This window comes from Pseudophryne corroboree, chromosome 3 (genome assembly GCF_028390025.1).
Source record: "Pseudophryne corroboree isolate aPseCor3 chromosome 3, aPseCor3.hap2, whole genome shotgun sequence".
Classification (NCBI taxonomy): domain Eukaryota; kingdom Metazoa; phylum Chordata; class Amphibia; order Anura; family Myobatrachidae; genus Pseudophryne; species Pseudophryne corroboree.
The window spans coordinates 609,520,669-609,664,847 of record NC_086446.1 but is presented as its reverse complement, the minus strand read 5'-3'; the positions used below and the strand labels follow the sequence as shown (position 1 = coordinate 609,664,847).

At 46.7% G+C, this 144,179-nt stretch overlaps 1 protein-coding gene across 1 annotated transcript; it reads right to left on the bottom strand.

Moving 5' to 3' along the window:
- Positions 1–38,847: 38,847 nt before the first annotated feature.
- VPS26A (VPS26 retromer complex component A) lies at positions 38,848–136,161 on the bottom strand. Its single transcript, XM_063961573.1, has 9 exons — positions 135,996–136,161; positions 131,638–131,787; positions 109,059–109,134; positions 107,214–107,370; positions 106,826–106,990; positions 106,236–106,342; positions 105,539–105,607; positions 98,412–98,554; positions 38,848–39,440 (listed from the first exon to the last, which is right to left on the bottom strand). Exons 1-9 carry the CDS (start codon positions 135,996–135,998, stop codon positions 39,330–39,332), a joined length of 981 nt encoding a protein of 326 aa, XP_063817643.1. The 5' UTR covers positions 135,999–136,161; the 3' UTR covers positions 38,848–39,329.
- Positions 136,162–144,179: the final 8,018 nt, after the last annotated feature.

Here is a 144,179-nt window from a genome sequence, read left to right as displayed (position 1 = left end):
TGCGATGGGGTCCGCGGTGGCCCCATCTTACGCCAATGCATTTATGTACCATCTTGAGAACACCATGTTCCATCTTGATCCTTTAGTCAGTCCCCATGTGGTTTATTACAGGCGCTATATTGATGATCTTATAGTTTGTTGGAGTGGCTCTAAGGAAGATCTTAAATTGCTTTGGGACCAGCATTATGCGACAGACCATGTGGTGAAATTTACATATATGATTGATGATAAACAAATTAATTATTTGGATGTCATCATCTCTCTTGATTCTGGTCAACTTAGTACCTCCTTATTTGTTAAAACAACAGATAGGAATACTTTTTTGAATTATCAAAGCTTTCACCCACTTGCGTTAAAGAAGGGATTGCCATACTCGCAGTTTTTGCGGGTACGGCGTATTACCTCAGATCCTCAAGATACCATTAGGGCCCTTGATGAAATGCTACTGAAATTTGCCCAAAGAGGTTACCCAATAAGGGAATTAGAGAAATCCAAGGAGTTAGCATTAAACATACCCAGGGAACAATTGTTAAACCCCAGGGCCCGCCAGGATATTAATGCAGATAGACTACCATGGGTTAGTAGATTCACTACATGTTCTAAACATACAGTTAGAAAAGCTAAACAACTGTGGCCCATCATACAAACGGAGGCTGCATTGAGTAAGTTAGCCAGTACTAGACTATTGTCCAGCCACACTAGGGGCAAGAACATAGGGGATCATGTGGTTCGTCTCGACGTTACTAACATGATTGGATCTGAGCAAACTCATTTCCTTAGACCTAAGATGGGGTGCTATAGGTGTCTGGGATGTGCCACCTGTAACACTTTGCAGACTGGCACTACTTTTAATCATCCACAAACAGGCAAGAAAATACCCATTAAACACCATCTCACATGTACTACCACCCATGTGATATATTTACTTACTTGCCCGTGTGGTCTTGCCTATGTAGGCAAGACCATACGACAATTTAGGGAAAGGATGGCCCTGCATAGGAGTGCAATTAAAAAGGCATTTGAGAAGGGATCCAGTGACCAGCCATTTGCTCGCCATTGCCTGTTGGCCAAACATGGGGTGGCTAGCATTCGAGCTATCCTTATTGACCATACCCCCATTATGTTGAGGGGTGGCAATAGGGATAAACTGCTTTTGAAAAAAAGAGTCACGTTGGATCTTTAAATTGGGAACACTGTCCCCTGGTGGCCTAAACGAGAACCTAGGGTTACAATGTTTTCTTTAACCCACCTAGTGAGATCTTGTTTTCTTCAGCTTTTTGTAATTTATTTTATTTCGCTATTATGATGTTTATATTCTTCTTACGGTAGAAAGCGTGACTCCGGGACAAGTATATTAGGACCTTTTATTACTATAGAGTGGTCTTCTATCTAGCAAGGATATTAGATAAATTCATGCATATGGTCTATTTATATATTAATGGTTATGGGCTGTTAGTATATTTCCCCGATTGGTGATATTCATGTATTTTAAATGTGCTGTCTTTTGTTATTTTTGTATGTTCTTTACAGGCTCTACAGTGCGAGAGGAGCCTATGATTTTGCTTCACTAGTTACCATGACAACGATCCTGTCCCGCGGCGCACCGTGACGTCACAGCCCGGCGACGCGGAAGCGAACAGCATGTGCAGGCGGGCGGCAGCGCCGTGAGGACAGGTGAGTACAATCTTCACACTAATATCTTTGTTCGTGATGTATTTATATGTTGTGTATGTGGGTTTTCACTGTTGTCTAGCCCTGAGGACGGGGAGCTTCCCCGAAACATGTAGGCTATTAAAGGGACACTTTTCTGCATCTTTGTACCAGTCTGCTTGAGTGCCGCCGATTCTTCCAGCTTGTTTAGTCCTTACCTGACCTGGAGGGCACCGCAGCCAAGTAACCCTTTGTCGTTTGGAGTGCCGGTATATTTTCTCCTTATATATATATATATATATATATATATATATATATATATATATATATATATATATACACATATATACACACACACAGTATTTCTCCTAAGTCCACAAGTTCCACAGGATACATTGGGATATGATGCAGTGACAGCAGATTTGCACCAAACGGTCAAAGCTTTTCGGCCTCCCAGCATGCAATGGGCCCGTCCATATATCCCCGCCTCCTCGCTCAGGCAAATCAGTTGTTTTCCAAAGCTCAAGGCAGAAGGCATCATGAAGAACCCTAATCAGGCGAGAAGAACACACATGCACACCCTTCCGTACAAAAGGGAAGAGGTTAGTGAGTAAAAAGATCCTCAAATCAGGTGTGTCAGGGTGGGATACCTGTGGAACATGTGGACTTTGAAGAAATACTGTTATCAACGGGAAGTTCTGACCATAACGTATATTTCTCCTGCAGGGTCCACAGGGTATCCACAGGATACATTGGGATGTCCCAAAGCAATTTTAGTGGTGGGGACACTCCTGATTGGACAGGAGAATCCTTCATCCAAATTCAGCATCCTGAGAGGCAAAGAGATCAAAGGCATAATGTCTAATGAATGGGTTAATGGAAGACCATGTTGCTGCCTTACATATCTGTTCTGCTGAAGCACCCCGTTGTGCTGCCCATGATGGACCTACCTTACAAGTAGAGTGAACAGAGACATTATCCGGAAGAGGGAGATCAGCTTGAGAATATGCTTCTGAAATCATCATCCGAAGCCATCTTGCCAGTGTCTGCTTATCAGCAGGCCATACTCTCTTGCGAAAACTGTATAGAACAAAGAGAGAATCTGTCTTTCTGATAGCACTGGTACGATACACGTAGATCCTTAAGGCACAGACTATGTCCAACAATGCATCTCCCGCAGACAGGTCCAGCCCTTGAAAAGCTGGGACTACAATTTGTTAGTTAAGGTGGAATTTAGATACCACCTTAGTTAGATATCCAGAACTGAGAACTGCTCTATCTGGATAAAAAAATCAGAAATGGAGGACGACATAACAATGCCCCTAAGTCTGAAACTCTTCTAGGTGAAGCCATAGCCAGTAGAAAGAGAACTTTAGCTGTCAACTATTTAAGATCCACTCTTTTACGTGGTTCAAATGGGGCAACTTGAAGGGCCTTTAGGACTAAACTTAAGTCCCAAGGCACTGTAGGAGGAACAAAAGGCAGTTGAATGTGCAGCATTACCTGAAAAAAAGTGCACACATCCTGTAGGTTGGCAATTTTCTTTTGGAACCATACAGTCAGTGCTGACACTTGTATCCTTAAGGAAGCCACCTTTAAACCTTTTATCCATTCCTGCCTGAAGGAATGCCAGGACGCTGGAAACTCTGAAAGACCTAGGATCAAATTTCCGTTCACTGCACCACTGAATATAGGTTTGCCATATTCGGTGATAAATGCAAGCTGAGGAAGGATTCCTTGCTCTCAGCATTGTTTGAATTAGCTATTGTGAGAATCCTCTTGATCTAAGGAAAGAGGTCTCAAGAGCCACGCCGTCAAAGGCAGTCGATCCAGATGTCTGTGATAGCAAGGCCCTTGCATCAGTAGATCTGGACGTTGAGGGAGTAGGAATGGAGCATCCATCGACATCCCCTGCAGATCTGTGTACCAATGTCTTCTGGGCCAAGCCGGACTTATTAGTAAATTAGTGATGAGCGGATTCGGTTTTACTCGGTTTTACTCGGTTTTACTCGGTTCTCAAAACGGCATCTTATTGGCTCACGGATGTCACGTGTTTTGGATAGCCAATAAGATGCCGTTTTGAGAACCGAGTAAAACCGAGTAAAACCGAGTAAAACCGAACCACGCTCATCACTAATTAGTATCACAACACTTTTTCCTTTTTTTACCTTTTTCACTATCCTAGGTAACAGGGCGATGGGAGGAAACACATAGGCCAGATGAAAGTCCCATCTCACCGACAGGGCATCCACAAAGATCACTTTGGGATCCTTTGTTCTTATTCCATATGCAGGAACCTTGTGGTTCTGATGGGATGCCATGAGATTTATCTTTGGCAGCTGTTGCAGTGGCCTTGAATGGACCCGAGCATACTCTAACATGTTGAACGTTGACACCATCAACCCCATCACATGTATTGCTGCGTGAATGGATAACATCCGACTATGTAGAGGCTCCTGAATCCTTGACTGAAGTTTGGCTATTTTGTTCAGAGGTAAAATTACTCTCTGAAGGCTCGAATTCAATACAGACAAGTGAGTCATCCGCTGTGACGGAATCAGAGACGATTTTGCCCAATTTATGAGCCAACCGTGCTTCTGCAGACAATCCATTGTCTGTTGCAGATTACACAGAAGCAATTCCTGAGACTGTGCCAGGATTAAAAGATCGTCGAGGTATGGAAAAATTCTTATCACCTGCTGGTGGAGATAAGCTGCCATTATCACCATAATTTTGGTAAATACTCTGGGGGCTGTGGCCAATCCGAATGGTAGAGCCTGAACTTGAAAATGGTGTTGGAGGAATGCGAACCTGAGATAGCGCTGATAGAACAGGGCTATAGGAACATGTAGGTAAGCATCCTGGATATCCAAAGACACCATAAAATCCCCTGGCTCCACTGCCAAAATGATGGAACGTAAAGTCTCCATATGAATACGAGGTACCAAAATGTACTTGTTCAGTATTTTTAGATTGAGTATGGGCCGGAACCACACATTTGGCTTCTGGACTAGAAACAGGTTGGAGTAGAAACCCTGTCCTCATTGTGCAGGAGGAACTGGAATGATTACTCCTGACTGAAGCAATTTTTTAACTGCCTCTTGCAAAGACCTTGCCTTCGTCTCTACCAAAGATGGGCTGGTACAAAAAAAAACTTTGAGGAGGGTTTTTCCTGAAAGCAAACGAATAACTGTGAGATACCGCTTCTTGCACCAAGGCATCTGTGGTAAGACTCCTGCCAGATTTGTGCAAAATGAAGAAGTCGGCCTCCCACCCTGGGGTCCCCCAGGTGGAGGCCCGCACCATCAGGCTGATGGCTTATCTTCTGTTTAGAAGCCAGTCCTTTGGTAGCCCAATGCTTTTTAGTCTTACCAGACCTGTTGTATTGGGACTGTTTGCCATTACCCTTTCCTTTTGCTTTTCCTTGAGACCAAAAAGGCCGAAAAGCTGGGATTTTATGCTTGAATTTGTAAGTGGAAGGAAACTTTACTTTGAGTCTGCTTCTGACTCCAAAATACTGGTTAATTCTTTACCAAAAAGAATATAGTAACATAGTATCTAAGGTTGAAAAAAGACCATTGTCCATCGGATTCAACCTATTTGTGGTCTCCTATGCATGATTATTTTGTATAAAATTTTGACTGAAGTTGCTGACTGCCGTTCCGATTAACCCCTCTTTTTTAAAATAACCATAGTGCGTGACTATGCCCCGTAACCCTGGATATCCTTATCCATTAGGAATTTATCTAACCCATTCTTAAAGTGTCACGATCTAGGTAATTCCTTATCAGTATTTACCTTCCAAATGCCTCCTGAGACTGTCCCAGTGTTCCAAGCCTGGATTCCATCTGCACTGTCTGTGTGCAGCACGCTGCATCTCATTGTCTCAAATCTCTTTACTGTGATTCTGGCAGCTTCATGGTTAAAGCTCACATTCAAGTTACAAACAATCTTTCCCTCCAAAAGCTACCATGGGCACAGCCATGTTTTCCTAATCACATGTTACCTTTCAGCCTATCAGCTGCACTCTGCTCTCAGCCTGATTACACAGCAGCTGCACTCTGGTCTCTGGTTAATCAGCCAGCCAATCCCTGCTTCCCAGCAGGTATAAATATCCTGTTCCTGGGGTGGAAAGAGGTCAGTGCTTCAATTGTCTTCAGTGATTCCAGTGTGCAGTTCTCCCATGGACTTTCTCTGCAGTACAGCCTGACTCCCTGGTGATTATACTCTGCAGTGTAACCCGACACTCCAGTGATTAACCCTCTACAGTCTACCCTGAATCACCTGTGTCTGAACTCCGGCTTCCCAGCATCACTTCATGCTTCACCTGTGCTTCTAAGTACAATAGTGCATTTCTATCTGCGAACCCCAGCTTCACTCAAAGCTTACCAACGATCCCAAAGTAACCATCGGTGTTCCGTCATCGATTCCAAGTCACCATCGGTGTTCCGTCATCGATCCCAAGTATTTCTCTGAACTGTGTTTCCTATTACCAGTACCAAGTCATCAGTATTCCTCTGAACTGTGTTTAATAAAACCTTTGAACTTTCCCTTGTTGTCGTGGTCACGCCTTCGGGCATTTGTTCTAAAGGTTCCCTGCATGTCCAAGAACCCTGTACTGCCTCCCAGGTACACATATATACCTCAGCCCCTACAACTGAGGCTTCCCCCTGGTCAGCACCAGCCCTCAGTTGTGACAGTAAGCACTGACCTAATGGATCCGGCCGGAGACCAGGTCCAAGCGACCAGGCCGATGCAAGAACTTGCAGCCTGCCTTGAACGTCAGGAGACTGCACAGGGCCATGTGATCCGCTGTTTCCAGGACCTCTCCTCTCGGCTGGATGGAATACAAGTAACCCTCCGTGGTTCAGGGGCGTCCAGTGTGCAGACTGCAGTACCTTTGGTGGTATCCCCACCCACCATTCCCGTTTCTGCTCCTTGTCTCCATTTACCGACACCTGCCAAGTTTGATGGTTCCCCAAAAGCCTGTCGGGGTTTCCTAAATCAGTGCGAGATATATTTTGAGTTACAGCCTGGCAGTTTCCCAACTGACCACACCAAGGTTGCTTACATCATCTCCCTCCTCAGTGGCTCCGCCCTCGATTGGGTATCACCTCTATGGGAGAAGTCTGATGCCCTGCTCTCTTCATATGCAGATTTCGTGGCAACCTTCAGGCGCATCTTTGATGAACCAGGTCGTGTGACCTCTGCCTCCTCTGATATCCTCCGGCTACGTCAGGGGACACGAACAGTCGGTAAATATCTGGTACAGTACCAGATCCTAGCGTCCGAACTTTCCTGGAATGATGATGCTCTTTACTCAGCCCAAGGAGGGGCGTCTGTGTCTACAGCCCAAGGAGGGGCGTCTGTGTCTACAGCCCTAGGAGGGGTATCCAATGTTCAAGCTCTAGTAGGGGCATATAAGTCTTCTCAAAAAGGAGTTTCTGATCTGTCAACCCCAGGAGGGGTGCTGGAGAAAACAACCCTGAGACAGGTGTCTGATTCATCAACCCCAGGAGGGGTCACCAAAGTTTCAGTCCCAAGGGAAGTATCCAGAGCCAAGTTCCCAGATGGAAATTTTTGTGCTACAGATGCAGTTATGAACTCCTGTTTGCCGTCTTCAGAGAGCACCACCCTGTTGGCATCCAGCATGGACCAGGTCCAGGATGGTCTAACTGAACACTCGGATACCACTCATTCCGGTTCTAACCGGATTCTGACTCTTTCAGTTCCAGCTGATTCAACTGTCTTTAGACTCAATCCAGTTCCATCCGTCTGTCTGAAGATTCCTTCGGTTCCAGCCGATTACGATATCTCTGGACCCAATCCGGTTCCATCCGTAGGTCCAAAGACTCCTTCAGTTCCAGCTGATTCAACCGTCAATCCGAAGACTCCTCCGGTACCAGCCGGTTCAAGCTTTTCTGGACCCAATCCGGTCCCATCCGTCTGTCCGGATCAGCCTCCTTCAGTTCCAGCCGATTCCAATACCTTCGGATCTAATCCGGTCCTATCCGTCGGTCTAAAGTCTCCGCCGGTCTCAACCGTTTCAAGGTTGTCTGGACTTAATTTGGTCTCGTCCATAGATCCGGTACAGTCTCCTCTGGTCCCAGCCAGTTCAAGTTCATCAGGATTCAATCTAGATCCTTCCATTTGTTCAGGTAAAGAACTTATAAGAAGTGTCCTGGGGCCACTCCTAAAGGAGGGGGTGCTGTCACGATCTAGGTAATTCCTTATCAGTATTTACCTTCCAAATGCCTCCTGAGACTGTCCCAGTGTTCCAAGCCTGGATTCCATCTGCACTGTCTGTGTGCAGCACGCTGCATCTCATTGTCTCAAATCTCTTTACTGTGATTCTGGCAGCTTCATGGTTAAAGCTCATATTCAAGTTACAAACAATCTTTCCCTCCAAAAGCTACCATGGGCGCAGCCATGTTTTCCTAATCACATGTTACCTTTCAGCCTATCAGCTGCACTCTGCTCTCAGCCTGATTACACAGCAGCTGCACTCTGGTCTCTGGTTAATCAGCCAGCCAATCCCTGCTTCCCAGCAGGTATAAATATCCTGTTCCTGTGGTGGAAAGAGGTCAGTGCTTCAATTGTCTTCAGTGATTCCAGTGTGCAGTTCTCCCATGGACTTTCTCTGCAGTACAGCCTGACTCCCTGGTGATTATACTCTGCAGTGTAACCCGACACTCCAGTGATTAACCCTCTACAGTCTACCCCGATTCACCTGTGTCTGAACTCCGGCTTCCCAGCATCACTTCATGCTTCACCTGTGCTTCTAAGTACAATAGTGCATTTCTATCTGCGAACCCCAGCTTCACTCAAAGCTTACCAACGATCCCAAAGTAACCATCGGTGTTCCGTTATCGATTCCAAGTCACCATCGGTGTTCCGTCATCGATCCCAAGTATTTCTCTGAACTGTGTTTCCTATTACCAGTACCAAGTCATCAGTATTCATCTGAACTGTGTTTAATAAAACCTTTGAATTTTCCCTTGTTGTCGTGGTCACGCCTTCGGGCATTTGTTCTAAAGGTTCCCTGCATGTCCAAGAACCCTGTGCTGCCTCCTAGGTACACATATATACCTCAGCCCCTACAACTGAGGCTTCCCCCTGGTCAGCACCAGCCCTCAGTTGTGACATAAAGGTGTTGACTGAGTTGGCCATTACAACTCCCTCAGGCAGGGAATTCCAAACACGTATCGTCCTTACCGTAAAAAAGCCTTTACGCCATTTTGTGTGGAATCTCCTCTAACCTGAGCGAGTGTCCACGAGTTCTCTGTGTTGATCTAACCAAAAACAGGTCCTGCGCAAGATCTGTATATTGTCCCCTTATATATTTGTAAATGTTGATCATGTCCCCTCTTAATCTTCTCTTTTCCAGTGTAAACATGCCTAGTCTTGCAAGCCTTTCCTCGTATTCCAGCGTCTCCATACCCTTAATTAGTTTGGTCGCCCGCCTTTGAATCTTTTCTAGGTCCAGGATATCCTTTTTGTAGTAAGGTGCCCAGAATTGTACACAGTATTCAAGGTGTGGCCTCACAAGTGATTTATATAACGGGAGTTTAATACTCTCGTCCCTAGCATCAATTCCCCGGTTTATGCATGCTAATATCTTATTAGCCTTCTTTGCTGCAGTCCTACTTTGGGTACTACTGCTTAGTTTGCTATCTATGAGGACACCTAAGTCCTTTTCCAGTACAGAATCCCCTAATTTTACCCCATTTAGTAGGTAGGTGTAATTTTTGTTCTTGTTACCACAGTGCATTACCTTACACTTGTCTGTATTGAAGCGCATTCTCCATTTCGCTGCCCAAGCTTCTAATTTAACTAAGTCATTCTGAAGCGACTCAGCATCCCCCTCCGCATTTATAACTTCACACAATTTGGTATCTGCAAAAATTGACACCATGCTCTCTAGACCTTCTGTTAGGTCGTTAATGAAAATATTGAACAATAGCAGTCCTAATACTGAGCCTTGCGGCACACCACTTAGCACTTCAGTCCAAGTTGAAAAAGATCCATTAACCACAACGCACTGCTCCCTATTATCTAACCAGTTTTTGACCCAAGTGCATATTGTGCTTCCTAGCCCTGATTCTTGTAGCTTGTAGATAAGGATATGATGGATCTTATTTCATGAGCTGCATTATTGTATTTACATATAAAAGCTAATTGTTTCTCATTATTTGCACTCTTTCTCCTATTCTCATTTTTATCATAAGTTTTAGGGATCAAGAGTTTAGTTCTATCCATGTGGTAAACTTCATCAAAGGCTTGTTTAAGTAGATATTCTGGATACTTTCTTTTTTTTCAGGGAATCCATTAGTTCGCTTGCCTGTACTGAGAACATTTCTAGACTAGAACAATTCCGCCTGATCCGCATCAATTGTCCCTTAGGGATATTACGCTTCCATGGGGCGTAATGTGCGCTCTCAAAATGCAAATAGGGATGTGTACTAACAGATTTCGTATAATTTGATGTGACAATTTGGTTGTCTATGATCTCGAGGGTCACATCCAGGAAGTCAATACGTTCCCCACTGATGGTAGATGTAAAAACTAAGGCCCTCATTCCGAGTTGTTCGCTCGGCGATTTTCATCGCATCGCAGTGAGAATTCTCTTGGTGCGCATGCGCAATGTTCGCACTGCGACTGCGCCAAGTAACTTTGCTATGAAGAAAGTAAGTTTACTCACGGCTTTTTCATCGCTCCGACGTTCGCATTGTGATTGACAGGAAATGGGTGTTACTGGGCGGATGCACGGCGTTTTAGGGGCGTGTGGCTGAAAACGCTACCGTTTCCGGAAAAAACGCAGGAGTGGCCGGAGAAACGGTAGGAGTGCCTGGGCGAACGCTGGGTGTGTTTATGACGTCAGCCAGGACCGAAAAGCACTGAACTGATCGCACAGGCAGAGTAAGTCTGAAGCTACTCAAAAACTGCTACCTCGTTTGTGATCGCAATATTGCGCATACATCGGTCGCACATTTAAGAAGCTAAGATTCACTCCCAGTAGGCGGCGGCATAGCGTGTGTAACTCTGCTACATTCGCCTTGCGAGCGATCAACTCGGAATGAGGGCCTAAATTATAAGTGTTGTGATTAAGATAAGAAACAAAAGAAGAGATACTAGACTGATCCCCATCCCAAATAATAAAAAGATCATCAATGTAACGGCCATAGAAGACCAGGTTCCCTTTCATCCACATTTCTGGCGACATTCTTGGACTCTCACGTTTTCCACCGGATTCAATACCAACACAAGTTCTGCAGCAGACCCGGACCTTTCCCTGTATGCCAATGGGATCTTCAGTGTAAAAGAGATACCCAAGGGACTTCTCCGGAACAAGTCTGGTAAATCAACTTGCACTTACTGAACTTGTGAGCAATGTGGAGTGAGACTCCTAGCCAGTCTAAAGTGGACAGTATCTTCTGAAGGGATCACCAGTGGTACCTCATTACAATCTGATTAACCCTTTAGCAATTGCTTAGGTTTGCACAAATAGGGATAGAATCCTTTGTTTTAAATGTATGTGTAATACATTTTTATCATTGTTTTTTAAACGTATTGGTCTAAGTGTCCATTATCATTTGAAATATCAGCCGGCGCCAGTATATCTTTCTCCATTTTTTACATATATATATATATATATATATATATATATATATATATATAAGGGATTGACCTCCCTATACAGGCTGCCGCTGACAGCGCACTCTCAATGTTTTTTCTTTGAAGCTCCATTAGAACCCTTGGGTGAATACCATCGGGACCTGGTGATTTATTAATCTTTAAATGTTTTAATCGATCACAGACTACTTCCTCGCTTAAATTAGTACCTATCAGTGGGATATTCTCATTATTGAGATTATATGTTAGTCCCTGAATTGGGTCCTCTCTAGTAAATACTGTTAAAAAAAACTCATTTAGTGTGTCCGCTATGTCATTATCATTTTTGCTTAAGACTCCCAACTTGTCTTTTAAAGGGCCTATACTCTCCTTCTTTAATCTCTTGCTATTAATGTATTTAAATAATTTTTTGGGATTCGCTTTGCTTTCCTTTGCTACTAGTTTTTCAGTTTCTACTTTAGCCGCTCTTATTTCCTTTTTGCATATTTTGTTACATTCCTTATAGTGCTGAAATGACTCTGCTTCCCCGTCAGATTTGTATTTTTTAAATGCTCGCCTTTTCTTGCCCATAAGTTCCTTAATCTTTTTGTTAAGCCACATTGGTTTATGATTTTTATTCCTTATTTTGCTGCTCGTAGGAATAAATTTGAGTGTATTTTTAGCTAGCAGGAATTTTAGTACCTCCCATTTCTCCGTAGTATTTTTTCCTAAAAACAAATCTTCCAATTCAATATCCCTGAAAAATACCCTCATCTTTTCAAAATTTGCTTTGCTAAAGTTTAGAATCCTAGTTGAGCCAGTATAGGGCTGTTTATGGAAACTGATATTGAATGTGACCATATTGTTGTCGCTGTTTCCTATGGGTTCCCCTACTATAATACCTGATACCAAATCCCCATTGTTTGTTAATACCAGGTCTAATAGGCCCTACACACTTGGCGATATTCTGAAAGATATGAACGATCTCGTTCATAAATGAACGAGAACTCGTTCATATCTTTCAGTGTGGAGACTTAAGCGATGAACGATGCGCGTCCCCGCGCTCGTTCATCGCTGGTCTCCCGTCGGCTGTGCATGCAGGCCAATATGGACGATCTCGTCCATATTTGCCTGCACTTTAATGCAGCCGGGTGACGGGGGGAGTGAAGAAACTTCACTCCCCCCGTCACTGCCCCCCCGCCGCCGGGTTGCTCGTCGGCCGTATCGGCCGTCGGGCACCTCGGCGGCGCATCGCCGAGTGTGTAGGGCCCTTAAGATTGCATTGTACCTAGTTGGTTCCTCAATTAGTTGAACTAAGTAGTTATCATTAAGTGTGTTTAAAAACATATTGCCCCTAGCAGTATCACATGAATCGTTTTTCTCTGGATAGTTAAAATCTCCCATCACTACTATGTCTCCTACTCCTGCTGCTTTTTCAATTTGCTTTAGTAACAATTCCTCATCAGATGCGTTGATACCAGGCGGCCTATAGCATACACCCAATACTAACTTTTTTATTCCTTTTTCCCCGCATGCAATTTCTACCCATAATGTCTCGACAGTGTCTACAGTCCCCTCCTGAATATCTTCCCGTATATCAGGTTTTAAAAACGGCTTTACGTAAAGACACACCCCTCCACCCTTTTTATTTAGTCTGTCTCTCCTAAACAGTGTATAGCCCTCTAGATTGACTGTCCAATCATGAGATTCGTCCCACCAAGTTTCAGTAATGCCTATAATATCTAACTGTTTGCTTGCTGCAAGTATTTCTAGTTCACCCTTTTACCAGTAATGCTTCTGGCGTTTACATACATACAACTAAGATAAGTATTTTCCCTTGCGTTAGGGACATCTTTCACCTTATGTAGCAATGATGACCTGTAATCGGCATTGGTTAGTGCTTTGGTAAAATCTCTTTTAGTACCCATGTTAGTAACCTTACCGCCTGCTCTTACCCTCCCCCCAACTTCTCCCCCATTTTGTTTACTACCGCCATCCCCACTATTCTCACTGCATGACCCGTAGTTTCTAGCTAAACCCTCCCCCCAGGCTTCTAGTTTAAAATCTCCTCCAACCTTCTAACCATCCTTCCCCCCAGCACCGCTGCCCCCTCCTTAGTCAGGTGCAATCCGTCACGACAAAAGAGATGGCACCTGACTGAGAAGTCCGCCCAGTGTTCCAGGAACACAAACCCCTCTTTCCTGCACCAATCCCTAAGGCACACATTTACCTCCCTAATCTCCCTCTGCCTCCCTGGACTAGCGCGTGGCACGGGTAATAATTCAGAGAATATTACCTTAGATGTCCTTGCCTTCAGTTTCTTTCCTAAGTCCCTATAGTCTTTCTTAAGGACATCCCACCTTTCCGCTAACTTTGTCATTGGTGCCAAGATGCACCCGCCAACGTGCACCAAGACCGCCGGGTCTTTCCCAGCCCCTCCCAACAATCTATCTACCCGGTCCGCGATGTGCCGTACCCGAGCACCCGGGAGACAACAGACTGTACGGCGATCACGGTCCCGGTAGCAGATTGCCCTATCTGCCTTCCTGATGATAGAATCCCCTACCACCACCATCTGACTAGGTACCTCACTATCTTTTATCCCAACCGCGCCAGAGGGACCGCTCCTCTGGATGCTAGAGGGAGCAGTCTCCTCCGGCACCGTCATTTCTTCACTATCATCCTCCAATTCCTCGTCCAGTCAGGCTAATTTGTACGGGTTTGATTGTTCAGAGATGTCGAGCCTCCCCCTCTTTTTCTTCCTTTTAACTGTGACCCAGCTGGCTACCTGATCATCATCCTCTTCTACCAGTGACCCCTCCCGCAACTCCTCCACCGTTCTGTCTAAACTTCGCTCGAGATTGTGAATCTCCCTCAGTAGCGTAATGGTTTGCTCTAGATCAGTTACCTGGGCTTCCAGGGCAACCGTTCGCACACACCTTGTGCAGATGTAATCACACTGGGCCGGTAGCTCCAGGTGTGCATACATCTTGCACGACATGCACTGAGTGAGGTCCCCAATCTCAGCCCCTCCCATATTGTTTGTAAGGTCTAACTCCCTGTTACTCTCAAAGAAAAAGCAGCAAAAATAAAAAGTAGAAGACAAACAATCTCACTTATACAATAATTAAGCTGGCTTATACTTATCTATCTTTGTGCGGTTCTTGGTCCTTCACTTTTATGCAGCCGTAGTACTCTCTCCTGCGGCACCGATACTCCACTTAGCAGTTGTTCCAGCTCACTGCACCTCCTTTTAACTCAGCTTCCAGCTCTTGCTTTTTCTGTTACCAACTCACACTTACAAATCCAAGCAGCACTTTAAAATACAAGCCCTTACAAAGAGCAAGCTCCAAAGAGTCTAATCACTGATTATATAGGCTCAGCCAGCTGCTTTAGTCAGCCCCTCCTCCTCTTGATTACTCACACCTATAAAAGGTAAAGGCTCCAAAACCTTCTTGGATTCTGAATCAGCTTTCCATGTGCGTAGCCAAACTGCTCTGCGATCGGCTACTGCTGAGGCTGATGCCTGAGAGGCAATTGTACCCATATCCAAGGCTGCTTCTTCCAAGAATATTGCAGCCTGTTTGAGATGTGCAACATGGAATTTTTGCTCTCTATATGTCATTGAAATTTCCCCTTCCAATGCATTCACCCAGACAGCCACTGCTTTAGCCATCCAGGCTGAAGCCATGGCTGGTCTTATGATTGCCCCAGACAGGAAAAAAATAGGTTTTAGAAAACCATCTACTCTCCTATCCGTGACATCATTTAATGATGTTGAAGGCAGAGGTAATGTAGGTTTTCGCACTAATCGAATAACATATGTATCTACTTTAGGGGCCACCTCTCTCTTTAAATAGTCCCCGGAAGAGGATAATTGGAATTCCATGTCCTAGGAAGTCTAAATTTCTTAGTGGTCGTAGCCCAAACCTCTTACATAATTTCCATCAGTTGTTCTGACCCTGGAAACTCAGTCTTAACTGTTTTGGGACATTTAAATACAGGTGCCTTGGATTTTAACACAGGCTCTGCTGATTCCTTTAAGGATAGTATGGTTTTCATTGCATTAATCAACTCAGATATATCCACTGAGCCGAAACCGTCTTCCTCATCTTTGTATGCAGAACAAGAGTGTAATGAGTCTTCCTCCTCTGATGAATCCTCATCTGAAACATGTGTAGACTGTGAAGATGTTTCATGTCTATGTGATTTACTTACCACTGGCTTTTCAGCCTGTTTCTGTTGAGAGGCTACTGCTTCCCCTGCTGGAAATGATAAACCACTGGCGGAATGCTGAATATAAGGGTTAATAGTGTAACCTATTCCTGGTACAGAAGTTGGAATTATCCGCTTAGCTATACGGGATAATATCTGTGCAAACATAGCCCATGGGGGATAAACATGCACCTGCGTCTGCCTTGAATTTTTCAAGAGACCCTGGTGAAAGCTAAAACAATTTGCACACAAACCATCCTGAACCAGATCCTGAGAGGTTAACCCAGCTTTGCATGACAAACATGATGAGTGTTGGTGCTGCTGTGTATTTTTCTCACCCTTGCCGCTTTTTGACATGATAAATAATCAGTCACTTTCACAGTGTACTACACAGTTTGTGACTGTAATCACTTTAAGATGTGTTAAAGTGACCTATAATCCGACTCTACCCTGCTTAGCACCACCATTGAGGATCGGAATAAACAGAGAAAACTGACAGAATTATAGCAAAGTCATAAATCAGACTAGCAATCAGTCACAAGTTATACATTAGTATAATAAGCAATATGAGAACATAATCAACTACAGATACATTTCAAGTATGTAGAACATATTACCTTAAAAAGTTTTAACCGTATTCAGACACATAGCGAAAGAAACTACAATAATATTATCAGACTCATATGCATTATGCACCTATCCAACTATTCGTACTCAAAGGTAGATAAAGACTTAGTGCTGTATAACCTGGACTCAGTAGAGTGGGATACAGGGAGACTTACCCCGCTTCCAGGACCGATCAGTATGTTTGTGAATGCTGAGTGGATCCAGATGCTATTAGTGTACACCACCGCTCCGTGAACCTATAGTGAACATAGACGCCCAAGTGAACACTGACGCACCAGTCACACAGCCGCCTATGCTGCGACTGGGTCCCCTTAGTACACAGCATCTCAGACGGAAGTGGAAAAACAGTTCATGGCTGCAGACTCTGAGGAAACTGGTCATGAACCTGGGGGAGGGGTTGACCAGGGGAGAGTCTGACTCCCCACTGCTGACATCAACCCTAGGGATCGCGGCCTCATACTACCCCCCTGGAGCCTATGATCCCTAAGGCCTAGTGCTGGTGCAATCTCGGCAGCCACGTCAGCGACTGGTAATCTCCCAAAACAATGCAGCTGTGTCCGCGTTCCCCCACTAAGCGGAACTGATGCCTTGCCTTCTCCTTGTGCTCCGGCCACAGCCTGGTAACGTCTGCTGGACTAGCTAGTTTTATCCGACACAGACACCCGCTGAAACAGCACTGTACACATGGGTAAACGTGGTCACAACCCGGCGGGGAGTTGTTGTAGCGACTCTTTCTAGACGTTCAGAAAAAATAGTAAGACTATAAAAATAAAATAAAAAAGCTTACGGCTGTTAAAAACCAGCAGCCCTTAGACCATGGTCCGGCTCCTGCAGCACCAAACAAAAAACTGATTTGCCTGAGCCAGGAGGCGGGGATATATGGGCGGGCCCGTTGCATGCTAGCAGTCCGAAAAGCTTTGACTGTGCAAATCCGCTATCGCTCCATCATATCCTGTGGACCCTGCAGGAGAAAGATAATATATATATATATATATATATATATATATAAAACGGAAGTTCCACACAAGTGGAAGGGGCACTCACAGTTAAATAACACATACAAAGAGTTAAATTGCATAAAATATTCATAGTTTAATAGTTGGATAATCAGTTGCACCAACTCGCCATTAATCGACGTTTCGACCCCATAACTGGGTCTTTTTCAAGATAGGCAAATTCGGTGAGAGTTCAAATAACTTTTACAGATGTACACATAATAACATCGGTAGTGATAAAGCTAAATATTTATCTTATATAAAACCCTTTATGAGGTCTAAGAACACTGTACGCTATTCACGTATGGAGTACCGTAAGGGTACGCTCGTTGCGTAGCAATCGCTTAGCCGTAGTCGAGACGCTCAAGCGTCACATTCGCTCACGGCCAAGAGATCACAGGCAGGCACGCTATTGGCTGCCGTCTAACGTAATGATTCGCTATAGCGTAGCGGACGCTCGGGACCACGAGGAGATCACCAGCGGCGCTGACGCTCACAATGTTAAACCTTTATATCTAAACCATAAACAGTATATTATGCAGTAAAACCTTAGTGTAGAGATAGGGTGTAGATGCAACCTAGTGTAACCTTATTAACTCAAATGCTGTTCGAGCGTCACCGACGCTCTGAGAATACTAAACACTATAAGAAATACACAGATACCTGGGCTTAGGGTCCAACGCCTAATATATATATATTATGAATGATATACTTGCAAAAGAATTAACACAATACAAGTCATACACTACAATATAACATAGACTACCTAACCAGCTAACTATACATGAAATACAATACAATACTATTACGTTCAAGGGATTACGAGAGAAAGAGGAGAAGAGAGAGAGAGAGAGAGAGAGATGGCCCACAATAACAGTAAGAACAATATGGTTGCGGAGAAACACTTACGCAGAAGGGGAAACGATCGCATGCGCCTCTGGACATCCAGCTCCCGATTTTCAGCAATGATAACCGTTGAAGAGTGAGCTGGATGTGATCGGCTTGTCTATTTATGCCCCACACACAATACAATTCAATGGTCCCTACAATCTCATTGTTCATTGGACACAGGAATTCGGCTTCGCACTATAACAAAAGGTCATAGGTTGATTCATACAGGTGGGCTGTGACGATTTCCAACAGCTCAGGTGGGTGGGATACTGGGTTTCCCACCGCATGGCTAAGTAAGAGCAAATAATAGTAAATGGACATAAACTTCTTATGTCCATAACTATTCGCACGAGCGATTAATCCGCTCCAAACCAACACCGGAATATTGCTAATTAAATACTCTTCCGATGGGTACTAAACACCACTGTATGACTCCTGTTAGACCCTTCGTACAATACAAAGAGGGATCCCTCTGTCCAGGAACATTCTATATTAACTAAACTTTCAGAATCTATCAAAGGGACCATGATCTACAAAATACATTATATAGTGAAAATATGTAACGATTGAGTCGCACGCTACGATCACATAAACTCTACCGTAAATACGCATACCGTGCGCCTGCGGCTGCCCGCGACTGTGAGTATGCGCACGCACGGGAGAGCGTACGCATGCGCAGCGCGGACGTGTATGAGGTGCAAATATGGCAGTGTGTATAGAGATATTTTTCTGACTTTGACAGTCCACCCTTTGGCAGTCAACAATAACTGCCACCTTCTAAAACATTTCAAAAAGAGAAAAATATATGTCAGGGGTTAATACATTTCCATGGTTGGGTAAGGGAGGAGAGTGGAGAAGGTGTGAAGAGGGTATGACCTAGTGAGATAGCAGAAGCATGTGTGTATGAATCCATGTTTGGGGGTCATGTATCATCGTGCCGTACATGTTTTAAATCAAGCTTCGAGGTATTGCGAAGTATACATTTGAATTCCTTCTTATCCCGTGGTACGGGTCTGTGGATGGGCTGTCAAACTTTACTGAGCTCTTTTCGGATTTTGGTTGTAACAAAATGGGGAGCACATTTTAGTTGATGATACATGAATGGGGGAATATGTGATTGCTGATATCTGTGCCTGTATTCCCTATACTATGTGTGTAATTACCTGAAGGTTGTAGAGATGAAGAAAAGACATAATTACGGTAAATGCAGTGGTATTCTATGTCAGGTAAATGAACATTTGTCGGTTGAAGTCTTGTTCGGTGTCTGTTGAATGCAGTCTTCTTTGTGCTTTTGCCCATAAGGTGCGAGCAAAAGCTTTGTCAATGTCCATAGATTTACAAAAGTGTTGGGCTAGCGTAATTTTAAAATTTCTAGGGAAACTGGGGATCTATGGCAAAGTTCATCAAAAATCTGTGTATCAGGTTGTCAAAACTTCTTCTTTAATCCATCTGTTGTCTGTATATCGGCTCATCAAATTCCTCGTCCAAGTGGGTCTTTTTACCTTGGAGGAAACGGAAAAACAGGTGAAAGAAACGGACCGTAGAAATCGCATTTTCATCACATCATTGTTTCTACATTTGGGTCATAAATCAAATCCATGGGAATTACAGTTTCCTCACTCCTTAAACTCATTACCCTAGTACGACGATTGCACTTCATTAAAGCCTGACCGCATCTAAATATCAAACCAATTGATATGACAACACCTAAGATACATAGGAGAAACTTCCCAACATCCATTATGACTCCTTGAGCCCATTCTCCTAAACCAGAAAACAAATTTCGCGGGTTCAACCATGACACCCAACAAGTCAGCTCATTACCTACAGCAGCAAGAGTGAGATTGTGTCTCCTGCGAAATTCCCACTTCAGTTGGAGAATATCGTCCATCTTTTGGTCTATGACCTCGACCGGGTCCTCGGTGCTATTCGTAATATATGTGCAACATTTCACGCCGTATTGTGTTGCCAGTGTGACACAATATCCGCCTGTCACTGCTGTGAGGTAATTAAGAACCATTCTATGCTGTACCAGTTCTGTTTTATAAGCTTGAAGTTCTCTTCCAGTATACCTAAACGTGTCATCATACATTTCAGTGATATTATCTAACAAATTTGCAAGCGCAGATATGTATTTATAATTCAACACTCCTCTGGCGGTGCGAGTGATGTCTAACGCGATTAGAAACTGAATCCCGGTGGATTCATGGATCATGTCAGAGGCCGGATGCTCTGTTCTTTCTATCAGGTGCCATTTAACTACGTGCTCGTAATGGGTGTGAGTATAAGGAGCTTGGGCAACACGGTGTATATCTTTCATTTTGGCATGTGATACAGTCATTACTTCAGGCAGTACTTTTCCAATATAACACAATCCTTCAGAGTTTGGGGCAAGCCACTTATACGCCTTTCTCCCGCATATGAAATATGCATCATCGGGGAGAACATATGGGACGGAGTAGGACATAACCATATTACACACCTTCCATGTGAAATCTCCTAACCCTAATTCTTCCATCTGCTTAGTACACGTATCAGGTTGTACGATATGTGCACAGTATCCTGGTGATACCTCTCCAACTCTCGTAATCCTATTTCCTAAGGTATACCTATACCGGAAAGATTTTCCTCTACTGGCTATGTGGCGTATAAGCTCTGTATCTGTAGGCATTCTATCTGCTCTATGCGAAAAGGTCATGGTTTGGTTACTCCATGATACTTCCCAATTTCCTGGCTTTCGGGGATTGGAGATGTTAAAACATAATAGGGACCTATCCACATGGTATTGGTGGAGCTTCAAACTAGGAGGGCTGGAGATATTAAACCTCCTGTCCACCGGTCTCCCACCACTTAGCTCAAGTACCTCCCCTATCGTTAAAGGAAATGGTACTAGTCCTGATTTGCTATGATCTTGAGGTACTTGAGAGCATACCCAACAATCTGTTTGATTTAACACACTACCCACTAAAGAATGATAGTCACTCAATGGATGCCGGTCCATATGGATATTAAAACTGGATTGGCATTTCTTAATGCACCCATCCTCGACTACGTTGTCACAGAGCCTACAGATACAGTTTTCTTCAGCTAACAATCCTTCACAATTCCTTCTATGGTCAATGCTATCGGATCGTTTTCTGATACTCGCCTTTGCTTGTTGATTATGTTGTTCTTGGGAAACTACGCCTCCATTTCTGTCATCAGAACCCATTCCAGAACCTCTCTCGACCTCCATGGTACTCTCGCCGGAACAGACTGCTCTGGTCAACATCATGGTCAACAGGAAAATCCAGATCACAGTCTCTTGGGGCAAGTCCATCTTATAGGAGGAAACGAAGAAGAATGAGAAGGGGGAAAAATAATTTGAGGGAGGGGGGATGGGAAGTGGAGAAAAACAATAAAAGGGAACAGGGGATCGACAACTGCTTTTGGTCTTGTGATTTTCAATGCTCAGGTGCCGCCTCAATCCTCCTGGAACAGACACTCCAGTGATACAACCTCTACCGTCTGTTCCTTATCACGGGACCTCTCTGGATCAGCAACTTTCTTACAGTGGGACGAATGAACCCAAGTCTCTCTCTCAGCAACCTTCAATGCTGTAGTGCTAGTCAATAAGACCTGGTATGGTCCTTCCCATCTGTCAATAAGGCAACCTGAGCGTAGAAAATTCCGTATCATTACATAATCCCCAGGTTCAATGTCATGACAATTACTATCTGGTAAATCAGGAATCACCAACTTCAGATTATCATTTTGATTCCTTAACTGTTTACTCATGTTAATCAAGTATTTTACAGTCACTTCATTGTTACACTTCAAATCATCCTGAGGGTTAATCATAACATGCGGTTGTCGACCAAACAAGATTTCAAAGGGAGACAGATTAAGAGGGGACCTGGGAGTGGTTCTGATGCTGTACAGTACAATGGGTAAAGCTTCTGGCCATGTCAATCCTGTCTCTGCCATCACTTTACTCAGTTTATTTTTAATAGTGCTGTTCACTCTTTCCACTTTCGCGCTCGCCTGTGGACGGTATGGAGTGTGCAGCTTGCTATCAATTCCCATCAGCTTACACATTCCTTGAAAGACATCACCTGTAAAATGGGTACCCCTATCACTTTCGATAATTCTAGGGATACCATATCTACATACAAATTCCTGCACAATTTTCTTAGCAGTAAACATAGCGGTATTTGTGGCCGCAGGAAATGCTTCAACCCAATTTGAGAAAACATCTATACAAACAAGTACATATTTCAAATTCCGACAAGGGGGTAATTGTATAAAGTCAATCTGTATTACCTGGAAAGGGCCGCCTGCAGGTGGGATATGAGATGGTTCTGTAGGTATTGCCTTTCCGATGTTCTTTCTCAAACAGGTAAGGCATGACATTGCTCTTTTACTCGCATGAGATGTAAATCCTGGGGCACACCAATATGCTCTTACCAACTTGCACATCCCTTCCTTGCCCAGATGAGTCAGCCCATGAGCTGCCTCAGCTAAACATGGAAGGTATGCTCTGGGGGCCACTGGTTTACCGTGTCCATCCGTCCAGAGTCCTGAGGACTCCTGGCCATATCCTTTTGCCTTCCAGACTGCCTTTTCCTGTGTGGAACACAAATTTTGCATCTCACACAACTTCTGTGTGTTGATGGTATTAAATACCATCAGTTGTGTGGTGTCTGTCTGTCTGGGGGTCCCAGCTGCTAACTTAGCTGCTTCGTCTGCTCGGCTGTTACCAAGTGATACTGGGTCTTGGCTATATGTGTGTGCTTTACACTTGATAACAGCCACTCTGTCGGGTTCCTGTATCGCTGTTAGAAGCCTTTTTATGTGAGCTGCATGCGCTATCGGTGTACCAGCTGCCGTCATGAAATTTCTGAGGCGCCATAGGGCTCCGAAATCATGGACTACCCCGAATGCGTATCTAGAATCGGTGTAGATATTGGCCGATTTGCCCTTAGCCAATTCACATGCTCTGGTTAGGGCGACCAGTTCAGCAACCTGGGCTGAGTGAGGTGGGCCTAGCGGTTCCGCTTCTATGGTGCCTTGGTCATCTACGACTGCGTATCCAGTACACAAGTCTCCCGAGTCTGACTGTCTATGACAACTACCGTCCGTGTAGAACGTAAGTTCTACATCTTCCAGTGGGTTGTCACTGATGTCAGGCCTTGCGGTAAAATTTTGGGTCAAATATTCCATACAATCATGTGTGTCTTCCTTTGTATTAAATCCTCCTTCCCCACCACTCTCATCCTCCACCCTTTGTGCCTGTCCAGGCACACCTGGGAGATATGTTGCAGGATTTAATGCACTGCATCTCCTTATGGTGATGTTTACGGGGGCCATTAGTGCCAATTCCCATCTTGTAAACCGCGCTGATGAGACGTGCCTGGTTTGGGCAGAATTTAACAAGGCTGACACTGCATGTGGTGTATGAATTGTGAGGTTGTGACCTAGCACGACATCTTCGCTTTTCGTTACTAGCAATGCTATCGCAGCAACGCTTCGCAAGCATGTGGGGAGGGATCGCGCTACCGTGTCTAGCTGAGCGCTGTAATATGCTACTGGCCTGCTGGCATCACCGTGCTTTTGGGTTAGTACGCCTGCCGCGCAACCAGCACTTTCTGTTCCGTATAGCTCAAAGGGTTTCCCATAGTCTGGCATACCTAATGCTGGTGCCTGCGTTAGGCACTGTTTAAGTCTCTCAAATGCCGTCTCAGACTCGTCTGTATGCGAAATCCGATCAGGTTTGTTTGAGGAGACCATCTCCTGCAAGGGTAACGCTAGAATGGAAAACCCTGGGATCCAGTTACGGCAATACCCACACATCCCTAAAAATGTTCTGATCTGTTGCTGGGTTTGTGGCAGAGTCATGTCTCTAATTGCTTGAATTCTATCAGCGGTCAGGTGTCTCAGTCCTTGTGTTAGACAGTGTCCCAAATATTTTACCTTAGTTTGGCATAATTGCAACTTGTCTTTGGAAACCTTGTGTCCTGTGTCTGAAAGATGAAACAGGAGCTGTTTCGTATCCTTCAGGGATGCTTCCAATGAATCAGAACACAGTAGTAGATCATCCACGTACTGTATTAATACTGATCCACTCTCTGGTTGGAAAGACTGTAAACAATCATGCAAAGCCTGAGAAAATATACTTGGACTATCTATGAAACCTTGTGGTAATCGAGTCCATGTGTATTGGACTCCTCTGTATGTAAATGCGAACAAATATTGGCTGTCAGGGTGCAGAGGTACCGAAAAGAAAGCGGAGCAGAGGTCAATAACAGTGAAAAATTTTGCAGTGGGAGGGATTTGCATTAGGATGACAGCTGGATTTGGCACTACGGGGAACTGACTCTCAACTATTTTGTTAATCCCCCTTAGATCCTGCACTAGCCGGTAACCCCTCCCCCCACTCTTTTTCACAGGGAAGATGGGACTATTGGCAGTGCTGGACGTTCTTACCAGAATGCCCTGTTGTAGCAAGCGCTCTATTACTGGGTAAACTCCTAACTCCACCTCTGGCTTCAGAGGGTACTGTGGGATTTTTGGAGCTATCCTACCATCTTTTACTTGTACAACTACCGGAGCTACGTTTGCCATTAATCCAGTGTCCTGTCCATCTTTAGTCCAAAGTGACTCTGGTATCTGAGATGTCATTTCTTCTACTTGGGAGGGAGTCCTATTTGTCATAATGGTATGTGACATTAATTTTGATGGGGAGTCTAACACGTCTCGCACTTCCTGAGCGTGATTCTCAGGTATGTCCAAGAATACACCTTCAGGAGTACAATAAATGACGCACCCCATTTTACACAGTAAGTCTCTTCCCAGGAGATTGGTCGGTGCCGATGCAGCCAGCAAAAAGGAATGCTTGGTATGTAAAGGCCCTATTGTAATCTCGGCTGGCTTGCTAACAGGGTAGTGCTGGACTACTCCTGTTACTCCCATGGCTGGAATTGTCCTACCAGTGGTTCTCATGCCCACTGTCGAATTTATCACTGATTTGGCCGCCCCCGTATCTACAAGAAAGTTTAATGATTTACCAGCTACATTAATTGCAACTTCGGGTTCACTTCCAAGGCTTGCAATCAATTTTACTGGCTGCAGATTACAGGTATGGCCACACCCCTATTGGGTATGGTGACCTCCCTGAATCCCGCTGGCAGCAACTACTTGTGAGGGAGTTAGCTGGGAACTACCAGAGGCGTGCCAGTCTCTGTTCGGGGGGTATCTTTTTGTTTCCCCTGTATGTGGCTCATAACTCCGTCTCTGTGGACCCTGATCCCAATGTCGTGTGTCGTGTCGTTGTCTAGGGGGTTGATAAGATTTTTGTACATTTCTCGATCTACAGTCTCGTGCAAAGTGTCCCTGTTTGTGACAAAAATAACATGTTACCACATTTGACTTACCCACAGGGTTTGGTGATATTAACACAGGCTGTTTTGTGGTCAGGGCCTGTATACTTACTGACATTAACTTATCACCTTGTGACTCCCTGTGTCTGGTGATATTCCGGTCGTGATCAATAGCAGCCTCTCTCAAAGTAGCCACAGACAGACCTCGCCAACATGGTTGTGTGGTCTGTACCCTAGTCTTTAATGACTCTTTTAAACCATCCATCAGTACCGATACTGCTACTTCTCGATGGTTTATGTTTGTTTTAATGTCCTCTATGCCTGTGTATTTTGCCATCTCTGATAATGCTCTGTGAAAATACTCTGCAGCTGTTTCTGACTCCTTTTGTTTAATGGAGAATATCTTGTTCCATTTAACTACCGCTGGGAAATATTCCTTTAACTGTAAACTTATTCTTTTTACATTATCTTTGTTGTACACATCTGTAAGAGGTACATCCTGATCTAATCCACAGTCAGCTAAAAATTGAGCTGCGTCGACATTGGAGGGTAAACAAGCTCTTAGCAGTACTTGCCAATCTTTATTATTGGGCTCTAAAGTGTTTCCTAGGTCTCTGATGTATTTTTGGCTAGCAACTAAATCTTTTCTAGGGTCAGGGAATTCAGACACTATGGTCCTTAATTCCATTCGGGTAAACGGGCTATACATGGCGATGTTCCTAACAGGAGTGACTCCTGAAGTGTCCGTTTTCCCATTTGGCACTACTATTACCTTAACAGGATTAATTCTAACAACATCATTCTGTGTAGATTCTGCAGTTTGTGGTGAAATAGTTTCAGCATAGTGTATGGTGCCGTACTTACCCGTTGATACGACCTCACCTGTCCCTCCGCTAGGGGGCTTTGTTACTAATCTTATGGGTTGGGCCGTGCCTACTGTTGTTTCTGATATGGTGGCTGCTCTAGAGAGCGCTGATATTTTTGCAGATTCGTCCTCTTGATCACACTCCTGGGGAAAGTTCAAAACAGGGTACAACTTGCACGGGTTAATACTTGCATTGGTTAATTGGTTAACATTATCTTTACCATTTACACAGTTGCTAAGTGTTTGTTTGTTACACCTTAGTGCGTCATTCTCCGCAACCAATTTCTCTCCTGATATGTATGGTGGCGGTGGGGCCGTGGCTATCAGTTTCTTGATAGAGCCAGATCCCGCCGCCTGAGCCAATCCTCTCTGTATGTCACCCTCCTGTTGCCACAACTGCAAATAATCATAATGCTTGATTCGTCTCTTTGCTGATTTAATGAGACATATCCTTCTCCTTAAATTCGTTAACACTTCTGTGCTGAAGCTACCTACTCTTGGGAATTTCTCCCCGTCATGTACTGTCATTCTCTCCCATTCATCACATAAAGCTTCTGTGTGACTTCCGTACTTTTCACACATTACGTACCTTGCCGACCCGACTGGTCGGTTTATAGAATCAACCCGAACCGAGGTTGATCGCCCCCTTCCTGAACAACTGGCCCCCATAATTTGCGGGTGTTACGGAACCTTACAAAAAACCAAGATATTCACGATAGGTTGGCGGTGAAGTTTACCGAGCACCTCACTCACTCGCCCACGCCGACCAATACGACCTGATCACACTGATATAGTGCTGGCGTACTCGACCCAGGGCCCCTATTAACCTTTGTTTACTGGAACATGTGGGTGTGATCCGAAGAGCATTAACCCTTTCCAGTAAAGGTGTGGTTGTCAGATAGTTCCTGAGTGACCAGCGAACTTCCCTTTTTGAAAAAATAAAAAATTACACAAATCACGTTAGAATGTACAAATAGCGTTTATGACCTTCGTACACAAATAGTACCGGTCAGGTTTACTAATGCACACAATTACGTGCGGTACAATCGTTCAGCACATAAGCAACTAATCTTATGTACGGAGCGACCAGCGGAATCGAAAATTGCGGCTGCGAATTCCTTCAGCAAGAGCTTGTATGGCCTATATGGGTGTTGCACCAACCCTTTTTTTTGGTGTTGTGCCTGTGGACTCTATAGCGGACTTCCTTGTCTGCTGTACCTAGACCTCCTGGTCTGTTATGACCTCCTGGTCTGCTACAGTATGACCTCCTGGTCTGCTATACTCTAATGCTCAAATTTTTTTGTTTAACCAAGGATGCCTCCCTAGCCACCGTGCATGTCACGTATGTACCTCACGAGAACTCGATGATTTCTTTTGGTTCAATCCTCAAAATTGTAAAAACACACTCACTCACCACATATACACTTTTGTTTCTATTTCTGCGCAGAAATTTCTCTTTAGACCAGATGTGTTACAAATTAGGAGAAGGATCTATTAATTTAAATTTCGAATTTAAAATAGATTTGCGCTACTTATCGCCTGTTTGCGCTATTTATCGCTTGTTGCGCTATTTAAAAATCAACACTATCGTGTGACCTGAGTTACGTGGGCGTACCCAGACGCTCCGTTGCGTAATTTACGCTGCGTGCGTCGGCCTTTGCGTACGCGAGTCTCTCCCTTTGTTAGAGACACGTGTACACCAGTCTTTGTCCACCGTAACACAACTAACACGTTTTATCAATGTAGATGATCCTCGATCATCTACCGCACACCACACCAATCTCTCCTTTTACCTTTAGGTAGAGCTGTGTGTATTTCTATACCTTAACTGTATTACCTTTACTCTTTAACTATGAAATAGCGGCAAATCTCTCTTAGTACGTTTATCAATTATACAATGGCAAACAGGAGAGTGATATATGAAAATACACGAATGAAAGAAATGCAGATATGCGTGCGTGTGTACGCAAGACAAAAATAAACAGTTTTTAAAAAAGACACTATCGTTTTGTTCTTACCTCCGGTCCCGGATTCCTTCAGCACCCTTTACTAAGCGAAGCAGACGCTTATCCAAACAGCACTACGAGGAATATGACCTCCCGCCCTTTGCTGCTGGATGTCTGCTGAAATTACCTAGTGCAGATATGTGAAGGACGGGCGAGCCGCCAATTGATAAAGCTAAATATTTATCTTATATAAAACCCTTTATGAGGTCTAAGAACACTGTACGCTATTCACGTATGGAGTACCGTAAGGGTACGCTCGTTGCGTAGCAATCGCTTAGCCGTAGTCGAGACGCTCAAGCGTCACGTTCGCTCACGGCCAAGAGATCACAGGCAGGCACGCTATTGGCTGCCGTCTAACGTAATGATTCGCTATAGCGTAGCGGACGCTCGGGACCACGAGGAGATCACCAGCGGCGCTGACGCTCACAATGTTAAACCTTTATATCTAAACCATAAACAGTATATTATGCAGTAAAACCTTAGTGTAGAGATAGGGTGTAGATGCAACCTAGTGTAACCTTATTAACTCAAATGCTGTTCGAGCGTCACCGACGCTCTGAGAATACTAAACACTATAAGAAATACACAGATACCTGGGCTTAGGGTCCAACGCCTAATATATATATATTATGAATGATATACTTGCAAAAGAATTAACACAATACAAGTCATACACTACAATATAACATAGACTACCTAACCAGCTAACTATACATGAAATACAATACAATACTATTACGTTCAAGGGATTACGAGAGAAAGAGAAGAGAGAGAGAGAGATGGCCCACAATAACAGTAAGAACAATATGGTTGCGGAGAAACACTTACGCACAAGGGGAAACGATCGCATGCGCCTCTGGACATCCAGCTCCCGATTTTCAGCAATGATAACCGTTGAAGAGTGAGCTGGATGTGATCGGCTTGTCTATTTATGCCCCACGCACAATACAATTCAATGGTCCCTACAATCTCATTGTTCATTGGACACAGGAATTCGGCTTCGCACTATAACAAAAGGTCATAGGTTGATTCATACAGGTGGGCTGTGACGATTTCCAACAGCTCAGGTGGGTGGGATACTGGGTTTCCCGCCGCATGGCTAAGTAAGAGCAAATAATAGTAAATGGACATAAACTTCTTATGTCCATAACTATTCGCACGAGCGATTAATCCGCTCCAAACCAACACCGGAATATTGCTAATTAAATACTCTTCCGATGGGTACTAAACACCACTGTATGACTCCTGTTAGACCCTTCGTACAATACAAAGAGGGATCCCTCTGTCCAGGAACATTCTATATTAACTAAACTTTCAGAATCTATCAAAGGGACCATGATCTACAAAATACATTATATAGTGAAAATATGTAACGATTGAGTCGCACGCTACGATCACATAAACTCTACCGTAAATACGCATACCGTGCGCCTGCGGGTGCCCGCAACTGAGTATGCGCACGCACGGGAGAGCGTACGCATGCGCAGCGTGGACGTGTATGAGGTGCAAATATGGCAGTGTGTATAGAGATATTTTTCTGACTTTGACAGTAGAGATATAGACAAATCACTTTAGGGAGATGTCCTGACAACACCTATCCACTCAGCTGGTGTGCAGCTCAGGTGCTCCAGCAACTATGCCTTCACAGATAAATGCATGTAAATTTCATATAATGTTGTTCACGTGATAATCTCCTGTATGCAGGCAATCATTCCAGTGTGAATGTATCCAGGTTAGCTACTTAATGAATTCCACAGCGCATCAAAAAACGATCAAAAACCGCATTCACACAGTCAAAGGGCACCTGGCTGAGCCAGGTGCCCTTTGACTGTGTGAATGCGGTTTTTGATCGTGAGATTATCACGATAACTACAAACTACAAAGTTATTTGAACTCTCACCGAATTTGCCTATCTTGAAAAAGACCCAGTTATGGGGTCGAAACGTCGATTAATGGCGAGTTGGTGCAACTGATTATCCAACTATTAAACTATGAATATTTTATGCAATTTAACTCTTTGTATGTGTTATTTAACTGTGAGTGCCCCTTCCACTTGTGTGGAACTTCCGTTTTGTATTTGTGGCTGACTTTGTCAGTTTCACTGGGTGCACCCAAAACATGTGTCTTTGCATTTTTCGATGTGACAGTTTCAGGCCCAGATTAATCAGGCCTTAGAGAGTGATACATTGCACAGCGACAAAGTACAAGCCAACCAGCTCCTGTCATTTTTCAAACACAGCCTGTAACATGGCAGTTAGAAGCTGACTGGCTGGTACTTTATCACTATGCAATTTATCACACTCCAAAGTTTGATAAATCTGGGCCCATGTGTTATAACAGTACTATATAGAAGTGCATCTTTGAACACACAACACTCCTGTCAGCCAAGAAACAGGCAACTGAAGCTATAGCGGGCAAAGCTTACTCAGGCCCAGCTTCATCAGACCTTGGTGAGTGATGAATTGCACCGTGATAAAGTACCAACCAACCAGCTCCTAACTGCCATGTTACAGGCTGTGTTTAAAAAATGAGTTATGAGCTGATTAGTTGTTACTTTATCACAGTGCATTGTATCACTCTCCAAGGCTTGATAAATCTGGGGCTATTTATTAGAAACCTTGATCACCCATGCTTTAATGCTAACATTAACAATCCAAAGTTATTACCCTTGGATATGATTTATTTTATATCTTTCAATAAAACCAATTTTATTTTTACAGCTTATTGTTCCCATAAAATCTGAGTATCTAAACATTTTAAAGTATACAGAGTACACTCAGAAATAGATGAAACTGAAAATAAGAATTTTAGTTGTGGTTTGCTCTGGTTCCATAGGATTGTTATTTGTTAGGGAAGGAGTTTGTTGAGTCTTAGCTGATGCTAGGCAGATTTAGTAGCTCTCTGATCTCCTACCCTATTTCTCTTTTGTATGTATGGGAATTTACTGCATTGGTTCAGCTCACTCAAATGAAGACCACAAGCAACAAGAATGTGGAATAATACCAGTCATAGCACCATGCCCGTAGTCACAGCATAAAAAAAGAAATACATTTTATTTTTTTGTTTAAACCTGCCAACCCTGCCACTGAAGCATAGTCTTGCTTTTTCTTTTGCTCATGCATTTATTAGTTCTTTCTGCAGCGGGGTACACTGGGCTCCACAGGGAATGACATTGGGGTGTAGAGTAGGATCTTGATCCGAGGCACCAACAGGCTAAAAGCTTTGACTGTTCCCAGAATGCATAGCGCCGCCTCCTCTATAACCCCACCTTTGTGCACAGGAGCTCAGTTTTGTAGTTGATGCCATGCAGTGTAGGCATACAACAGGGGGGCTGCTCCAGAGAAGAGCTTTTCAAAGTGAAAAATGAAGACTTCAAGGGCTGCAGCAGAGACGCTGTAAGTGTTAGATGTCAGTCAGAAATCTCCTGCTGCAGCTCCATCACCTCCCCCAGCGGCGCTGTACACTCCCGTGCCCTGGTTGCCGGGTACCTACAGCGGAGGCTCCGGTTCCTTTGTCAGTCACACACACCACCGCTGCCCTCCTGGATTGTGTGGCCGCACACAGGGAGGAGGTAAAAGGGTCCCCCAGGCGGGACCCGCAGGAAATCGTGATCCGGCGCGGCCGGTCGCGCGCACTGGCGTGGACACTATGGCAGTGCAGGGACCCCACTAGACCACCAGGGCAAGGGCACAGGTCGGTTTTATTAAAAACCGTTTATTATACAGCCCACAGTACCCAGTTGTGAAGTCCAGCAGTGGGATAAGGCTTTCACATGTAGCCCCTCCCCCTCGGCACCATTTAGAGTAAATGTTCCCACCCTGGAGCTGCATATCTCTCTCTCCCTCACTCCCTGTCAGCGTTTGGGCGCCATTAGGACACTATGTGACTATGTGTGTGCATATAGCTGCTGTGTCACCTCCATTTCGTGTATCTCACTCAGATTGCTATCCCTATATTCTATAACCTGAGGGGACTACGTGCGTCAGGGTTATTATCTAATATAGGTGTTTCACAAGATATACTTATTGTGTATTTTTCTCTGTGAATTTTAGTCACCATATACCTCTAGAATTCTCTGTTTGTGCACATACACTACACAGGGGGTTCTTGTTAGGTATTGTGCTGCTGTTATTGTACTGGGTTGCCTTGCATTGAGCTTTCAGATAGGTCAGCTACAAGGGGCAACGGGAGCTGGGGCTGATCCCACATTGCATGGTGGTGATGCTGCAGACACATTTGAGGAGAATATAGCAGCTGAGGGTTGCAGTTCTGGGGGTTCCTTGCCCCCCAGTGGGACCGTAGCAACCGGGGTTCAAAATGACACGCCTCGGGCTACTTTTTCCACGTTATTGAGTACGCTAGTAACTAGACTTGCGCCCCCTATGGGACCTCCTGTGCATGTACAACCGCTTATGGTCCCTGCAGTTAATCCGCCATGTGCAGATCAACTGTCCTCTCAGTTACAACAATTGAACCAATCTCTGACTAAACACAAATCTAACCCTCACCTGCCCAAGTCCACGGGGTCCTCTAAGCGGGCTATTCCTCACAATCCACCAACGTCCCAGACACCTCGTCTGATGAGGATGGCGTATATACTGACCCCACAGATTCTGATCCTGGTACTTCTGATGGGGAACTGTTTCACAGGTGGATGTTCCTGACTTGTTGGAGGCTATCAGGCTAATTCTTCAAATTACTGATGACCCAGAGCCGGATGCTGCCCCTAAGAAACCGGACAGGTTTAAATGTCAGAAAGTAAAGTTTTACCTCATTCTGACCATTTAGTTGACATACGTCAGGAATCCTGTGAAAATCCAGGAAAGAAATTCACGCCTCACAGGAAGATGCTGGCTCGCTATCCCCTCACGGCGGAGCCAAGTAAAAATTGGGAGACACCGCCGCCAGTGGATTCGCAGGTGGCATGGCTGGTGGTATCCTCTGCTCTACCGTCACGTCTCTAAAAGAACCGACGGATAAGCGCGTGGAGGGTTGTTTAAAGGCGATTTACACTCTAACGGGTGCTGTGCATCGGTCCACCATTGCAGCGACTTCGGATGCAGAGGCTGTTGAAGCGTGGGCTCAGGAGTTGGAAGCTGAGATGTCTTCCAACGCTTATGATCATGCTAGACAATGTCTATCGTATATTTTCACAGCTTCTCATTACGTTAATGAAGCGGCTTCTGATGCTGGTATTCTGGCGGGCAAGGCTTTTACTACGTCCATACTGGCGCGCCGGATCTCTGACTGCGGTCCTGGTCTGTGGATCTGGACTCAAAAGGGAGCACCTCCAGGGTTTTCTTAAAGGGAGAAATTATTTTTGGAGAAGACCTCAACAAGATAGTGGCTGACTTAGCTTCTACTAAAACAGCATGTCTGCCTAGTACTGCTCCTTCGGTACCAAAGGCTAAGAGTACTTCCTTTTGCTCCTTTAGTCCTTCAGGGAAAGCAAAGGATCAGGCGTACCCGAAAACAGGCTTGCACTTCCAAGCCTACTAAGCCCAAACCCAAATGGGCCTGGGCTGCCTGTCGGCCTGCTTCCAAGACTGACAAGCCTGCCGCATGACGGGCCGGGCCTCCCCCTGGGGGATTCCAGGATGGGGGGCAGACTTCTAGGGTATACCCAGGAATGGTTGAAGACCACTTCCGATGCCTGGGTACGGGAAGTCGTCACTCGAGGTTACGCCATATCCTTCAAAAATCGTCCCCCTCATCGATTTTTCCTGACAGACGTCCTTTCGGATCAGGTGAAGGCAAAAACTCTTCAGTTGGTGGTACAGTCCCACCTGGACACAGGAGTGGTTGTACAGGCGACTCTGGCTCAGAGAGGCAAGGGGTACTATTCACCACTGTTCCTAGTCCCGAAACCGAATAGGTCCTCCCGGCCCATTCTCAAACTCAAGACCTTGAACAAATTTGTGTTGGTCTCAAAGTTTCATATGGAAACTCTTCGCTCTATTGTTCTGGCCTTGGAACCTGGGGATTATATGGTATGCCTGGACATACAGGATGCTTACCTGCATATTCCTATTGCAATGTCACATCAGCAATACCTGAGGTTTGCGGTTGGCAACCTACATTACCAGTTTCGAGCATTATCTTTTGGTTTGACCACGGCTCCGCGAGTCTTCACCAAGGTCATGGCTGTGATGACGCCTGTACTCCGCCGTCAAGGGGTCAGGATCATACCGTACCTGGACGACTTGTTGATCCTGGCAAATTCCCCAGAAATTCTCCTACGCCATCTGGAAAGATTTTTTAATAAGTAATCTAGTAGCGCTTTCTGTTCTTTTTTTTTTGCCATCTGGATCGGACTATCCAGTTTCTGCAAGCCCACGCGTGGCTCATCAACTGGAAATCTTCCCTGGTCCCTGCTCAGAGCACGGTGCACCTGGGGGCATTGTTGGACACTCACAACCAGCGGTTGTTCTTGTCTCAGCAGAAAGTCCTGAAGCTTCAGGACAGGATTCGATGCTTCCTATCTCGTCCGCAAGTGTCGATACATTCGCTCAATTCCATTCCCGCCCTCTACAGAAGTTGATTCTGGCCAAGTGGGACGGCCTGCCTCACTGGATCAGGTCTCAAATGATCTCCTTGTCTCCGGAGGTCTGCCTGTCACTGAGCTGGTGGCTTCAGGACCAACAATTGAGCAGGGGTCATCCCTTCTGGATCTCCAACTGGGTTCTTCTGATGATGGATGCCAGTGAGAGGTTGGGGTGCAGTGTTGGAGCAACACTCACTCCAGGGTTGGTGGACCAAGGAGGAATCTCTCCTCCCAATAAACATTCTGGAGTTGCGGGCAGTGTTCAACTCATTGAACTTGGCCCAGGATTTAATACAACACAGACCTGTTCAAGTACAGTCGGACAACGCCACCACGGTGGCATACATAAATCATCAAGGCGGCACCCGAAGCCGCATGGCAATGAGGAAAGTATCACGGATCCTTCAGTGGGCGGAACGCCATCTGCTAGCCATATCGGCAGTATTCATTCTGGGGGTCCTAAACTGGGAAGCGGACTTCCTCAGTCGTCAGGACGTACACGCCAGAAGTGTTTCAACTCCTCATGGACAAATGGGGCCTTCCAGATGTGGACCTGATGGCGTCTCGACACAATCACAAGGTTCCGGTCTTCGGAGCAAGGACAAGGGATCCTCAAGCAGCATTCGTGGACGCACTGGCAATTCCATGGAACTTTCAGCTGCCATACGTGTTCCCTCTGGTGTCACTACTGCCCAGAGTAATAAGAAAGTTCAAGCAAGAAGGAGGAATCCTACTTCTGATCGCTCCTGCGTGGCCCAGACGGCATTGGTTCTCAGACCTTCAGGGTCCCTCGATAGAGCGTCCCCTTCTACTTCCACAGCGCCCAGATCTCCTCATTCAGGGCCCTTGTGTATATCAGGATTTAGCCCGGTTGGCTTTGACGGCATGGCTCTTGAAGCTTCCGTCTTGAGGGCCAAAGGATTTTCTGAGGCGGTCATTCAAACCATGTTGAAGGCCCGGAAACCGGCTTCTGCTCGGATTTACCATAGGGTCTGGAATTCTTACTTTGCTTGGTGCGCATCTAACAATTAGGACGCTTACAATTTTAGTATGGCCAAACTTTTGGCCTTTCTACAACAGGGCCTGGGCCTTCGTCTGTCCTCCATCAAGGTTCATATTTCTGCCTTGTCGGTTTGGTTTCAGAGAAAAATTGCGACCTTACCTGATGTGCATACGTTCACTCAGGGTGTGTTGCGGATTCAGCCTCCTTATGTCCCACCTGTGGCTCCTTGGGACTTGTCGGTGGTTCTGGAGGTGTTGCAAGGGTCTCCGTTTGAGCCTCTTGAATCTGCAGACCTTAAGTGGCTTTCTCTTAAGGTAGTTTTTCTGCTGGCTATTGCCTCTGCTAGACGGGTGTCGGATTTGGGTGCCTTGTCGTGTAGGTCACCATATCTGATTTTTCACCATGATCGGGAAGTTCTTAGAACACGTCCCGAGTATTTACCTAAGGTGATGTCTTCTTTCCACCTTAATCAGGAGATTGTGGTTCCGGCCTTTGCCTCTCCTGAATTATCTTCCAAAGAGCAGTCTTTGGATTTGGTACGGGCACACCGTATCTATGTGAAGAGGACTGCTTCCCTTCGGAAGTCGGATTCTCTTTGTACCGTTTGGTTTTCACAAAAGTGGCTGGCCTTCTCACAAGCAGACCCTGGCCAGATGGATTAGAATAGTGATTGCACATGCTTATGTACAGGCTGGTCTTCCAGCTCCTGCTACCATTAAGGCCCATTCTATTCGGTCTGTTGGACCTTCTTGGGCGGCCCGCCGTGGTGCGACCCTTGAACAATTGTACAAGGCGGCTACGTGGTCCTCAGTGAACTCGTTCATAAGGTTCTATGCCTTTGATACTGCCGTTTCCCAGGATGCTTCCTTTGGATGCCGGGTTCTTGTGCCCGCTACAGTGCGTCCCCTCCCATAAGGAACTGCTTTAGGACATCCCCAATGTCATTCCCTGTGGAGTCCAGTGTACCCCGCAGCAGAAAACGAGATTTATGGTAAGAACTTATCGTTGTTAAATCTCTTTCTGCGAGGTACACTGGATTCCACAGGGCGCCCACCCTGAAGCACTTAGCTTCTTTGGGTTGGTAAGGCATTAGCCGCTGACACCTTCTCCTGTCGTGAGAATGTGGTGTATGTGGCTACTAACAGTTGTCTTCTCTTTTGCCTGCTACTGCATTGGACTGGTTAACAAAAACTGAGCTAGCGTGCATGGAGGCAGGGTTATAGAGGAGGCAGCGCTATGCATTCTGGGAACAGTCAAAGCTTTTAGCCTGTTGGTGCCTCGGATCAAGATCCTACTCTACACCCCAATGTCATTCCCTGTGGAGCCCAGTGTACCTCGCAGAAAGATTTAACAATGGTAAGTTCTTACCATAAATCTCGTTATCTGCTGTAAACTTATCAGCGAGTTTGTATATGTACTTGAGCATGCATCAGGGATGTGTCAGTATATTCTTTAGCATCTTTTTTTTTTTCTGGGAGGGGGTTAGCATTTTGCCCTGTGAATCCTTTGCATATGGAATGCTGCATTGCTAAACCACCTGCTTTTCTTTGAACATGTGTATTAAAAAGACTGCATAGAGTTCAATATATTTTATTTCAGTATTTTCCCCAAAACATGTATATATAAAAACAATATAGTAAAGCAATTTATATACATTGTGAACAAGAATTGGACTTTGAAATTAGAATAAAAAATAATTAAATTACAAGCCTCCACCAAAAAAAAACCCCCATAAACAAAAGTCCTACATATAGTAACAGTAAATACACCTGCTAACAAATACACCAATCAGTTTTAGCAATAAGATTTTTTTCTGTGTCCGTATCCTCCAAGGAACATAATTTGTAGGCTTAATTATACTTGAAATTACATACTGTGATATGCAGTGTTAGGATAGTGATATGTATAATAGTTTCAATGTTTCATCACTGAAAAATGAAGGCGGCAGAAGATAAATGCAATTTATAACAGCACCACCAAAAGAACCATCATAAAAACACTTCAGGGCTTCTATAGTAGAGTATGCATTTTAATAACAGGGAGATAGCTACTGGAACAGCTTTATACTCATCCAGTCCATGGGCACCTAAACAATGTACATTTCCCAATATTTCAAAACCTCCAGTGTTTAGCAGATCTGAATCTCTTGTGTTTCTGGAAGTGTGATAAATTACAAATCACCCCTGCAAAACTCATATTTAAAGACTGTCGTGAATAGAAGTTTTGGAGGACAATGCTATGCTATTTAATGGAGAGGGATACCGTATAATTTATAAAATGAAAGCTTTTACCCCCTTCACATCGCAAAAATAACCTGGTATCGACCCGGCATATTCCCAGGTGGACACGGGTCAGTGTGCGATGTGAAAGGAGCCTTGGAGATTTCCCGGATCGCCTGATAATAAGAAGGGCTATTCCCGGGTTGAATACCGGGTCAGGCGCACTGTGAATGAGCTGCCAGGACCCGTTCACTACATAGAGAAAGGCGGCGTGGAGATGAGCTCATCTCCCAGCGTCGTCTCCACCCCAGCACCCGCTGCCGGCTTCGCCCCCCGAAGCTATGGCAACAGGACAGCCAGCGAAAGGGGTAGCAAAGTCTCCAATGCTGGATCCCACCAGGGATCCATTCCCGGGTGGGATCCGGCATTGGAGATGTGAAAGGGGTATTAGAAAGCTCTCCACCAAAAGCTAAATATTATCTACAAAGTGTTTACACAATAACTTCTGTCTGCTCTTGGCACTAGATTTCTCACCACAGTCGGCTGCAGTTTGAAGCCTCAGACATTGGTACATGTGGGGGGTGACAAAGTGCAGTATCCTCTGAACAGTAAGAAACCAACTGCTCACATCAACAGACAATGAGGGGGACGCTGCTATTTTACCAAGTACTGTTCACAGAGGCATAAAGATAATATTTCGTTTTATGTTATGAAATACACACAAAGGGTAAACAAAAACATACAGTTAATTATTAGTTTATAAACCAAAATTTGTGGGTAGAAATAAATATACATCTCTGATGTGGAACATAACTTGGACAAATAATATTTAAAAAATAAAAAATTGACACATACACAAAAATGTCTTCAAAATGTTTAATAAAGCCTTCATTTCCAAAGTGAATCCTACGAATTTTGGGATGATTCACAGTAACTGGAGACCTGCCTGTCCAAAACAAATATAAACAGAATTCTAGCAAGATGAACAATGCAATATAGTGCATATAAAAAACACTAAGAGTAAGGCTCTCTTTGTAATTTACAGCAGCGTACATGCATGAAAATAAAGGGAGACATTTGTTTTAAGCTTGACGCATGTTCCAATGCAGAATCCCAAAATTAAAAATTAAATGAGTTATATAAAATGCTAGTCTGAGAAAGGTCCAGTGTTTCAGCAAAAGCACTTGGTATTTATATATGTACAAGTGGAATTACATACAGACCCGCAGAATGTTAAGTGTGGTACAATGAACAGCAGTGTCAGATGAAGGAAGACTATCTGGAGGGAAGTTTGGCCTTTTCCTATCTGATTCTGTCCTTCATCTTTTTGCGTGGAACAAACTCCTAAGTCTCAGGCTGCTCGGCTGATGCTTGGGGATCTGGAGACTCATAGCGTTGGTGAAAATTTGTTCTTTTCCTTATCTTCTCAGGTGCTTTTCTCCACAAAATTATTTCCTGTTACAATTAAATTTTGAACAAAACATTTTTCCATTAGTGGTTTTTTCTTTAATCATACTGCAGTTACAAAGATATTTAATATGTATACAGTGTGTGTGTATACACACACACACATATACATACATATATATATATATATATATATATATATATATATATATATATATACATACATACACATACATACATACATACACACACTAGCGGTTCTACACGTTCTTCGCACGAGAGTTTGATTTTCCCGGTTGTACATATAAATGAGGTTAAATATTTGTTAACTCTATAGAGATGTAAAATTGAGACGTCTTAATGTAAATAAATATTAATCCATGGTTCTTGGGCGTTACCCAAGGAGCACCCATTGCAGATACAGTAAAAAGTGACAGGACCATTTTTGTAGCTTATGAAATTTTACGACCTGGAGGTGCAATCCAAATTTTGATCCCATTCTCCTTTTGGGCGTTATCATTCATGCAACGCAAGCCACGCATCTGTAATTACGTCATTATGTCACCCTTTTCATCCCCTTAGGGAAGGCTTATTAAAATTCTGACTACAAGTTTTCCTATTTCACACCTGAAGAATACCCAAGTTAAATTTCAGCTGCCATATATATATATCCACACACACGGCATGCAGACGTGGCACTCACGTGATTCAAACAATGATCACAGCTTCAATGTGGTTTACTGCAACGTTTCAGTGGTCTGCGCCACTGTCATCAGGCTTTATTAAAGAACAACTTACAACACATACCTTTATACACCACCGACACGTGAAAAACCCGCCTCCCCTTCCGGAATTCCACACCTGGCAGGTTAATTAAAACCTAATACAAAAGCATGCTAAAACAGCACGCAGTGAGAATTATCCCATCACCACGACAACAAGACTGATCAACTGGATACAGAATGGTCACAGTAACACATCATATTAGTAGCTACATGCATATCAAATACATTGTAACACCATGAAGTAAAGTACAATAGAGTCAAACAGGTTCTACATCAGGATGTTTAAATAGCTATAGTAAACAATGCACTTATTTAAGAAAGCAAGTAAAAGATATTTGATAATTCAGACCCTTAGGATGCATTACATCTAACCTAGCAATCCATCTTGCTTCAAGCTGAAGCAATTTAGTGGCACGGTCCCCACCTCTGATCTCTGATGTCAAGAGGGACCTGATCAATCATCCTGTAGCGGATACTATTCAGGGGGTACAAGAAAAAGAAAGTAGACTTCTTTGTGGGCGCACTCTTGTGAAGAAATAATGAAATCTTTGTCAGATTGCAAAATTAAAACTTAACTTTTAATGTAGTTGCTTTAAGAATGAATCTCCTAAGACAGATCAACACAACACATTCCTAAAACAAATTGACAAAACAGATAAAGTATAACAGATTAAAAAGCGGTTGGCAGTAGAAGCATGTATAATAGATATTCGTGATATGAAATAAAATGATCAGAATACATGCAATTTCATCCGGCGGGAAAAGAAGTTACTGTCCAAATGTGTACTGTAATGATTCCAATATCTCAACCCTTGTAGATTTTATATGGGATGCCTGTAATAGTAAAGTTGGAGTAATAGATTAAGTGTGAATCTGCTGTAAATGTTAGACAGGAGATTTTCCTAGTTCTAAACCTACTGCACCAGGTATTCCCTGGAGGTCACCGACCGAGTACTGACCTGGCCCTCAGCTGTTTGGCTTCCAAGATCGGACGGTGTTGGGCATAGGCAGTGAGGTATGATAGTAGGTTATAAGTATTTGTATGCAACCATCTCCCAAATCATTGATGAGAGTTCAGAAAAATGCCCAGAGAGACAGTAAGGTGGATCTGATTTTGGTGTTAGGTGGTAGACACTTGTCCCACCCGCTGGAGAGCTGCCGTGGGTGGATAGGTCCCTCAAATCACCAATGAGAGTCCTGAAAAAATAAGATTTTACTTACCGGTAAATCTATTTCTCGTAGTCCGTAGAGGATGCTGGGGACTCCGTAAGGACCATGGGGGATAGACGGGCTCCGCAGGAGACATGGGCACTTTAAGAAAGAATTTAGTTCCTGGTGTGCACTGGCTCCTCCCTCTATGCCCCTCCTCCAGACCTCAGTTAGAGAAACTGTGCCCAGAGGAGACTGACAGTACAAGGAAAGGATTTTGGTAATCCAGGGCAAAATGCATACCAGCCACACCAATCACACCGTATAACTTGTGATAACAACCCAGTTAACAGTATGACAAACAACATAGCATCAGTTCATGCCCGATGCAACAATAATGTAACCCTTATTGAAGTAATAACTATATACAAGTATTGCAGAAGAAGTCCGCACTTGGGACGGGCGCCCAGCATCCTCTACGGACTACGAGAAATAGATTTACCGGTAAGTAAAATCTTATTTTCGCCAACGTCCTAGAGGATGCTGGGGACTCTGTAAGAACCATGGGGATTATACCAAAGCTCCTAAACGGGCGGGAGAGTGCGGATGACTCTGCAGCACCGATTGAGCAAGCATGAGGTCCTCCTCAGCCAGGGTATCAAACTTATAGAATTTTGCAAAGGTGTTTGAACCCGAGCAAGTAGCAGCTCGACACAGCTGTAGTGCCGAGACCCCTCGGGCAGCCGCCCAAGTAGAGCCCACTTTCCTAGTGGAATGGGCCTTGACCGATTTAGGTAACGGCAATCCTGCCGTAGAATGCGCCTGCTGAATCGTGTTACAGATCCAGCGAGCAATAGTCTGCTTTGAAGCAGGGCCGCCAAGCTTGTTGGTTGCATGCAGAACAAACAGCGCTTCTGTTTTCTGGACTCTAGCCGTCCTGGCTACATAAATTTTCAAAGCCCTGACCACATCAAGGGACTCGGAATCCTCTAAGTCCCGTGTAGCCACAGGCACCACAATAGGTTGGTTCATATGAAAGGATGAAACCACTTTTGGCAGGAATTGAGGACGTGTCCGCAATTCCGCTCTATCCATATGGAAAACCAGAAAGGGGCTTTTATGTGACAAAGCCGCTAATTCCGACACTCGCCTAGCCGAAGCCAGGGCTAATAACAGGACCACGTTCCACGTGAGATATTTCAACTCCACCGTCTTAAGTGGTTCAAACCAGTGTGACTTTAGGAAACTTAACACCACATTAAGGTCCCAAGGCACCACCGGAGGCACAAAAGGAGGCTGAATATGCAGTACTCCCTTTACAAAAGTCTGAACTTCTGGGAGAGAAGCCAATTCTTTTTGAAAGAATATGGATAGGGCCGAAATCTGGACCTTAATGGAGCCTAAGTTAAGGCCCAAATCCACTCCAGTTTGTAGGAAGTGAAGGAAACGGCCCAGATGGAATTCTTCCGTAGGAGCATTCTTGGTCTCACACCAAGAAACATATCTACGCCATATACGGTGATAATGTTTTGCTGTTACTTCCTTCCTAGCCTTTATCAGCGTAGGGATAACCTCAACCGGAATGCCTTTTTCTGCTAGGATCCAGCGTTCAACCGCCATGCCGTCAAACGCAGCCGCGGTAAGTCTTGGAACAGACAGGGTCCCTGTTGCAACAGGTCCTGTCTTAGAGGAAGAGGCCACGGATCTTCTGTGAGCATTTCCTGCAGATCTGGATACCAGGTCCGTCGTGGCCAATCTGGAACAATGAGGATTGTTCTTACTCCTTTTCTTCTTATCATCCTCAACACCTTGGGTATGAGAGGAAGAGGAGGAAATACAAAGACTGACCGGAACACCCACGGTGTCACTAGGGCGTCTACCGCTACTACCTGAGGGTCTCTGGACCTGACGCAATACCTCTGTAGCTTTTTGTTGAGGCGGGACGCCATCATGTCTATCTGTGGCAGTTCCCACCGACCCACAATCTGTGCGAAGACTTCTGGATGAAGTCCCCACTCTCCCGGGTGTAGGTCGTGTCTGCTGAGGAAGTCTGCTTCCCAGTTGTCCACTCCCGGAATGAACACTGCTGACAGTGCCTTACATGATTCTCCACCCAGCGAAGAATTCTGGTGGCTTCCGCCATTGCCACTCTGCTCCTTGTGCCGCCTTGGCGGTTTACATGAGCCACTGCGGTGATGTTGTCTGTCTGGATCAGAACTGGTTGGTCGCGAAGTAAGGTTTCCGCTTGACGTAGGGCGTTGTATATGGCCCTTAGTTCCAGGATGTTGATGTGAAGACAAGTCTCTTGACTTGACCAAAGACCTTGGAAATTTCTTCCCTGTGTGACTGCTCCCCAACCTCGGAGGCTTGTATCCGTGGTCACCAGGATCCAATCCTGAATGCCGAATCTGCGGCCCTCGAGAAGGTGAGCACTCTGCAGCCACCACAAGGGTGACACCCTGGCCCTGGGAGACAGGGTGATCAACCGATGCATCTGTAGATGTGACCCGGACCACTTGTCCAGCAGATCCCATTGGAAAGTCCTCGCATGGAACCTGCCAAAGGGAATGGCCTCGTATGACGCCACCATCTTTCCCAGGACTCGAGTGCAATGATGCACTGACACCTGTCTTGATTTCAAAAGGTTCCTGACCAGAGTCATAAGTTCCTGGGCTTTTTCTATCAGAAGATAAACCCTTTTCTGGGTCGTGTCCAGAATCATGCCCAAGAAAGGCAGACGAGTCGTAGGAACCAACTGCGACTTTGGAATATTGAGAATCCAGCCGTGTTGCTGTAACACTTTCATTGAAAGAGATACGCTGTTCAGCAACTGCTCTCTTGATCTCGCTTTTATGAGGAGATCGTCCAAGTACGGGATAATTGTGACACCTTGCTTCCGCAGGAGCACCATAATTTCCGCCATTACCTTGGTGAAAATCCTCGGGGCCGTTGAGAGACCAAACGGCAACGTCTGAAATTGGTAATGACAGTCCTGTACCGCAAATCTTAGGTACGCCTGATGAGGTGGATAAATGGGGACATGAAGGTACGCATCCTTTATGTCCAGTGACACCATAAAATCCCCCCCTTCCAGGCTTGCGATGACCGCTCTTAGCGATTCCATCTTGAACTTCAACCTTTTCAAGTATAGGTTCAGAGATTTTAAATTCAATATGGGTCTGACCGAACCGCCTAGCTTCGGAACTACAAACATGGTCGAATAATAACCCCTTCCCTGTTGAAGGAGGGGAACCTTGACCACCACCTGCTGAAGATACAATTTTTGTATTGCATTTAACACTATCTCCCTCTCTAGGGGGGAAGCTGGTAGGGCCGATTTGAAATACCGGCGAGGAGGCACCTCTTCGAATTCCAGCTTGTAACCCTGAGACACAATTTCTATTGCCCAGGGATCCACCTGGGAGTGAACCCACATGTGGCTGGCTGAAATTCCGAAGACGCACCCCCACTGGGCCCGACTCCGCCAGTGGAGCCCCAGCGTCATGCGGTGGATTTTGCAGAGGCCGGGGAGGACTTCTGTTCCTGGGAACTAGCTGTGTTGTGCAGCTTCTTTCCTCTGCCCCTACCTCTGGCAAGAAAGGACGCACCTCGGACTTTCTGGTTTCTTTGTGAACGAAAGGACTGCATTTGATAATGCGGTGCTCTCTTAGGCTGTGAGGGAACATAAGGCAAAAAATTTGACTTTCCAGCTGTAGCTGTGGAGACCAGGTCCGAGAGACCTTCTCCGAACAATTCCTCACTCCTGTAAGGTAAAACCTCCATATGCCTTTTTGAGTCGGCATCGCCTGTCCATTGCCGAGTCCACACGACCCTTCTGGCAGAGATCGATATAGCGTTTATTCTAGAACCCAATAGACTAATGTCTCTTTGAGCATCTCTCATATAAAGGACAGCGTCTTTAATATGCCCCAGGGTCAATAAAACAGTATCCTTATCTAGGGTATCAATCTCCTCTGATAAGGTATCTGTCCATGCCGCCACCGCACTACAGACCCAGGCCGACGCAATTGCTGGTCTGAGTAAGGTACCTGAATGTGTATAAATGGACTTCAGGGTACCCTCCTGTTTGCGATCAGCAGCATCTTTGAGGGTAGCCGTATCCTGGGACGGCAGGGCTACCTTTTTGGATAAGCATGTTAAAGCTTTGTCCACCCTAGGGGAGGATTCCCATCGTAACCTATCCGTTGGCGGGAAAGGATACACCATAAGAATCCGTTTGGAAATTTGCAGTTTTTTATCTGGAGATTCCCAAGCTTTTTCACATAACTCATTCAGTTCGTGTGAGGGGGGAAAAGTTACCTCAGGTTTCTTTCCCTTATACATATACACCCTCGTGTCAGGGACAGGGGTTTCCTCTGTGATGTGCAAAACATCCTTTATCGCTATAATCATATATCGAAGGGATTTAGACAATTTTGGCTGTAACTTTGCATTATCGTAATCGACACTGGAATCAGAATCCATGTCGGTATATGTGTCAACAATTTGGGATAGTGGGCGCTTATGAGACCCTGATGGTCCCTGCGACATAGGATCAGGCACGGGTTGAGACCCTGACTGTCCCAATGCATCAGCTTTGTCTAATCTTTTATGCAAGGAATTAACATTATCATTTAAAACCTTCCACATATCCATCCAATCAGGTGTCGGCGGAGACACCACATTCATTTGTTCCCGCTCCTCACCCATATAGCCTTCCTCATCAGACATATCGACACAAGCGTACCGACACACCACACACACAGGGAATGTCCTTTCTGAAGACCGTTCCCCCACAAGGCCCTTTGGAGAGACAGAGAGAGAGAGTATGCCAGCACACACCCCAGCGCTATATAACCCAGGAATAACACAGTAACTTAATGTTAACCCAGTAGCTGCGGTTTATATCTTTTTTGCGCCTAATTATGTGCCCCCCCCCCTTTCTTTTCAACCCTCTTCTACCGTGTATTAGCAGGGGAGTGCCTGGGGAGCTTCCTCTCAGCGGTGCTGTGGAGAAAAAATGGCGCTGGCGAGTGCTGAGGGAGAAGCCCCGCCCCCTCGGCGGCGGGCTTCTGTCCCGCTTAAATTGTAATTTTTTTGGCGGGGGCTCATACATATATACAGTGCCCAGCTGTATATATGTGGTCTTTTGCCAATATGAGGTCCCAAATGCTGCCCAGGGCGCCCCCCTCTGCGCCCTGCACCCTTACAGTGACCGGAGTATGTGAGGTGTGTGGAGCAATGGCGCACAGCTGCAGTGCTGTGCGTTACCTCTAGTGAAGATCACGAAGTCTTCTGCCGCCTGTGAAGTCTTCCTTGCTTCTCATACTCACCCGGCTTCTGTCTTCCGGCTCTGCGAGGGGGACGGCGGCGCGGCTCTGGGACGGACGGCGAGGGTGAGATCCTGCGTACCGATCCCTCTGGAGCTAATGGTGTCCAGTAGCCTAAGAAGCAGGACCTAGCTTCAGAGAGTAGGGCTGCTTCTCTCCCCTCAGTCCCACGATGCAGGGAGTCTGTTGCAAGCAGAGCTCCCTGAAAATAAAAAACCTAACAAAATACTTTCTATCAGCAAACTCAGGAGAGCTCACTGAAAAGCACCCAGCTCCTCTGGGCACAGACTCAAACTGAGGTCTGGAGGAGGGGCATAGAGGGAGGAGCCAGTGCACACCAGGAACTAAATTCTTTCTTAAAGTGCCCATGTCTCCTGCGGAGCCCGTCTATCCCCGATGGTCCTTACGGAGTCCCCAGCATCCTCTAGGACGTTAGAGAAAAAATAAGAATTTACTTACCGATAATTCTATTTCTCGGAGTCCGTAGTGGATGCTGGGGTTCCTGAAAGGACCATGGGGAATAGCGGCTCCGCAGGAGACAGGGCACAAAAATTTTTCCGATCAGGTGGTGTGCACTGGCTCCTCCCCCTATGACCCTCCTCCAAGCCTCAGTTAGGTACTGTGCCCGGACGAGCGTACACAATAAGGGAGGAATTTTGAATCCCGGGTAAGACTCATACCAGCCACACCAATCACACCGTACAACTTGTGATCTAAACCCAGTTAACAGTATGATAACAGAGGAGCCTCTGAAAGATGGCTCCCTACAACAATAACCCGAATTAGTTAACAATAACTATGTACAATTATTGCAGATAATCCGCACTTGGGATGGGCGCCCAGCATCCACTACGGACTCCGAGAAATAGAATTATTGGTAAGTAAATTCTTATTTTCTCTATCGTCCTAATGGATGCTGGGGTTCCTGAAAGGACCATGGGGATTATACCAAAGCTCCCAAACGGGCGGGAGAGTGCGGATGACTCTGCAGCACCGAATGAGAGAACTCCAGGTCCTCCTTAGCCAGAGTATCAAATTTGTAAAATTTTACAAACGTGTTCTCCCCTGACCACGTAGCTGCTCGGCAAAGTTGTAATGCCGAGACCCCTCGGGCAGCCGCCCAAGATGAGCCCACCTTCCTTGTGGAGTGGGCCCTTACAGATTTAGGCTGTGGCAGGCCTGCCACAGAATGTGCAAGTTGGATTGTGCTACAGATCCAACGAGCAATCGTCTGCTTAGACGCAGGAGCACCCATCTTGTTGGGTGCATACAATATAAACAACGAGTCAGATTTTCTGACTCCAGCTGTCCTTGCAATATATATTTTCAATGCTCTGACAACGTCCAGTAACTTGGAGTCCTCCAAGTCACTTGTAGCCGCAGGCACTACAATAGGCTGGTTCAGATGAAATGCTGACACCACCTTAGGGAGAAAATGCGGACGAGTCCGCAGTTCCGTCCTGTCCGAATGGAAAATCAGATATGGGCTTTTGTAAGATAAAGCTGCCAGTTCTGACACTCTCCTGGCCGAAGCCAGGGCTAGTAGCATGGTCACTTTCCATGTGAGATATTTCAAATCCACATTTTTTAGTGGTTCAAACCAATGAGATTTTAGAAAGTCCAAAACCACATTGAGATCCCACGGTGCCACTGGAGGCACCACAGGAGGCTGTATATGCAGCACTCCCTTAACAAAAGTCTGGACTTCAGGGACTGAAGCCAATTCTTTCTGGAAGAAAATCGACAGGGCCGAAATTTGAACCTTAATAGATCCCAATTTGAGACCCATAGACAATCCTGATTGCAGGAAATGTAGGAATCGACCCAGTTGAAATTCCTCCGTCGGAGCACTCCGATCCTCGCACCACGCAACATATTTTCGCCAAATGCGGTGATAATGTTGCACGGTTACTTCCTTCCTTGCTTTAATCAAAGTAGGAATGACTTCTTCCGGCATGCCTTTTTCCTTTAGGATCCGGGGTTCAACCGCCATGCCGTCAAACGCAGCCGCGGTAAGTCTTGAAACAGACAGGGACCCTGCTGAAGCAAGTCCCTCCTTAGAGGTAGAGGCCACGGATCTTCCGTGATCATCTCTTGAAGTTCCGGGTACCAAGTCCTTCTTGGCCAATCCGGAACCACTAGTATCGTTCTTACGCCTCTTTGCCGTATAATTCTCAATACTTTTGGTATGAGAGGCAGAGGAGGAAACACATACACCGACTGGTACACCCAAGGCGTTACCAGCGCGTCCACAGCTATTGCCTGCGGATCTCTTGACCTGGCGCAATACCTGTCCAGTTTTTTGTTGAGGCGAGACGCCATCATGTCCACCATTGGTCTTTCCCAACGGGTTACCAGCATGTGGAAGACTTCTGGATGAAGTCCCCACTCTCCCGGGTGAAGGTCGTGTCTGCTGAGGAAGTCTGCTTCCCAGTTGTCCACTCCCGGGATGAACACTGCTGACAGTGCTATTACATGATTCTCTGCCCAGCGAAGAATCCTTGCAGCTTCTGCCATTGCACTCCTGCTTCTTGTGCCGCCCTGTCTGTTCACATGGGCGACTGCCGTGATGTTGTCCGACTGGATCAACACCGGTTTTCTCTGAAGCAGAGGTTCTGCCTGGCTTAGAGCATTGTAGATTGCTCTTAGTTCCAGAATGTTTATGTGAAGAGACGTTTCCAGGCTCGTCCACTCTCCCTGGAAGTTTCTTCCTTGTGTGACTGCTCCCCAGCCTCTCAGGCTGGCGTCCGTGGTCACCAGGATCCAATCCTGTATGCCGAATCTGCGGCCCTCCAATAGATGAGCACTCTGCAACCACCACAGAAGAGATACCCTTGTCCTTGGAGACAGGGTTATCCGCTGGTGCATCTGAAGATGCGACCCTGACCATTTGTCCAACAGATCCCTCTGGAAAATTCTTGCGTGGAATCTGCCGAATGGAATTGCTTCGTAAGAAGCCACCATTTTCCCCAGGACTCTTGTGCATTGATGTACAGACACCTTTCCTGGTTTTAGGAGGTTCCTGACAAGCTCGGATAACTCCTTGGCTTTTTCCTCCGGGAGAAAAACCTTTTTCTGAACCGTGTCCAGAATCATCCCTAGGAACAGCAGACGAGTTGTCGGCATTAACTGGGATTTTGGAATATTCAGAATCCACCCGTGCTGTTTTAGCACTTCTTGAGACAGTGCTAATCCCATCTCTAGCTGTTCTCTGGACCTTGCCCTTATCAGGAGATCGTCCAAGTATGGGATAATTAATACGCCTTTTCTTCGAAGAAGAATCATCATCTCGGCCATTACCTTTGTAAAGACCCGAGGTGCCGTGGACAATCCGAACGGCAGCATCTGAAACTGATAGTGACAGTTTTGTACGACGAACCTGAGGTAACCCTGGTGTGAGGGGTAAATTGGAACGTGGAGGTACGCATCCTTGATGTCCAAGGATACCATAAAGTCCCCTTCTTCCAGGTTCGCTATCACTGCTCTGAGTGACTCCATCTTGAACTTGAACTTCTTTATGTACAGGTTCAAGGACTTCAGATTTAGAATAGGTCTTACCGAGCCATCCGGCTTCGGTACCACAAATAGAGTGGAATAATACCCCTTTCCTTGTTGTAGAAGAGGTACCTTGACTATCACCTGCTGAGAGTACAGCTTGTGAATGGCTTCCAAGACCGTCTCCCTTTCGGAGGGGGACGTTGGTAAAGCAGACTTCAGGAAACGGCGAGGTGGATCTGTCTCTAGTTCCAACCTGTATCCCTGAGATATTATCTGCAGGATCCAGGGATCTACCTGCGAGTGAGCCCACTGCGCGCTGAAATTCTTGAGACGACCGCCCACCGCCCCCGAGTCCGCTTGAGAAGCCCCAGCGTCATGCTGAGGCTTTTGTAGAAGCGGGGGAGGGCTTCTGTTCCTGGGAAGGAGCTGCCTGTTGCTGTCTCTTCCCCCTTCCTCTGCCTCGTGGCAGATATGAATATCCCTTTGCTCTCTTGTTTTTAAAGGAACGAAAGGGCTGCGGTTGAAAAGTCGGTGTCTTTTTCTGTTGGGGAGTAACTTGAGGTAAAAAGGTGGATTTCCCGGCTGTAGCCGTGGCCACCAAATCTGATAGACCGACTCCAAATAACTCCTCCCCTTTATACGGCAAAACTTCCATATGCCGTTTTGAGTCCGCATCGCCTGACCACTGTCGCGTCCATAAACTTCTTCTGGCCGAAATGGACATAGCACTTACCCGTGATGCCAGTGTGCAGATATCCCTCTGTGCATCACGCATATAAAGAAATGCATCCTTTATTTGCTCTAAAGACAGTAAAACATTGTCCCTATCCAGGGTATCAATATTTTCAATCAGGGACTCTGACCAAGCTACCCCAGCACTGCACATCCAGGCTGTCGCTATAGCTGGTCGTAGTATAACACCTGTATGTGTGTATATACTTTTTTGGATATTTTCCATCCTCCTATCTGCTGGATCTTTAAGTGCGGCCGTCTCAGGAGAGGGTAACGCCACTTGTTTAGATAAGCGTGTGAGCGCCTTGTCCACCCTAGGTGTTTCCCAGCGCGCCCTAACCTCTGGCGGGAAAGGGTATAAAGCCAATAACTTCTTTGAAATTAGCAACTTTTTATCGGGTGCAACCCACGCTTCATCACACACCTCATTTAGTTCTTCTGACTCAGGAAAAACTATAGGTAGTTTTTTCACACCCCACATAATACCCTGTTTAGTGGTACCTGTAGTATCAGCTAAATGTAACGCCTCCTTCATTGCCAAAATCATATAACGTGTGGCCCTACTGGAAAATACGGTTGATTCGTCACCGTCGCCACTGGAATCAGTGCCTGTGTCTGGGTCTGTGTCGACCGACTGAGGCAAAGGGCGTTTTACAGCCCCTGACGGTGTTTGAGGCGCCTGGACAGGCACTAATTGATTGTCCGGCCGTCTCATGTCGTCAAACGACTGCTTTAGCGTGTTGACACTATCCCGTAATTCCATAAATAAAGGCATCCATTCTGGTGTCGACCCCCTAGGAGGTGACATCCCCATATTTGGCAATTGCTCCGCCTCCACACCAATATCGTCCTCATACATGTCGACACACACGTACCGACACACAGCAGACACACAGGGAATGCTCTTAACGAAGACAGGACCCCACTAGCCCTTTGGGGAGACAGAGGGAGAGTTTGCCAGCACACACCAAAGCGCTATATATGACAGGGATAGCCTTATAATAAGTGCTCCCTGTATAGCTGCTTTTATAATATAATTTTTGCCACTATTTTGCCCCCCCTCTCTTGTTTTACCCTGTTTCTGTAGTGCAGTGCAGGGGAGAGACCTGGGAGCCGTCCTGACCAGCGGAGCTGTGTAAGGAAAATGGCGCTGTGTGCTGAGGAGATAGGCCCCGCCCCTTTTCCGGCGGGCTCGTCTCCCGCTCTTTAGTGGATTCTGGCAGGGGTTAAATATCTCCATATAGCCCCCGGAGGCTATATGTGAGGTATTTTTTAGCCAATATAGGTTTTCATTTGCCTCCCAGGGCGCTCCCCTCCCAGCGCCCTGCACCCTCAGTGACTGCCGTGTGAAGTGTGCTGAGAGGAAAATGGCGCACAGCTGCAGTGCTGTGCGCTACCTTTAGAAGACTGAGGAGTCTTCTGCCGCCGATTCTGGACCTCTTCTTGTTTCAGCATCTGCAAGGGGGCCGGCGGCGAGGCTCCGGTGACCATCCAGGCTGTACCTGTGATCGTCCCTCTGGAGCTGATGTCCAGTAGCCAAGAAGCCAATCCATCCTGCACGCAGGTGAGTTCACTTCTTCTCCCCTAAGTCCCTCGTTGCAGTGATCCTGTTGCCAGCAGGACTCACTGTAAAATAAAAAACCTAAGCTAAACTTTTCTAAGCAGCTCTTTAGGAGAGCCACCTAGATTGCACCCTTCTCGGCCGGGCACAAAAATCTAACTGAGGCTTGGAGGAGGGTCATAGGGGGGAGGAGCCAGTGCACACCACCTGATCGGAAAGCTTTACTTTTTGTGCCCTGTCTCCTGCGGAGCCGCTATTCCCCATGGTCCTTTCAGGAACCCCAGCATCCACTAGGACGATAGAGAAACAGGATTTTAATACCTACCGGTAAATCCTTTTCTCCTAGTCCGTAGAGTATGCTGGGGACCACATCAAGACCATGGGGTATAGGCGGTTCCGCAGGAGCCATGGGCACTCTTAAGACTTTTCAATGGGTGTGAACTGGCTCCTCCCCCTATGCCCCTCCTCCAGACCTCAGTTATAGGAACTGTGCCCAGGGAGACGGACATTTCGAGGGAAGGACATACTTTAATACTAGTGATGAGAAACATACCAACTCACACCCTCAACCATGCCATATTCTATATAACACACGCCAACAGGCATGAACTAATTGCACAACATGCTGAACTAAGATAACACAACTTGTGTAACTCTAATAACTAAACTGCAGGTAAAGTACGCACTGGGACGGGCGCCCAGCATCCTCTACGGACTAGGAGAAAAGGATTTACCGGTAGGTATTAAAATCCTGTTTTCTCATACGTCCTAGAGAATGCTGGGGACCACATCAAGACCATGGGGTTTATACCAAAGCTCCAGTACGGGCGGGAGACCCTGCAGCACCAGTACAGGCGGATGACCCTGCAGCACCAGTACAGGCGGATGACCCTGCAGCACCAGTACAGGCGGATGACCCTGCAGCACCAGTACAGGCGGATGACCCTGCAGCACCAGTACAGGCGGATGACCCTGCAGCACCAGTACAGGCGGATGACCCTGCAGCACCAGTACAGGCGGATGACCCTGCAGCACCAGTACAGGCGGATGACCCTGCAGCACCAGTACAGGCGGATGACCCTGCAGCACCAGTACAGGCGGATGACCCTGCAGCACCAGTACAGGCGGATGACCCTGCAGCACCAGTACAGGCGGATGACCCTGCAGCACCGATTGACCAAACTTTAGGTCCTCATCGGCCAAGGTGTCAAACTTGTAGAACTTTGCAAATGTGTTTGACCCTGACCAAGTAGCTGCTCGGCACAGTTGTAATGCCGAGACCCCCCGGGCAGCCGCCCAGGATGAGCCCACCTTCCTAATGGAGTGGGCCTTTACCGACGTCGGTAACGGCAATCCAGCCGTAGTAGGAGCTTGCTGAATCGTATTTCTGATCCAACGTGCAATAGTCTGCTTGGAAGCAGGACACCCAATTTTGTTGTGAGCATACAGGACAAATAGGGCCTCTGTTTTCCGTATAAGAGCCGTTCTAGCAACATAGATTTTCAAAGCTCTAACCACATCTAGAGACTTTGATTCAGTGAACGTGTCAGTAACTACTGGCACTACAATAGGTTGGTTTCTGTGGAAAGATGAAACCACCTTAGGAAGAAAATGTTTTCGAGTTCTCAACTCTGCCCTATCTTCATGGAACATCAGGTAAGGGCTCTTGTGAGACAAAGCCCCCAATTCAGACACCCGTCTTGACGATGCCAAAGCCAAAAGCATCACCACTTTCCAAGTAAGAAACTTCAACTCTATCTCTTGTAGAGGCTCAAACCAATCCGAGTGAAGAAACTGCAACACCACGTTAAGGTCCCATGGTGCCACTGGAGGCACGAATGGAGGCTGGATGTGCGGAACCCCTTTCACGAAGGTCTGAACCTCTGGAAGAGAGGCCAATTGTTTTTGGAAGAACACTGACAAGGCCGAAATCTGGACCTTGATTGATCCCAATCGGAGGCCCGCTTCCACACCAGCCTGTAGAAAATGGAGGAAACGTCCTAAGTGAAACTCTTCCGTAGGAGCTTTCTTGGATTCACACCAAGACACATTTTCTCCAAATACGGCGGTAATGTTTCGATGTTACTCCCTTTCTGGCTTGAATAAGAGTGGGGATGACTTCCTTGGGAATACCCTTCCTGGCTAGGATCCGGCGCTCAACAGCCATGCCGTCAAACGTAGCCGCGGTAATTCTTGATACACGCAAGGCCCCTGCTGCAGCAGGTCCTCGCGAGGAGGAAGAGGTCAAGGATCTTCAATGAGCAACTGCTGAAGATCTGGGTACCAAGTCCTCCTTGGCCAGTCTGGGGAAATGAAGATTGCTCGAACCCTTGTTTTTCTTATGATCCCGAGTACCTTTGGGATCAGCGGAAGTGGAGGGAAGACATACACTGACGGGAAAACCCACTGGGTCACTAGTGCATCCACTGCTACTGCTTGAGGGTCTCTCGACCTGGAACAGTATCTCTGAAGCTTCTTGTTGAGGCGAGATGCCATCATGTCTACTTGAGGAACTCCCCAAAGACTTGCCACCTCTGCGAAGACTTCTTGGTGGAGGCCCCACTCTCCTGGATGGAGGTCGTGTCTGCTGAGGAAGTCTGCTTCCCAGTTGTCTACTCCCGGAATGAATATTGCCGATAGAGCTTGTAGATGTTTTTCTGCCCAGCGGAGGATTTTTGTCGCTTCTGCCTGTTTATGTACGCGACTGCTGTTACATTGTCCGACTGGATCTGCACGGGATGGTCTTGAAGAAGATGTACCGCTTGTTGAAAGCAGTTGTAAATGTCTCTCAGCTCCAGCACGTTTATGTGAAGGCAGGCTTCCTGATGTGACCAACGTCCTTGGAAGTTTTCTCCCTCAGTGACTGCTCCCCAGCCTCGGAGACTTTCATCCGTGGTTACCAGGACCCAGTCCTGAATCCCGAACCTGCGTCCCTCTAGTAGGCGAGAGCTGTTTAACCACCACAGGAGCGAAATCCTGGTTTTTGACGACAGGATTAACTTTCGGTGCATGTGCAGGTGTGACTCCGACCACTTGTCCAACAGGTCCCACTGGAATACTCTGGCATGGAACCTGCCAAACTGTATAGCCTCGTAGGCCGCCACCATCTTCCCCAACAACCGAATGCCCTGATGGATCGACACACAGGATGGTTTCAGTATCTGTTTTACCATTTTCTGTATTTCCAAAGCCTTTTCCAACGGCAAAAATACTCTCTGAACTTCTGTGTCCAGAATCATCCTGAGGAAAGACAACCTTGTCGTCAATTCCAACTGTGACTTTGGATAATTTATGATCCACCCGTGTTGTTGGAGTATTGACAGAGAGAGAGAGATGTTTTGTAACAACTGCTCCCTGGATCTCGCCTTTATCAGGAGATCGTCCAGATAAGGAATTATATTGACTCCTTTCTGACGAAGGAGAACCATCATCTCCGCCATCACCTTGGTGAATACCCTCGGCGCTGTAGAGAGGCCAAAAGGTAACGTCTGGAATTGGTAATAGCAATCCTGAACCGCGAATCTCAGATAAGCCTGGTGAGGAGGATAAATGGGAACATGCAGGTAAGCATCCTTTATGTCCACCGACACCATGTAGTCCCCCTCCTCCAGACTGGAAATCACCGCGTGAAGTGATTCCATCTTGAACTTGAACCTTTTCAGGTAGCAATTCAGACCTTTTAGGTTTAGGATCGGTCTGACCGAGCCATCCGGCTTCGGAACAACAAAGAGGCTTGAATAAAAACCCCGCCCTTGTTGTGACAACGGTACCAGGACTATGACCTGGTCCTGACATAATTTTTGGATTGCCGCTGTTACTGCTTCTCTCTCTGGCTGAGAAACTGGCAAGGTCAATTTGAAAAAGCGGCATGGGGGAACATCTTGAAACTCCAGCTTGTATCCCTGGGATACTATTTGCAATACCCAGGGATCCAGACCAAACAGAATCCAACCTTGGCTGAACAGTTTGAGACGTGCCCCCACCCGAGCGGCCTCCCGCAAGGGAGCTCCAGCGTCATGCTGAAGATTTGGCAGAAGTAGGGGTAGACTTCTGCTCTTGGGAACCGGAAGCCGCTGTGGACTTCTTTCCCTTTCCCCTTCCCCTACCTGCAAAGAAGGGGGAACCTCTCATTTTTTTGTATTTATTGGGCCGAAAGGACTGCATGTGCGGGTGATAGGTCTTTTTTGCCGGTGCAGGCGTAGAGGGCAAAAATGTCGACTTACCTGCGGTAGCCGCCGAGACTAACGCATCCAGGCCATCGCCAAATAAGGCCTCCCTTTTATATGGGAGAGCCTCCATGTTTCTTTTGGAATCTGCATCCGCGTTCCACTGGCGAATCCACAACGCCCGCCTAGCCGATACTGCCATGGTAGCGGCTTGTGAACTCAAGAGTCCAATATCCTTCATTGCTTCCAGCATGTAGGCGGCAGCGTCCTTGAGTATCTCATCTTTATCAATCGTGTCAATTTCTGATGACGCTGACCATTTTTCAATAGCGCGACTCACCCACGCGCAGGCAATAGTGGGCCTGAGCAGTGTACCATTGGCTACATAAATGGATTTCAATGTCGTTTCCATTTAACGGTCTGCGGCTCCTTATGTGAAGCAGTGTCAGGTGCAGGGAGACTTACCTTCTTTGTCAACCTGGAAAGTGCACTGTCTAACACAGGGGGTGAGTCCCATTTTTTCCTGTCCTCAGCTGGGAAAGGGTAAGCTATCGGAATCCTTTTGGGAATACGAAATTTCTTATCAGGATTCACCCACATCCCTTCAAAGAGAGCATTTAGTTCGTGGGAAGGAGGGAACGTGACTTTGGATTTCTTTTCCTTATAAAAATAAGCCTTCTCCTGAGGAACAGGAGTGGTTTCTGTAACCTCCAACACGTCCCTTATAGCCACAATCATATATTGTATACTTTTCGCCAATTTATTATTATCTATCTCTCTGGAGTCACCATCGTCGACACAAGAATCAGAGTCCGTATCGGTATCAGTGTTTACAACATTCGCAAATGGTCTCTTATGTGACCCAGAGGGGTCGCCTGCATAAGGAATAACAGAATCCTGAAAAATCACATCTTCCACAGATTTTCTCCAGCATGCAGCCTTAGATTCAGACTTATCTAATCTTTGGTTAATCAGAATCATACTGTCACACGTATCTCTTTCACCCATGCAGGCTCTTGGTGTGCCGGCAGCGCCACCACATTACAACTCTGTGTCCCTAAAATGGCTTCCTCCGGGGAGGAACTCCCTGCCTCAGACATGCCTCACACGTGTACAGCACACTCACAGACACACTGGGACTTATTTGGGGACAGACCCACAGTAAAATCTGTCAGAGGGACACAGTATAGGAGCAGCCAGTTCACAATCCCAGCGCCAGTATGTAATGTGTGAACACAGAATGCCCACAGCCAAATAGCGCTTTTATACAGATAATCACACTATAAAATGCACCACACCGCCTTGTGCCCCCCCAAATATCACCATGTACTTGTCAGAAGTGGAGGAGAGGACCAGCGTGTTCTCTGCAGCCTGAGGAGAGAGAGAAAATGGCGCTGAGCAGTGTGCTGGCTGCCTGAGGAAGAAGCTCCGCCCCCGCAATGGCGCGTCCTTACACTCAGTAATCATTGCAATATTTATACTGGCGGGAGTAGGGCTGTGCCAGCGGCACCTTATACCCCCTTTTAGCCAGTTTTGAGGTATATTTTTGCTGCCCAGGGCGCCCCTCCACCCGCGCCCTGCAGTGCCTGTGTGTGTGGGCAGCAATGGCGCGCTGCGCTCCCGCCAGCCGCGCCGTACCTCAGCCGTCACTTACTTGATAGAAGTTCATTCTTCTTATACTCGCCTGTCTTCTGACTTCTGGCTCTGCGAGGGGGGTGACGGTGTGCTGTGGGAGTGAGCATCTAGACACGGCTAGTGTTCAGTACCCTTCAGGAGCTAATGGTGTCCTGTCAGCCAGAAGCAGAGCAATGAAACTCTTCAGGAAGTTGGTTCCTACTTCTGCCCCCTCAGTCCCACGAAGCAGGGAGTCTGTTGCCAGCAGATCTCCCTGGAAATAAAAAACCTAACATAAGTCTTTTCAGAGAAACTCAGTAGAGCTCCTCAGAGTGCATCCAGTCTGCCTGGGCACATTTCTAAAACTGAGGTCTGGAGGAGGGGCCAGTTCACACCCATTGAAAAGTCTTAAGAGTGCCCATGGCTCTTGCGGAACCGCCTATACCCCATGGTCTTGATGTGGTCCCCAGCATCCTCTAGCACGTATGAGAAAAGTGTATGATATAGAGAAGGCAAATCCCTGGTTTGAATGATCCAAGGTCAAAGCTGTCTTCTATGCAGGCACTAAACCAGCCTATAACTTAGACCTGTTTTGAATCTGTGGAACAGTTATTATAGCTCTGCAGTAGGTAAAATACAGAAAATACGCAAACAATGTCTGTCAGAATAGAGGTCAGGCTATTAGCATCCAACATGTTACCATTAAAGGCATGATAGTAGCTAAAATAAGCTTTGTGTGCTACAATTGTAGCCACTTAGTATTCCCAAAGAGCCTAGACAGACACAATTTATGGTAAGCTGCAGATACAATATTCTATGAGCTAAAAGAAACAATATAGCTGTATTATGTTTTCCCCGGATAGAAGAGTTCACTCTGACTCCACTGCTCGAGGGGAAAAGCTTTTACCAACACGTTGCTGAATGCCCCAGGGCTGAAACAGCCGGATACGCCGTCACCGCCAGCGTTGTGAATGCCCCTGGACCAGGACTGCCGGATCTGCCAGGACCACTGTGATCGGGAAGACGCTTTTCACCGCATTTTTCTGAACTCTCATCAATGATTCGGGAGATGGTTGCATACAAATACTTATAACCTACTATCATACCTCACTGCCTATGCCCAACACCGTCCGATCTTGGAAGCCAAACAGCTGAGGGCCAGGTCAGTACTCGGTCGGTGACCACCAGGGAATACCTGGTGCAGTAGGTTTAGAACTAGGAAAAACTCCTGTCTAACATTGACAGCAGATTCACACTTAATCTATTACTCCAACTTTACTATTACAGGCATCCCATATAAAATCTACAATGGTTGAGATATTGGAATCATTACAGTACACATTTGGACAGTAACTTATTTTCCAGCCGGATGAAATTGCATGTATTCTGATTGATCATTTTATTTCATATCACGAATATCTATTATACATGCTTCTACTGCCAACCGCTTTTTAATCTGTTATACTTTATCTGTTTTGTCAATTTGTTTTAGGAATGTGTTGTGTTGATCTGTCTTAGGAGATTCATTCTTAAAGCAACTACATTAAAAGTTAAGTTTTAATTTTGCAATCTGACAAAGATTTCATTATTTCTTCACAAGAGTGCGCCCACAAAGAAGTCTACTTTCTTTTTCTTGTACCCCCTGAATAGTATCCGCTACAGGATGATTGATCAGGTCCCTCTTGACATCAGAGATCAGAGGTGGGGACCGTGCCACTAAATTGCTTCAGCTTGAAGCAAGATGGATTGCTAGGTTAGATGTAATGCATCCTAAGGGTTTGAATTATCAAATATCTTTTACATGCTTTCTTAAATAAGTGCATTGTTTACTATAGCTATTTAAACATCCTGATGTAGAACCTGTTTGACTCTATTGTACTTTACTTCATGGTGTTACAATGTATTTGATATGCATGTAGCTACTAATATGATGTGTTACTGTGACCATTCTGTATCCAGTTGATCAGTCTTGTTGTCGTGGTGATGGGATAATTCTCACTGCGTGCTGTTTTAGCATGCTTTTGTATTAGGTTTTAATTAACCTGCCAGGTGTGGAATTCCGGAAGGGGAGGCGGGTTTTTCACGTGTCGGTGGTATATATAAAAGGTATGTGTTGTAAGTTGTTCTTTAATAAAGCCTGACGACAGTGGCGCAGACCACCGAAACGTTGCAGTAAACCACACTGAAGTTGTGTTCATTGTTTGAATCACCGAGAGTGCCACGTCTGCATGCGGTATATTTACCTTTATGGAGGCACCGGTGTTTGGTCTCAGACAGCGTTGTTGGAGTGCCGTGTGTGTGTGTGTGTGTGTGTGTGTGTGTGTGTGTATGTATGTATGCATGTATGCATGTCATACTTGCCTACCTGACCCACTCCATGAGGGAGAAAATGCTCTGTTCCTGGATTTTCCTGGTAATGTATGATTGCCATCACCTGTGGTGAGCTAGGTAATTGAGAGGTGTTTCACCACAGGCGATGGCAATCATACATTACCAGGAACAGTGCATTTTCTCCCTCATGGAGGCAAGTATGGTGTGTGTGTGTGTGTGTGTGTGTGTGTGTGTGTGTGTGTGTGTGTGTGTGTGTGTGTGTATATATATATATATATATATATATACACACACACACACACACACACTGATCTTCATCTAAGTAACAACAACAGACAAACAGTCTGCTGAAACTAATACCACACAAACAATTATTTGTTCTCATGTTTTTATTGAACACGCCATGTAAACATTCACAGTGCAGGGTGGACAAAGTATGTAAACCCCTAGGCTAATGACTGCTCCAAGAGCTAATTTGAGTCAGGAGTCAGCCAAACTGGAGTCCAATCAATGAGACGAGATTGGAAGCGTTGGTTAAAGCTGCCCTGCCCTATAAAAAAAAAAAAAACACACCAGTTTTGAGCTTGCAATTCTCAAGAAGAATTGCCTGATGTGAACCATGCCTCGCAGAAAAGAGCTCTCAGAAAACCTACGATTAAGAATTGTTGACTTGCATAAAGCTGGAAAGGGGTTACAAAAGTATGTCTAAAAGCCTTGATGTTGATGTCCACGGTAAGACAATTTGTCTATACATGGAGAAAGTTTAGAACTGTTGCTACTCTCCCTAGGAGTGGGCGTCCTGTAAAGATGATTGCAAGAGCACAGCACAGAATGCTCAATGAGGTGAAGAAGAATCCTAGAGTGTCAGCTTAAAACCTTACAGAAATCTCTGGCACATGCTAACATCGCCGTTGACGAATCTACCACACGTAAAACACTGAACAAGAATGGAGTTCATGGGAGGATACCACGGACGAAGCACTGCTGTCCAAAAAAAAAAACATTGCTGCACGTTTGAAGTTTGCAAAAGAGCACCTGAATGTTCCACAGCACTACTGGCAAAATATTCTGTGGACAGATGACACCAAAGTTGAGTTTTTTGGAAAGAACACACAACACTATGTGTGGAGAAAAAAAAAAAAAAAAGGATTTTGGTACTTACCGATAAATCCATTTCTCTGAATCCTCTAGGGGACACTGGAGTCCTATACAATAGGGGTGTGAAGCTTGCAACCGGAGGTGTGGCACAATCTAAAATTAGCATTGTCTGCACAGCCGGTTCCTCCCCCTTCACATCCCCCCTCCCTCAGTTTGGAAAATTTGACCGAGAGAATAGGACATGATACTAGAGCCCATGGCGAGGAACCGAACCGTACAACATAGCAAACAGCAACCAATAACTCTTTTGACAGAAAAACTAACGCTGTTTGCACTAACTGTTTTAACAAGAACTTTTGAACACAGCAGGTCGACAGCACCGAGGCGGGCGTCCAGTGTCCCCTTGAGGATTCAGAGAAATGGATTTATCGGTAAGTACCAAAATCCTTTTTTCTCTTTCATCCACTAGGGGACACTGGAGTCCTATACAATAGGGGACGTCCCAAAGTTATCCCCCAGGGAGGGAGTGCTGTCGGTGGTCTGCAAAACCAAACGTCCGAACGTAGAGTCTCCGGACGCAAAGGCATCAAACTTGCAAAATTTAGCGAACGTGTGGGCTGAGGACCACGTTGCCGCTCTGCAAGTTGAGTAGTGTAAACACCTCTGGCAGCCGCCCCTGATGCACCCACTGAGCGGGTAGCATGAGCATCCGTCTGAACCGGAACCTGTTTCCCACAGGAAATATAAGCTTGCCGAATGGCAAGTCTAATCTATCTAGACAAAGACTATTTAGAAGCTGGCCAACCCTTCGTTGGCCCATCCTTAAGACAAACAAAAGGTCTGAATGTCTGAAAGATGACGTAACCTGTACGTTTACCCGTAAAGCACGGACCACATCCCAGGACACGTCCCCAACTGCGAGATCCTGGAAAGATGGGCCCACAAGTGACTGGTTTACGTGAAACCCCGAAACAACCTGAGGAAGGAAATCTGCTCTTGTACGGAGTTCTGCCCTATCCTCATGAAAAATTAAAAAGGGGCCCTTACACGATAAGGCTCCCAACCCAGAAACCCGCCCGGCCGAAGCCAAGGCAAGCAGTAATGCGACCATCCAAGAGTAGATATGTCAGGACTGTTCTTCCTATAGGCTCAAAAGTTGGTGATCACAAAAATTCCAACACCAAATTTACATCCCAAGGCGCAGTGGGAGGACGAAAAAGGGGGGTGGATCCTCTGAACCCCCTGTAAAAAGGTTTGAACCTCTGACAAGGATGCTAACCGTTCTTGAAATAGGATGGAGAGAACCGAAACTTGAGCCTTCAGATAGCCCAGCCTCAGTCCTACCTCCAGACCGGCCGAAAGGAAAAGTAGAAGTCTGGAAAAGTGGAAGTTCGTCGAATTCCACCCACATTCTTGACACCAGTACATGGTTTCAACAGCCACGCCGTTAAACGTAACCTGTTCAGGTCTGGGTGTTGGAACGGTCCCTGAGATAGCAGGTCCTCTCTCTGAGGTAACGTCAAGGATCTTCCGCTAGTAACCCTCTCAGATTTGAGTACCAACTCCTGCGGGGCCAATCTGGTGCGGTTAGAACCGCCCACACTCGCTCTCGTTTTAAGGTCTTCAGAAAACCTGGGTATGAGTTGGAAAGGTGGAAAAATTTAAAACCTTCCTGTAACACCAAGGAAGTGTGAATGTGTCCACTCCATGTGCTGCTGGATCTTTTGTCCTGGACACATCTGGGCAGCAGATTGTATTGTCGTACGCCATTAGGTCGACTTGAGGTAGACCCCATCTCCTCACCACCATGTATAAAATAAATAAATAAATAAAAATTCAGTGGCTGTAGGCACCACTCTCATGCATGTCCTGGTGATTGAGATAATCTGCTTCCTAGTTCTCCACACCTGGAATGAACACTGCCGAGAGGATGATGTTTCGCCTTTCTGTCCACAACAAGATCTGTGTGGCTTCCTTTAACGCCACCCTGCACCGTGTTCCACCTTGACGGTTTATACATGCCGTTGTCGTGACCTTGACCGACTGCATCTTTATGTGTTGGCCCATGACTAGGTCTACGGCTAAGAAAAGTGCATTGTAAACTGCTCTTAGTTCGAGAATGTTTACGGGTAGTCTGCTCTCCAGTAGCAATCTCTAAGACGGCACCCCAACCTCTGAGACTGGCGTCTGTTGTCAGGATCCTCCAATCCCAAATGCCGAATCTCTTGCCTGCTGCGAGATTCCTGTGCAACGAACACCAAAGTAAGGAGGTTTGTATGCGCGGTGGAAGTCGTATTCTTTGATGTAGAAGCCAGTGCAACCCTGCTCCCTGAGCAATGAGGTTCATCATCTGTAATGGTCGGGAATGAAGTCTGTCGTACAGGAGAGCTTCGACATATGTCACCATCATCCCGAGAAGTTGCACCCAGAGGTGTAGAGAAACCGTTTGTGACCTCAGTACCGGAGCCACTAATCTCTGTAGGTCCTGGACCTTGTTCTGTGGTAGGAATACGCTTAATTGTACTGTGTCCAAGATGAGACCGAGGAATTGAATCCGTTGAGTTGGCATGAGGTTGGATTTCTGGAAATCCACAATTCATCCATGTTGAATGAGAAATTGATGAGATGTCTGAACATCCTTGATCAACTGTTCCCGAGAGGATGTCTTGATTAGTACATCGTCTAGATAAGGACTAATCGTGACCCTCAATAGTCCCGATTTTGCAACCATGATTGCCATGATCTTCGTAAAGAGTCTTGGGGCCAATGATAGACTGAACGGCAAGGCCCTGAATTGGTAGGGATCCGTCACCAGTGCGAACCTTATGTAAGCCTGGTGAGGGGCCCGGATTGGGATATACAGATATGCAGCCTTTATGTCCATGGATACCATGAACTCGTCTTGTTCTAAGCCTGCAATGACCGACTGGAGTGGTTCTATCTGGAATCTGTAGACCCTTAGAAACTGGTCTAAAACTTTTAAATAGAGTATCGGCCTGACCGTCCCATCTGGCTTTGGCACAACAAAAAATTGGAATAGAGACCCGTACCTCTCAGAGGCGGGAAACGGAATAATGACCTCTGACCGTAGCAATGTTTGATGCAGGCAGTCGTGCTTTTGCTTACTGAGGGCACAGAGGCAATCCTTGTAAAAAAACTGACTGTGAGGCCTCTGTGGGAAAACCTGGGTTGTACCCCTGGGAGATTAGGTCATTTATCCAAAGTTCTGGTGCGGTGTTGGCCCAGATGTTCTAAAACCGTCCAGACGTGCGCCACCAAGGGGGATCTCAGGTGAGCCGGGAGACTGTCCTGCCCTGGTCTTGTCAGCAGGTTTATCCTTCTGGCTGCTGCCTGTGAGCGGCCTCTACCTCTGCCCCCACGTACTTGTGTACCGAAGCCTCTTCCTCGGGCTCGCAAGGACGGCGATCTAAATGACTTAAACGCTGTTCCCGAATAACCTCTCCTAACTTGTGGAGTGGCTCTTGTATAAGGAGTAGGCAGAAAAGAGGACTTCCCTGCTGTATCTTGCAAAATCCACTTGTCCAACTCTGGACCGAAAAGTATCTCACCCCCAAAGGGGATGGATTCTACCGCCCTCTTGGTGTCAGAGTCTTCTCACCATTCTCTGTCCGTCTAGCCGATATGGCTGATGCAGAGACGCGCGATGCTAGCCTGCAAATATCTTTAGAGGCTTGACGCAAGTATGAAGCGGATTCTTGAATGTGTTCCGCAAGTTGGGTAATTTCTGCCAAGCCATTTTTTTCTCCAATAGCCTGTACAATACGTCCAGACCATGTTCCCCTGGCCTTGGTAACCCAAGCGTAGACGACCGTAGGTCTCAGTTTCTGCTACAAAAATTGACTTTAAAGCTGTGTCAACCTCGTGAAGTCGTTACATTAGGTAACGGTAAGATTGTCGTCTTTGACAACCTTCCTAGGGAAACGTCCACTACCGGTGGAGTCTCCCACTTATCTATTACACCCTTAGGTGGGGGATAAGTTACTTGAAACACTGTTCAAAAATTGAAAACGTTTGTCAGGCTGTCTCCATTTAGCCTCCTCCATTTGAGATTGGAGGGATTTAAAAATAGGAAACGCTGCTGAACGCGGTTTGTGGGATTCGAACAATTCAAATTCTTCTGGCTCCTTTACTTCTGCTACCTTAAAGTTTAGGATTGCCTTCACCGCTTCGCTTAAAGAATCAATACCGGAGATTGCCGTGTCCTCTTCTGGAAAATCGGCAGCTAGGTTAGATTCAATGAACTCATCTTCCTCTGTATCAATGAGAAGACCCTTTTCTCCGTTGCTTCTGGTACAAGAGGATTAGGCCTTTTAACTGCCCTGCACACATTCGTTACAGCTTGTGCGGGCGGCGTTAACCTGATGAGAACGTGTTCCATCGTCTTTGAGAATCCCGCAGCCTTTGATTGCTGCGTGCGGGAGTCCGCCATCTCATTGGAGATTTTATCTGCAAGGTTATTTTTCCATGACCTAGCCGGAGCACTGCTCCCAGGTGGAACGTCCTTGTCTAAGCAGGAATCGCACACCTCGGAGCTGCCATCCGCGTGCTCTTTCAGTTACATGCAAACATAAAAGGTCTTGGAGGTCTTGGTTGGTGTTTTAGACATGTTGACTAAACCCCTTACCAGACCGTGTCGCAGCGCGTTCACCCTTTAAACTAGGAAGAGAAAGACTGTGATAGATGACGGAAGCATAAGGTATCGAGTTGCCTGGCTGGAAATATCTCTATATTGTAGAGAAGAAAAAAGAAAAAAAAAAAAAAAATATATAAAATTTTTTTTTAATTTCTTTTGTCTTTACACCAGCCGACTTGCAACCGCCTCACACCCAACTGTACGTCAGCTACGGTGTTAGAGTTGGCTTCACTTGCTTCTTCGTATTTTCTGTAGGCTCTTTGTAATAGAGTTCCTTTGAAAATACATCATAAATCACATTATATTCTTCAGGAGATTCTCATTATAACATTTCACCAGCAGGGTGCGCTGTGTTACTATTGATCTATAATAGGGGGAGGTGCACTCCATGCTTGCATGATTTTTAAGATGGCCGACAATTAAAAATTTTGGACACTTTATTTAGAAGGGGGATCTTCCACTAGTGAGCCCCCCTGTTTACACTCTATGGCCGTGTCTTCCCGCGGCTGAGGAATTCTCCTCTGCCTCGTGCCCACGGGTGTAGTACGGCTGACCGCCGGTCTCCTGACCGCCGGTCAGCTTACCGACGCCGGGATCCCGACAGCATACCGACGCCGGGATCCAGGCGGGGAGGGGCGAGTGCAGCAAGCCCCTTGCGGGCACGGTGGCGACCTGCGGTCGCCACGGGTTCTATTCCCACTCTATGGGTGTCGTGGACACCCACGAGTGGAAATAGTCCCCGTTGGTCGGCATGCCGACCATCGGGACAGTGACCCGTCGGGCTGGTGGAGGAGGTCATGTGACTGTCGGTCAGCTGACCGGCGGTCACATGAATACCACCCGTGCTCACTGTAGCGTCTCTCCTCTCCCCGCCTCCGGCGGCTGAGGTTAAGTGCTCCGCAGCGCGGTAATAGAAATCTCCCGCTGGCCGTTGCACGCCGGGACCGCTCTCACAGCTCTCGTAGCAGCGCCTTTCTCTGCTGGCAGGGAAGACTCAAAGTGCGCTCTCTACTGTGCGCTCCCCGCTGGCCTCCCCCACACGCGGCTGAAGGATCTCATCAGCCGCGCGGCACTATGTTCTGGACGGCGCGCGCCGGGACCGCTCTCCTCCTCCTCTCCCCGGGTCCCGTTGCGGCACTTGCTGACAGGGGATCCCGCCCCACACTGACCGCTGTCCGGCGCGCCTGTAATAAAACAACCAGTACTCACAGTTGTATGTTGAGAGAGATGCAGACCCCTTTAGTAGGAATCCTTGTGTCTCACTCCTGAACCTTGTCCTCCTTTTATTAGGGGGACGCAGCTTTCACTTCTGGTAAAGCCTGCACCCCCTTTCATTTAGGTGGGATAGGGCATTTACCGTCTTGTCTTTTAAGACCTGCACCCTCCCTTTAGTTAGGAGGGATTGGGCCAGTCATAAAGGAATAAAAATAAGAATTTACTTACCGATAATTCTATTTCTCATAGTCCGTAGTGGATGCTGGGGACTCCGTCAGGACCATGGGGAATAGCGGCTCCGCAGGAGACAGGGCACAAAAAGTAAGCTTTTAGGATCACATGGTGTGTACTGGCTCCTCCCCCTATGACCCTCCTCCAAGCCTCAGTTAGGTACTGTGCCCGGACGAGCGTACACAATAAGGAAGGATCTTGAATCCCGGGTAAGACTCATACCAGCCACACCAATCACACCGTACAACTTGTGATTTGAACCCAGTTAACAGTATGATAACAACGAAGAAGCCTCTGAAAAGATGGCTCACAACAATAATAACCCGATTTTTGTAACAATAACTATGTACAAGTATTGCAGACAATCCGCACTTGGGATGGGCGCCAAGCATCCACTACGGACTATGAGAAATAGAATTATCGGTAAGTAAATTCTTATTTTCTCTAACGTCCTAGTGGATGCTGGGGACTCAGTCAGGACCATGGGGATTATACCAAAGCTCCCAAACGGGCGGGAGAGTGCGGATGACTCTGCAGCACCGAATGAGAGAACTCCAGGTCCTCCTTAGCCAGAGTATCAAATTTGTAAGATTTTACAAACGTGTTCTCCCCTGACCACGTAGCTGCTCGGCAAAGTTGTAATGCCGAGACCCCTCGGGCAGCCGCCCAAGATGAGCCCACCTTCCTTGTGGAGTGGGCATTTACAGATTTAGGCTGTGGCAGGCCTGCCACAGAATGTGCAAGTTGGATTGTGCTACAGATCCAACGAGCAATCGTCTGCTTAGACGCAGGAGCACCCATCTTGTTGGGTGCATACAGGATAAACAGCGAGTCAGATTTTCTGACTCCAGCCGTCCTTGAAATATATATTTTCAATGCTCTGACAACGTCCAGCAACTTGGAGTCCTCCACGTCGCTAGTAGCCGCAGGCACCACAATAGGCTGGTTCAAGTGAAAAGCCGAAACCACCTTAGGCAGAAACTGAGGACGCGTCCGCAGTTCTGCCCTGTCCGAATGGAAAATCAGATATGGGCTTTTGTACGATAAAGCCGCCAACTCCGATACTCTCCTGGCTGAAGCCAGGGCCAGTAGCATGGTTACTTTCCATGTAAGATACTTCAAATCTACCGATTTGAGCGGCTCAAACCAATGGGATTTGAGAAAATCCAAAACTACGTTGAGATCCACGGTGCCACTGGAGGCACAATCGGGGGCTGTATATGTAGTACACCTTTGACAAAGGTTTGTACTTCAGGCACTGAAGCCAATTCTTTCTGGAAGAAAATCGATAAGGCCGAAATTTGAACCTTAATAGACCCCAATTTGAGGCCCATAGACAATCCTGCCTGCAGGAAATGTAGGAATCGACCCAATTGAAATTCCTCCGTTGGGGCCTTCTTGGCCTCACACCACGCAACATATTTTCTCCAAATGCGGTGATAATGTTGTGCGGTCACTTCCTTCCTGGCTTTAATCAAGGTAGGAATAACTTCCTCTGGAATGCCCTTTTCTTTTAGAATCCGGCGTTCAACCGCCATGCCGTCAAACGCAGTCGCGGTAAGTCTTGGAACATACAAGGTCCCTGCTGAAGCAGATCCCTTCTTAACGGTAGAGGCCACGGCTCTTCCGTGAGCATCTCTTGAAGTTCCGGGTACCAAGTCCTTCTCGGCCAATCCGGAGCCACGAGTATTGTTCTTACTCCCCGTAGCCGTATAATTCTCAATACCTTTGGTATGAGAGGCAGAGGAGGAAACACATACACGGACTGGTACACCCACGGTGTTACCAGAGCGTCCACAGCTATTGCCTGAGGGTCTCTTGACCTGGCGCAATATCTGTCCAGTTTCTTGTTGAGGCGGGACGCCATCATGTCCACCTTTGGTTTTTCCCAACGGTTCACAATCATGTGGAAGACTTCTGGATGAAGTCCCCACTCTCCCGGGTGGAGGTCGTGTCTGCTGAGGAAGTCTGCTTCCCAGTTGTCCACTCCCGGAATGAACACTGCTGACAGTGCTATGACATGATTTTCCGCCCAGCGAAGAATCCTTGCAGCTTCTGTCATTGCTCTTCTGCTTCTCGTGCCGCCCTGTCTGTTTACGTGGGCGACTGCCGTGATGTTGTCCGACTGGATCAACACCGGCTGACCCTGAAGCAGCGGTTTTGCCAGGCTTAGAGCATTGTAAATCGCTCTTAGCTTCAGTATATTTATGTGAAGAGACGTCTCCAGGTTCGACCACACGCCCTGGAAGTTTCTTCCCTGTGTGACTGGCTCCCCAGCCTCGTAGGCTGGCATCCGTAGTCACCAGGACCCAGTCCTGTATGCCGAATCTGCGGCCCTCTAACAGATGGGCACTCTGCAACCACCACAGAAGAGACACCCTTGTTCTTGGTGACAGTGTTATCCGCTGATGCATGTGCAGATGCGATCCGGACCATTTGTCCAGCAGATCCCACTGAAATATTCGTGCGTGGAATCTGCCGAATGGAATTGCTTCGTAAGAAGCCACCATCTTTCCCAGGACTCTTGTGCATTGATGTACTGACACATTTCCTGGTTTTAGGAGGTTCCTGACAAGTTCGGATAACTCCCTTGCTTTCTCCTCCGGGAGAAACACCTTTTTCTGAACAGTGTCCAGAATCATTCCCAGGAACAGCAGACGTGTCGTCGGGGTCAATTGAGATTTTGGAAGATTCAGAATCCACCCGTGCTGTTGCAGCATTACTTGGGTTAGTGCTACTACGTCCCCCAGCTGTTCTCTGGACCTTGCCCTTATCAGGAGATCGTCCAAGTAAGGGATAATTAATACGCCTTTTCTTCGTAGAAGAACCATCATTTCGGCCATTACCTTGGTAAAGACCCGAGGTGCCGTGGACAAACCAAACGGCAGCGTTTGAAACTGATAATGACAGTTTTGTATCACGAACCTGAGATACCCTTGGTGTGAAGGGTAAATTGGGACATGCAGATAAGCATCTTTTATGTCCAGGGACACCATGAAGTCCCCTTCTTCCAGATTCGCTATCACTGCTCTGAGTGACTCCATCTTGAACTTGAATTTCTGTATGTACAGGTTCAAGGATTTCAGATTTAGAATAGGTCTTACCGAACCGTCCGGCTTCGGTACCACAAATAGTGTGGAATAATACCCCTTTCCCTGTTGTAGGAGGGGTACCTTGACTATCACCTGTTGAGAATACAGCTTGTGAATGGCTTCCAATACCGTCGCCCTTTCTGAGGGAGACGTTGGTAAAGCAGACTTTAGGAACCGGCGAGGGGGAGACTTTTCGAATTCCAACTTGTAACCCTGAGATACTACCTGCAGGATCCAAGGGTCCACCTGTGAGCGCGCCCACTGTGTGCTGAAAATCTTTAGTCGACCCCCCACCGCCCCTGAGTCCGCTTGCACAGCCCCAGCGTCATGCTGAGGGCTTTGTAGAAGCCGGGGAGGGCTTCTGTTCGTGGGAAGTAGTTGCTTGCTGCACCCTCTTACCCCTTCCTTTGCCTCTGGGCAAATATGACTGTCCTTTTGCCCGCTTGTTCTTATAGGAACGAAAGGACTGCGGCTGAAAAGACGGTGTCTTTTTCTGTTGGGAGGTGACCTGAGGTAAAAAAGTGGATTTTCCGGCTGTTGCCGTGGCCACCAGATCCGATAGACCGACCCCAAATAATTCCTCTCCTTTATACGGCAATACTTCCATATGCCGTTTGGAATCCGCATCACCTGACCACTGTCGCGTCCATAAACTTCTTCTGGCAGATATGGACATCGCACTTACTCTCGATGCCAGAGTGCAAATATCCCTCTGAGCATCTCGCATATAAAGAAAAGCATCCTTTAATTGCTCTATAGTCAATAAAATACTGTCCCTATCCAGGGTATCAATATTTTCAGTCAGGGAATCCGACCACACCACCCCAGCACTGCACATCCAGGCTGAGGCTATTGCTGGTCGCAGTATAACACCAGTATGTGTGTATATACTCTTCAGGGTAGTTTCCAGCCTCCTATCAGCTGGATCCTTGAGGGCGGCCGTATCAGGAGACGGTAACGCCACTTGTTTTGATAAGCGTGTGAGCGCCTTATCCACCCTAGGGGGTGTTTCCCAGCGCGCCCTAACCTCTGGTGGGAAAAGGGTATAATGCCAATAACTTCTTTGAAATTAGCAGTTTTCTATCGGGGTTAACCCACGCTTCATCACACACGTCATTCAATTCCTCTGATTCTGGAAAAGCTACAGGTAGTTTTTTCACACCCCACATAATACCCCCCTTTGAGGTACCTGCAGTATCAGAGATATGCAAAGCCTCCTTCATTGCCGTGATCATATAACGTGTGGCCCTATTGGAAAATACGTTTCTTTCTTCACCGTCGACACTAGATTCATCTGTGTCGGTACCTGTGTCGACTGACTGAGGTAAGGGACGTTTTACAGCCCCTGACGGTGCCTGAGACGCCTGGACAGGTACTAACTGGTTTTCCGGCCGTCTCATGTCGTCAACTGACTTTTGCAGCGTGCTAACATTATCACGTAATTCCATAATTAAAGCCATCCATTCCGGTGTCGACTCCCTAGGGGGTGACATCACCATTACCGGCAATTGCTCCGCCTCCACACCAACATCGTCCTCATATATGTCGACACACACGTACTGACACACAGCAGACACACAGGGAATGCTCTTATCGAAGACAGGACCCCACTAGCCCTTTGGGGAGACAGAGGGAGAGTTTGCCAACACACACCAAAGCGCTATAAAAATGTATATAAACAACCCTAAAAGGTGTTGTTTCTGTTATATGCGCTTAATATATAAAAATATCGCCAAAATATGCCCCCCTTCTCTGTTTTACCCTGTTTCTGTAGTGCAGTGCAGGGGAGAGTCCTGGGAGCCTTCCTCACAGCGGAGCTGAGCAGGAAAATGGCGCTGTGTGCTGAGGAGAATAGGCCCCGCCCCCTAAAACGGCGGGCTCTTCTCCCGGAGTTTGCGATATATGGCAGGGGTTAAATACATCCATATAGCCTCAAGGGCTATATGTGATGTATTTTAGCCATAGAAAAAGGTATTATACATTGCTGCCCAGGGCGCCCCCCCCCCAGCGCCCTGCACCCTCAGTGACCGCTGGTGTGAAGTGTGCCGACAACAATGGCGCACAGCTGCAGTGCTGTGCGCTACCTTATGAAGACTGAAAAGTCTTCTGCCGCCTGTTTCCGGACCTCTGGACCTCTTCAACTTCGGCATCTGCAAGGGGGGTCGGCGGCACGGCTCCGGGACCGGACTCCATGGCTGGGCCTGTGTTCGATCCCTCTGGAGCTAATGGTGTCCAGTAGCCTAAGATGCAAATCCATCCTGCACGCAGGTGAGTTCACTTCTCTCCCCTAAGTCCCTCGTAGCAGTGAGCCTGTTGCCAGCAGGACTCACTGAAAATAAGAAACCTAAAAAACTTTTTCTAAGCAGCTCTTTATGAGAGCCACCTAGATTGCACCCTGCTCGGACGGGCACAAAAACCTAACTGAGGCTTGGAGGAGGGTCATAGGGGGAGGAGCCAGTACACACCATGTGATCCTAAAAGCTTACTTTTTGTGCCCTGTCTCCTGCGGAGCCGCTATTCCCCATGGTCCTGACGGAGTCCCCAGCATCCACTAGGACGTTAGAGAAATAAGATTTTACTTACCGGTAAATCTATTTCTCGTAGTCCGTAGTGGATGCTGGGGACTCCGTAAGGACCATGGGGGATAGACGGGCTCCGCAGGAGACAGGGCACTTGAAGAAAGAATTAGGACTACTGGTGTGCACTGGCTCCTCCCTCTATGCCCCTCCTCCAGACCTCAGTTTAGGAAACTGTGCCCGGAAGAGCTGACAGTACAAGGAAAGGATTTTGGAATCCAGGGTAAGACTCATACCAGTCACACCAATCACACCGTATAACTAGTGATAAACTTACCCAGTTAACAGTATGAACAACAACAGAGCATCAGACAAACCTGATGCAACCATAACATAACCCTTATTTAAGCAATAACTATATACAAGTATTGCAGAGAAAGTCCGCACTTGGGACGGGCGTCCAGCATCCACTACGGACTACGAGAAATAGATGTACCGGTAAGTAAAATCTTATTTTCTCTAACGTCCTAGTGGATACTGGGGACTCCGTAAGGACCATGGGGATTATACCAAAGCACCCAAACGGGCGGGAGAGTGCGGATGACTCTGCAGCACCGAATGAGCAAACTCAAGGTCCTCCTCAGCCAGGGTATCAAACTTGTAAAACTTTGCAAAAGTGTTTGAACCCGACCAAGCAGCTGCTCGGCAAAGCTGTAATGCCGAGACCCCTCGGGCAGCCGCCCAAGAAGAGCCCACCTTCCTTGTGGAATGGGCTTTTACTGATTTTGGAAGCGGCAACCCAGCCTCAGAATGAGCCTGCTGAATCGTGTTACAGATCCAGCGAGCAATAGTTTGCTTTGAAGCAGGAGCACCCAGCTTGTTGGATACATACAGGATAAACAGCGAGTCAGTCTTCCTGACTCCAGCCGTCCTGGCTACATAAATCTTCAAAGCCCTGACTACATCTACTAACTTGGAATCCTCCAAGTCACGAGTAGCCGCAGGCACCACAATAGGTTGGTTCAAATGAAAGGACGACACCACCTTCGGCAGAAATTGCGGACGAGTCCGTAATTCTGCCCTGTCCATATGGAAAACCAGATGGGGGCTTTTACATGACAAAGCCGCCAATTCTGACACACGCCTAGCCGAAGCTAAGGCCAATAGCATGACCACTTTCCACGTGAGATATTTTAACTCCACGGTCTTAAGTGGCTCAAACCAGTGAGATTTCAGGAAACTCAACACCACGTTAAGATCCCAAGGTGCCACTGGTGGCACAAAAGGAGGCTGAATATGCAGCACTCCCTTTACAAACGTCTGAACTTCAGGAAGAGAAGCCAGTTCCTTTTGAAAGAAAATGGATAGGGCCGAAATCTGGACCTTAATGGACCCTAATTTTAAGCCCATAGTCACTCCCGCCTGTAGGAAGTGAAGGAAACGGCCCAACTGGAATTCCTCTGTAGGGGCCTTCCTGGCCTCACACCAAGCAACATATTTTCGCCATATACGGTGATAATGTTTTGCCATCACGTCCTTCCTAGCCTTTATCAGCGTAGGAATAACCTCATCCAGAATGCCTTTCTCCGCTAGGATCCGGCGTTCAACCGCCATGCCATCAAACGCAGCCGCGGTAAGTCTTGGAACAGACAGGGCCCCTGTTGCAACAGATCCTGTCTGAGAGGCACAGGCCATGGGTCCTCTGTGAGCATTTCTAGCAGCTCCGGATACCAAGCCCTTCTTGGCCAATCCGGAACAATGAGTATTGTCCACACTCCTCTTTTTCTTACTATTCTCAGCACCTTGTGTATGAGCGGAATTAGGAGGAAACACATAAACCGACTGGAACACCCACGGTGTCACTAGTGCGTCCACAGCTATCGCCTGAGGGTCTCTTGACCTGGCGCAATACCTTTGTAGCTTTTTGTTGAGGCGGGATGCCATCATGTCCACCTGTGGCAGTTCCCATCGATTTGTAATCTGTGTGAAGACTTCTTGATGAAGTCCCCACTCTCCCGGGTGGAGGTCGTGCCTGCTGAGGAAGTCTGCTTCCCAGTTGTCCACTCCCGGAATGAACACTGCTGACAGTGCTTGCACGTGATTCTCCGCCCAGCTTAGAATTCTGGTGGCTTCTGCCATTGCCACCCTGCTTCTTGTGCCGCCCTGGCGGTTTACATGAGCTACTGCGGTGATGTTGTCTGACTGAACCAGCATCGGTTGGTTGAGAAGCAGAGGCTCCGCTTGACTCAGGGCGTTGTATATGGCCCTTAGTTCCAGGATATTGATGTGCAGACAAGTCTCCTGACTTGACCACAGCCCCTGGAAGTTTCTTCCCTGAGTGACTGCCCCCCACCCTCGGAGGCTTGCATCCGTGGTCACCAGGACCCAGTCCTGTATGCCGAACCTGCGGCCCTTGAGAAGGTGAGCACTCTGCAGCCACCACAGAAGAGACACCCTGGCCCTGGGGGATAGGGTGATCAGCCGATGCATCTGAAGATGCGATCCGGACCACTTGTCCAACAGATCCCACTGAAAGGTCCTCGCATGGAACCTGCCGAAGGGAATGGCTTCGTATGATGCCACCATCTTTCCCAGGACTCGCGTGCATTGATGCACCGACACCTGTTTTGGTTTTAAGAGGTCTCTGACCAGAGTCACGAGCTCCTGGGCCTTCTCCTCCGGGGGAAACACCTTCTTCTGGTCTGTGTCCAGAATCATGCCCAGGAAGGGCAGACTCGTCGTAGGAATCAGCTGCGACTTTGGAACATTCAGAATCCAGCCGTGCTGTTGTAACACCTCCCGAGAGTGTGCTACGCTGATCAGCAACTGCTCTCTGGACATCGCCTTTATGAGGAGATCGTCCAAGTATGGGATAATTGTAACTCCTTGCCTTCGCATTAGCACCATAATTTCTGCCATTATCTTGGTAAATATTCTCGGTGCCGTGGACAGACCAAACGGCAACGTCTGGAATTGGTAATGACAGTCCTGTACCACCAGGTACTCCTGATGAGGTGGATAAATGGGGACATGCAGGTAAGCATCCTTTATGTCCAGAGACACCATAAAATCCCCCTCTTCCAGGCTTGCAATGACCGCCCTGAGCGATTCCATCTTGAACTTGAACCTTTTCAGGTAAATGTTCAGGGATTTTAAATTCAATATGGGTCTGACTGAACCGTCCGGTTTCGGCACCACAAACATTGTGGAATAGTAACCCCTTCCCTGTTGAGGGAGGGGAACCTTTACCACCACCTGCTGGAGATATAACTTGTGAATTGCCGCTAACACTACTTCCCTTTCTATGCGGGAAGCTGGCAGGGCCGATTTGAGGTAACGGTGAGGGGGCATCACTTCGAATTCCAGCTTGTATCCCTGAAACACAATCTGTATAGCCCAGGGATCCACCCGTGAGCGAACCCACTGGTGGCTGAAATTTCGGAGACACGCCCCCACCGATCCTGGCTCCACCTGTGGAGCCCCAGCGTCATGCGGTGGGTTTAGTGGAAGCCGGGGAGGACTTCTGTTCCTGGGAACTAGCTGTATTGTGCAGCTTCTTTCCTCTACCCCTGCCTCTGGCAAGCAAGGACGCACCTCTGACTTTATTTCCTCTTTGTGATCGAAAGGACTGCATTTGGTAATACGGTGCTTTCTTAGGTTGTGAGGGAATATATGGCAAAAAATTTGACTTCCCAGCCGTCGCTGTGGAAACTAGGTCCGAGAGACCGTCCCCAAACAATTCCTCACACTTATAAGGTAAAACCTTCATGTGCTTCTTTGAGTCGGCATCACCTGTCCATTGCCGAGTCCACAGGACCCTTCTGGCAGAAATTGACATTGCATTTATTCTAGAGCCCAGTAGGCAAATGTCTCTCTGGGCATCCCTCATATATAGGACAGCGTCTTTTATATGCCCCAGGGTCAGCAATATAGTATCCTTGTCCAAGGTATCAAGCTCCTCAGACAAAGTATCTGTCCATGCTGCTACAGCACTACACATCCAGGCCGACGCAATTGCCGGCCTTAGTAGGGTACCTGAATGTGTATAAACAGACTTCAGGATACCTTCCTGTTTTCTATCCGCAGGATCTTTTAGGGCGGCCGTATCCTGTGACGGCAGGGCTACCTTCTTAGATAAGCGTGTCAAAGCTTTGTCTACCCTAGGGGAGGATTCCCAGCGTAACCTGTCCGTTGGTGGGAAAGGATACGCCATAAGTAATCGTTTAGAAATCTGCATTTTCCTATCAGGAGAATCCCAAGCTTTTTCACATAACTCATTTAACTCATGTGAAGGGGGAAAAGTCACTTCTTGCCTTTCTCCCCAAACATATAAACCCTCTTGTCAGGGACAGGGTTTTCCTCTTGAGATGTGCAATACATCCTTCATTGCTATAATCATGTAGCGGATGGCCTTAGCCATTTTAGGCTGCAACTTTGCATCATCGCCATCGACACTGGAGTCAGAATCCGTGTCGATATCCGTGTCAACAATTTGGGATAGTGGGCGCTTCTGAGACCCGGACGACCTCTGCGCTGTAGGATCAGGCATGGGTTGGGACCCTGACTGTCCCAAGGCTTCAGCTTTATCCAACCTTTTATGCAAGGAGTTTACAATATCATTTAACACCTTCCACATATCCATCCAATCAGGTGTCGGCGCCGTCGGCGGAGACACCACATTCATCTGCACCTGCTCTGCTTCCACATAGCCTTCCTCGGCAAACATGTCGACACAAGCGTACCGACACACCACACACACAGGGGATGCTCTATTTGAGGACAGAACCCCCACAAGGCCTTTTGGAGAGACAGAGAGAGAGTATGCCAGCACACACCCCAGCGCTATATGACCCAGGAATTACACAGTAACTTAGTGTTTACCCAGTAGCTGCTGTATATACTGATATTACGCTAAATTTATGTGCCCCCCCCCTCTCTTTTTACCCTCTTTCTACCGTGAATCTGCAGGGGAGAGCCTGGGGAGCTGCCTCTCAGCGGAGCTTTGGAGAGAAAATGGCGCTGGTGAGTGCTGAGGAAGAAGCCCCGCCCCCTCAGCGGCGGGCTTCTGTCCCGCAATTTTGTGTAAAATAATGGCGGGGGCTCATGCATATATACAGTGCCCAACTGTATATATGCCCTTTTATGCCAAGAGGTACTGAATTGCTGCCCAGGGCGCCCCCCCCCATCCCCCCTCGCGCCCTGCACCCTACAGTGACCGGAGTGTGTGGGTTGAATGTGGGAGCAATGGCGCACAGCTGCAGTGCTGTGCGCTACCTCATATGAAGACTGGAGTCTTCTGCCGCCGCTTTTGACGTCTTCTTGCTTCACACGCCGGCTTCTGGCTCTGCGAGGGGGACGGCGGCGCGGCTCCGGGATCGGACGACCAAGGGTGCGTTCCTGTGTTCGATCCCTCTGGAGCTAATGGTGTCCAGTAGCCTAAGAAGCATGACCTATCCGCAGTTAGTAGGTCTGCTTCTCTCCCCTCAGTCCCACGTAGCAGAGAGCCTGTTGCCAACAGATCTCTCTGAAAACAAAAAATCCTAACAAAATACTTTATTAGCAAGCTCAGGAGAGCTCACTAAAGTGCACCCAGCTCGGCCGGGCACAGATTCTTACTGAGGTCTGGAGGAGGGGCATAGAGGGAGGAGCCAGTGCACACCAGTAGTCCTAATTCTTTCTTAAAGTGCCCTGTCTCCTGCGGAGCCCGTCTATTCCCCATGGTCCTTACGGAGTCCCCAGCATCCACTAGGACGTTAGAGAAAAATAAATAAATAAAATAAATAAATACATAAACAAAACTTCATGGAGCAGGAGCTCCCTTCTGGTGCTTGTACCTCCTTGGCACAATTTTCCAAACTGAGGGAGGAGGGATGTGAAGGGGGAGGAACCGGCTGTGCAGACAATGCTAATTTTAGATTGTGCCACACCTCCGGTTGCAAGCTTCACACCCCTATTGTATAGGACTCCAGTGTCCCCTAGTGGATGAAAGAGAAAAGGCACAGCACACCAACATCAAAACCTTATCCCAACTGTGAAGTATGGTGGAGGGGGCATCATGGTTTGGGGCTGCTTTCTGCCTCAGAACCTGGACAGATTGCTATCATCGGCTGAAAAATGAATTCCCAAGTTTATAAAGACATATTGCAGGAGAACTTAAGGCCATCTGTCCACCAATTGAAGCTCAACAGAAGATGGGTGATGCAACAGGACAGTGACCCAAAGCACAGAAGTAGATCAACAACAGAATGGCTTCAACAGAAGAAAATACGCCTTCTGGAGTGGCCCAGTCAGAGTCCTGGCCTCAACCCGATTGAGATGCTGTGGCATGACCTCAAGGAAGCGATTCACACCTGACAACCCAAGCATATTGCTGAACTGAAACAGTTTTGTAAAGAGGAATGGTCCAAAATTCCTCCTGACCGTTGTGCAGGTCTGATATGCAACTATAGGAAACGTCTGGTTTAGGTTATTGCTGCCAAATGAGGGTCAACCAGTTATTAAATCCAAGGGTTCACATACTTTGTCCACCCTGCACTGTGAATGTTTACATGGTGTGTTCAATAAAAACATGAGAACATATATTTGTTTGTGTGGTATTAGTTTCAGCAGACTGTGTTTGTCTATTGTTGTGACTTAGATGAAGAACAGGACACATTTTATGACCAATTTATGCACAAATCCAGGAAATCCCAAAGGGTTCACATATACACATATATATATATATACACACACACACACATATACATATATATATATATATATATACACACACACACATACATACATACATACATATATATATATATATAATTCCAGTATGACCGGCACTCCAAATACCTTAATTAAATACCTGGGTGCCCTCCCTCGGTCCAAACAGAGCAGATACACAGAGCAAGTTCAGGCGGCACTCCACGGATTTTCAACACCAAAAAAGACAGCTACACAGGCTTGAATGTCAACGTTTCAGGTGCTATTTAATCACACCTTTCGTCGAAAGGTGTGATTAAATAGCACCTGAAACGTTGACATTCAAGCCTGTGTAGCTGTCTTTTTTGGTGTTGAAAATCCGTGGAGTGCCGCCTGAACTTGCTCTGTATGTGTGTGTATTATATATATATATATATATATATATATATATATATATATATATATATATATATATATATATATATATATATATATATATATATATACACACACACACATACATACATAAATCAATCAATCGTATAATGGGCGCCCTGGGAAATTGATATTAATTCCCTATTGCTTTATCGTTCAATGTAACTTTGACAGATTTTTTTTTACATATACAATAAGTTCCAACACATATTTTTGCTTTAAATGTAATAAAATATATTAAAATAGCAGTAGACAAATATACATCCTCAGTATATCAGCCCTCTAACATGTATAATGGAGGTCTGATTTGACATAGATACACAAGTGCTTCTTTTGTGATATCATCCTTCCAATATTGCAGTTTGGAGGTCACATCAAAACAAGATAGAGTGTCTGGCACGTTTCGTCTCATACAGAGACTTCATCAGGGGCGTATCTCAATCAATGAGTAAATACAGGGTTCAAACCAATATAATTTTGTTGTACACCTTTTATTTCTGGACATCTCTCTCGTTACCAAGCCGGTGAATGTTTATGCCTGCTATCTGAAGAACAAAATATATGATACTTGGGAATTCAAACCCACAGGAAGGTTGTAGAATGAGTCAACCATACAGTATATTGTGTGATGAATCCCAGTATCAGTACCAGTATACATCACACAATATACTGTATGATTGACTCATTCTACAACTTTCCTGTGGGTTTGAATTCCCAAGTATCATATGTTTTGTTCTTCAGATAGCAGGCACAAACGTTCACCGGCTTGATAACGAGAAATCAGGATTTTGGTACTTACCGATAAATCCCTTTCTCCGATTCCACAGGGGCCACTGGAGTGTAGTTACAATGGGGAAATAGTAGGTAGTAATTGGGAGCTGGCAATTCTCACACTGTGGCTAGCTCCTCCCCTACTATCTCCCCTCCAAGCCAGTCTACGTAAAACTGTGCCCGAGGAGAGCTGTAATAAACAAACCTTAAGGTAGAGGAGGTTAGCGACGCCCTGTAAACCAGGCGAACCCAAACTAAACCTGGAACAGAACCTGACAAAAACCAGGCTAGCCTGAACTCAACAAGCAGTCATATGGTGATCTGCAAACCGTTAAGCAAAAAACCAGGAGGAACAGCGCTGGGCGGGCGTCCAGTGGCCCCTGTGGAATCGGAGAAAGGGATTTATCGGTAAGTACCAAAATCCTGATTTCTCCTTCATCCACTAGGGACCACTGGAGTGTAGTTACAATGGGGACGTCCCAGAGCTCCCAAAAACGGGTGGGAAAGCGCTGAGAGTCCTGTAAAAACTGCTCGGCCAAACAGTGATGCAGAGGCCGTAAAAGTGTCAAACTTGTAGAATTTGACAAAACGAATGTCGGTTTGACCAAGTAGCCGCCCGACAAAATATTCATGGAGACCCCGCGGGCAGCTTCCCACGAAGGTCTTACAATGCGCGTAGTGTGCGCTGAAATGGAAAACGGAGGCTCCCTAGTAACCGCCAAGAAGACTGTCTGATGGTCAAATGTATCCAACTGCCCAGCGTATGCTGGGACCCCGGCTATTTAGTACGGGAGCATCGTACAGAACAAAGAAGAAAAACACTTCATCGAATAGCCTGAGACCTCTGTAGAGAGAGTTGGCGAGCCCTGACAACATTCAGAGAGGACTGAAAAACACTAGTGTCAGGTTTATATGAAAAATGGACATCCCCTCTGGAAGAAACGACCGCTGAGGCCGAAGCACAGCCAGGGGAGTTGCCAATAGAGTACTCCCTGAAAAAGAGGCCGAACTTACGGCCGCTAGGCTAATTTCATTTGGAAGAAAACCGAAAAAGGCAGAGACCTAAAATTCCGGTCAGTGTGGTTTGAAGCGCAGCGGATCAAAACCTCCCAGAGAAACCAAAGATGAATGGTAACTGGGAGAAGGGGGAAAAACCCCTTTTATCCTTATTATGTCCCATAAAGTTTTCCAAAAGTGGCAAAAGCGAGAAGAGGTTACAGACTTCTGAAATCGGGGCCCAGTAGGCCTAACCGAACAAGGGAACTCCTCCGTTCTGAGGTCTCGTGAACAGTCACACGGGTAAACGAAACCAGTGTAAGATTGAACAAGGAGAAAAAAGGAGCCTGTTGAAGTAGACAGTCCAGTCGAGGTAGGAGCCAAGGCTCCTCTACTGACAACAGGCGTATCTGTATCTTCAAGTCATGCGTGGCCCAACCAGCGCCACCGAGAGGACTAGCACGCATAATCCCCTCCTGTGTTACTGAACATGAGGTAGAAATAGAAAAGGAGGCAGGATAGAATAACCAGAAAACTCCCCGGAGCCCTGAGGGCCTCCTCGCCTACTGCCGCCAGAGCTCACGTCCGAGAGTAATAAAGGGTTAAAGAGTCAGTCAGAACGCCCTGAGGTCGATCCGAAATTTCCGCCCACAGCGGACCAGCTGACCAAACTCCGGGGAATGTTCCCTCACCCAGGAGTCTGACCTGGTGGCCTGACCTGGAAAGAAGATTGTTGTCCCCCGCTCAGAGAGGAATGGAGGCGACCACTCATTGCGTCGCAACTTGACTGAAGGAATAGAGTACCTGGTGCCGAGGAATGAAAAATCCTCTGACGGACCGTGTTGAGAAACGTCTATGCGGAGCATAAAGTGGATCTGTGTCGAATCAGAAGCTCCTGGATCCTCCGGATATTCAGAAGCCACCTAATGTACAGAGTGGGATAGTAGCAGCAAATTGTCCCATTAGGGAACCAACGTCACCCACTGCCCTTGAAAAAGAGATATTCTGTGATCTTCCTAAACTCTGTGGGAGCGGAAGAGAGACCGAGAGGAAAGGACTGACAGTGAAAATGAGAATCCTGTAATGAGAATCTGAGAAAAGCCTGTCCAACGGAAATCAGTAAACAGGCATCTCTGAAGACAAGGGACACGTAAAACTCCCTTTCTTGTTCAAACTAGCAATCACAGACTAAAAGGATTGTAAGGCTAGAATAGGCCTGTCCGAGCCACTTGGCTTCGGAACGTGAAAAGAAAACAAGGGCCTGAGAACTGTCCTAATTCAAATGATATGTGAAAAACAGGGATCAATACCCTTTGCGGTTAGAAACCTATGGGAGCGCAGCCTGCAGTATGACTCTCTTGTCATCGTAAATCGGCCGACCCATGCCGAGGGACTCCTGAGACGGTTGTAACCGGCCAAGCCTTCTCCCATCGAACTGCGCCTACCCTGGGACCCTCCAGGTGGTAGGAAAGTCTGTGTAATGGGTGTATAGGATGACATAAAATCAGACTGGACCGAGGATGTTGAACCTCTGCTTCAGCCTTTTTACCCTGAAAACCCCTGGCGACGAAGATATCACCCGTGTGGAGTCGAAAGCCTGAAAGGGCACGGAAAAATCTAAAGGAAAGACCAGTAAAGGTCTGTCTTGGAGCTGGGGCAGTAGTAGGAGAAAGCAAAGTGGACTTACCTCCAATGGTTCAAGAAATCCTGCAGAAAGTTCCTTCCCCAGAACCATCTGCCCCGTAGGATTTCAGGTTCACCTGTCACTGTCGCAGCCCCAGAGGTCGTCGGGTTAAGACAGCCAAGCGAAGATGCAGGGTCCGAGTCTGCAGACGTGGAGACCTCCAAAGAACATAAAGCAGAATCGTGATTCTGACCTGTACCAAAGTATCAATTGATCCTGATGCGAAGCATCCTGTAACCTAGAGGGCAATTGTTCCCCAACCTACCTGCTCCGGACACGGTAGAACCGCGCTGCCGCATATGTCGATGAATCCCTGAGCAAGGTTGCCTCAGGAAAATAGGATTTTGGTACTTACCAGGTAAATCCTTTTCTTTGAATCCATAGGGGGCACTGGAGTACTCTTGGGATATGGACGGCTTAGCAGAAACAAAGGCACTGAATATTTAAATTTAGAACTCTCCACCCCTCCATATCCCAGAGTACCTCAGTGTACGACCTCAGTGTTTTTTACTGAGCGAACAAGAACTATAGAGAGGTTGACAATGGAGAATTCCTATCACATAACGGACAACAACAAAGTTGACCCATAACGTTACTGTCAACTAAACAGTTGACACCATAACCGATAGACCCTTATAATTTGAACCAATCGGTGAAAATGTGTTACCATAAGCTCCTCTGAGCTTAATACAACCCAGGTAAAACTGCTCTGGGTGGGCGTCCAGTGCCCCCTATGGATTCAAAGAAAAGGATTTACCTGGTAAGTACCAAAATCCTATTTTCTTTTTCATCCACTAGGGGTCACTGGAGTACTCTTGGGACGTACCAAAGCTTCCCTCGTGGGCGGGAGAGCTGTTTGACACCTGTAACAGTAGGCGGCCAAAGCTAGATGCTGATGCCGCAACCGTTTCATAACGTGTAAACGCGCACAAACGTGTGCACTGAAGACTATGTAGCCGCGTTGTAGATGCTCTACGACCAACTGGTCATGACATTCCCACAGAACCTGTGGAATGAGCTATTACTGACGTAGGCGACTGTAACTTAGCCTTAAAGTAAGCCTGACTTGTAGTCATTTTTATCCAACTGGATAATGTCTGCTGAGAAACTGGCTAACCCCAGTTGGCAGCATCATAGAGAACAAACAACGTATCCGTATTACGAACTGTAGACGTTCGGGACATATAGACGCGTAATGCGTGTACCACATTCAGAATTCTAGAATGTGCTGTTAACACAGGAACCACTATTGGTTTATTGATGTGAAAAATAAGAAATCGGAATTCGTCCGAAGTTCTGCTTTGTTATGAGAAAACCCAAATACGGTGGCTTGGAATACAAGGCACCCAAATGTGAAAACAAAACCCTTGCCGAAGCTAAGGCTAGAAGAAAAACGTTTTCCAAGTGAGAAACTTAATCCCCATTTGTTGTAAGGGTTCAAAATATGAAAACCGTAAGAAATCTGAACCCAGCTTCAAGTCGCATGGCGCTGTAGGTGGGATAAATGGAGGCTGCACTTTGATGACACCTTGTAGAAAGGTGTGTACCGACGCAATAGAGTCAAAAGTCTTTGAAAATAAATTGACTACACAGATACCTGCACCCTTAGTGCAGATAAACGCAGTTCTCCATCCCACCCCGTCTGTAACATAACAGAATACGGGTAACTTGAAAGATGATGTCGGAAACTTCCGAGCCTCACACCCACCTATATAGACACACCAAATTTTGCAATAATGAGCTGCCGTAAGCGGCTTCCTAGTTCGTAACATGGTTGGTATAACCAATACTGTAATGCCCTCGTAACATGGTTGGTATAACCAATATTGTAATGCCCTATATCTTTCCTTAAGAGGGCGTCTGAACCACCACCCCGTCAACCGCAGCACATAGGTAAATAGGGGTAAAAGAACGGTCCCTGTTGTAACAGGTTGGACGTATTATGAGCGGGCAAAGATCGTGTGCGAGTATTCCTTGGAGATTCGAGAAGCAAGCTCTCCGAACCCCATGAGATATCACTAGTATGACTGTGACGTAACTGTCTTATGATCCGTTTTAGCAACGGAGAGAGCAGCGGAAAACGGTGGAGCCAGATACACGAGGCTGTATGACCACACGAATGTGAGAGCCTCCCCCGCCACTGCCCTTGTGATCTGTCGTTCTGTACACATACTGAGCGTTTGTAACTGTGGCGAGATGCCATCATGTACACCTGAGGGTAACCCCCCCTGTGGATCCACATGTGAAACACCTTTGGATTTAATGCCCAGTTTCCTGGATGAAAATCCCGACGGGTGAAATCATCTAACAGATGTCCACTCCCGGAATGAACCCCGTCGACAACATCACCTAATGGTGTTCTGGGCAATTGAGGATTCGAGCTACCTTCCGCATTGCCATGCGGCTTCTCGGTCCTCCCTGGTTGTTGTGTATGCAACTCCCGTTGCGTTGTCTGACTGCACTTGGACAGACTGAAAGCGAAGCAAGTAGTGCATTGTAAATTGCACGGAGTTCCAGGACATTTATAGACAGCAATCTGTCGTGATCCGTTTTAGAACCCGTCGCTGACCTTTTTAACTACAACTCCTCAACCTCTGAGACTCTCGTCCAGAGTATATACACCCTCAGCCCCCTGTGGGAAACGCGAGTGAAACCCGGGGAACTAAAGCGCTTTGAAAACACATCATTGTTCCTAATAGGCGAATACACCAATATACCGCTAGTGTGCGTGGCTTTTGCACTAATTGTACTAGATGGTATATTTGTTCTTCCTGGTGTAGTAGGTAAATTTCTTTGATTTACCGTATTTATAATCATACCTAGGAATTGAAGTCGTTCAGACGGAATTAGATGCGATTGTTTTTGAACTTGACCTGCCACCGTGGTGTACGTTAGTAGCGCAAGTAAGAGGAACCTCTGTTGAGACAGAGTTCTTATGATCAGATCGTGTAGGTATGGAACGATTGTCACCGCCAGGGCTCTGAGATGAGCTATCATCACCAACCTCACTTTGGTGAATACACGAGGCGTTGATAAGAGGCCAAACGGTAGAACCTAAAAATGGTTAATGGTTGTGGCGTATTGCAACACGCAAGAACCTGTGATGCGGTGACCAAACGTGAATGGGTAAATACACATTGTGAAGATCAAGCGCAATCATGCAATTTTGTGGCTCCAAATATGCAAGTACTAACTGCCGTAAAACCATTTGCAACTGTAGTAAGTGACTTGCTGATTGAGACTGCGACGGAGCCCTCCGGCTTCGTTACCCCAAACAGAGGGGAATAAATAGCCCTGACTCTGTTGGTGTACCAGGTCTGGAAATAAAAACAGCTGAAACCAGCAGAGACTGAATGGCCACCTGGCAAAACGCCTAGTTTCGTCCGACAGAGGCAGTATGTTAAACTGTAAATAGCGGATACATCCATGAGTGGATGTTTGGAAACCCGGCAAATGTAACGTGTAAAGGCGCGCTTCCACAATTGGAAATTCTAGATGGCCTGAGAGGCCGTTAAGCCACTGGCTTGTTGACTTTAGCACCCTGGCGTTACCAGTCGTGACTGTTCTTGTACCACAGCCTTGAAAAGACTGAAGTCTAAAGGGATTAAACGTCGGCCAAAGTATTTTCGTTTTGATACCGGAGGCCTGAATATCAAATTTAGGACCAAACAACTTCTGGCCTTGTTTTGGTGAAACTAGCGACGATGAAAAGCGAGAATCGAGGTAACAGGTGTCAGCAGAAGCTTTACAGAGATACTCGCAGCTTTTTATTAACAGTGATCGTCATTGTTTCCATACATAGAGCGTCTAGTAACCCAAATGTATCCTTGTCACAGACGAATTCACCAATGACGGATTGTCCCATTTAGATGTGGAAACAGGTAAATAGGGTTAAATGTTAGTCAGATATTCTAAATAATAACTCATTGAAGATCTGTTGTTTATGAAAATCGACAGATTAGATGTTAAAGTCTACTTAGTCTCTGTAACAATTGAGACACTGACTTACTGGTTATTAGCAATGTATGGTTGTCAAAACCCCGCACTATCTGACTGCTGGTCTAATGTACCCTTCTCACTAGTATTGTCAGATTAAAATAAGAATTTACTTACCGATAATTCTATTTCTCGGAGTCCGTAGTGGATGCTGGGGTTCCTGAAAGGACCATGGGGAATAGCGGCTCCGCAGGAGACAGGGCACAAAAAAGTAAAGCTTTACTAGGTCAGGTGGTGTGCACTGGCTCCTCCCCCTATGACCCTCCTCCAGACTCCAGTTAGGTACTGTGCCCGGACGAGCATACACAATAAGGGAGGCATTTTGAATCCCGGGTAAGACTCATACCAGCCACACCAATCACACCGTACAACTTGTGATCTAAACCCAGTTAACAGTATGACAACAGAAAGGGCCTCTTAAAGATGGCTCCTTAACAATAACCCGAATTAGTTAACAATAACTATGTACAAGTATTGCAGATAATCCGCACTTGGGATGGGCGCCCAGCATCCACTACGGACTCCGAGAAATAGAATTATCGGTAAGTAAATTCTTATTTTCTCTATCGTCCTAAGTGGATGCTGGGGTTCCTGAAAGGACCATGGGGATTATACCAAAGCTCCCAAACGGGCGGGAGAGTGCGGATGACTCTGCAGCACCGAATGAGAGAACTCCAGGTCCTCCTTTGCCAGGGTATCAAATTTGTAAAATTTTACAAACGTGTTCTCCCCCGACCACGTAGCTGCTCGGCAGAGTTGTAATGCCGAGACCCCTCGGGCAGCCGCCCAAGATGAGCCCACCTTCCTTGTGGAGTGGGCTTTTACAGTTTTAGGCTGTGGCAGGCCTGCCACAGAATGTGCAAGTTGAATTGTGTTACAAATCCAACGAGCAATCGACTGCTTAGAAGCAGGTGCGCCCAACTTGTTGGGTGCATACAATATAAACAGCGAGTCAGATTTTCTGACTCCAGCCGTCCTTGCAATGTATATTTTTAAGGCTCTGACAACGTCCAACAACTTGGAGTCCTCCAAGTCGCTAGTGGCCGCAGGCACCACAATAGGTTGGTTCAGATGAAATGCTGATACCACTTTAGGGAGAAAATGCGGACGAGTCCGCAGTTCTGCCCTATCCGAATGGAAGATTAGATAAGGACTTTTATAAGATAAAGCCGCCAATTCAGATACTCTCCTGGCAGAGGCCAGGGCTAGTAACATAGTCACTTTCAATGTGAGATATTTCAAATCCACCTTTTTCAATGGTTCAAACCAATGGGATTTGAGGAAATCTAAAACTACATTTAGATCCCACGGTGCCACCGGAGGCACCACAGGAGGCTGTATATGCAGTACTCCCTTGACAAAAGTCTGGACCTCAGGGACAGAGGCCAATTCTTTTTGGAAGAATATTGACAGGGCCGAAATTTGAACCTTAATGGATCCCAATTTGAGACCCATAGATAATCCTGATTGCAGGAAATGTAGGAAACGACCCAGTTGGAATTCCTCCGTCGGAACCCTCCGATCCTCGCACCACGCTACATATTTTCGCCAAATGCGGTGATAATGTTTCACGGTGACTTCCTTCCGTGCCTTAATCAAGGTAGGAATGACTTCTTCTGGAATGCCTTTCCCTTTTAGGATCTGGCGTTCAACCGCCATGCCGTCAAACGCAGCCGCGGTAAGTCTTGAAAAAGACAGGGACCCTGCTGTAGCAGGTCCCTTCTCAGAGGTAGAGGCCACGGTTCGTCCGTGAGCATCTCTTGAAGTTCCGGATACCAAGTCCTTCTCGGCCAATCCGGAACCACTAGTATTGTTCTTACTCTTCTTTGCCGTATGATCTTCAATACCTTTGGTATGAGCGGCAGAGGAGGAAACACATACACTGACTGGTACACCCAAGGAGTTACCAGTGCGTCCACAGCTATTGCCTGTGGATCTCTTGACCTGGCGCAATATTTGTCCAGTTTCTTGTTGAGGCGAGACGCCATCATGTCTACAATTGGTCTTTCCCAACGGTCTATTAACATGTTGAAGACTTCTGGATGTAGACCCCACTCTCCCGGATGAAGATCGTGTCTGCTGAGGAAGTCTGCTTCCCAGTTGTCCACGCCCGGGATGAACACTGCTGACAGTGCTATCACGTGATTCTCCGCCCAGCGAAGAATCTTGGCAGCTTCTGCCATTGCACTCCTGCTTCTTGTGCCGCCCTGCCTGTTTACATGGGCGACCGCCGTGATGTTGTCCGACTGAATCAACACCGGCTTTCCTTGCAGGAGAAGTTCCGCCTGGCTTAGAGCATTGTAGATTGCTCTTAGTTCCAGAATGTTTATGTGAAGAGACTTTTCCAGACTCGTCCATACTCCCTGGAAGTTTCTTCCTTGTGTGACTGCTCCCCAGCCTCTCAGGCTGGCGTCCGTGGTCACCAGGATCCAATCCTGAATGCCGAATCTGCGGCCTTCTAATAGGTGAGCCTTCTGCAACCACCACAGAAGTGACACCCTTGTCTTTGGTGACAGGGTTATTCGCAGGTGCATCTGCAGATGCGACCCTGACCATTTGTCCAACAGATCCCTTTGGAATATTCTTGCCTGGAATCTGCCGAATGGAATTGCTTCGTAAGAAGCCACCATTTTTCCCAGGACTCTTGTGCATTGATGTACTGACACTTTTCCTGGTTTTAGGAGGTTCCTGACCAGATCGGATAACTCCTTGGCTTTTTCCTCTGGAAGGAAAACCTTTTTCTGAACCGTGTCCAGAATCATTCCTAGGAACAGCAGACGAGTTGTCGGGATTAAATGGGATTTTGGAATATTCAGAATCCACCCGTGTTGTCTTAGCACCTCTTGAGATAGTGCTAAAGCTGTCTCCAGCTGTTCTCTGGACCTTGCCCTTATTAGGAGATCGTCCAAGTATGGGATAACTAATACGCCTTTTCTTCGAAGAAGAATCATCATCTCGGCCATTACCTTGGTAAAGACCCGAGGCGCCGTGGACAATCCGAACGGCAGCGTCTGAAACTGATAGTGACAGTTTTTGAACAATGAACCTGAGGTACCCCTGGTGTGCGGGGTAAATCGGAACGTGTAGATACGCATCCTTGATGTCCAAGGATACCATAAAGTCCCCTTCTTCCAGGTTCGCTATCACTGCTCTGAGTGACTCCATCTTGAACTTGAACTTTTTTATGTAGAGGTTCAAGGACTTCAGATTTAGAATAGGCCTTACCGAGCCATCCGGCTTCGGTACCACAAATAGAGTGGAATAATACCCCTTTCCTTGTTGTAATAGGGGTACTTTGACTATCACCTGCTGAGCGTACAGCTTGTGAATGGCTTCCAACACCCTCTCCCTTTCGGAAGAGACGGTTGGTAAGGCAGACTTCAGGAAACGATGAGGAGGATCCGTCTCTAATTCCAACCTGTACCCCTGAGATATTATCTGCAGGATCCAGGGGTCTACCTGCGAGTGAGCCCACTGCGCGCTGTAATTTTTGAGACGGCCCCCCACTGTCCCCGAGTCCGCTTGAGAGGCCCCAGCGTCATGCTGAGGTTTTTGCAGGAGCCGGGGAGGGCTTCTGTTCCTGGGAAGGAGCTGCCTGTTGGTGTCTCTTCCCTCTTCCTCTGCCTCGTGGCAGGTACGACAAGCCCTTTGCTCTCTTATTTTTGTAGGAGCGAAAAGGCTGCGGTTGAAAGGTCGGTGCCTTTCTCTGTTGGGGAGTGACTTGAGGTAAAAAAGTGGATTTCCCGGCAGTAGCCGTGGCCACCAAGTCTGATAGACCAACTCCAAATAACTCCTCCCCTTTATACGGCAAAACCTCCATGTGACGTTTTGAATCCGCATCGCCTGTCCACTGTCGTGTCCATAAGGCTCTTCTGGCTGAAATGGACATAGCACTCACCCGAGATGCCAGTGTGCAAATATCCCTCTGTGCATCACGCATATAGATAAATGCATCCTTTATTTGTTCTAACGACAGTAAAACATTGTCCCTATCTAGGGTATCAATATTTTCAATCAGGGATTCTGACCAAACTACTCCAGCACTGCACATCCAGGCAGTTGCTATAGCTGGTCGTAGTATAACACCTGCATGTGTGTATATATTCTTTTGAATAACTTCCATCTTTCTATCTGATGGATCCTTAAGTGCGGCCGTCTCAGGAGAGGGTAACGCCACTTGTTTGGATAAGCGTGTGAGCGCCTTGTCCACCTTAGGGGGTGTTTCCCAGCGCGCCCTAACCTCTGGCGGGAAAGGGTATAATGCCAATAACTTTTTTGAAATTATCAACTTTTTATCAGGAGCAACCCACGCTTCATCACACACGTCATTTAATTCTTCTGATTCAGGAAAAACTGTTTGTAGTTTTTTCACACCATACATAATACCCTGTTTTACGGTATCTGTAGTATCAGCTAAATGTAACGTCTCCTTCATTGCCAAAATCATATAACGTGTGGCCCTACTGGAAAATACGTTTGAATTTCTACCGTCGTCACTGGAATCAGTGCCCGTGTCTGGGTCTGTGTCGACCGACTGAGGCAAAGGGCGTTTTACAGCCCCTGACGGTGTTTGAGGCGCCTGGACAGGCATTAATTGATTGTCCGGCCGCCTCATGTCCTCAACTGACTGTTTAAGGGAAGATAAACCATCACGTAATTCCACAAATAAAGGCATCCATTCTGGTGTCGACCCCCTGGGGGGTGACATCTGCATATTTGGCAATTGCTCCGCCTCCACACCAATATCGTCCTCATACATGTCGACACCACGTACCGACACACACCGCAAACTCACAGGGAATGCTCTAATGAAGACAGGACCCACTAGCCCTTTTGGGGAGACAGAGGGAGAGTCTGCCAGCACACACCACAAAGCGCTATATATACAAGGGATATCCTTATATTAAGTGCTCCCTTATAGCTGCTTTAATATATATATATATAGCCATTAATGTGCCCCCCCTCTCTGTTTTACCCTGTTTCTGTAGTGCAGTGCAGGGGAGAGACCTGGGAGCCGTTCTGACCAGCGGAGCTGTGACAGAAAATGGCGCCGTGTGCTGAGGAGATAGGCCCCGCCCCTTTTTCGGCGGGTTCTTCTCCCGCTATTTTTCCAGTCAGGCAGGGGTTAAATATCTCCATATAGCCCCTATGGGCTATATGTGAGGTATTTTTAGCCTTGTATAAGGTTTATATTTGCCTCTCAGAGCGCCCCCCCCCAGCGCTCTGCACCCTCAGTGACTGCCCAGTGAAGTGTGCTGAGAGGAAAATGGCGCACAGCTGCAGTGCTGTGCGCTACCTTATGAAGACTGAGGAGTCTTCAGCCGCCGGTTTCCGGACCTCTTCACGCTTCAGCATCTGCAAGGGGGTCGGCGGCGCGGCTCCGGGACCGGACTCCACGGCTGGGCCTGTGTTCGATCCCTCTGGAGCTAATGGTGTCCAGTAGCCAAGCAGCAAATCCACTCTGCATGCAGGTGAGTTTACTACTTTCCCCCTAAGTCCCACGTTGCAGTGATCCTGTTGCCAGCAGGACTCACTGTAAAGAAAAAAACCTAAACTAAACTTTCTCTAAGCAGCTCTTTAGGAGAGCCACCTAGATTGCACCCTTCTCGTTCGGGCACAAAATCTAACTGGAGTCTGGAGGAGGGTCATAGGGGGAGGAGCCAGTGCACACCACCTGACCTAGTAAAGCTTTACTTTTTTGTGCCCTGTCTCCTGCGGAGCCGCTATTCCCCATGGTCCTTTCAGGAACCCCAGCATCCACTTAGGACGATAGAGAAATTATAAAACCAGTTAAATTAACACCTTGGTACCCAAAGGGAAAATTGGACCTTTGGAAACACTGAGACTCCTTTGTTAGAGCTGGCGGAGTGACTTCCGAGACTCCGATCTTACCGCTCCTGTCGAGCGGAGTTATGCTTAACATAGGATCTAGGACTGACACGGCTTCCGGAGTGGAAACGTACAAACCAACAGAATTTGTGGTAGATTTATGTACAGCCATTGTAGTAAACCTTATATGTAGTCTGTGTTGGAGGCTTACCCTACAGACAGACACCACAATAGCCAAAGTAACAGACACTTGCACTAATTAGTAAAATGTTTACTTAAGGTGCGTAATAGATAGATAGATAGATAGATAGATAGATAGATATATATATATATATATATATATATATATCTATCAATGGCTAAATACAGTTTACATGGGCCTATGTGAAACCTGAACCAAATTTCCCACTAACACCCCTGCGCCTCCGGTGGCGTAGAGATGTAGTGTAGGAATGTTCTGGAATTACCACTGGAAGAAACAGGAAACATGATTAAAAATGGCCCCCATGCCATGCTTACATTGAAACTCATAGGAGTACAATACCTGCTGCCACTGAGAATCAGTCTAGTATACACTGATAAAAACACAGTCTAGTATACACTCACATGCAAGTTACAATACAATCACAGGCAGGTCATATTTAATATAAGCTCTGCCTGCAGTTATTATGTATTAATATCTTCTATAGATAATCTATTATTAATAAATTCTATAGATAATATAGATATATATATATAGACTCAACAGCCTATTACACTTGTAGCATTTGGCAACTGCAGCCACGCAGTAATCTGCCAGATCCCCCACTCCCTCCCCCTTCCCTGTACTCCCTGTAGCGCTGTGTCTCAGCGGGGAGCCGGGAAGCTTATTGCAGGGAGGCGAAGGACCCAGAGCAGCAGTGATCGGCTGGCCGGAGCGCGGCGTCGCTAGGCAAGCTGCGCGGGTCTTTTTGTCCGAGACTCCGATCTTACTGAAAACACCGCTGACGGATCGAAGCTCTGTGCGGCGGGTCTCCCTGTGTGAGCACCGCTGGCGGTTGTGGCGTGCGGGAGGAAGAATCGCCTGTTGGGGGACGGAGCGTGGAGCGTCTGAGCGGCAGACAGGGCACTGGCGTTACAGCGGTCGGCTTTACCCACGGACCCCACACAGCGGGACGGCAGCCTGCGCTGACCGTCCCGTTTCCCCAGCATACCTTTTGTAGAAAGGTCTGCGACACTTCCTTCATGCTGCGACGGGCTTCTATCTGAAAGCTCTGTCCAGCTTCTCAGATCATGGCTGCGACGGGGCTTCTATGTGTAAGCTCCGTCCAGCTGTTCAGGTGATGGCTGCGACGGGGCTTCTATTTATAAGCTCCGTCCAGCCTGCAGTAGACAGTGGGCTGCCTGTGGCTGTGAGGGTGCTCTTTGTGAGGACCGACACGCCATGCGCTGCCTTGCAGCGGCACCATCCCGGACCCATGTTTTTATAGAAACTGGGAAGGGAAGTGTAAAATTAAAAATGAAAAAGTAAAAATGAAAAAGTAAAAATGAAAAAGTAAAAATGAAAAATTAATAAAATCTTCCACAAAGTGTGGGAACTCCCACAAGCCGTTGTTAGTGCTTTGAGCACGGAAAAAACACTGAGGTCGTACACTGAGGTACTCTGGGATATGGAGGGGTGGAGAGTTCTAAATTTAAATATTCAGTGCCTTTGTTTCTGCTAAGCCGTCCATATCCCAAGAGTACTCCAGTGACCCCTAGTGGATGAAAAAGAAAACGGCGGCTTGTTGGACTGGCGATACATCGAGGGGTATACCCTAGAGAGGTTCTGATACCATCTACTGCCATCTGCGTGGAAAGGATAGGAAAAACAAACATTGTTTGATACCTGATATTGGGTATTCGGGTGTCTGTCGGCCGCCTACCGGAGTCTGCCCAGCTCATCCGAAACTGGACCAGTCGCTGTCATTTCGTCATTGGCGTGGAACCCTGATGGACTTGACGTGTCCGCCTCCTTTACCTGCAGTATCAGATGAACTGCTGTATAATGTACCTGGATATTCTGAGACACTGGTTCAGATCCACAGAAAACAGACATCATCAGTAATGCATGGAATGTTAGCAAGGTTCCCTTTGGAAAGGTGAAATGACGTACAAGGTCTCTGGTTAACAGTGACATTACCTGCATAATCTGAGCTGTTCAAACAGGAGTGTCCTGCAGGTGTGTGGAGGGCTAAGCAGATGGCTCCACCGCATACTTCACACCTAAGAGGGAATTCTTTGACTATCCCAGGTGAGACAAACGAAAGGAGAAAAGGTGGGTTAAATAAACACAGCCCTACGTAAGGTCTGCACTATAATGTGTGACCGACACGATTCAACTAAACTTTCTGGAGCAGCGGAGACCTGAACCAGTAGCGCTGCGCTGTGGGACAGGAGTCTTAGCCCTAGGCTATAGGAGCTCTCCTTAAAGTTTTGTTTGGATTCAAACCCCTGTTCAGATACCCGCTACTAGCGTACTGAGCCACAGCGCTATTTGTCTGATGCCTTACACACATTCCCCAATTACAAATAGCATTAGTAACTAGTGACACCCAAGAATAATAAAGGGAAGGCAACACCCCGCCCTGTATGTAGTGTACCGCTAATTAAGGTGCACCAGATGATTCTCTGAGGTTCCGCTGGCTTTTCAAAATGGTGACCAGCCTGTGAGAAAAGATGGGGGAAAATGTTATGTGGCAAGGTGGGGTATTCTGTTTCTAGAAAACATTGCGGAAGTGTGCATAATCTGTTTTATCCCCTATATCTGGTATTTTATGGATATATCTATATACATACCCACACGCACTTAATATATATATATATATATATATATATATATATATATATATATATATATATATATATATATACACACACACATATACATACACACACAAACATAGCTATATATGTATACACACACACACACACACACACACACACACCACCGTGAAACCAACCGGGTAGATAAATACTGTGTTTTTGTAGGTAAATAAATACTGCACAGTAGATTTTTAAATTATTAATGAGCTGAGTCCCAGCTACTGTAATAGAGCAGGTTCCCTGATTTGCATGTAGGAAAATGCCGGGTAGAGGACTCTACTGCAGGGAGGAATGTAGCTATATTTCAGCAGCATGAAGTATGGAAAAGCTAAAAACCCCAGAGACAGGGTTTGTTGCCTAGCGACAGTGAGACCTGGGAGCCCGCTGAGTAAAGCGGGTTATAAACCTTTACTCACCCCTCCTTGCAAAGAAATCCTCCCTGCACAGCCAGGAGAGGAATGAGCCTTCAGTCTGAGACCCCACACACACTGGAGCGGCGTGCTGCAGCGGCGCGGGGAGCGGAGAGAGCCCGCCGTACAGAGCGGGAGTTAGCTCCGCCCCCCCCTGCCAATGTATCCCCCGGCCGCCTTGCTGCGGTCGGGGTGCGGGTAAATGTAACCCCCGGGCGCCTGTTTGCTGCTGCCGGGGAGCGCCTGTATATTGTAAATGTAACTCCCCGGCCGCCTGTATGCTGCGGCCGGGGAGCGGTGTGTTACCCCCGGCCGCCTTGTATATGCTGCGGCTGGGGAGCGGTGTGTAACCCCCCCGGCCGCCTGTATGCTGCGGCCGGGGAGCTGAGAGTCTGAGCCCGCCGCCGGACGGAGCGGGAGTTAGCTCCGCCCCTCTGTTCCGGCGCCACTTTTAAATTTAAAATGTATTACCCGGCTGCTTGTATGCTGCGGCCGGGTAGTGTAAATGTATCACCCGGCTGCCTGTCTGCTGCAGCCGGGGATTGAAGAGCGCTGAGCCCGCTTACAGAGCGGGCTGAAGCTCCGCCCCCCACATAATGGCGCCAAGTTCAAACTAGAAAGTGCGCCCTCTCTTCCACTGCAGCGTTATAAGGGGGTTAGATGCAGGACACAACACAGTAAAGACCATCACATCTAAGTGCACATTTTATGTAAAATCACACATCAGTCTGGAGGGGGGAGATTGTACTCACCACTGTCCTTCTTCTGATGGAGTGGCCCCGACACGCGCCGCACGCAGCGGTGTCCGGCCTGAATCTTCTGTGATGGAGTGGCCCCAACACGCGCCGCACGCAGCGGTGTCCGACCATTTTTGATACTCACCGCTGCCATGCTGCCGGAATCTTCTGCTGGATGGAGTGGCCCATACACGCGCCGCACGCAGCGGTGTCCGCCAACTCAGGAGAGCTCAGTGTCTCCCTCAGCCGGGGCCCATCCCGAGCCGCACGCAGCTGCGATGGGACCCCGCCGGCAGCTCCCGCGGTGCAGACTGGCAGTGGCAGAGCTGCCAGTCTGTGAGTGTGTGAAAGAAAAAGAAAATAATAAAGAAAAGAGAAAAATTTCTTCAGCTAAACCCAAGTGAACCAGCTCACCTTGGGCACTAAACTAAGACTGGCTTGGAGGGGAGATAGTAGGGGAGGAGCTAGCCACAGTGTGAGAATTTTTAAAGTGCCAGCTCCCAATTACTACCTACTATTTCCCCATTGTAACTACACTCCAGTGGCCCCTAGTGGATGAAGGAGAAATATGTCCAGAAATAAAAGTATACAAGAAAATTATTGGATTACATTGCATTATAAATCACACTAATATTAATTACAGAACACGAAAAGCTACCTGTTGCTTGAAATATCTTCTGTCTTCTTCATCGACCAGGACTAAGTTCAAGAAATACCTCACAGAAAACTTTTTATTCACATCCCTCATTGTGGGTGTTGGGTCATATCCAGCAAGGAACAGCCGGATGGGAATAGATTCTCCTGAAGAGTTACAGTACAACCAGTATTAGTCCATGTGATTGGAATGAAATAGTGATTTATAATACTGCCAAAAGCCCTCACAACGTAAAATAGGCACAAACTCCTTGCACAATCAATCATGAGGTACAAGATCAAAAAAAGAAAAGAAAACAAAAAAGACAGAAGCAGGAAATCTCCACAAAACTAATTTTCAACCTGGGTCAATACAGAAGCCTTGGTATCTGCATTTAATAAACAAAACCCTGTGAGCATCACAGTACTGGCAACTCGTTTAGAAAACATATAAACTTTTCTTACTTTCGACATAGTACACGTACTTTGTAATTTGTTATGTAGTGGTCTTTTTGACATTCCTAATGTTAACATACACTAAGGGGACCCTGGAATGCCACTGGCGGGACATTGACTACTTAAAGCATTTCATGGGCGCTGCAGCACAACTGTCAACATGAAGATTCATCATCTTGTACAGTTGTACTGCTGGCACGCGTAAGGGGTAAATTTACTAAGGTGAGAGTTTTTAGGACTGGTGATGTTGCCCACGGCAACCAATCAGATATGTTATGTAGAATCTGATTGGTTGCTATGGGCTGGAAAAAAAACTCCCACCTTAGTAAATTTAGCCCTAAGTAGCCGATGTTCCAAGATCCACATACTGCTTGTCAACATTATGAATGTCTATAAAGGGCCCCATACACTAGAACGATTTTGCTCAATTTCAGCTCAATTTGGCCATTCGGGCCGATATATAGGGGGAAATCGTGCATTTTTGCTGTGTATACGATCCGATGCGCGGCCCCGTGAGCGTCGGGTCGACTCCTCCAGGTCGTTGGTGCTGCACTCGTTATTTGTCGTGATCAAATGGCATTATATGGAATCGAACGGAAAAAAGTGTGTTTTTTGTGCTCGCGATATAGCGCATGCGATCTATAGTAGGAAGTTTGACTGGCATTCTCCGGATGTATCTGATGGTACCAGTGAATGCATGCTATACATCACATGCGATATGTAGGCGCTTGACATATCGTATGCGATGTATAGCATGCTCAAAAAAGTCAAATTGTACAAAATCGTTTGGAATCTTATGTAAACACTCCCGGGAGAGTTCAAGGGAAATCGCCCCGACTTCAGCCTCTAGACATATCGTTCTAGTGTATGGGGCCCTTAAGATGTATGTATCCCTCATAATCTACCTACATTTTCAGGTGTCACCGAGTAACTATGGCACTAAACATGGAAAAATAGCAAACTTATACGAAAAGATGAAATGTTCCTAGTCACGACAGGGTTAATAGCTTAACATTGAGAAATTAAACCCAGTTTATTAGGCAGCATTCCAAATAAGAGGTCCTAACTTTTACCAACTACTCCAAGAAAATAAGATTTTACTTACCGATAAATCTATTTCTCGTAGTCCGTAGTGGATGCTGGGGACTCCGTCAGGACCATGGGGATATAGCGGCTCCGCAGGAGACAGGGCACAATAATAAAAGCTTTAGGATCAGGTGGTGTGCACTGGCTCCTCCCCCTATGACCCTCCCCCAAGCCTCAGTTAGGATACTGTGCCCGGACGAGCGTGCATAATAAGGAAGGATATTGAATCCCGGGTAAGACTCATACCAGCCACACCAATCACACCGTACAACCTGTGATCTGAACCCAGTTAACAGTATGATAACAACGAAGGAGCCTCTGAAAAGATGGCTCACAACAAGAATAACCCGATTTTTGTAACAATAACTATGTACAAGTATTGCAGACAATCCGCACTTGGGATGGGCGCCCAGCATCCACTACGGACTACGAGAAATAGATTTATCGGTAAGTAAAATCTTATTTTCTCTGACGTCCTAGTGGATGCTGGGGACTCCGTCAGGACCATGGGGATTATACCAAAGCTCCCAAACGGGCGGGAGAGTGCGGATGACCCTGCAGCACCGAATGAGAGAACTCCATGTCCTCCTCAGCCAGGGTATCAAATTTGTAGAATTTAGCAAACGTGTTTTCCCCTGACCAAGTAACTGCTCGGCAAAGTTGTAAAGCCGAGACCCCTCGGGCAGTCGCCCAAGATGAGCCCCCTTCCTTTTGGAATGGGCTTTTACCGGTTTTGGCTGTGGCAGGCCTGCCACAGAATGTGTAAACTGAATTGTATTACAAATCCAGCGAGCAATCGTCTGCTTAGAAGCAGGAGCACCCATCTTGTTGGGTGCATACAGGCTAAACAGCGAGTCAGATTTTCTGACTCCAGCCTTCCTGGAAACATATTTTTCAGGGCCCTGACAACGTCAAGTAACTTGGAGTCCTCCAAGTCCCTAGTACCCGCAGGTACCACAATAGGTTGGTTCATGTGAAAAACAGAAAACACCTTAAGGAGAAATTGAGGACGAGTCCTCAATTCTGCCCTGTCAGAATGAAAAATTAAGTAAGGGCTTTATATATGATAAAGCCGCCAATTCTGACACACGCCTGGCTGAAGCCAGGGCTAATAGCATCGTCACCTTCCATGTGAGATATTTTAAGTCCACAGTGGTGAGTGGTTCAAACCAATGTGACTTTAGGAAACTCAAAACAACATTGAGATCCCAAGGTGCCACTGGGGCACAAAAGGAGGCTGTATATGCAGTACCCCTTTTTCAAACATCTGAACGTCAGGCACTAAAGCCAGTTCTTTCTGGAAGAAATTCGACAGGGCCGAAATTTGAACCTTAATGGACCCTAATTTTAGGCCCATAGACAGTCCTGTTTTCAGGAAATGTATGAAACGACCCAGTTGAAATTCCTCTGTAGGGGCCTTCTTGGCCTCACACCACGCAACATATCTTCGCCAAATGCGGTGAAAATGTTTTGCGGTTACATCCTTCCTGTCTTCGACCAGGGTAGGGATGACTTCATCTGGAATGCCCTTTCAGGATCCGGCGTTCAACCGCCATGCCGTCAAACGCGGCCGCGGTAAGTCTTGGAACAGACAAGGCCCCTGCTGGAGCAGGTCCTTTCTTAAAGGTAGAGGCCACGGGTCTTCCGTGAACATCTCTTGAAGTTTTGGGTACCAAGTCCTTCTTGGCCAATCCGGAACCACGAGTATCATTCTTACTCATCTCCCTCTTATGATTCTCAGTACTTTTTGTATGAGAGGCATAGGAGGGAACACATACTCTGACTGGTACATCCACAGTGTTACCAGAGCGTCCACCGCTATTGCCTGAGGGTCCCTTGACCTGGCGCAATATCTAGTTTTTTGTTCAGGCGGGACGCCATCATGTCCACCTTTGGTTTTTCACAACGGTTTACAATCATGTGGAAGACTTCCCGATGAAGTCCCCACTCTCCCGGGTGGAGGTCATGCCTGCTGAGGAAGTCTGCTTCCCAGTTTTCCACTCCCGGAATGAACACTGCTGAGAGTGTTATCACATGATTTTTCGCCCAGCGAAGAATCCTTGCAGTTTCTGCCATTTCCCTCCTGCTTCTTGTGCCGCCCTGTCTGTTTACGTGGGCGACTGCCGTGATGTTGTCCCACTGGATCAATACCGGCTGACCTTGAAGCAGAGGTCTTGCTAAGCTTAGAGCATTGTAAATTGCCCTTAGCTCCAGTATATTTATGTGGAGAGAAGTCTCCAGACTCGATCACACTCTCTGGAAATTTTTTCCTTGTGTGACTGCTCCCCAGCCACTCAGGCTGGCATCCGTGGTCACCAGGACCCAGTCCTGAATGCCGAATCTGCGGCCCTTTCATAGATGAGCACTCTGCAGCCACCGCAGAAGAAACACCCTTGTCCTTGGAGACAGGGTTATCCGCTGATGCATCTGAAGATGCGATCCGGACCATTTTTCCAGCAGATCCCACGTAAAGGTTCTTGCGTGAAATCTACCGAATGGGATCGCTTTGTAAGAAACCACCATTTTTCACAGGATCCTTGTGCAATGATGCACTGATACTTTTCCTGGTTTTAGGAGGTTCCTGACTAGCTCGGATAACTCCCTGGCTTTCTTCTCCGGGAGAAAACATCCTTTTCTGGACTGTGTCCAGAATCATCCCTAGGAACAGTAGACGTGTCGTCGGAAAAAACTGCGATTTTGGAATATTTAGAATCCACTCGTGCTGTCGTAGAACTACTTAAGATAGTGCTACTCCGACCTCCAACTGTTCTCTGGACCTTGCCCTTATCAGGAAAGCGTCCATATTTCTTTTAAGAAGAATCATCATTTCGGCCATTACCTTGGTAAAGACCCGGGGTGCCGTGGACAATCCAAACGGCAGCGTCTGAACTGATAGTGACAGTTCTGTACCACGAACCTGAGGTACCCTTGGTGAGAAGGGCAAATTTGGACATGTAGGTAAGCGTCCCTGATATCCAGTGACACCATATCGTCCCCTTCTTCCTGGTTCGCTATCACTGCTCTGAGTGACTCCATCTTGATTTGAACGCTTGTATGTAAGTGTTCAAATATTTCAGATCTCACCTAGCCGTCTGGCTTCAGTACCACAATATAGTGTGGAATAATACCCCTTCCCTTGTTGTAGAAGGGGTACTCTGATTATCACCTGCTGGGAATACAGCCTGTGAATTGTTCCCAATACTGCCTCCCTGTCGGAGGGAGACGTTGGTAAAGCAGACTTCAGGAACTTGTGAGGGGGAGACGTCTCGAATTTCCAATGTACACCTGGGATACTACGTGTAGGATCCAGGAGTCCACTTGTGAGTGAGCCCACTGCGTGCTGAAACTCTTGAGATGACCCCCTACCGCACCTGAGTCCGCTTGTACGGCCCCAGCGTCATGCTGCGGACTTGGCAGAAGCTGTGGAGGGCTTCTGTTCCTGGGAATGGGCTGCCTGCTGCAGTCTTCTTCCCTTTCCTCTACCCCTGGGCAGATATGACTGGCCCTTTTGCCCGCCTGCCCTTATGGGGACGAAAGGACTGAGACTGAAAAGACTGTGTCCTTTTCTGCTGAGATGTGACTTGGGGTAACAAAAGGTGGATTTTTCAGCTGTTGCCATGGCCACCAGGTCCGATGGACCGCCCCTTTATACGGCAATACTTCCATGTGCCGTCTGGAATCTGCATCACCTGACCACTGTCGTCTGGCAGATATGGACATCACATTTACTCTTGATGCCAGAATGCAAATATCCCTCTGCGCATCTCGCATATATAGAAATGCATCCTTAAAATGCTCTATAGTCAATAAAATCTTGTCCCTGTCAAGGGTATCAATATTTTCAGTCAGGAAATCCGACCAAGCCCCCTCAGCGCTGCACATCCAGGCTGAGGCGATTGCTGGTCGTAGTATAACACCAGTATATGTGTATATACTTTTAGGATATTTTTCAGCTTCCTATCAGCTGGCTCCTTGAGGGCTGCCGTATCTGGAGACGGTAACGCCACTTGTTTTTATAAGCGTGTGAGCGCCTTATTCACCCTAAGGTGTGTTTCCCAACTCGCCCTAACTTCTGGCGGGAAAGGGTATACCGCCAATAATTTTCTATCGGAGGAAACCCACGTATCATCACACACTTCATTTAATTTATCTGATTCAGGAAAAACTACAAGTAGTTTATTCACACCCTACATAATACCCTTATTTGTGGTACTTGTAGTATCAGAAATATGTAACACCTCCTTCATTGCCCTTAACATGAAACGTGTGGCCCTAAAGGAAAATATGTTTGTTTCTTCACCGTCGACACTGGAGTCAGTGTCCGTGTCTGTGTCGACCGACTGAGGTAAATGGGCGTTTTTACAAGCCCCTGACGGTGTCTGAGACGCCTGGACAGGTACTAATTTGTTTGCCGGCCGTCTCATGTCGTCAACCGACCTTGCAGCGTGTTGACATTATCACGTAATTCCTAAATAAGCCATCCATTCCAGTGTCGACTCCCTAGAGAGTGACATCACCAATACAGGCAATTTGCTCCGCCTCCTCACCAACATCGTCCTCCTACATGTCGACACACACGTACCGACACACAGCACACACACAGGGAATGCTCTGACAGAGGACAGGACCCCACTAGCCCTTTGGGGAGACAGAGGGAGAGTTTGCCAGCACACACCAAAAACGCTATAATTATACAGGGACAACCCCTTATACAAGTGTTTTCCCTTATAGCATTTTTATATATGTAATCATATCGCCAAATAAGTGCCCCCCCTCTCTGTTTTAACCCTGTTTCTGTAGTGCAGTGCAGGGGAGAGCCTGGGAGCCTTCCTCACAGCAGAGCTGAGCAGGAAAATGGCGCCGTGTGCTGAGGAGAATAGGCCCCGCCCCCTTTTCGGCGGGCTCTTCTCCCGGAGTTTGTGAGATCTGGCAGGGGTTAAATACCTCCATATAGTCTCAAGGGCTATATGTGATGTATTTTAGCCATAAAAAGGTATTATACATTGCTGCCCAGGGCGCCCCCCCCAGCGCCCTGCACCCTCAGTGACAGTTGGTGACTGTTGGTGAAGTGTGCTGACAACAATGGCGCACAGCTGCAGTGCTGTGCGCTACCTTATGAAGACTGAAAGTCTTCTGCCGCCTGTTTCTGAACCTCTGGACCTCTTCAACTTCGGCATCTGCAAGGGGGGTCGGCGGCACGGCTCCGGGACGAACCCCAGGGTGAGACCTGTGTTCCGACTCCCTCTGGAGCTAATGGTGTCCAGTAGCCTAAGAAGCAAATCCATCCTGCACGCAGGTGAGTTTTCTTCTCTCCCCTAAGTCCCTCGTAGCAGTGAGCCTGTTGCCAGCAGGACTCACTGAAAATAAAAAACCTAACTTAAACTTTTATTCTAAGCAGCTCAGGAGAGCCACCTAGATTGCACCCTTCTCGTCGGGCACAAAAATCTAACTGAGGCTTGGGGGAGGGTCATAGGGGGAGGAGCCAGTGCACACCACCTGATCCTAAAGCTTTTATTATTGTGCCCTGTCTCCTGCGGAGCCGCTATATCCCCATGGTCCTGACGGAGTCCCCAGCATCCACTAGGACGTCAGAGAAATAGCCAATATTACCTTTTACTGGGGCCCCATCCATAATTTCATATTTTGCAACCGTTTCGGTCTCAGTTGTAGTACTAGGTCCTGTGAAAAATCATAAATTATTCATTTGAAACATTCATTACAGATACCTTCATGTACAAGTAACATAAGTAGGATGCAGAACACCATTCACACGTGATTGTGAGGACGAATGCCAAGCATTGCAAAGCATAAAACATCACCCATGATATACATTCAAGTGCTGCCCCCTTGCCTGACCATTGGCAGCTGTGCTGGCGGACAGAAAACAGAGGGATGGCACATTGCATGTACAGCAAAATATCCACATTCCAAATGCAACCAAATACAGGCCTGCATACAGAATCAGACCTTATATGTCTAACAAACTTCCAGTAGGCAGAAAAGACAACCACGCAGAAGTGAAAGCCCTTCGGAAAATTCAGGGATGAACATTACATGGAAACAAACTTCCAAATTGCACCAAATTGACCCAATTACCATGGCACAGACTTTGCAATTTAACCGGGCCCAACTAATCCTAAATACCGAGTACATTAAATGCGAAGACGCAAAATTAAGAAAATTGCATAGCACGGGATCGTGCCATATGTCTTGTGAAATTTGGTGCAAAAAGGATAGGTGTACAAGTACACATCTGTATCTCAATTATAAAAGTCATGTAACAACACAGAGGAGATAGAGTTCTTACCTATTCCAGTAATTTCCTTTTTTATCAACTGTAATTCCATGTGCTGGATTTTTATTCTAACCAACAGGAAGTAAATTTTCCCAACAATAACATCTTTTAAGTGGTACCTTTGACACAACAGGAGACAGTAAGGGTTAAATTTCAATAAACCATAACACGTGATGCCATGAACTTAAACTGAGGAATATTATAACTATATAAAATAAGCTAATAAACAAAAAAGGCAAGCATGGTAGATCAATATTTAAAGTGTCAGAATAATGTAAAGTAGCTTCAGAGATACAGGTTTTCAGAGGGAAAAAAAACCAATTCTGTTCAGAATTAACTACTGTTTATTTCATGTTAGGTAGACAATACACTCAGATTCCTTGTCTGGCACTTCAAAACACTCATGTCTCCACCAGGGGGCAATATTTTGTATTTATATGACTTTCAGAAATCTAATAAAATAATGGATAGACAAACTTTACTGCTACTTGTTGAAGTCAGACCTATTCAGAATTTCAACCAATTCATGTTCATCTTCAGCAGAGGATAGCTCTTCATATAGTTAAATTAACATTCCCTTCATGATCAACAGAAGCACTCACTTAGATTTATTATATTCAAATTCTATGTGCAAACAGTCCTCTATTCCAACTTCCATTTTGATGGAGTTGTTGACATCTGGATATGTGGCAAGTTGGTGAACTAGTAAGTCATACTCCTTTACCAAGTCTGTCAGGCGCCTCACTATCGTCACTTTGAGGAAGTACCTGGAAGAGCAAAACAAACCAGTTATCAGTAATCTGCTTACCCCGCATCTTTCAGCAGAGAGAAGCAGAACACTGTGCTGTAATGATGAACCTCATGGACTCACAGTGCTGCCATGTAGGTTTTTGTACTGCAATGGAATGCCAGCTTCGGTCCTTTCAGTAATATAAAAAAACAAAAAGACATATCCTAATCAATGCTTAAACCAAAAGGATGACAACACACCTCAATCGAACGTTTGAACCTATGTAGGATTCGTAAGGTTTCTCAACTTGCATGAATTCAAAGTCATAATTTCTGCTTTGTGTCAATTCCCCAGGTAGAGCCAATTCTTTCACCAGGTTTACAAACTCGTGTGTATTGCTTTTGTCATTGAAAAGTTCTAGAAAAACAAAATAGTAAATTAGGCTAATTAGTATTAAGAAAATAAAAATCTGAGATTGCTCGTTTAAGTGACTCTTATATTTATTTATTTTTCATTCATGTATAAGGCATTTTTCAGATGTGTCACCTACTTGCTTAATATGTAAACCAAACAAACACACATATATATTTAAACATAGATTTTGATGGCAAATAAGAACCTCTTCGCCCATCTAGTCTGCCCTTTTTAATTTCTCCTTCTGATAACTTCAACCCTATTTATTCCATAGGTCTTTGTAAAGATATCCTTATGTCTACCCCAAGCATGTTTAAAATTGCTCTGTCTCAGCCTCTACCAGTTCTGATGGGAGGCTATTCCACTTATCCACTACCCTTTCTGTAAAGTAATTTTTCCTCAAATTTCCCCTGAACCTACGTCCCTCTAGTTTCAGTGCATGTCCTCGTGTTCTAATACTTCTCTTCCTTTGAAGAATGTTTCCCTTCTGTAACTTAATACCCTTAATATATTTGAAAGTCTCTATCATGTACCCCCTTTCCCTTCTCCAAACTATACATACTATATTAAGATCCTTTAGCCTTTCCAGCTAAGTTTTGGGATGTAGGCTATGCACCATTTTAGTTGCCCTTCTTTGTACAGTCTCTAATGTATTTATATCCTTCTGGAGATACGGCCTCCAGAACTGAACCTAGTGTTCTAGATGAGGCAGTACCAATGACCTATACAGTGGCATTATTACTTCTTTTTTTTTTTCTCCTACCAGTTCCACTCCCTATGAAACCAAGCATCCGACTTGACTTGCTAATTGCTATGTTACATTGCTTCCCTGCCTTCAAGTCACCTGAAATGGTGACTCCTAGATGCCTTTCCTCCTCAGTTTCCATTATAGTGACATTAATACTATATTTAGCCTTTGAGTTTTTGAGACCCAAGTGCACGATTTAGCATTTTTTGACATTTAACTGTAGTTGCCTATCTCTTGACCATTTCTCTAGTTCAGGCCTGGCCAACTGGTGGCTCTCCAACTATTGTGAAACTACAAATTCCAGCATGTCCTGCCACAGTTTTACTATTAGGTAACGCTAAAACTCGGGTAGGGCATGCTGGGATGTGTAGCTTCACAACAGCTGGCGAGCCACAGGTTGGCCAGGCCTGCTCTAGTTTAACTAGATTCTCAAACATTTGTTTTACCCCTCCTGGTGTGTCTACCTTGTTGCATACCTTTGTGTCATCTGCAATATGGCATACTTTCCCTTCAACACCAATTGAAATGTCACAAAAAAAATCATAAAAAAAAAAGAAAAAAAAAAAAGAACTGTCCCCGGCGTCTATCGGGAGCACGTATACCCACGGTAATCAAAATTGGGCGTGAGGACCCCAAGTGTTTTTTTTATGGTGAAAACCTAGTTCCCAATTAAATCCCCCCCCCCCCCCATGTATGTTAGAGAACAAAGGAGGACAGTCAATTGTGGGCAATAGGACTCTGAACATCACTGCAATTCTCGGTAGCACACATAATTGCCCAGTAGCTGGACAATATTTGTTTTCCTGCGCTCTTTTATGGTGTATGAGGAAAATGAGCGTTGGTGCTGGCCAAGATGTGAACACTGCAGTTATATAAGCGACACTGGTACTGGTGTTACATAGTATCATTACAAATATGTATAACATATGAATGCCAGGCTTACCAATTTGTCCCACAAACTCAATTCGAATTCCTTGATGTTCTAGTCTTTTACCAGGCTGCTTGAAAACAATGTTGACCTATACAGATATAAAGCAAGATGGTGAGAAATGTTTAAGTGCATCTCATCTTTCTTATGGTGTGTACACACGGTGAGATTTTTTCTTACGATTTTGACTATATAGTCAAAATCGTAAGAAAAGTTAGTGTAGATCGCAAGGTGAAAGTCACCTTGCGATCCCGATTCGATGCCGATGCATGGTCGGCATCGCAAGAATAGTCAAAATTGACTTGCCAGCACAGTCTCTCTCTATAGAAGAGATAGCCAAAATTGACACTTAGCCAAAATCGCAGTCAGTATCACAAGCATATAATGAGTGTGCTTGCGATACTGACTATGTGCCGACCTAGCCCCTGTCGCATAGTGAGAATCGGGCATAGGCCGATTCTTACCGTGTGTATGGGCCGATAGCCATATCAATTTAATATAGAAAAGACAACTGTAGTCACACATATATACGCTTTATGGACAACTTTGCTGCAAGTAAAAGTCTACACACACACCAAAACACACACACACACACACACACACACACACACACACACACACACACACACACACACACACACAACAGAACACTGATTTGGTCTCTGGCAGCACAACTTTGCCTTAGGAGGGTGGTCACACTAGAGCTTTAAACACAAGTACAGCTTTCCAGATAGAAGGGCAATACTGTTCATGGAACATAATCAGCTCCATGCTAACAGGTTGACGTGAAGGGAAGGAGGGTGGGGTGAATTGTGAAGAGAGTCTACCCCAGCAACCAATCAGATTCTACTTAACATGTATCTAGCTGCTTCTAGAAGATAATAGATAGAATCTGATTGGTTGCTATGGGCAACATTACCAGTTCTAAAAAACTCCCACCTCAGTAAATTTACCCCATAGACTCCAGAATAGTAGATGAACATCGAACCCTGTAGATGAAAGATATCTGCAATATGATTTTTCCATCTTTACCAACTTGAGTTGTAGCGGACCAAGATCAAAGCTAATATTTACAAAGGAGTAGTGATCACCGCTTGCTAATATAGATACTGTTACTAATCAGGATTCTACATACACTACCAATCAAGCTTTAGAACATTTTTTCAGCTTTTATTGCAAGTTATGAAGTTTAACGTCTCAATGTTATCTAAAATTAAAGCACAGAACAAAAACAGTTGGAGATTAAAAAAAAAAATAAGATTTTACTCACCGGTAAATCTATTTCTCGTAGTCCGTAGTGGATGCTGGGGACTCCGTAAGGACCATGGGGAATAGACGGGCTCCGCAGGAGACTGGGCACTCTAAGAAAGATTTAGTACTACTGGTGTGCACTGGCTCCTCCCTCTATGCCCCTCCTCCAGACCTCAGTTAAGGAAACTGTGCCCGGAAGAGCTGACATTACAAGGAAAGGATTTTGGAATCCAGGGTAAAACTCATACCAGCCACACCAATCATACCGTATAACTTGTGATAAACTTACCCAGTCAACAGTATGAACAACAGAGCATCAAACAATGGATGCCAACATAGCATAACCCTTATTTAAGCAATAACTATATACAAGTATTTCAGAAGAAGTCCGCACTTGGGACGGGCGCCCAGCATCCACTACGGACTACGAGAAATAGATTTACCGGTGCGTAAAATCTTATTTTCTCTAACGTCCTAGTGGATGCTGGGGACTCCGTAAGGACCATGGGGATTATACCAAAGCTCCCAAACGGGCGGGAGAGTGCGGATGACTCTGCAGCACCGAATGAGCAAACACAAGGTCCTCCTCAGCCAGGGTATCAAACTTGTAGAACTTAGCAAATGTGTTTGAACCTGACCAAGTAGCTGCTCGGCAAAGCTGTAATGCCGAGACCCTCGGGCAGCCGCCCAAGAAGAGCCCACTTACCTTGTGGAATGGGCTTTCACGGATTTTGGATGCGGCAATCCAGCCTCAGAATGAGCCTGCTGAATCGTGTTACAGATCCAGCGAGCAACGGTTTGCTTTGAAGCAGGAGCACCCAGCTTGTTGGATGCATACAGGATAAACAGCGATTCAGTCTTCCCGACTCCAGCCGTCCTGGCTACATAGATCTTCAAAGCCCTGACTACATCAAGCAACTTGGAATCCTCCAAGTCACGAGTAGCCGCAGGCACCAAAATAGGTTGGTTCAAATGAAAAGATGACACCACCTTCGGCAGAAATTGCGGACGAGTCCGTAATTCTGCCCTGTCCAAATGGAAAACCAGATGGAGGCTTTGTCATGTAAAAGCCCCTAATTCTGACACACGCCTAGCCGAAGCTAAGGCCAATAGCATGACCACCTTCCACGTGAGATACTTTAGCTCCACGGTCTCAAGTGGCTCAAACCAGTGGGATTTCAGAAAACCCAACACCACGTTGAGATCCCAAGGTGCCACTGGTGGCACAAAAGGGGGCTGAATATGCAGCACTCCCTTAACAAACGTCTGAACTTCAGGAAGAGAAGCCAGTTCCTTTTGAAAGAAAATGGATAGGGCCGAAATCTGGACCTTTATGGACCCCAACTTCAAGCCCATAGTCACTCCAGACTGTAGGAAGTGCAGGAAACGGCCCAGCTAGAATTCCTCTGTAGGGGCCTTCCTGGCCTCACACCAGGCAACATATTTTCGCCATATACGGTGATCGTGTTTTGCTGTCACGTCCTTCCTAGCCTTTATCAGCGTAGGAATAACTTCATCCGGAATGCCTTTTTCCGCTAGGATCCTGCGTTCAACCGCCATGCCGTCAAATGCAGCCGCGGTAAGTCTTGGAACAGACAGGGCCCCTGTTGCAACAGGTCCTGTCTGAGAGGCAGAGGCCATGGGTCCTCTGTGAGCATTTCTTGCAGTTCCGGGTACCAAGTCCTTCTTGGCCAATCCGGAACAATGAGTATTGTTCTCACTCCTCTTTTTCTTATGATTCTCAGCACCTTGGGTATGAGAGGAAGAGGAGGAAACACATAGACCGACTGGAACACCCACGGTGTTACTAGTGCGTCCACAGCTATCGCCTAAGGGTCTCTTGACCTGGCGCAATACCTTTGTAGCTTTTTGTTGAGACGGGATGCCATCATGTCCACCTGTGGCAGTTCCCATCGATTTGTAATCTGAGTGAAGACTTCGTGATGAAGTCCCCACTATCCCGGGTGGAGGTCGTGCCTGCTGAGGAAGTCTGCTTCCCAATTGTCCACTCCCGGAATGAACACTGCTGACAGTGCTTGCACGTGATTCTCCGCCCAACGAAGAATCCTGCTGGCTTCCGCCATCGCCACTCTGCTTCTTGTGCCGCCCTGGCGGTTTACATGAGCCACTGCGGTGATGTTGTCTGACTGAATCAGCACCGGTTGGTTGCGAAGCAGAGGCTCCGCTTGACTCAGGGCGTTGTATATGGCCCTTAGTTCCAGGATATTTATGTGCAGACAAGCCTCCTGACTTGACCACAACCCTTGGAAGTTTCTTCCCTGAGTTACTGCCCCCCATCCTCGGAGGCTCGCATCCGTGGTCACCAGGACCCAGTCCTGTATGCCAAACCTGCGGCCCTCGAGAAGGTGAGCACTCTGCAGCCACCACAGAAGAGACACCCTGGCCCTCGGGGACAGGGTGATCAGCCGATGCATCTGAAGATGCGATCCGGACCACTTGTCCAACAGATCCCACTGAAAGATCCTCGCAATGGAACCTGCCGAAGGGAATGGCTTCGTACGATGCCACCATCTTTCCCAGGACTCGCGTGCAGTGATGCACCGACACCTGTTTCGGTTTTAAGAGGTCTCTGACTAGAGTCACGAGCTCCTGAGCCTTATCCGCCGGGAGAAACACCTTCTTCTGGTCTGTGTCCAGAATCATGCCCAGAAAGGGCAGACACGTCGTAGGAATCAGCTGCGACTTTGGGATATTCAGAATCCAGCCATACTGCTGCAACACTTCCTGAGAGTGTGCTACGCTGATCCGCAACTGCTCTCTGGACCTCGCCTTTATGAGGAGATCGTCCAAGTATGGGATAACTGTGACTCCCTGCTTTCTCAGGATCACCATCATTTCCGCCATTACCTTGGTAAATATTCTCGGTGCCGTGGAGAGCCCAAACGGCAACGTCTGGAATTGGTAATGACAGTCCTGTACCACAAATCTGAGGTACTCCTGATGAGGTGGATAAATGGGGACATGCAAGTAAGCATCCTTGATGTCCAGAGACACCATAAAATCCCCCTCTTCCAGGCTTGCAATGACCGCTCTGAGCGATTCCATTTTGAACTTGAATCTTTTCAGATAAATGTTCAGGGACTTTAAATTCAATATGGGTCTGACCGAACCGTCCGGTTTCGGTACCACAAACATTGTGGAATAGTATCCCCTTCCCTGTTGAAGGAGGGGAACCTTTACCACCACCTGCTGGAGATATAACTTGTGAATTGCCGCTAACACTACTTCCCTTTCCATGGGGGAAGCCGGCAGGGCCGATTTGAGGTAACGGTGAGGGGGCATCACTTCGAATTCCAGCTTGTATCCCTGAGACACAATCTGTATAGCCCAGGGATCCACCTGTGAGCGAACCCACTGGTGGCTGAAATTTCGGAGACGCGCCCCCACCGCTCCTGGCTCCACCTGTGGAGCCCCAGCGTCATGCGGTGGATTTAGTGGAAGCCGGGGAGGACTTCTGTTCCTGGGAACTAGCTGTATGGTGCAGCTTCTATACTCTACCCCTGCCTCTGGCAAGAAAGGATGCACCTCTGACCTTCTTGCTTCTTTGTGATCGAAAGGACTGCATTTGGTAATACGGTGCTTTCTTAGGCTGTGAGGGAATATATTGCAAAAAATTTGACTTCCCAGCCGTAGCTGCGGAAACTAGGTCCGAGAGACCGTCCCCAAACAATTCCTCACCCTTGTAAGGTAAAACCTCCATGTGCTTTTTGGAGTCGTCATCACCTGTCCATTGCCGAGTCCACAGGACCCTTCTGGCAGAAATTGACATTGCATTTATTCTAGAGCCCAGTAGGCAAATGTCCCTCTGGGCATCCCTCATATATATAGGACAGCGTCTTTTATATGCCCCAGGGTCAGTAAAATGGTATCCTTGTCTAAGGTGTCCAGTTCCTCAGACAGATTATCTGTCCATGCTGCTACAGCACTACACATCCAGGCCGACGCAATTGCCGGCCTCAGTAGAGTACCTGAATGTGTATAAACAGACTTCAGGATACTTTCCTGCTTCCTATCGGCAGGATCCTTTAGGGAGGCCGTATCCTGTGACGGCAGGGCCACCTTCTTAGATAAGCGTGTCAGAGCTTTATCTACCCTAGGGGAGGATTCCCAGCGTAACCTGTCAGTTGGCGGGAAAGGGTACGCCATAAGTAACCTTTTTTAAATCAGCACTTTCCTATCGGGGGAATCCCACGCTTTTTCACATAACTCATTTAACTCATGTGAAGGGGGAAAAGTCACCTCTTGCTTTTTCTCCCCATACATATAAACCCTCTTGTCAGAGACAGGGTTTACCTCTGATATGTGCAATACATCCTTCATTGCTATAATCATGTAGCGGATGGCTTTAGCCATTTTAGGCTGCAATTTTGCATCATCGTCATCGACACTGGAGTCCGAATCCGTGTCGATATCTGTGTCAACAATTTTGGATAGTGGGCGCTTATGAGACCCTGACGGCCTCTGCGCTGTAGGATCAGGCATGGGCTGAGACCCCGACTGTCCCAAGGCATCAGCTTTATCCAACCTTTTATGCAAGGAGTTTACATTATCATTTAACACCTTCCACATATCCAACCAATCAGGTGTCGGCGCCGTCGGCGGAGACACGTCATTCATCTGCACCTGCTCTGCTTCCACATAGCCCTACTCGTCAAACATGTCGACACACGCGTACCGACACACCACACACACAGGGGATGCTCTATATGAGGACAGGACCCCCAGAAGGTCTTTTGGAGAGACAGAGAGAGAGTATGCCAGCACACACCCCAGCGCTATATGACCCAGGAATCACACAGTAACTTAGTGTTTACCCAGTAGCTGCTGTATATATGATTAATGCGCTAAATTTATGTGCCCCCCCCCCTCTCTTTTTACCCTCTTTCTACCGTGAGTCTGCAGGGGAGAGCCTGGGGAGCTTCCTCTCAGCAGAGCTGTGGAGAGAAAATGGCGCTGGTGAGTGCTAAGGAAGAAGGCCCCGCCCCCTCAGCGGCGGGCTTCTGTCCCGCGATTTTGTGTAAAATTAATGGCGGGGCTCACGCATATTACAGTGCCCAGCTGTATATATGCTGCTTTATTGCCAGGAGGTAATCAATTGCTGCCCAGGGCGCCCCCCCCTGCGCCCTGTACCCTACAGTGACCGGAGTGTGTGGGTTAGTGTGGGCGCAATGGCGCACAGCTGCAGTGCTGTGCGCTACCTCATATGAAGACAGGAGTCTTCTGCCGCCGATTTTGACGTCTTCTTGCTTCAACCCGCCGGCTTCTGTCTTCTGGCTCTGCGAGGGGGACGGCGGAGCGGCTCCGGGAACGGACGATCAAGGTTAAGTTCCTGTGTTTGATCCCTCTGGAGCTAATGGTGTCCAGTAGCCTAAGAAGCGCAACCTAGCCGCAGTTAGTAGGTTTGCTTCTCTCCCCTCAGTCCCACGTAGCAGAGAGTCTTTTGCCATGGTCTATTCCCCATGGTCCTTACGGAGTCCCCAGCATCCACTAGGACGTTAGAGAAAAGGGCCCAGTTGTTTAACAAAACTGAATCTAAATTTTTTACTCAAAGTACAGTAGCCACTTTTTACAGATACAACCACTGAACACACTCATGGCATTCTTGCTACAATGGAAGTCAAACATGGTATGGTATGTTCTTCTGAACACTGTTGCCTAAGTTCCCACAAATGTGTTGCACTTGTAGATTGCTTTGCTTTCACCCTCCTGTCCAGTCAATCCTAAACCAGCTTGATGGGGTTTGTTTAAGTCTGGAAACAGTGTTGCCTAGTCCATGAGCTTATCGTCTTATTCCTTTCCTCGCAAGTAGTTCAGACATAGCCTGGAGGCAAGTTTTAGGTGATCATCTTGCTGTAGAATGAATAATTGACCAAACAAGCATTGATAGAGGGTATTGCATGGAACTACACAATGTTATAGTACCCCTTGTGGTTCAGGCAGCCACAGAAACTCAGAGCAACGTCAAATTGGGATCCAGCAAGAGAACCACATGCTTCCTCCTCCATGGTTTCCAGCAGGTGTCACCCACTGAGGAACCATGCTTTCGCCTACACAACGGTATACAAAAGTTCTGTGTGAAGAAAATAAGATTTTACTTACCGATAAATCTATTTCTCGTAGTCCGTAGTGGATGCTGGGACTCCGTCAGGACCATGGGGAATAGCGGCTCCGCAGGAGACAGGGCACAAAATTTAAAAGTTTGACCACTAGGTGGTGTGTACTGGCTCCTCCCCCTATGACCCTCCTCCAAGCCTCGGTTAGGATACTGTGCCCGGACGAGCGTACGCAATAAGGAAGGATTTTGAATCCCGGGTAAGACTCATACCAGCCACACCAATCACACCGTACAACTTGTGATCTGAACCCAGTTAACAGTATGACAAACGTAGGAGCCTCTGAACAGACGGCTCACAACAATAACAACCCGATTTTTTTGTAACAATAACTATGTACAAGTATTGCAGACAATCCGCACTTGGGATGGGCGCCCAGCATCCACTACGGACTACGAGAAATAGATTTATCGGTAAGTAAAATCTTATTTTCTCTGACGTCCTAGTGGATGCTGGGACTCCGTCAGGACCATGGGGATTATACCAAAGCTCCCAAACGGACGGGAGAGTGCGGATGACTCTGCAGCACCGAATGAGAGAACTCCAGGTCCTCCTTAGCCAGGGTATCAAATTTTTAGAATTTTACAAACGTGTTCTCCCCTGACCACGTAGCTGCTCGGCAGAGTTGTAATGCCGAGACCCCTCGGGCAGCCGCCCAAGATGAGCCCACCTTCCTTGTGGAATGGGCCTTGACAGATTTAGGCTGTGGCAGGCCTGCCACAGAATGTGCAAGTTGAATTGTGCTACAAATCCAACGAGCAATCGTCTGCTTAGAAGCAGGAGCACCCAGCTTGTTGGGTGCATACAGTATAAACAGCGAGTCAGATTTTCTGACTCCAGCCGTCCTTGAAATATATATTTTCAATGCTCTGACAACGTCCAGCAACTTGGAATCCTCCAAATCGCTAGTAGCCGCAGGCACCACAATAGGCTGGTTCAGGTGAAACGCTGAAACCACCTTAGGCAGAAAGTGAGGACGCGTCCGCAGTTCTGCCCTGTCCGAATGGAAAATCAGATATGGGCTTTTATACGATAAAGCCGCCAATTCTGACACTCTCCTGGCTGAAGCCAGGGCCAGTAGCATGGTTACTTTCCATGTAAGATATTTCAAATCCACCGATTTGAGTGGCTCAAACCAATGGGATTTGAGAAAATCCAAAACTACATTAAGATCCCACGGTGCCACTGGGGGCACAACCGGGGGCTGTATATGTAGTACTCCTTTTACAAAAGTCTGGACTTCAGGAACTGAAGCCAATTCTTTCTGGAAGAAAATCGACAGGGCCGAAATTTGAACCTTAATGGACCCTAATTTGAGGCCCATAGACAATCCTGTTTGCAGGAAATGTAGGAATCGACCCAGTTGAAATTCCTCCGTCGGGGCCTTCCTGGCCTCACACCACGCAACATATTTTCTCCAAATGCGGTGATAATGTTGTGCAGTCACCTCCTTCCTGGCTTTTACCAGGGTAGGGATGACCTCTTCCGGAATGCCTTTTTCCCTTAGGATTCGGCGTTCAACCGCCATGCCGTCAAACGCAGCCGCGGTAAGTCTTGGAATAGACACGGTCCCTGCTGAAGCAGGTCCCGTCTTAGAGGTAGAGGCCACGGATCTTCCGTGAGCATCTCCTGAAGTTCCGGGTACCAAGTTCTTCTTGGCCAATCCGGAGCCACGAGTATCGTTCTTACTCCCCTTTGCCGTATAATTCTCAGTACTTTTGGTATGAGAGGCAGAGGAGGAAACACATACACTGACTGGTACACCCATGGTGTTACCAGAGCGTCTACAGCTATTGCCTGAGGGTCTCTTGACCTGGCGCAATACCTGTCCAGTTTTTTGTTGAGGCGGGACGCCATCATGTCCACCATTGGTCTTTCCCAATGGACCACAATCATGTGGAAGACTTCTGGATGAAGTCCCCACTCTCCCGGGTGCAGATCGTGTCTGCTGAGGAAGTCTGCTTCCCAGTTGTCCACTCCCGGGATGAACACAGCTGACAGTGCTAACACATGATTTTCTGCCCAGCGGAGAATCCTTGCAGCTTCTGCCATTGCCCTCCTGCTTCTTGTGCCGCCCTGTCTGTTTACGTGGGCGACTGCCGTGATGTTGTCCGACTGAATCAACACCGGCTGACCCTGAAGCAGAGGTTTTGCCAGGCTTAGAGCATTGTAGATTGCTCTTAGCTCCAGTATATTTATGTGAAGAGACGTCTCCAGGCTTGACCACACGCCCTGGAAGTTTCTTCCCTGTGTGACCGCTCCCCAGCCTCTCAGGCTGGCATCCGTGGTCACTAGGACCCAGTTCTGTATGCCGAATCTGCGGCCCTCTAACAGATGAGCACTCTGCAACCACCATAGCAGAGACACTCTTGTCCTTGTGGACAATTTTATCCGCTGATGCATCTGCAGATGCGATCCGGACCATTTGTCCAGCAGATCCCACTGAAAAGTTCGTGCATGGAATCTGCCGAATGGAATCGCTTCGTAAGAAGCTACCATTTTTCCCAGGACTCTTGTGCATTGATGCACAGATACTTTTCCTGGTTTTAGGAGGTTCCTGACTAGATCGGATAACTCCCTGGCTTTCTCCTCCGGAAGAAATACCTTTTTCTGAACAGTGTCCAGAATCATCCCTAGGAACAACAGACGTGTCGTCGGGATCAGTTGGGATTTTGGAAAATTCAGAATCCACCCGTGTTGTTGGAGCACTACTTGGGTTAGTGCTACTCCGACCTCCAGCTGTTCTCTGGATCTTGCCCTTATCAGGAGATCGTCCAAGTAGGGGATAATTAAGACGCCTTCTCTTCGAAGAAGGATCATCATTTCGGCCATTACCTTGGTAAAGACCCGGGGTGCCGTGGACAATCCAAACGGCAGCGTCTGAAACTGATAATGACAGTTTTGGACCACGAACCTGAGGTACCCTTGGTGTGAAGGACAAATTGGAACATGAAGGTAAGCATCCTTGATGTCCAAGGACACCATAAAATCCCCTTCTTCCAGATTCGCTATCACTGCTCTGAGTGACTCCATCTTGAACTTGAATTTTTGTATGTACAGGTTCAGAGATTTTAGATTTAAAATCGGTCTTACCGAGCCGTCCGGCTTCGGTACCACAAATAGCGTGGAGTAATACCCCTGTCCCTGTTGTAGGAGGGGTACCTTGACTATCACCTGCTGAGAATACAGCTTGTGAATGGCCTCCAATACCGTCGCCCTGTCGGAGGGAGACGTTGGCAAAGCAGACTTTAGGAAACGGCGAGGAGGGAACTTCTCGATTTCCAACCTGTAACCCTGAGATACTACCTGCAGGATCCAGGGGTCCACCTGCGAGTGAGCCCACTGTGCGCTGAAATGTTTGAGGCGACCCCCCACCGCCCCTGAGTCTGCTTGTAAGGTCCCAGCGTCATGTTGACGCCTTTGTAGAAGCCGGGGAGGGCTTCTGCTCCTGGGAAGGAGCTGCTTGTTGCAGTCTCTTACCCTTTCCTTTGCCTCGGGGCAAATAGGAATGTCCTTTTGCTCGTTTGTTCTTATAGGAACGAAAGGACTGCGGCTGAAAAGCCTGCGGCTTTTTCTGCTGGGAGGTGACCTGGGGTAAAAAGGTGGATTTTCCGGCCGTTGCCGTGGCCACCAGATCCGATAGACCGACCCCAAATAATTCCTCCCCCTTATACGGCAATACTTCCATATGTCGTTTGGAATCCGCATCACCTGACCACTGGCGCGTCCATAAACTTCTTCTGGCAGATATGGACATCGCACTTACTCTTGATGCCAGAGTGCAAATATCTCTCTGTGCATCTCGCAGATAAAGAAATGCATCCTTTAACTGCTCTATAGTCAGTAAAATACTGTCCCTATCCAGGGTATCAATATTTTCAGACAGTGACTCCGACCAAGCCACGCCAGCACATCCAGGCTGAGGCGATTGCTGGTCTCAGTATAACACCCGTATGTGTGTATATACTTTTTAATGTATTCTCCAGCCTCCTATCAGCTGGATCCTTGAGGGCGGCCGTATCAGGAGACGGTAACGCCACTTGCTTTGATAAGCGTGTGAGCACCTTATCCACCCTAGGAAGTGTTTCCAGCGCGCCGTAACCTCTGGCGGGAAAGGGTATAATGCCAATAACTTCTTTGAAATTAGCAGTTTTCTATCTGGGGTAACCCACGCTTCATCACACACTTCATTCAGTTCCTCTGATTCAGGAAAAACTATCGGTAGTTTTTTCACGCCCCACATAATACCCCTTTTTGTGGTACTTGCAGTATCAGAGATATGCAAAGCCTCCTTCATTGCCGTGATCATATAACGTGTGGCCCTACTGGAAAATACGTTTGTTTCTTCACCGTCGACACTGGATTCAGTGTCAGTGTCTGAGGTAAAGGGCGTTTTACAGCCCCTGACGGTGTCTGAGACGCCTGGACTGTCTCATGTCGTCAACCGACTTTTGTAGCGTGCTGACACTATCCCGTAATTCCATAAACAAAGCCATCCATTCTGGTGTCGACTCCCTAGGGGGTGACATCACCATTACAGGCAATTGCTCCGCCTCCACGCCAACATCGTCCTCATACATGTCGACACACACGTACCGACACACAGCAGACACACAGGGAATGCTCTGATAGAAGACAGGACCCCACTAGCCCTTTGGGGAGACAGAGGGAGAGTTTGCCAGCACACACCCAAGCGCTATAAATATATATAGGGACAACCTTAAAAAGTGTGTTCCCTTTATAGCAGCTCAATATTATAAATATCGCCAATAAGTGCCCCCCCTCTCTGTTTTTACCCTGTTTCTGTAGTGCGGTGCAGGGGAGAGTCCTGGGAGCCTTCCTCGCAGCGGAGCTGGGCAGGAAAATGGTGCTGTGTGCTGAGGAGAATAGGCCCCGCCCCCTTTTCGGCGGGCTTCTTCTCCCGGTTTTTTTGGAACCTGGCAGGGGTTAAATACATCCATATAGCCCCAGGGGCTATATGTGATATATTTTAGCCAGAATAGGTATATTACATTGCTGCCCAGGGCGCCCCCCCCAGCGCCCTGCACCCTCAGTGACCGCTGGTGTGAAGTGTGCGGAGAGCAATGGCGCACAGCTGCAGTGCTGTGCGCTACCTCATGAAGACTGAGACGTCTTCTGCCGCCGGTTTCTGGACCTCTTCTCTATTCGGCATCTGCAAGGGGGTCGGCGGAGCGGCTCCGGTGACCCATCCAGGCTGTACCTGTGATCGTCCCTCTGGAGCTAGTGTCCAGTAGCCTAAGAAGCAAATCCATCCTGCACGCAGGTGAGTTCACTTCTTCTCCCCTAAGTCCCTCGTTGCAGTGAGCCTGTTGCCAGCAGGACTCACTGAAAATAAAAAACCTAACAAACTTTTTCTAAGCAGCTCTTTAGGAGAGCCACCTAGATTGCACCCTGCTCGGACGGGCACAAAAACCTAACTGAGGCTTGGAGGAGGGTCATAGGGGGAGTAGCCAGTACACACCACCTAGTGGTCAAACTTTTAAATTTTGTGCCCCGTCTCCTGCGGAGCCGCTATTCCCCATGGTCCTGACGGAGTCCCAGCATCCACTAGGACGTCAGAGAAACAAAGATTTAAAATTTGGACTGATCTGTCTACAAGACCTCCTTCTAGTCATCAGTAGTCCAATTGCAGTAGTCATGGTCCAGGAAAGCCTCTTTATATTATTGTGCCATCTTAGCAATGGCCACTCAATCTGTCAAAGCTGCAGCTTGAAGTGTTCCCTTCACAGTTGAAACGGACGCTTGCTTACTTCAACCAGTTTTAGTATGAGCTTGAAGCGGTTATCTTGTGAGCTGCTTATCACCCAAACTGCTGATTCTCAGAAAATTGTCTTATGACTCTGTTGAGGCTTTAGACCACGTCCTGTCAGAGTTCCAACCATATTTCAATTTAAAATCCTTAGCTCAACACACAGGGTTTATGCTTGTCGCAATCAGGGATGCATTCAGGCCTTACTCATTACTTGACCCACTTCCAGTCCTGCCCCCTCTTTTGGACCCTACACAATGGGACGTATCCAGTTTACCCCTCTATGCTTCCCCTACACACCTCTATACTGCTCTACACTCAATGGCATCTTTCATAAAGTGTCTACTATGTGCGGATATTAAATTGTGTTTTAGGTCTGGAAATTTGAGGCAAGCACTCTCTTAAGCCTTCTGAATATTATAATGGTGGTAACTTTGGTAGCTGAAATAAGGAGAAGTAAACCAATGTAAAATAGGGAAGCCCTGTACTGGCCGCTATGCGTTGGGGCCAAGCATGCCTCCTAATTATTGTGTATGCCTTCCCCTCACAGCCAGCTGAGAAGCAGAGACTTTACACTGCAGCGCTGAGCAGTGAGAACCATCCAGCGGGAGTACGCCCCTGTGCAGCAACTTGCCTTCACAGGCAGCTGTCGTACACTAAAAGCAAGCCGCTCGTAAAGATACAACGGAGCCCACGGCCTGAGTGTAATACAAAGTGGCTGTCTGGCTACAGACACAGCTCACCTAACCCCCTACCAAGAGCAGAGCAGCATCAGTAAAGAAAGACTGACACCATGGTGGCTGTACAGGGAGCGACCGCCCTGTTCGCCACCCCCTGAATCCGACCACTGTTCGCTACGTAGGTGAAAGGATAGTTACTCAATGTGTGACCCTAACTGCTAAACATGGAGGTGGAAGTGTGAAATCTGGGGCCCATTTGCTAAATCCAGAGGATGCAACATGCACAGAGTGACTGGCACCCTGAATAAAAATGCATAGTTGTCCAAGGGTTAATACTACAGCAAGATAATTACCCAAAATATACCTCCAGATTATGTCAAAACTACCTTTGAGGAAAAAATCCAAATGGTCAGATCATGGAATGGTCAACGCTGTCTCCAGCCATAAACCCCATTAAGCTAATTTGAGATGAACTGGACAAAAGGGTGAAAGCAAAGCAAGTGTTGGGAATAACTTCCTGAACAATATTTTATTTCCATTGTAGAAAGAATGCCACGAGTGTGTTCGGCGGTTATATCTTCCAAAAGGTGGCTACTTTTAAGAGTCAAAACTTTAGATTTGATGCCCTTTGGCTAACAAAAGTGCTAAGGACGAGTGGTACTTGTCCTCAGACTATACCTCAAAGCACTGTAGGAGTCAAACGGGAGAAAAAAAAAGTTACATAGTAGTTCTCCACGTCTAGTATCTGCCACTGTGAACTTAAGCATGATGACATCATTAAGCCCACTCATCTCCACCAGATTACTCTATATGTAAAAACAAGACAATTAGGGGAGGGTGATAAAATCACCCTCATCATGGCACCTCGAGTTCTGGGACACAATCGTTTGAAAGAGTATTGATATGTTATCCGGCCATTGTACTAGAACACTGGTTCTCAAAGCCAATCCTAAAGGCCCCCAAAGGGTCATGTTTTGTAGAATTCTTTAGTGATGCACAGGTGAGTTAGCCTTGCTGGGCCAGTAATTATCCAACCTGTTTCCTCAGAGAGAAACCCTGTTGGGTCATGGATCAATGGGTCGACATGGATTAGGTCGACACTGACATGGTCGACATGGGGAAAAGGTTGACACATTAAAAATAGGATTTTAATACCTACCGGTAAATCCTTTTCTCGTAGTCCATAAGGGATATTGGAGGAAACTAGTACGATGGGGTATAGACGGGGTCCAAAGGAGCCAGTGCACTTTAAATTTCTACAACTGGGTGTGCAGCCCCTCCCATCTATGCCCCCTCCCACAGGCAGTTATAGTTAAAAATGTGCCCGGAGGAGAAGGACATACAGTATATGAGAGAAGGAACATGATAACAGAAAAGGTGGTGACAATTACGCACCAGCACACCACTAACATATAACAACCAGCAACGGCTGGTAACAACAGCAGCTGAACAGGTAACTATAGAACAAGAACCTGCAGAAAAGTCAACGCACTGAGGCGAGCGCCCAATATCCCTTACGGACTACGAGAAAAGGAAAATCCTATTTTCTCTAGCATCCATAAGGGATATTGGGGGAAACTAGTACGATGGGGACGTCCCAAAGCTTCCAGAACGGGCGGGAACGTGCGGAGACTGCTGCAGCACCGCCTGCCCAAACTGGGTATCCTCTTTGGCCAGTGTATCAAATTTGTAGAACTTCACAAACGTGTTCTTCCCCGACCAGGTAGCAGATCGGCATAGTTGCAAGGCAGAGACTCCACGAAGAGCCCACTGATCTTGTAGAGTGGGCCTTTAGAAACTGGTAAGGCTGCCAACACATAGGCCTGCTGTATAGTAAGCCTAATCCAACAAGCAATTGACTGCTTTGGAGCAGGGCAACCCTTTTTCTGCGCATCATAGAGCACGAACAAGGAATCTATTTTTTTGACCCAAGCTGTGGACTTGACATAGATCTTCAAGGCACGCACAGCATCCAATGCCTCCAGGGTAGCAGAAGTGTCAGAACTGGACGGAACCACAATAGGTTGATTCAGATGAAACGCGGAGACAACCTTCGGCAGGAAATGCGGTCTAGTCTGGAGCTCTGCTCTCTGTCCTCGTAAAAGACCAAGTATGGACTTTTACACGATAAGGCCCCCAATTCTGAACACATACAGCTAGAGATAGATCTCAAACTGTATATATATCTGGCGCTGAAATACAATATATGGTGATAATTTACCAGATGGTAATCAATAAAAATCGTGACCTAATGGGCTGCTGAGCAAAACAGCTGGTTAGGCTGAACAACTAATTGAAGCACAAGAAAAGGGAAAAAATGCTCTGCGCACCAAAAATCACTTAGAATTAATTAATTGATTAATTAAGTGCAGTCTAGCAAGTAGAATGATTGACTCAATGATGCTTGACCTTTTTTAAATAAAAAATATTTTATCAAACAATAAATGACACAAAACAAAATATATAGAACAAACAATACATACATATATATATATATATATATATATATATATATATATATATATATATATATATATATATATATATATATATATATATATATATATATATATAGCAGTTTAAAAACCAGAGGTTTTCACCTCTTGTATATATAAACAGAAACACTCTATTAGGCTTTATAAACGTGCTGTTTAAACAGCATACAATGTATCTAAAATGCAGATCAGATATCTTAAGTAAAAGAAGCTCTCTACAGAGAACAACAATTGATTCTGACACTGGCGTCCCAGTGTGGAATCATATATAATGTCCACAGATGGCTCCACAATATGAAATTATTAAAAGCAAAGCAAACGGTAATAATTACCCCCGTGCCGATACCTGAGATGTAATGCAGAGTCCTGTATGCATTTGCACGAGGAAGATGTAAAGATTTGTGATTGCTGCCACAATATTAATTAAAGGACAGACTTGCTGGAATACTACGGTAATTCTCCGTTGTGAAAAGCCGTCAGTTGACCATCAGATGATGAGATATAGGGAGTTTCCCAGCGAGGGACGTGATCCGTATAGCTAGCAGTAACAGCATGAAACGGCAGCTGATGGCTGGCGCCGCAATGGTCTCACAGCGGAGATCCGTCTGTGTCCAGCTGATCGCTGCAGGACTCTGATGCAGGAACGCCGTTAGCAACTGAACTCCCTTTAACCTCACTATGGAGGTAGGATCTTGTAGGTCACTTGGCTTAGATGTAAACAAAACCGGAGTATCGGAGCCGAGATAATAGGAGCCCGTCTGTGGAGTAACAGATATCCACTGCACTGAACTTGTAAAAAGGGGCATCAACTCCCTATATCTCATCATCTGATGGTCAACTGACGGCTTTTCACAACGGAGAATTAGTATTCCAGCAAGTCTGTCCATTAATTAATATTGTGGCAGCAATCACAAATCTTTACATCTTCCTCGTGCAAATGCATACAGGACTCTGCATTACATCTCAGGTATCAGCACGGGGGTAATTATTACCGTTTGCTTTGCTTTTAATAATTTCATATTGTGGAGCCATCTGTGGACATTATATATGATTCCACACTGGGACGCCAGTGTCAGAATCAATTGTTGTTCTCTGTAGAGAGCTTCTTTTACTTACCCCTTTTCCACTAGCTCAAAAAACACGGGTAAATGCACGGGGGCGCGCATTTACCCGTGTTTTTTGCTAGTGGAAAAGGGTAAACCCGGATCAAGTGATCCGGGAATCCTACCCTGGTAGCTAGCCGGGTTGAACACGTGTTCAACCCGGCTAGCTGTCTAGTGTGAACGGGAGCCGTGTCGAGGTGACACGGCTCCCGTTCACAGTGCATAGGGAAGGCGGCGCTGGGAGATCATGTGATCTCCCTGCGCCGCCCCTGCCGTGTCACTAGAAGCGTCACCAACCCGGCATTTGCCGGGTTGTGACTGCTAATGGGAAAGGGACCGAGCACGGGTCGCAGCAGGGGGCAGCTCCCGTGTCAGGCTCCCGGCTGCGACCCGTGCTCGTTAGTGGAAAAGGGGTATTAAGATATCTGATCTGCATTTTAGATACATTGTATGCTGTTTAAACAGCACGTTTATAAAGCCTAATACAGTGTTTCTGTTTATATATACACAAGAGGTGAAAACCTCTGGTTTTTAAACTGCTATATATATATATATATATATATATATATATATATATATATATATATTTTTTTTTTTTTTTTTGTTTGTTCTATATATTTTGTTTTGTGTCATTTATTGTTTGATAAAATATTTTTTATTTAAAAAAGGTCAAGCATCATTGAGTCAATCATTCTACTTGCTAGACTGCACTTAATTAATCAATTAATTAATTCTAAGTGATTTTTGGTGCGCAGAGCATTTTTTCCCTTTTCTTGTGCCCAAATTCTGAAACACGTCGAGCAGAAGCCAGTCTCAGTAACATCACAGTCTTCCACATGAGGTACTTGTCTTCTACCGTCATCAGAGGTTCAAACCAGGAGGACTGTAGAAATGCCAACACTACATCCAAATCCCAGGGCGTCGTAGGCGGCACAAAAGGTGGATGTATGTGGAGCGGGTGTGGATCATTAGGTCAACAATGTTTAGGTCGGCAGTCACTAGGTCGACAGGGTTTCTAGGTTGACAGGTCAAAAGGTCGACATGAGTTTTTCATTTTTTTTGGTGTTGTTTTCTCTGTACAGTGACCGGGAATCCCAATTAGTGCACGGTGTCCCCTCGCCTCGGCACAGGTTACTATTTCCAATCGTAGTCCACGTGGATCGTTAAGTATGAAAAAGTAAAAAAAAAAAAAAAAAAAAAAAATTGAAAAAAAAAAACCTCATGTAGACCTTTTGACCTGTCGACCTAGAAACCATATCGACCTTGAAAACATGTCGACCTAGTGACTGTAGACCTATAGTGGTCGACCTAAACATTGTTGACCTAGACACTGTCGATCTTCAGACCGGATCCCCGTGGAGCACCCCTTGCAAGAAGGTCTGAACTTCAGGCAACACTGCCAATTTCTTCTGGAAGAAATTGGAGAGGGCTGAAATCTGGACCTTAATGGAACCCAGACGTAAGCCCTTATCCACACCAGCCTGCAGGAAACGTTCCAAGTGAAATACTGCAGGCGGATACGTGCGTTCTTCACACCAAGAGACATATCTCCTCAAGATATGATGATAGTGTTTTGACGTCACAGGTTTCCTGGCCTGAGCCATGGTAGCAATATCCTTTTTGGAAAGGCCCTTGTGAGCTAGGATGGTCTGCTCAACCTCCATGCCGTCAAACGAAGTTGCCTTAAGTCCGGGTAGACGAACGGTCCTTGTTGAAGAAGATCTCTTCTTAGTGGTAGAGGCCAAGGGTTTTCGACGGACATGGACAGAAGATTCGCGTACCATGCCCTCCGAGGTCAATCCAGGGCAATCAGAATTGCCTGGACACCTTGACTCCTGATTCGCTTTAGCACCCTTGGGAGCAATGGAATCAGAGGATACAGGTAGACCAGCCGGTAAGGCCAAGGAGACGCCAGTGCATCCACTGCCCTCGCCTGAGGGTCCCTGGTCCGTGAGCAATACTAGGGAAGTTTCTTGTTGAGACGAGAAGCCATTTTGTCTGTGTGCAACCCCACCGGTCGATGATCTGCTGGAACACGAGACGGTGGAGCCCCCACTCCCCCGGGTGGAGATCGTGACGACTCAGGAAGTCCGCCTCCTAGTTTTCCACAACCGGAATGAAAATTGTTGACATTGCTCTTGCATTTCGTTCCGCCCAGAGGAGAATCTCTGACACCTCTCTCATGCAGGCTCTGCTTTTTGTCCCTACTTGACAATTGATATATGCCACAGCCGTGGCGTTGTCCGACTGTACCTGGATCGCGTGATCCTTGAGCAGAGGAGAGGCCTGAAGCAGAGCATCGTAGATCGCCCGAAGTTCCAGAATGTTGATCGGAAGGAGGGCCTTGTGGGCTGACCACCTGCCCTGGAACTGTGCCCCTTGGGTGACAACTCCCCATCCCCGTAGACTTGCATCCGTCGTGAGGAGGGTCCAATTCTGAGTCCCGAAACTCCGGCCTACTATGAGAATGGAGTACTGTAGCCACCACAGGAAGGAAATCCTGGCCTGAGGTGACAGCTGAATCATCCGGTGCATCTGGAGATGCGAACCGGACCACTTGCTCAGGAGATCCAATTGAAATGTTCTAGAATGGAACCTCCCATACTGGATCGCCTCATATGAGGCAACCATTTTTCCTAGCAATCTTATGCAGAGATGGATGGACACTCGAGTAGACCGGAGCACCATGCGGACCACCTCCTGAAGTGATATCCAAGGAGACCATAAATTCCCGTTCTTCCAGGCCCGCAATCACTGCTCGCAGGGATTCTATCTTGAACTTGAACACCTTCAAGTAAGGATTCAAGGATTTGAGATCCAAAATGGGTCTGACTAAACGGTCCGGTTTTGGCACCACAAATAGGTTTGAGTAAAACCCCATGCCGCGTTGCGGTAGTGGTACTGGAGCAATGACGTAGGACTGAACCAACTTTTGGATTGCCTGTTGTAACGTAACTTGCATATCCTCCAAAGCTGGTAAGCTTGATTTGAAAAATCGTTGAGGGGGAGTACTGTCGAACTCCAGCCTGTAGCGCTGAGAAACGATATCTCTGACCCAGGCATACTGGCAGGAAGTCTCCCAGATGCGGCTTAAGTGACACAGTCGAGCTCCCACCTCGAGATCCCCTTGGGGTGGGTGTGCACCGTCATGCTGAGGCCTTAGTGGAAGCAGAACTGGTGGACTGTTCCTGAGAACTGGTGCTTGTAGGTTTTTTGGACTTACCTCTGATGCCTCTAGCCGCACTGGAGGCATCTCTGGCCTTAGATTGAAATCTGTGAGACCGAAAGGACTAGACAGATGGTCCCGGATAGGAGCATCTCACCAGCAGGGCCCCAGAGGGGAGAAACGTGGATTTCCCAGCCGTAACTTTGGAAATCCAGGTATCCAATTTCGACCCCAAAAAGCCATTCCCCAGAAAAGGGGAGGGATTCCACACTACGTTTGGATTCTGCGTCCACAATCCACTGAAGCAACCACAAGGCCCTGCGCGCTGACACTGCCATGGCAGAAGTCCGAGCATTAATGTGCCTCATCTCCTTGAGCGAATCACAGAGGACATGGGTAGTGTCCTGAATGTGCTTTAGGAGGGTTACCATAGTAACTAAGGGCATATCACCAGAGAGGCCCCCCTGAATCTGAGTGGCCCAAGAATGAATAGCATGCGTCATCCAGCAACCAGCAATGACCGGTCTTTGTGATATACCGGCTGCTGTGTATATAGATTTTAGGGTAGTCTATCTTCCTATTCCCAGGATCCTTCATGGTAAAGGAGCCTGTGGCGGGCAGCACTGCCTTTTTAGACAGGCGCGAGACTGAGACATCCACCCCAGGGAGCTCCTCCAAAAATGATCTCCCTTCAGGAGCAAATGGGAAAGTGCACAAAAACTTTTTGGACACTTCGAATTTGTCTGGATTTTTCCAGGCATGTTTGAATAAGTCATCTAACTCTGTAGAATCAGGGAAAGTGACATTAGGCTTGTTTTGTACAAAGAAAAACGACTGCTGTGACGCAGCGTCCTCTAGAGAAAGCTTTAACACATCCCTTATAGCCAAAAGGGGTTCAATACCCTGAGCAGCAACGGCATCCCCACTAACGGGGTCATCCCCATCATCCTGTATATCATCATCTGTATCAGATAGAATAGCAGGTAAATCCCGCTTCTGAGGACCTGCATGAGAGAGGGGGGGCTGTGCATCTGCCCTAGCAGCTAAATCTGCAACAGCTTGTTGTAGTAGCTGAGTTTTCTGCACATTAGCATTGACCTGGGATGACATATTAGACATCATAGTCTTAAGAGACCCTAACCAGTGGGGCTCTGGACCCTCTCCCCCAGCCCCTTCACTGAATCTAGTGTGACATACACTACAAAGCGGCTCTGCACACCCCTCCCCCCCCCCCCCACCCCCCACAGCATACCAAAAATAATAAAAGATTAAAAGAAATTGAAGAAAACTCTCTGGAGCTGCAGAGATGTGCATCCTCTCCTGAGGGAACTTTTTTCTAAACTGCCTGTGGGAGGGGGCATAGAGGGGAGGAGCCAGCACACCCAGTTGAAGAAGTTTAAAGTGCACTGGTTCCGTTGGACCCAGTCTATACCCCATCATACTGGTTTCCCCCAAAATCCCTTATGGAGGGTAGAGAAATTTATGACTTTTTTTTTACTTTTTTGGAGTCCTTTTTTTTTTTTTTTTTTTTTTTTTTACATTACCAGGAACCCCATTAAGTGCACCACATCCCCTTTTTGTGGGCAAGGAGCTCGTTTGGCACAGGTTACTATTCCCGAATGTAGTCCACGTGGATGGTAAAGTATAAAAAAAGTTAAAAACCATTAAAAAAAAATAATAATAATGTTGATCTTTCCCGGGTCATACATTTTACTGTGTCAACCATGTCCATGTCGACCTATTGACTGTCGACCTAATCCAAGTCACCTACCATTCGAATACCGACCTGTTGGTACACTTGAGACCTTGAGAGCCACTGTACTAGAACAACAACTTTACAAGCCATCCAACTAGTTTTTTTATTGTCCATCTCTCGATGGGTGGATCGGTCAACTACTAAGACTACAGATCCAGTTTCAAGAAGACTTAGAAACAAGTTTTCCAGGGTGGGGTGTTCTGAATTACGTAAATGGATCCATAAAGTAAACTATTTACCTTTCCAGCTACCGATTCTCCATCGTAGAACAAGAAATGTTTTTCAATGTTACCTTCTTCAGTTTTAATCTCCGATACCTTCCTGGTTTCTGCATCATTGAGTATAACTTCAACCTCACAAATCGGACCAAACAAACCACTTAGAAAACTCTGCAGACAAACAAATATATAAGGAAAGTAATAGGGTGAAGAATTTTAAGGTTCAAAGCATTTCAAGTCAGCTGTTTAAAGAAAAAAAGAAAAGAAAAAACATCAAATTGCTGGAAAGAAATAAGGAACATTGATGAAAGTCACTTTCTAGTTCTGAAGTCTCTAAATAAACATTACTCAAAAATGCAAATATGCCCTAAAGCCATAGCAACCAAAATGTTGCATTGAGGTGCACAATTCACTTTTACTGTCAATCTTGCACAGATAATCTCTAACTGCCGATTTGCTACTACAGTTTAAAGCAGGGCTTGACAAATGTTTCTAGAATCTAGGAGCCAGACCACTGTTTTCGTCCGTACACCCCCCCCCCCCCAATCACCCCCGCGCAAGCAACATTACGGAGTAGCTTCCCGCAGGAAAACCAACCCCACAGCCACGCAACTAAGTGTCCCTCCCAGGAAATCCAGCCCTCCACAGCAATCCTCCAGGCAAACAATCCCCCCCGCTCAGAAGAGTCCAGAGTCCATATTGTTTCAGAGATGCAGGTGGTGTAAATGTTTTTTGTTTAAAAAAAAAAAACATTTTTAGTAACATTACTGAGTAGCTTCCCCCCAACCCCAGGCAAAGCAACCCCATGGCCACATAACCAAGAGGGCCCCCCAAGCAAACCAGCCCTTCACAGCAATCTACCCCAGCCTGTGGCCATATAACAAACCTCTCTGAAGCCGCAATCCCTCGCCATCCCTCTTATCGGAGAGTTCTATGCAGCCGGAGTTTGAAGACAGCAGGACGGGACGGCCAGGCACAGCAGTACTGTGAATGAAATGGCTGCTGGGGCTGAAGATCTGCTTCTAACCTCCCTGCATAATCTGGTAGCCAGGCAGCAAAATCTAGAGGCCATGGCTACCTGGCCCCTGAGATTTGTCGAGCCCTGGTTTAAAGTCATAAGTACAATTGGGTAATGTCACTAAATAATTAGACGTCTTTATAAATTCTGTGAATTGACAAACTGGACAATCTCATATAGCATTTCCCAAACAATGTATGGGCCAACAATATCGTAACTTCTCTAAGATTAAGGGGGACATTTACTAAGCAGTGATAAGAGCGGAGAAGTGAGCCGTTGGAGAAGTTGCCCATCAACCAATCAGCAGCTCTGTATAATTTTATAGGGGTCGATTCTATTCGGCAACTTAAGAATAGCGCCGGGAATTTGCTCCCGACGCTATTCAATTCACTTTCAGTTAAGTCGGCGATGTCCCGTTCTCACCGACTTAACAGGTAGTTTTGTTGGGAGAACGGGCATTCTCCGACTTAACTACCCGCGGCAATGCTGATTCCCGACAGAATCAGCCTCGCGCCGGCCGCGAGGCAGCACTTTTGTCGGGTTTCTTCTCTCATCCCCCGGGGATGAGAGAAGAATTCCCGACAATTGCAGGTCACTAGCAGCTGAATTGAATAGCGTCGGGAGCTAATTCCCGGCGCTATTCTTAAGTTGCCGAATAGAATCGACCCCAAAGTATGCAAATTATAGATGTTACATCAGTGCTGATTGGTTGCCATGGGCAACTTCTCCGCTCTTATCACTGCTTAGTAAATGTCCCCCTAAAAGCTGTAATTTTTCTCTAATACCATTAAATTGCACATGCAGAATGTCTGCTTCAATTTGCACACATTTAATGAAATCGTACCATATAAATTTAAGAGATCAAAGAGAATTGCTGTATGGCTTAGTACACTGTACATTTGAATGTTTGATTTTTATTGCATGTTCATTGAATGCCTGGAGTACAGTAGGTGCACAATTGCAATAGCCAGCAAAGGATGACATGGAATTAACACTATGGGGGGATTTATCAAACCTTGGAGAGATAAAATTGTAAAGTACCGCCCAATCAGCTTATAACTATTATTTTTCAAACACAGCCTGTAAAATGTAAGGCAGAAGCTAATTGGCTGGCACTTTATCTCTCACAATTTAATCTCTCGCAGAGCTTTGATAAATACCCCCTAAATCACATCCTATGGAAACAGTGATTGAAGGCTAGTTAACCCTTCAGTACTGAACTAGTGAACCAGACCCACATATTAGCAAGTGAAAGTGACGCACACAAGCTATAAAGAAGCTGATTATAGTGTTTGTAAATAATGGTGTAGTGTCATGCTCAGGCTTGCATCTGTGGGGAAGGGAGTTTTACAAGAAGGGGGTTACATTTCAAGAAGAGTGAACAGAACATAAATAGGGTTTGAATGTTCAGTGGGAAAAGTTTAAATGGCTTTATATAGTGTTATACAGAGAATATTTAATCAAGCACATCAGTCCCTGCCCCATTGGAGCGTACAGTCTACATTACTTACCAGACAGGCAGACAACACTAGGGTCCATTTTTACCAACAGCCAATAAGTTACTTGTTTTGGACTGTGAAAGTATATCAGAGACCCTAAAGGACACATTCTTAAATGAGGAGAACATACAGATACGGTCCTGCGCAGACAGTGGTAAGGGAGGGGCAATGTCAGACGATTCCGTAAGGTCTGAGCTTTAGTAGAATGTTATGATGCATACTGCTGCGTGTCTGGATGAGAAGAGATTGCCATTAGATGTAGGTGGTATTAGGGCAAGGAAACTTGATAATGTGTGTGTGACAGATCTTCTGTATCTACAACTTTGCTTATGTATACAGGGAAACATTATGTAGTAACTAGAACCTACTGTACTACTTTATTGGCTGCAGTGGATGTACGATAAAAGAACTAGCTGCAGTTCTAAACACAAGTGTAAAAGGGGTTGTTAAACAAAAGCACTCATGGCACAAAATCTTTCATTGTCCGTGCAAGTACAATATGAGGATATAACAGAAGAGTCCAAGGAGCAAATTGTTTCAGAGGTGCAGGTGGTGTCATTAATTTTTTTCTAAACATTTTTAGCAACATTACAAAAAAAATGCCCTTTGTTCTATCACGTAGTATGCTCATTCATATTATGACAGAATGCAAGTAATTGTTCACTAATATGATAGCAGATATTTAAGTCCTTATAATGAATTAAATAATAATGAGTACTAAGTGGGGCGGAATTACCGGCAGTGCAGCTGCTGCACCGCATCAGTGTCCATGGTGTTGAAATGGCCCACAGTTGGGGAGCCTTGGCTGGTCTGCTGTCAGCAATGTTGCCTGGGTCAGCTACTCGCCAAGTGTGCAGGGGACGTGCAACCAAGCATAATGCTCCCCAATCTCTCCTCAAGGGGGAGCCCAACCGGATGCAGCAATGGTTACAAGTGTCAACTCTAGCTTGGATTCCTGTGGACATCACTGTCTGGGATTCCCACGGTGGGGCATGCATCCCAGGCCGGCCTTTCCTGCAGCTCCAATGCATTGTCTCCTGTAGCTTTTGGTGCTACTTCTTCGGGGACCAGGGGCAATAGATTGGGGGTGTCAGAGAAAGGGGTGTGGAGAGATGGCTGTTGTCAGAGAATCAAGCGCTGGAGAGATGCCTCTGGCTCCTATACCCAGCTACAGGCTGCCTACTGCTACTGAGCGCAACACACAGACACTAATTATTTGCCAATGCTGACCTCAATGTATACCTGGTGTCTCGCTGGACTATTTGTTCAGCGGGTAAGCTAACATGGGTTCTCAGTGACACTTTTGGAGGCCTTATACTGGTGGCTGACAAGACACAAGGCGCAGCCATGGCTGGGAACATTTCCACTTTCTCCAAGGAGGACAATTTGAAAAACACTGGAGCACAGTGTGTCCTAGCAAATGGGTGTTGTCATCATCCCTGCTGCACACTGGCACTCAGCTGCCTCCCCATCATTACCAGGCACTGGCAGTGCCCTTCACAGACACCACACTCCCATCTGCCTGTGCACCCAACACACACACACAGTGACAGCAGGGTGATAGGAGCTGCATGAGGAGCTCTGCACGCAGTAACTTGGCGAGGCTGTGTGCAGGGGGCCAGGGTGCTGCCTGCGGGTGACCAGATGATATGTCCCCGCGTCACGCTGCCCGGGGTCACCGGGGGAAGTTGCACAGAACTTAGTGACACGGGGCACAGGGGCAGTGACAGCCAGGCCGGGGGTCCCGCCCCGTGCTAGGCCCTGATGGAACCCCAGCCTGTCATCGCCATGAGGCAGGTGTACGGTTGTCAGGCGCCGGCCTGTGCAGCCTCCCCACCTTCCAATGATCTCCTCGTACTCACCATGTTCTCCCACCGGGCCGGACCCTCCGTAACTACCGACCAGCTCCACCCGCCGTGCCCGTCACGTGACTCCGGAGGGGCGGTGCCCGCCTGACGCCACGAGATGCGTGTGACCGGTCAGCTGACCTGCTGCTGCTGCCCGGGTGATGTTTACCGCCACAGCAGCACCGCCGGGGGGAGACAGTGAGCTGCAACAGCACGGTGGGGAACACACCTGCCCGTGCCGGCCGCCGGTGGCCACCTCTCGGCAGTCGCACAGCCGTGTACATTGTATGAGGACGCGCATCATAGATGCACAGTTTGTTGCTGGGGTCAACGTCACATCATGCAAGACAGGGATTTTGGGTATGATATAGTAAGCAGTGGAAAGGTTGCCCATAGCAACCGATCAGCTTTGCGGAAGCAATGTACACTGTATAAAATGGTAGGTATATGCTGATGGTTATGGCTAAAATACTACAGAAAGTAAAAGGGTAGCATTACGGTGCACTCAGTCGACATTTTAAACATTTAAAATATAACTTTTAATCAATATCACTAAAAAAGAAATGAATACCCCTACCCCGAAAAGTTACAAAGCGAAAAATATTAAAAAGATAGAAAATAGATTAGAAATGAAGAATATAAAAAAAATACACCAGGGTGCCAATTTATACTCCTAATCAATTAAATTATCTGACTTAACTGTCACTAAATAGTGCAAATAGATATATTGTGAATGGAGCTATTCTAGTGGATACCAGGTGACTATCTCACCAATATAAATTTCCCCTCTCTGGTAGTTGTTTCGGTACTTTGACCACTCTAGGGTGGTCATTCCGAGTTGTTCGCTCGCAAGCTGCTTTTAGCAGCTTTGCACACGCTAAGCCGCCGCCTGCTGGGAGTGAATCTTAGCATAGTAAAATTGCGAACGAAAGATTAGCAGAATTGCGAATAGACACTTCTTAGCAGTTTCTGAGTAGCTCCAGACTTACTCGGCAACTGCGATCAGTTCAGTCAGTTTCGTTCCTGGTTTGACGTCACAAACACTACCTGCGTTCGCCCAGACACTCCCGCGTTTTTCCCAGAAACGGCAGCGTTTTTTCACACACACCCATAAAACGGCCTGTTTCTGCCCAGAAACACCCACTTCCTGTCAATCTCATTACGATCACCAGAACGAAGAAAAAACCTTGTAATGCCGTGAGTAAAATACCTAACTGCATAGCAAATTTACTTGGCGCAGTCGCACTGCGGACATTGCGCATGCGCATTAGCGACTAATCGCTCCGTTGCGAAAAAAAATAACGAGCGATCAACTCGGAATGACCACCTAGGTCTGGTCTATCAACTCTCTTCAGTCATCGGTCAGAACTCTGTTCTTTTAGCAACCGGTTGGAGGTCAGTAAATGAAAAGATCACACGCAGGATTATGTGTAACCTAGACAGATTATGGCTGACCCGCCCAGGGCCCGTTACGGGTTTATTTTTATAGTCTGAGAACAAAGGAATAATGCTTGCCAATACATTTAGCCAATCAGAATACACCATGTATGTCTTAGAACCTGAAATACATCAATTGTCATACAAGATTTTAATTAGCAATTAGAGCATCCTTGAATATGTTTTATTGCTTTGTGATTATCAGCCTCTCGGACATATACTCAAAACATCCTTTCTGATGGTCAAAAGGGTCAGGGTCCCACTGTTCTCGATGTTCAGACATATTGGCGATCTGCCTGACTGGCCTTGAATACATCTGGTGTTGTATGTCTTTGAACAATTCATGCTTTGAATATAATATTCTGAGTATACAATTTTCTGAATATCTGTGCAATATTTAAGGATACATCAACACATTTGTGATTAACAGTAAATATCTTAATCAATGCGAAAAAGCTTGAATCAATATATATTTGCTATACTGCGGAAGCTCTTACACCATCATTTCCCCTCTTTTTGATTCCACTTTTTCCCCCATTCTACCTACACTAGGCTACATTAGTAATTCCTGTCATGATTCCGGCACGTATGTCACCACACTGGGATGGGCAGCCTGCCATTAAATGCCCTCGTGGCAAGAAAACTAATGCAACGAGTTCCCTATTCTACAGAAGAACCTCTTGGGCATTTCTGATTGCGTCCATCTTGTTCACATGTTTCCTGAACCTGCAGGAAAAATAACAATTCCAAGCAACCAGCCCTATCAATACTATGACTATTGCCAGTAGTGGGTGTAGAACAGTTTTCATTAATCCTGTAGCTGATGGGGATTTTCCTGTGAAAATATTCCACCAGTGATGCTGTAAGTTATTTTTTTAGCTGTGTGGCCATGTGTTTCAATTCCCCAGCTTCTAGTATTGTTTGCATCTGCGCATGTCTTGTAGAGTAATTAACTTCCCTTAGGTGCTCTTCCAATTTTTCTGTATTGTTGATTATATTAATGATGTCCTGTATGCTTACAGTTATGTTATGGGGGGGAAGAGTTAATGGCTTAAAAGCCTGATCTAGGTAGTCAGTCTGATCCTTATAGAAAACAATGGTCTGATTTTTCCATACTATATGAGTTACATTAAACAGGCATCCTGATATAGGGCGTGGTAACTGGTATAGCTGACTGATCTGTTTGTCATATGTGATCATACAGACTATTTGTGGTGCCACTTCTATGAAGATGTCATCTTTTGGGTCATGCAACTCCCAATTACAAACACTAGTAGGATTTTTAAGCTGACATGATTCTGGTATGTATGTAGTATGAGGACATGCCAGCCCATTATCAGTGCTAGTGCATAGGGATAGGTCATGAGTTTTGTTTTCTGGATCAATATACTGCCCTCTGAACTGTGGTGTCCATAAATCTGAGTTACCTGCTTTTGTGGTGAAGGGTACTGCTAAAATGAAGTTTCTCTAACGTCCTAGTGGATGCTGGGGACTCCGAAAGGACCATGAGGAAGAGGTCCGGAAAATCGGCGGCAGAAGACGTCCTGTCTTCAATAAGGTAGCGCACAGCACCGCAGCTGTGCGCCATTGCTCTCAGCACACTTCACACTCCGGTCACTGAGGGTGCAGGGCGCTGGGGGGGGGGGCGCCCTGGGACGCAATGAAAATACCTTAAATGGCTAAAAATACATCACATATAGCTCCTGGGCTATATGGATGTATTTAACCCCTGCCAGTTTTCCACAAAAAAGCGGGAGAAAGGCCGCCGAAAAAGGGGCGGAGCCTATCTCCTCAGCACACAAGCACCATTTTTTCCTCACAGCTCCGTTGGAGGATGGCTCCCTGACTCTCCCCTGCAGTCCCGCACTACAGAAACAGGGTAAAACAAGAGAGGGGGGGCACTAAATTGGCATATTAATATATACAGCAGCTATATTAGGGAAAAACACTTATATAAGGTTATCCCTGTATATATATAGCGCTCTGGTGTGTGCTGGCAAACTCTCCCTCTGTCTCCCCAAAGGGCTAGTGGGGTCCTGTCCTCTATCAGAGCATTCCCTGTGTGTGTGCTGTGTGTCGGTACGCTGTGTCGACATGTATGAGGAGGAAAATGGTGTGGAGGCGGAGCAATTGCCTGTGTTAGTGATGTCACCCCCTAGGGAGTCGACACCTGACTGGATGGTCTTATGGAAAGAATTACGTGATAGTGTCGGCACTTTACAAAAGACTGTTGACGACATGAGACAGCCGGCAAATCAGTTAATACCTGTACAGGCGTCTCAAACACCGTCAGGGGCTATAAAACGCCCATTACCTCAGGTCGATACAGACACTGACACGGACACTGACTCCAGTGTCGACGGTGAGGAAACAAACGTATTTTCCAGTAGGGCCACACGTTACATGATCACGGCAATGAAGGAGGTTTTGAACATTTCTGATACTACAAGTACCACAAAAAAGGGTATTATGTGGGGTGTGAAAAAACTACCCGTAGTTTTTCCCGAATCAGATGAATTAAATGAGGTGTGTGATGAAGCGTGGGTTTCCCCCGATAAAAAACTGCTAATTTCTAAAAAGTTATTGGCATTATACCCTTTACCGCCAGAGGTTAGGGCGCGTTGGGAAACACCCCCTAGCGTAGATAAGGCGCTCACACGCTTATCAAAACAAGTGGCGTTACCGTCCCCTGATACGGCCGCCCTCAAGGAACCAGCTGATAGGAAGCTGGAAAATATCCTTAAAAGTATATACACACATACTGGTATTATACTGCGACCAGCAATCGCCTCAGCCTGGATGTGCAGTGCTGGGGTGGCTTGGTCGGATTCCCTGACTGAAAATATTGATACCCTGGACAGGGACAATATATTATTGACTATAGAGCATTTAAAGGATGCATTTCTATATATGCGAGATGCACAGAGGGATATTTGCACTCTGGCATCAAGAGTAAGTGCGATGTCCATTTCTGCCAGAAGAGGATTATGGACGCGACAGTGGTCAGGGGATGCGGATTCCAAACGGCATATGGAAGTATTGCCGTATAAAGGGGAGGAGTTATTTGGGGTCGGTCTATCGGACCTGGTGGCCACGGCAACGGCTGGAAAATCCACCTTTTTACCCCAAGTCACCTCGCAGCAGAAAAAGATACCGTCTTTTCAGGCTCAGTCCTTTCGTCCCCATAAGGGCAAGCGGGCAAAAGGCCACTCATATCTGCCCCGGGGCAGAGGAAGGGGAAAAAGACTGCAGCAGACAGCCTCTTCCCACAAACAGAAGCCCTCCCCCGCTTCTGCCAAGTACTCAGCATGACGCTGGGGCCTTACAAGCGGACTCAGGCACGGTGGGGGCCCGTCTCAAGAATTTCAGCGCGCAGTGGGCTCACTCGCAAGTGGACCCCTGGATCCTGCAGGTAGTATCTCAGGGGTACAAATTGGAATTCGAGACGTCTCCCCCTCGCCGGTTCCTGAAGTCTGCTTTACCAACGTCTCCCCCCGACAGGGAGGCGGTATTGGAAGCCATTCACAAGCTGTATTCCCAGCAGGTGATAATCAAGGTACCTCTCCTACAACAGGGAAAGGGGTATTATTCCACGCTGTTTGTGGTACCGAAGCCGGACGGCTCGGTGAGACCCATTTTAAATCTGAAATCCTTGAACACTTACATAAAAAGGTTCAAGTTCAAGATGGAGTCACTCAGAGCAGTGATAGCGAACCTGGAAGAAGGGGACTATATGGTGTCTCTGGACATCAAGGATGCTTACCTCCATGTCCCAATTTGCCCTTCTCACCAAGGGTACCTCAGGTTTGTGGTACAGAACTGTCACTATCAGTTTCAGACGCTGCCATTTGGATTGTCCACGGCACCCCGGGTCTTTACCAAGGTAATGGCCGAAATGATGATTCTTCTTCGAAGAAAAGGCGTCTTAATTATCCCTTACTTGGACGATCTCCTGATAAGGGCAAGGTCCAGAGAACAGTTAGAGGTCGGAGTAGCACTATCTCAAGTAGTACTACGACAGCACGGATGGATTCTAAATATTCCAAAATCGCAGCTGATTCCGACGACACGTCTGCTGTTCCTAGGGATGATTCTGGACACAGTACAGAAAAAGGTGTTTCTCCCGGAGGAGAAGGCCAAGGAGTTATCCGACCTAGTCAGGAACCTCCTAAGACCAGGCCAAGTGTCAGTACATCAATGCACAAGGGTCCTGGGAAAGATGGTGGCTTCTTACGAAGCGATTCCATTCGGCAGATTCCACGCAAGAACTTTTCAGTGGGATCTGCTGGACAAATGGTCCGGATCGCATCTTCAAATGCATCAGCGGATAACCCTGTCTCCAAGGACAAGGGTGTCTCTCCTGTGGTGGTTACAGAGTGCTCATCTCCTAGAGGGCCGCAGATTCGGCATTCAGGATTGGGTCCTGGTGACCACGGATGCCAGCCTGAGAGGCTGGGGAGCAGTCACACAGGGAAGAAATTTCCAGGGCTTGTGGTCAAGCATGGAAACGTCACTTCACATAAATATCCTGGAACTAAGGGCCATTTACAATGCCCTAAGTCAGGCAAGACCTCTGCTTCAGGGTCAGCCGGTGTTGATCCAGTCGGACAACATCACGGCAGTCGCCCACGTAAACAGACAGGGCGGCACAAGAAGCAGGAGGGCAATGATGGAAGTGGCAAGGATTCTTCGCTGGGCGGAGAATCATGTGATAGCACTGTCAGCAGTGTTCATTCCGGGAGTGGACAACTGGGAAGCAGACTTCCTCAGCAGACACGATCTTCACCCGGGGGAGTGGGGACTTCACCCAGAAGTCTTCCACATGATTGTGAACCGTTGGGAAAAACCAAAGGTGGACATGATGGCGTCCCGCCTCAACAAAAAACTGGACAGATATTGCGCCAGGTCAAGGGACCCTCAGGCAATAGCTGTGGACGCTCTGGTAACACCGTGGGTGTACCAGTCAGTGTATGTGTTCCCTCCTCTTCCTCTCATACCAAAAGTACTGAGAATCATAAGAAGGAGAGGAGTAAAGACTATACTCGTGGCTCCGGATTGGCCAAGAAGGACTTGGTACCCGGAAATTCAAGAGATGCTCACGGAAGACCCGTGGCCTCTACCTCTAAGAAAGGACCTGCTCCAGCAGGGACCATGTCTGTTCCAAGACTTACCGCGGCTGCGTTTGACGGCATGGCGGTTGAACGCCGGATCCTGAAGAAAAAAGGCATTCCGGATGAAGTCATCCCTACCCTGATCAAAGCCAGGAAGGATGTAACCGTACAACATTATCACCGTATTTGGCGTAAATATGTTGCGTGGTGCGAGGCCAGGAAGGCCCCTACAGAGGAATTTCAACTGGGTCGTTTCCTGCATTTCCTGCAAACAGGACTGTCTATGGGCCTCAAATTAGGGTCCATTAAGGTTCAAATTTCGGCTCTGTCAATATTCTTCCAAAAAGAACTGGCTTCTGTTCCTGAAGTTCAGACGTTTGTCAAGGGAGTACTGCATATACAGCCTCCTTTTGTGCCTCCAGTGGCACCTTGGGATCTTAATGTAGTTTTGGGATTCCTAAAATCACATTGGTTTGAACCACTCACCACTGTGGACTTAAAATATCTCACATGGAAAGTGGTAATGCTGTTAGCCCTGGCTTCAGCCAGGCGTGTCTCAGAATTGTCGGCTTTATCCTATAAAAGCCCTTACCTAATTTTTCATACGGACAGGGCAGAATTGAGGACTCGTCCTCAATTTCTCACTAAGGTGGTTTCAGCTTTTCACTTAAACCAGCCTATTGTGGTGCCTGCGGCTACTAGGGACTTGGAGGATTCCAAGTTGCTGGACGTAGTCAGGGCCCTGAAAATATATGTTTCCAGGACGGCTGGAGTCAGAAAATCTGATTCACTGTTTATCCTGTATGCACCCAACAAGCTGGGTGCTCCTGCTTCTAAGCAGACGATTGCTCGTTGGATTTGTAGTACAATTCAGCTTGCACATTCTGTGGCAGGCCTGCCACAGCCAAAATCTGTAAAAGCCCATTCCACACGGAAAGTGGGCTCATCTTGGGCGGCTGCCCGAGGGGTCTCGGCTTTACAACTTTGCCGAGCAGCTACTTGGTCAGGGGCAAACACGTTTGCTAAATTCTACAAATTTGATACCCTGGCTGAGGAGGACCTGGAGTTCTCTCATTCGGTGCTGCAGAGTCATCCGCACTCTCCCGCCCGTTTGGGAGCTTTGGTATATTCCCCATGGTCCTTTCGGAGTCCCCAGCATCCACTAGGACGTTAGAGAAAATAAGAATTTACTTACCGATAATTCTATTTCTCATAGTCCGTAGTGGATGCTGGGCGCCCATCCCAAGTGCGGATTGTCTGCATTACTTGTACATAGTTATTGTTACAAAAATCGGGTTATTGTTTTTGTGAGCCATCTTTTCGGAGGCTCCTTCTGTTATCATGCTGTTAACTGGGTTCAGATCACAAGTTGTACGGTGTGATTGGTGTGGCTGGTATGAGTCTTACCCGGGATTCAAAATCCTTCCTTATTGTGTACGCTCGTCCGGGCACAGTATCTTAACTGAGGCTTGGAGGAGGGTCATAGGGGGAGGAGCCAGTGCACACCAGGTAGTCCTAAAGCTTTTTACTTTTGTGCCCAGTCTCCTGCGGAGCCGCTATTCCCCATGGTCCTTTCGGAGTCCCCAGCATCCACTACGGACTATGAGAAATAGAATTATCGGTAAGTAAATTCTTATTTTTCCCTTCATTT

Coding starts and splice junctions, on each gene's coding strand:
- VPS26A (XM_063961573.1), bottom strand. Junction 106,343..106,825: donor TTTGAATATAATAAATCTAA/GTGAGTGCTTCT, acceptor GTTGTGTCAAAG/GTACCACTTAAAAGATGTTA. Junction 98,555..105,538: donor GGATGGGGCCCCAGTAAAAG/GTAATATTGGCT, acceptor GTAACTCTTCAG/GAGAATCTATTCCCATCCGG.